This window comes from Myxine glutinosa, chromosome 5, assembly GCF_964187855.1.
Source record: "Myxine glutinosa chromosome 5, kmMyxGlut1.1, whole genome shotgun sequence".
Taxonomy (NCBI): domain Eukaryota; kingdom Metazoa; phylum Chordata; class Myxini; order Myxiniformes; family Myxinidae; genus Myxine; species Myxine glutinosa.
In genome coordinates this window covers 106,167,763-106,311,941 of record NC_136265.1, presented here as the reverse complement: position 1 = coordinate 106,311,941, position 144,179 = coordinate 106,167,763, and the positions used below count along the sequence as shown (strand labels likewise).

General features: G+C 49.0%; 3 protein-coding genes across 7 annotated transcripts; 1 reads left to right on the top strand and 2 right to left on the bottom strand.

The window, feature by feature from the left end:
- The first annotated feature begins 18,152 nt into the window (after window positions 1-18,152).
- LOC137428262 (hippocalcin-like protein 4) lies at window positions 18,153-30,831 on the top strand. 2 transcript variants are annotated; one of them, XM_068118193.2, is made up of 4 exons: window positions 18,153-18,257; window positions 28,268-28,448; window positions 29,843-30,061; window positions 30,479-30,757. In XM_068118193.2, exons 1-4 carry the CDS (start codon window positions 18,178-18,180, stop codon window positions 30,716-30,718), a joined length of 720 nt encoding a protein of 239 aa, XP_067974294.2. In that variant the 5' UTR covers window positions 18,153-18,177; the 3' UTR covers window positions 30,719-30,757. The 2 variants fall into 2 exon arrangements, with proteins under 2 accessions (XP_067974294.2, XP_078633331.1); XM_078777205.1 differs by lacking the exon at window positions 18,153-18,257 and adding an exon at window positions 25,639-25,735 and having other exon boundaries at window positions 30,479-30,831.
- A 3,306-nt stretch (window positions 30,832-34,137) lies between these two features.
- KDM1B (lysine demethylase 1B) lies at window positions 34,138-85,391 on the bottom strand. Of its 4 annotated transcripts, none has more exons than XM_068116655.2 (20): window positions 85,245-85,391; window positions 71,426-71,553; window positions 71,111-71,200; window positions 70,838-70,949; window positions 69,685-69,801; window positions 59,325-59,363; window positions 59,029-59,188; window positions 58,737-58,909; window positions 58,446-58,613; window positions 57,569-57,643; window positions 55,544-55,687; window positions 54,304-54,643; window positions 50,798-50,925; window positions 48,515-48,646; window positions 48,352-48,426; window positions 42,671-42,787; window positions 39,437-39,757; window positions 38,774-38,893; window positions 35,890-36,039; window positions 34,138-34,718 (listed from the first exon to the last, which is right to left on the bottom strand). In XM_068116655.2, exons 1-20 carry the CDS (start codon window positions 85,338-85,340, stop codon window positions 34,638-34,640), a joined length of 2,766 nt encoding a protein of 921 aa, XP_067972756.2. In that variant the 5' UTR covers window positions 85,341-85,391; the 3' UTR covers window positions 34,138-34,637. The 4 variants fall into 4 exon arrangements, with proteins under 4 accessions (XP_067972756.2, XP_067972753.2, XP_078634604.1 ...); XM_068116652.2 differs by lacking the exon at window positions 85,245-85,391 and adding an exon at window positions 84,327-84,812; XM_078778478.1 differs by lacking the exon at window positions 69,685-69,801.
- A 6,029-nt stretch (window positions 85,392-91,420) lies between these two features.
- ALDH5A1 (aldehyde dehydrogenase 5 family member A1) lies at window positions 91,421-131,844 on the bottom strand. The gene is made up of 11 exons (XM_068116656.2): window positions 131,651-131,844; window positions 122,901-123,114; window positions 112,660-112,743; window positions 112,294-112,464; window positions 108,869-108,985; window positions 106,480-106,623; window positions 105,787-105,930; window positions 105,494-105,649; window positions 101,729-101,898; window positions 94,875-94,933; window positions 91,421-94,259 (listed from the first exon to the last, which is right to left on the bottom strand). Exons 1-11 carry the CDS (start codon window positions 131,752-131,754, stop codon window positions 94,048-94,050), a joined length of 1,575 nt encoding a protein of 524 aa, XP_067972757.2. The 5' UTR covers window positions 131,755-131,844; the 3' UTR covers window positions 91,421-94,047.
- Between the last annotated feature and the right edge of the window lie 12,335 nt (window positions 131,845-144,179).

Genomic DNA, 144,179 nt, shown 5'->3' with positions numbered 1-144,179 from the left:
ATACACCTCAAAAACTATGTCAAATACAATGGTCTACTGTGTGAAACAACCCTGCGATCTCCGCACGTACCGGTATATACACCTCAAAAACGATGTCAAATACAATGGTCTACTGTGTGAAACCATCCTGCGATCTCCGCACGCACCGGTATACAATGGTCTACTGTATGAAACAACCCTGAGATCTCCGCACGCACCGGTATACAATGGTCTACTGTGTGAAACAACCATGCGATCTCCGCACGCACCGATATACAATGCTCTACTGAGTGAAACAACCCTGCGATCTCCGCACGCACCGGTATACAATGGTCTACTGTGTGAAACAACCCTGCGATCTCCGCACGTACCAGTATACAATGGTCTACTGTATGAAACAACCCTGAGATCTCCGCACGTACCGGTATATACACCTCAAAAACGATCTCAAATACAATGGTCTACTGTGTAAAACAACCCTGCGATCTCCACACGTACCGGTATATACACCTCAAAAACTATGTCAAATACAATGGTCTGCTGTGTGAAACAACCCTGAGATCTCCGCACGCACCGGTATACAATGGTCTACTGTGTGAAACAACCCTGCGATCTCCGCACGTACCGGTATATACACCTCAAAAACGATGTCAAATACTATGGTCTGCTGTGTGAAACAACCCTGAGATCTCCGCACGCACCGCTATACAATGGTCTACTGTATGAAACAACCCTGCGATCTCCGGACGTACCGGTATACAATGGTCTACTGTATGAAACAACCCTGCGATTTCCGCATGTACCGGTATATACACCTCAAAAACGATGTCAAATACAATGGGCTACTGTGTGAAACAATCCTGTGATCTCCGCAAGTACCGGTATACAATGGTCTACTGTATGAAACAACCCTGCGATCTCCGCAAGTACCGGTATATACACCTCAAAAACTATGTCAAATACAATGGTCTACTGTGTGAAACAAACCTGCGATCTCCACACGTACCGGTTTCTACACCTCAAAAACGATGTCAAATACAATGGTCTACTGTGTGAAACAACCCTGAGATCTCCGCACGCACCGGTATACAATGGTCTAATGTGTGAAACAACCCTGCGATCTCCGCACATAACGGTATACAATGGTCGACTGTGTGAAAGAACCCTGCGATCTCCGCACGTACCAGTATACAATGGTCTACTGTGTGAAACAACCCTGCGATCTCCGCACGTACTGGTATATACACCTCAAAAACGATGTCAAATACAATGGTCTATTCTGTGAAACAACCCTGCGATCTCCGCACATACCAGTATATACACGTTCCGATATATACATGTACCGATATACAATGGTCTCCTGTGTGAAACCCTGCGATCTCTGCACGTACCGGTATACAATGGTCTACTGTGTGAAACAACCCTGCGATCTCCGCACGTACCGGTATACAATGGTCTACTGTGTGAAACAACCCTGCGATCTCCGCACGTACCAGTATTTATTTTTTTTTGTACACATAATCGAGGCTCGTGAAAGAGCTAACATTTATCACACAAACAAATCAAACAGACAAACAAACAAAGTATATAAAAAAGGGAGCGGTAGACAAGATAGGGAGAGAAGGGGAAGCACATAAACACAACATTTGAGAGCAGGGACATCGGGAATGTGTGGGAGGGAGAGGGCTTGGGGGGAGGCGGCGTGGGAAGGGGGGGGTGGGGTGGGAGAAGTATGAACACAAGGACACCAAGGACTTCCAGGAGAAGAAGTTGGTATTTCAAAAAAGTGGATTTGGGGTGAAATTAGCGGGGGTAGAAAAGATCAAGGTTTTGGATGGAGGAAGATGAGAGATGGTGGTGACAGCTGTTTTAAAGACCTGGAGGGAGTGACGAGAGTGAGGGAGTTTGTTCCAGAGGCGGGAGAAAAGAGGAATGAAGGAGTGAAGGTGAGCAGAGAACCTTGATTTTGGCAGTTTAACCATAAGAGGGTTGCAGGCAGATCTTGTGCGACCTGCAGGAATATTTGGGGGACAGAGCCCAGGGAGAGCCCAGAGAGAGCTGGAGGAGCAAGGCCGGAGAGGAGTCGGTAGAAGACGGAAAGACCACCAACCTGCCTGTGGTGAGTAAGTGAAAGGCCCTTGGAGGTAGCTTCATCACGGGAGATTCCAATGATTCTGAACGCTTTGCTTCCAACAGTGTGAAGACGAGCTAGGTGTGAGGCAGGAGCACCAGCCCAGAGGGGAGGGCAGCATTCCATTGAGCTGCGGATGAAAGCCTTGTATGTGGTGAGGAGCTCAGGTGTGCCAAGGAAGGACTTCGCACGACGGAGGATGCCCAGTTGTCGACTGGCTTTGGAGGCCAGATTTGAAATGTGGTTTTCCCAGGAAAGATCATGGCAGATAGTGAGACCCAAAAGCTTGAGTGACAGAATTTCTTGGAGAGGATTATTCAGAAAGTGGATGGGAGGGTTGTCCAGTCGGTCTTTTCGGAGAGACATCGTAAGAGTGTGAGATTTGTCAGGATTGAAAGACATGTTCCACTTGTTTGCCCAGTCTGTGATTTTGTCCAGGTCTGCAGAGAATGAGGAGGCTGCAGACTGCCGATCTGAGGGATGAGGAATGGAGTGGCAGAGAGTGGAGTCATCAGCAAAGAGATAGAGAGTATTTTCAAGAGAGTCGGAGAGATCATTGATGAAGACCAGAAAAAGCACAGGGCCCAGAACACTGCCTTGGGGAACTCCAGCCTGAACAGGAAGAGGAGGTGAGAGAAACCCATTCAGGGCCACACGTTGACTACGACTAGAGAGGAAGTCCGCCAGCCATGTGTGGAGATTTCCATGGATACCAAAGGAGGAGAGTTTGGTGAGCAGAGCGGGGTGCCAGACCGTATCGAAGGCACATGATATGTTGAGGGAGTCAGCTCTAATTTCCTGTTTGGCATTGAGGACCTCCATCCATTGTTGAGACAGACAGCAGAAGCAGCATGTCCAGAGGAGAGTGACCTGGTCTGAAACCAAATTGATGATCAGAGATCAAGCCATTGGAGAAGAGGAAAGATTTCATATCTGAAGCAATGATGGATTCCATGACATCTATCTATAATTCCAGTAATCTCTGTGTGTATGTTTGTATGTTTGTATGTTTGTATGTATGTATGTATGTTTGTCTGTGACCGCTGTTTCTCGACAACCACGGGTCCGATATACTTGAAACTTGCCAGGTATATTGTTGGGGACCCGAGGATGTGCCTTTTCAAGGTTTCATATTAATCGGAGAAGTAGTTACCGAGCTATGTCCAAAAAACGATTCAACCAATCAGAGAGCAGCGAGCTATCACGTGTGCCGAACGTGGCGAACAGACTCTGCCTCTGACGGCACATTTGAGAGCGTATTCATTTATTTCACGTTGGAAAACTATGTTGCCGTTAAACTATGTTTTAAAACTAATTAAAACTAATTTGCGATTCATCGTAACTGCGATTTGCGACCTTCCGGACAGTGAAGACTGCACTTCCGGCAGCCAATCACAGAACGCGTTATTGCGTAGGCGTGGCCGATGTGAGAGCGAGCCGAGCCGACCGCGTGCGCCATTACGGTTCGTAATTCGATTTCTTCCGGAGAAAATAATAATTTCTCGATTTCTTATGCGCATTATTTCTCCCAATTCAGTCAGAGCGAATGGCGGAAGCGAAGAGCGTTGTTTTTTTTGTTTACGGGCGTACGGGCGTACGGGCGGGGTAGAGCGTACGGGTTGCGTTATTTTTTTTTTTTGGCAAGGAACGGGCACCCACGTACGGGCATGCCCTAGTTGCTGATAATTGGGAGAAGGCCGATTGGTCTGTAGTTGCTAGGATCTGTTTTTGCACCTTTTTTCTGTAAAGCGGTGATGTTGACTGATTTCCAAGCAGATGGCAGATGGCCTTGAGCAAAAGAGAGGGTGAAGAGAACAGAGAGAGGGAGTGAAAGAGCGGAAGAACAGGATTTTAGGACCCGTGGGCTGATGCCGTCAGGTCCAGTTTCAGAATCAGAGTCGAGGGTTGACAGAAACTTTTCCACCTTGTCAGGAGGAAAGGACACAGAGTCCAGGAGCAGCTGGGTACGACTGGGTATGGTGGGTACAGAGAGGGATGGGTTTGGGACAAACGTTTAGAGGCCAACACAGAGTTGAGGCATTCAGCTTTTTCAAGTGTGGAGTCAACTGTGTAGCCGTTTGAGGTAAGGGAGGGGATAGAGGGGGAACAAACACCAGAAAGATTTGACCAGACGCCACCAGCATTTGGAAGAGAGAGACAGATAAGAGAGTTCGTTCTTGAGAACGGAGAGATATTGTTTCCTGGCTCTCCTGAGGGTGGGCACACACTTGTTTAGGGCTTTGTGAAAGGAAATGAGATTTCCTTCCGTTGGATTTGATTTCCAGGAGACGAAGGCAAGTTGTTTCTGGGCAACAGCCTCACCACAAGATCCCGTGTACCATGGACGGGAGAAAGGGTATGACCACAGAAAACGAGATGGGATAAATCTGTGCATGAGAGAGAGCAATTTACTTTGGAAGAATTCCCAGGATGAGTTGATGTCAGAGGTGGTAGAGATGGGAGACCAGTCCAGATGATTGATGGCTGCTTGAAGACCGTGCCAGTTGGCCTGAGTGAAATGCCAGACTCGTCGATGCTGAGGAGGCTCTCTGAGAATGGTCAGAGAGATGTCCAGTTTAACAAGCACATGATCAGATGAGCCGATTGGAGCAGAAGAAGAGCAGCAGACATTTTCAGGGAAGTTTGTCATAACCAATTCCAGAAGGGAAGATGCTCCGTTGACTGAGATCCGGGTCGGGAAATTGACAGATTGTGTCAGTCCCCGTGAGTCGCAGAAGTCCTTTGCTGAGGAGCCATGGCTGGTGAGAGAGGTACCCACACCCAGCCAACTGGCATGGTGACAATTGAAGTCACCACATATGAGGAAGAGAGAGTTGGGATGAGTAGATAGAAGTTTGTCCATATTATCAGACAGCGAGATGTAGATGGAGTCATCACTGTTTGGTGGACGGTACAACACACATATGAACAAGAGGTGGGAGCGAAGGGGAAGCCGTAGCCAGAAGTATTCCTGGGGGTGAGGTGGAGAGAGGGCAGTGCAGGGCGAGTGAGAAAGAGAGTTTTTGATAAAGATAGCAACCCCACCTCCAGGACGAGGCTCAGGTCTGTCATACCGGAGGAGGGAGTAACCCGGGAGAGATACTAAGGAATCAGAGACATCATGAAGGAGGAAAGTTTCTGTTAAGCAGATCATGTCTGGTTTGTCAGAAGCAACCTGTATGGAGAGATCAGTTAAGTTTGAACGAAGGCCCCAGATGTTTGAGGTCCATACTGTTAATGAAGAGGAAGGGGGAGCATCGGATACAGAACAGGGGGGGAGGAGGGGTAGGATAAGATGTGGAAGAGGAGGAAGAGGTAGGGAGAGCTGTTGAAGGTGTGTCAGAGATTTCAGAATAGCTCGGAGAAAGGGAAGGATGGAGCGGACAAGAGGTTTGATGGTGATTGGGTGAGGCACAGTGAGGTGTTATTTGAGGAGGGGGAAGAGCGAGGCAGAAGGTTGGGGGAGATGGAGGTGAGAGTTGGAAGGGGTAAGAAGCAGGGAGGATGCTTTGAGGAGGAGGGGTGAGAGGGGGGAAATGGAGAAGAAATGAGGGTGGGGAGATTTGAAGGGGAGGGGCGAGGGGGGAGTTTATGAGGGGAGGGGTTAGGGGGGAGTTTAGGAGGGAAGGGACAAGGGGTGGGATTTGAAGGGGATGCGAGATGGGGGAGATTTGGAGGGGAGGGGTGAGTCTAGGAGGGGAGGAGCGAGGGGGAGTCTTGGAGGGGAGGGGTGTGGGGGGAGTTTAGGAGGGAAGGGGCAAGGGGGGAGATTTGAAAGGGATGGGTGATGGGGAGGATATGGAGGGGAGGGGCAAGGGGGAAGATTTGAAAGGGATGGGTGATGGGGAAGATTTGGAGGGGAGGGGTGATGTGGAAGATTTGGAGGGGAGGGGTGAGATTGGATTTTGGAAAGTGTAGGATTAATGGGAAATGAACATTTATTGCAAAATGAGTTTCTTGTGACCTTCGAGTCAAAAATACGTTTAAGGACGCTGGAGGGGGGATGGAGTGCAGGTGAGTTTAGGGAATGTATGAAAGAGGCACTGTGAGAGCTGGAATTTTTTTTGGGATGAATAGTTTTGGTGAGCAAGTCGAAAGCAACCTTTTGAAGAAGAAGAAGAAAAAGGTGTTATCATATACGACAGAATACAGTACTTCAGGGGAAAGTTTAAACATTTTAAAGTTTAACAGTGAAAACTATCTGGGGAAATGGGGGAGAAACACGTGGTCAAAGAACGAACGAACGAATAAGAACAACGAATAAACGAATAAGAACAACGAATAAGAAAAGAGAAGGAAATGTTTTTTTTTGTTTTTTTTGAGTTGAGATTATAAACAAGGATGTAGGCTATGGGGTGAAAAGACTGGGGAAAACAGAGAACGAAAGTTATTGGAGCACAATCGACGGACCGCTGAGAGAAAAACAAAGCCTCAAGGTCGGACACGGTACAAGGCCTCAAAAGACACGACACGAATTAACACGATTTTCTAAACAGGTATGAAAGATTTACACCGATAATCTTCCCCGGGACCCACTGTAGGTACACAGACCATAAAATAAATACAGTTTTGACGAAAATACAAATGGGAACAATTACTTAACTTTTCGATAGCGTGGAAAGCGTGGACAGCCAATGGTCTACTGTGTGAAACAACCTTGCGATCTCCGCACGTACCGGTATACAATGGTCTACGTGTGAAACAACCCTGCGATCTCCACACGTACCAGTATACAATGGTCTACTGTGTGAAACAACCCTGCGATCTCTGCACGTACCAGTATACAATGGTCTACTGTGTGAAACAACCCTGCGATCTCCGCACGTACCAGTATACAATGGTCTACTGTGTGAAACAACCTTGCGATCTCCGCACGTACCGGTATACAATGGTCTACTGTGTGAAACAACCCTGCGATCTCCACACGTACCAGTATACAATGGTCTACTGTGTGAAACAACCCTGCGATCTCCACACGTACCAGTATACAATGGTCTACTGTGTGAAACAACCCTGCGATCTCCGCACGTACCGGTATATACACGTACCGGTATATACACGTACCGGTATATACACGTACCGGTATATACACGTACCGATATATACACGTACCGGTATATACACGTACCGGTATATACACGTACCGGTATACAATGGTCTACTCTGCACTATGTATGTTATTGTACTCTATGACGTGATGTACTTGTTCTATGACGTTATTGTACTCTATGACGTGATGTACTTATTCTATGATATTCTTCTACTCTATGACGTGATGTACTTGTTCTATGACGTTATTGTACTCTTTGACGATGTACTTATTATATGATGTTATTGTACTCCATCACATCATGGAGTCTTTGAGGTTATGTACTCTGTGATGTTATTGTACTATATGATATGACGTTAAGTACTCTGACGTTATTGTACTCTATGACGTGATGTACTTATTCCATGATGTTATCCGGAGTCCATCCATATACACAAACAAAGTCCATCCGGATCGAACTTGGGTGAAAGGCCGAGGAATGGAAGGTGCGCAAAGTGCAAATAAAAGTACGAACGACGATTCTAGGCCCGAGTTCCAATCGGGCTAATTTATGAACGTATTCATCTCGAGTCCAGGCTGTCAATGTCGCCCCTCAAGAACAGGCCTTGTTGGAGACCCGAGACCAGCAGCGAGGACAAGGGACCACCTGTGGCCACGTTTTCCATTCCTTGTTAATATTTCATGTGAAGCCCTTTTTAAAGGGCAAATCCATGATTGATGAGGGATTTCAGGGCACCTGGAAGGTCAGGTAGAGATGAAGAGAAAATCCATCCATACGGTGGTGTCTCGGTATCTCCGGGGGACACCTAAACCACCCGCACACCTTGGTCGCACACAAGCACACGTCCATACAGGTCGACCGGTTCAACACACCTTGGAGGTTTCATTGAAGGTGTATTTGCTGCACGTTTAATATGCGATTCAGATTCATGCCTTTATGTTTTAAGGTTGTTCACAGGTACACCTGGCACCACTCACAAGGGATACCAGGTTACTCTGCAGAGTTTCTCGACACGGCTGGATGAGCGGTCAAAATCCTTGGATGCACTAGTTTACAGGTGTGTGTGTGTGTGTGTGTGTGTGTGTGTGTGTGTGTATGTGTGTGTATCTGTGTGTGTGCGTGTGTGCGGTTTGTGTGTGTGTGTGTGTGTGTGTGTGTGTGTGTGTGTGTGTGTGTGTGTGCGTGCGTGCGTGCGTGCAGTAGGCTAATGCACATTATACCCTATATTGGCCAAATACCTGATTTGAATCATGTTTTCATTTACCTGTACCTCCGAAGGCCACCAAAGGGAGGGAGAGGGAGCCTGCTCAGCATCTACGAGTCTGGCATTTCACTCAGGCCAACTGGCACGGTCTTCAAGCAGCCATCAATCATCTGGACTGGTCTCCCATCTCTACCACCTCTGACATCAACTCATCCTGGGAATTCTTCCAAAGTAAATTGCTCTCTCTCATGCACAGATTTATCCCATCTCGTCTTCAGTTGTCATACCCTTCCTCCCGTCCATGGTACACGGAATCTTGTGGTGAGGCTGTTGCCCAGAAACAACTTGCCTTCGTCTCCTGGAAAGCAAATCCAACGGAAGGAAATCTCATTTCCTTTCACAAAGCCCAAAACAAGTGTGTGTCCACCCTCAGGAGAGCCAGGAAACAATATCTCACCGTTCTCAAGACCGAACTCTCTTATCTGTCTCCCTCTTCCAAATCCTGGTGGCGTCTGGTCAAATCTGTTTCTGGTGTTTGTTCCCCCTCCATCCCCTCCCTTACCTCAAACGGCTACACAGCTGACTCCGCACGTGAAAAAGCTGAATGCCTCAACTCTGTGTTTGCCTCTAAATCTTGTGTCCCAAACCCATCCCTCTCTGTACCCACCGTACCCAGCTGCTCCTGGACTCCGTGTCCTTTCCTCCTGACAAGGTGGAAAAGTTTCTGTCAACCCTCGACTCTGATTCTGCAACTGGACCTGACGGCATCAGCCCACGGGTCCTAAAATCCTGTTCTTCTGCTCTTCCACTCCCTCTCTCTGTTCTCTTCACCCTCTCTTTTGCTCAAGGTCAACTGCCATCTGCTTGGAAATCAGCCAACATCACCGCTTTGCACAAAAAAGGTGCAAAACAGATCCTAGCAACTACAGACCAATCAGCCTTCTCCCAATTATCAGCAAAGTCATGGAATCCATCATTGCTTCGGATATGAAATCTTTCCTCTTCTCCAATGGCTTGATCTCTGATCATCAATTTGGTTTCAGACCAAGTCACTCTACTCTGGACATGCTGCTTCTGCTGTCTCAACAATGGATGGAGGTCCTCAATGCCAAACAGGAAAATAGAGCTGTCTCCCTCGACATATCACGTGCCTTCGATACGGTCTGGCACCCCGCTCTGCTCACCAAACTCTCCTCCTCTGGTATCCATGGAAATCTCCACGCATGGCTGGCGGACTTCCTCTCTAGTCGTACTCAATGTGTGGCCCTGAATGGGTTTCTCTCATCTCCTCTTCCTGTTCAGGCTGGAGTTCCCCAAGGCAGTGTTCTGGGCCCTGTGCTTTTTCTGGTCTTCATCAATGATCTCTCTGACTCTCTTGAAAATCCTCTCTATCTCTTTGCTGATGACTCCACTCTCTGCCGCTCCATTCCTCATCCCTCAGATCGGCAGTCTGCAGCCTCCTCACTCTCTGCAGACCTGGACAAAATCACAGACTGGGCAAACAAGTGGAACATGTCTTTCAATCCTGACAAATCTCACACTCTTACGATGTCTCTCCGAAAAGACCGACTGGACAACCTTCCCATCTACTTTCTGAATAATCCTCTCCAAGAAGTTCTGTCACTCAAGCTTTTGGGTCTCACTATCTGCCATGATCTTTCCTGGGAAAACCACATTTCCAAGCTGGCCTCCAAAGCCAGTCGCCGACTGGGCATCCTCCGTCGTGCGAAGTCCTTCCTTGGCACATCTGAGCTCCTCACCACATACAAGGCTTTCATCCGCAGCTCAATGGAGTACTGCTCTCCCCTCTGGGCTGGTGCTCCTGCCTCACACCTAGCTCGTCTTCACGCTGTTGAAACCAAAGCATTCAGAATCATTGGAATCTCCCGCGATGACGCTATCTCCGAGGGCCTTTCACTTACTCACCGCAGGCAGGTTGGTGGTCTTTCCGTCTTCTACCGACTCCTCTCCGGCCTTGCTCCCCCAGCTCTCTCTGGGCTCTGTCCACCAAATATTCCTACAGGTCGCACAAGATCTGCCTGCAACCCTCTTATGGTTAAACGGCCAAAATCAAGACTCTCTGCTCACCTTCACTCCTTCATTCCTCTTTTCTCCCAACTCTGGAACAAACTTCCTCACTCTCTTCAATCCCACTCCTCCCTCCAGGTCTTTAAAACGGCTGTTCACCACCATCTCTTATCTTCCCCAATCCAAAACCTTGATCTTTTCTACCCCCGCTAATTTCACCCCAAATCCACTTTTTGAGGTGTCGACTTCTTTCCTGGAAGTCCTTGGTGTCCTTGCGTTTTATACCTATCCTGCCCCCCCTCCCCCCAGGCCCTCTCCCTCCCACACATCTCCCGATGTCCCTGCTCTCAAATGTTGTGTTTGTGTGCTTTCTCCCATTTCTCTCCCCATCTTGTTGACTGCTCCCCTTTTTATATACTTTGTTTGCTTGTTTGTTTGATTTGTTTGTTTGATAAATGTTAGCTCTTTCACGAGCCTCGACTCTGTATTAATGAAAAAAAAAAAAAAAAAAATAGGTCATGCTTTCACCCCCGTGTCTGTGTGCAGGATATCTCAAAAAGTTGTGGACGGATTTGGACGAAACCTGGAGGACATGTTACGTGTGTGACAAGGAAGAATTGATTCGATTTTGGTGAAGATCTGAATATGGATTCGGATATCAGAATTATTTAATTTATTAAAGTGATTCTTAACCATTGGAAGATCGGGCCAAAAACAATACATAGCGGGATATCTCAAAAAGTTGTGGACGGATTTGGACGAAACTTGGTGGACATGTTACGTGTGTGACAAGGAAGAATCGATTCGATTTTGGTGAAGATCTGAATATGGATTCGAATATCAGAATTATTTAATTTATTAAAGTGATTCTTAACCATTGGAAGATCGGGCCAAAAACAATACATAGCGGGATATCTCCAAATGTTGTGGACGGATTTGGACGAAACTTGGTGGACATGTTTCGTGTGTGACAAGGAAGAATCGATTCGATTTTGGTGAAGATCTGAATATGGATTCGGATATCAGAATTATTTAATTTATTAAAGTGATTCTTAACCATTGGAAGATCGGGCCAAAAACAATACATAGCGGGATATCTCAAAAAGTTGTAGACGGATTTGGATGAAACTTGGTGGACATGTGTGCCTGACAAGGACGATTCGATTCGATTTTGGTGAAGTTTCCAATCCGGACACAATAATTGTAATTGTTTTTTTAGGGATTCACTCTTCACCTTTGAGTGATGGGACAAAAAGCGATATGTAGCATTAAAGCGCGGCGTTACGCGCGCTGCTTGTGAGCAAGGAGGAAGCGGACAAGCGGTAACATATAAACGTCTTTATTGTAAGACTACACTGTAACACTGAAAATGCTCCGGGCTGGTCGCCCGGTGTATATCATGAGGCCATGCCTACCCCTCGGGCGTGGCCACCGCCCACTTGGTGCGTGGAATGATGTCACCACGCCAGTGGGCTTTTGTGTCCGCCACACGCGCCCCCCCAGAATTCCCGCGCACCTGGAGGGCCAGTTTGCGGGGCAGACGAATGACCTGGCCGAAGCGCCCCCTGGCGATCGGCAGCGTCCGGGGTGCAGGGATGCCAGGTGGGATGCCCCTGGCTGCCCCTGGGATGGGTGCAGGACCGGGGGGCGGCGTGGCGGCGGGGCTGGGTGGTGCCGGGGGTCCGCCCGCAGGAGGGCGGCCCCGACGTGGGGGTCGGGCCACTGGCGGTGGATGGTCCACATCGAGGTGGGCCGGCTTGAGGCGGTCTACCGAAACGCGGTCAGGAGTACCGCCGATGTCCAAGGTGAAGTGCTTCGCCCCGGTCTCCAGCACGCGGAAAGGCCCATCGTACGGGGGCCGCAGTGGTGTCCGATGGGCATCGTGGCGGACGAAGACGTACTCCGCCGTGCGAAGCTCCGGGGCGACGTGCGTCGGTGGGTGCCCGTGGCATGTCGTTGGCACCGGGGTGAACCTCTGGGCGGTCTCTTGCAGAGCGGAGCGCTGCTGTGCCGCGGACCATGGTGCTGTGGAGTCGGGGAGGAACTCGCCCGGCACCCGCAGCGGTTGCCCGAAGACCAACTCCGCCGCGGATGCGCGCAGGTCCTCCTTGGGCGCCGTCCGGAGGCCCAGCAGGACCCAGGGGAGCCTGTCGACCCAGCCGCCGTCGCGGAGGGTGGCCCGGAGCGCGGCCTTCAATGAGCGGTGAAATCGCTCACACAGGCCGTTAGCCTGGGGGTGGTAGGCCGTGGTTCGGTGCAGCCGGACCCCGAGCCCCTGCGCAACCGCCCCCCAGAGCTCCGAGGTGAACTGGGGGCCGCGGTCGGATGAGATGTCTGAGGGGGCACCGAACCGGGCGACCCAGGTGGCGATGAAAGCCTGCGCGACATCGGCCGCCGTTGTCGACGCCAAGGGCACGGCCTCCGGCCACCGGGTGGTGCGGTCCACCATGGTGAGGACGTAGGTGAAACCCCGCGAGGGGGGCAGAGGTCCCACCAGGTCCACGTGGACGTGGTCAAACCGGCGTTCCGGCACCGTGAACGGGGCCAGCGGGGCCTGGGTGTGCCGGTGCACCTTGGCGCGCTGGCACGCGAGGCACGTCCTGGCCCAGCCGCGGACGGCCTTCCGGAGGCCATGCCAGACGAACTTGTCGGCGATCAGCCTTTGGGAGGCCCTCGCGCCCGGGTGGGACAGGCCGTGGATGGCGTCAAACACCTGGCGCTGCCAGCCCGCGGGCACGATGGGGCGAGGACGCCCGAGGGAGACGTCGCACAAGAGGGCCACGCCCGCGCCGTCGAACGGCACCTCGGTGACGCGGAGGCCCGTGACGGCGGTCTGCAAGGCCTGGACGTCGGGGTCAGCGGCCTGGTCCGCTGCTATCCGGGCATAGTCGATGCCGAGGTGGACTGCGTGGGCGACGGCCCGGGAAAGGCAATCCGCCACCGGGTTGTCCTTCCCCGCGACGTGCTGGATGTCCGTCGTGTACTCGGACACGGCCGAGAGGTGACGCTGCTGCCGGGCCGACCACGGCTCGGTGACCTTGCCCATCGCGAAGATCAGCGGCTTGTGGTCGACGAAGGCAGTGAACGCCCGGCCCTCGAGCAGATGGCGGAAGTGCCTGACCGCCAAGTGAAGTCCGAGCAACTCGCGGTCGAAGGTACTGTAACGGCGTTCGGGCGGGCGAAGCTGCCGGCTAAAGAACGCCAGCGGTTGCCAAGCTCCACGCACCCATTGCTCGTGCACCGCGCCCACCGCGTAGTCCGAGGCATAGGTGGTGAGGGCGATCGGTGCATCGGGCGCCGGGTGCGCGAGCATGGTGGCGTTAGCCAAGGCGAGCTTCGCGCCCGTGAACGCCGTGTCCATCTGCTCGGTCCAGGTAACGTCGCCTTTGCCTGGCTTACCTCGGAGAGCTTCGTGCAGGGGGCGCAGGAGCTGGGCGATACGGGGCAGGAACCGATGGTAAAAGTTCACCATGCCCAGGAACTCCTGCAGCCCTCTGATCGTGCGGGGGCGCGGAAACCCCTTCACCGCCTCCACCTTGGCCGGCAGGGGGACGGCTCCGTGCCTGGTGACACGGTGCCCCAGAAAATCGAATGTGGCGGCGCCGAACCGGCACTTTGCGGGGTTCACAATCAGGCCATGCTGGCCCAGGCGTTCGAAGAGCGTGCGGAGGTGGCGTAGGTGCTCTTCGCGGGACGCGCTGGCGACGAGGATATCGTCCAGGTAGACGTAGACAAAATCCAAGTCGCGCAGGACGCTGTCCATCAGCCGCTGGAACGCCTGAGCCGCATTCTTCAGACCGAAGGGCATGCGCAGGAACTCGAAGAGTCCGAATGGCGTGATGACCGCCGTCTTCGGGACGTCCTCCGGCCTGACGGGGACCTGATGGTAGCCGCGTATGAGGTCCACCTTCGAGAAGAAGGACCTGCCCGCCAAACGGGCGGAAAAGTCCTGAATGTGGGGGACGGGGTAGCGGTCGGGAGTCGTGGCGTCATTGAGACGGCGATAGTCCCCGCACGGTCGCCATCCCCCGCCGGGCTTCGGCACGATGTGCAGCGGCGACGCCCAAGCGCTCTCTGAGCGCCGAACGATGCCGAGTCGCTCCAGGGTAGCGAACCCCGCTTTTGCCACCGCCAGCTTCGTCGGCTCGAGGCGGCGTGCCCGGGCGTAGACCGGTGGCCCGCCGGTGGGGATGTGATGGGCCACCCCGTGCTTGACGGCCCCCGCCGAGAAGGTGGGCCCCGTGAGGGCCGGGAAGCCGGCGAGGAGGCGGGTGAATGCGTCCGCTGCCGGAAGCGTACAGACCAACGTGGCCGGAACCGAATCGTTCGGCAAGCCGCTTGGCAAGCCGCTCGTTGAGCTGGGCAACGCACAAGCGAGCGAGCTGAACGTCTCGGCCTGGACAAGCCGTCTGCGCTTGACGTCGACCAGGAGCCCATTAGCGCACAGGAAGTCCGCGCCAAGCAGTGCCATGGGCACGTCGGCGGTGACGAACGTCCATCGGAAAACCTGCCCTCCAAACCGCAGAGAGAGGCAGCGTTTTCCGTACGTACGGATGGGCGTCCCGTTCGCGGCAAGCAGCGCGGGGCCCCCACCCGTGGCCTGCTTGTCTGACGTGCCGGCGGGAATGACACTCACCTGCGCTCCCGTGTCGCACAGGTAACGGCGCCCGGAGAAGGTGTCCGTTATGAACAGCAGGCTGCTCGAACGGCCGGCGCTCATCGCCACTATTGAGCGCCGGCCCGGGCGTTTCCCGACCCGTTGAAGGAGCACGGCGGATGACACCGCCGAGCTTCGTGGCCGAACTTGGCGTGGAACCAGCACCAGGTGGTAGAGCTGGAGGAGTGCGGCTGGCTCCGCCAGGCCGGTGGAGTTGGCGGGTTTCCCCGCGGTGGCGGTTTTCGCCGCGGCGGTGGGCGGGGCGTGGCGGCGTTCACGAGGTGCGTATCAGCATGCTGCTGAACATCAGCGCGCTGTAGAAGCTGATGCTGTGGAACATGCTGCTGAACATCAGCGTCGAGGGCCGTGACGGCCACGCCGATGCTCGCCCGCGTGTCCGAAGCGGCGAAGTACCTGTCCGCCTTGGCGGCCAATGCTCGGGGTTCCGTTAGCTCGGTCCCGGCCAACGCGAGGCGAACCTGCGCTGGAAGTTGGCGCCGGAAAAGCGCCCGGAATAGCGAACCGGGGGCTTCGTCGCCCAACAGTGACAGCATATGGTCCATTCGGACCGACGGGCGCGTCTCACCGAGCTCGGGGAGATCCAGGAGGCGATCGGCCCGTGCGTCGTCCGTGAGGCCGAACGTGGCTAGGAGTAGCCGCTTGAGTGCCTCGTACTTGTGGCCGTCCGGTGGGTGGCGAAGGACGGACACAACTCGAGCGGCCGTGCCGGGCCCGAGGGAGGCGACGACATGGCAGTAGCGCAGGTCGTCGTTGGTGAGGCGCCGAAGCTGAAATTGGGCTTCGGCTTGAACGAACCAGACTTCGGCCTGGGCCTCCCAAAATTCGGGAAGTTTAATCGCCATTGCCTTGTCGTTGGCCATTGCAATGGCGTCGTGTTCGGAAGGATCGCTACGGCAGATCCAACGTCGAGGGTCACCAGTAAAGCGCGGTGTTACGCGCGCTGCTTGTGAGCAAGGAGGAAACGGACAAGCGGTAACATATAAACGTCTTTATTGTAAGACTACACTGTAACACTGAAAATGCTCCGGGCTGGTCGCCCGGTGTATATCATGAGGCCACGCCTACCCCTCTGGCGTGGCCACTGCCCACTTGGTGCGTGGAATGATGTCACCACGCCAGTGGGCTTTTGTGTCCGCCACAGCATGATATTTCAAAAGGTTATAGCCAACTTCTGAGCAAACTGGGTGGATGAGTTGGTTAAGTAACAAGAACAAGTCGATTAGACTTTAGTTCAGCTCCGAATCCAGATCTGACCTGTTAGTGTGATACAAAACGTAAACTGTTCACCTGGCCGTGGTATGCGCACTGCGAAATGCCGTTCTAGTCTGATAGGTTTTCTGGGCCAGACCATTTCATCCCTTCGGTTGTAGACTGAAAGATCCAATAGCATACAGCCCACTTCCCCAGTTCGTACCTGTTAAGGGTTTGTGTGGTCGAGGATGGGGCAAAGGTTAAGGTTGCAGCTGTGGGTCTGGGCAAGTGCACTTTATACCTCATGTTGGCCAAAAACGTTTTGGAATGAGATATTCTGTGACATTTTATATATTCAAGATTACACAAAATGGGATGGCAGGACAGCCCTAGAGCAGTGGTTCTTAACCTTTTTAAAGGCGCCGAACCCTAACGAAACCCACCGAACACTCGCGGAACCCCTCAAATTTGACAAAAAAATTAAGAAGAATTGCATCTTAATGGGTTTTCTGTTCTTCTTTTTGGGAGGCGATCTGGGGAATGCGTGGTTTTGTTTTGGCAAGGGCCACCCTCAAATCATTTTCGCATGCAAGCCTGCTCCTTTTCTTTGTTTTAATGTCCACCAGTTTCGAAAACGCATGCTCGCAGAGATGCGTTGTAACGAACGGCATGAGGATCTAAAGGGCGATTTTAGCGATGTGAGGATACCCTTCCATTTGGCGGCACCAAACGTTGAGAGCGTTGTTGTGCCGAAAAGATGTTGTTGAGTCTGGCTCTGCTGAAGTTCGATGAGGTCGTCGAAGTATTAGTCGTTGACATCTGCCGTTGCAAAGTCGAAAGTAAACGGCTGCCGCACCCATGCTGGGTATTGCTCTTGGTCGGGGAAGTAGCCGTCGAATGACTTTCCCAGTTCATCCAAGTGCGTGGCAATCGCTTGCTTCAGCGCCCCCGGTACAGCAGTGCCTCCAACTTCAGACTCATCTTCGATCCCGCTCACGCACTCGTCCAATAGCGAAAAGTTCGTGAAGTTGTCGTTCTCTGTTCGCCGCCTCCACAACGGTAACTTCTTTCGGAAAGCGCTCAGCTTTTTTTCTTCAGATTCGATGGCATTCACTCCACCGCCCTGCATCTGGCAATTGAGATGATTGAGTGCGTCGAAGATGTCAGCCAAGTACGCCAAGGCGAGGATGAACTCTGACTCTTGGCATTGCGTTGCATGGCAATGCTGGTGTTCTCGCAAAAACAGGGCTAATTCTACACGCAAGGCAAAAACACGGCTCACTACCTTCCCTGATGATAACCATCGAACGTTAGAGTGGTAGAGAAGGACTTCGAATTCAGAGCCGATTTCATTGTTCAGCTCTTTGAAGATGCATAGATTCAGAGCACGGCTTCTCACGTAATTCACAGTTTCAACGACGATTTTCAGCACATTGACCAGTTTTGGAGGCAGGGTTTTTGATGCCAGCGCGTGTCTGTGCAGGACGCAGTGCGTGACGATGGTGTGTGGTGCATCGGCCTTCACCAGCGCTCCAAAACCGGAGTTGCATCCCAGCATGGCTGGAGCTCCGAGCAAACTGCAGACACCATGTTCCACGAGAGGCCGTTGGTTCTGAAGAAGTTGTCCACAAGCTTCTTCATGTCAGCTGCCTTCGTCGTTGTTGTGAGAGGCTTGCAGAACAGAAAGTCTTCCTTGATCTCGTCTCCTTTGACATAACGCACAAATAAGATGAGCTGGCTCAAATTCGAAACATTGGGGGTCTCGTCGAGTTGAAGGCTGAATTTCGTCGGGCTCGCGACTAAATCTGCAACTACCTGGGCGAGGATGTCGTCGCTCATGTCGTCGATTCTGCATCTGATGGTGTCATTTGAGAGTGGAACGAGAGACAACTTGTTTTCAGCAGCTTTTCCCAGCATGATGTTGGCCATCTTCAACGCGGCCGGTTTGATGAGTGTCTCGCCAACGGTGTGCGGTTTGCCCTGCTTTGCGATCAGGTACGCAACTTCATACGCAGTGAGGATCGGGTTGTCAATTGGAACGAAGCCGAGAGTGGGCAAGGTAGCACTTGCGTCGAATCGGACTCTCTTCAATTTGAATTCATCCAGCGCTGCGTCTTTGTACTACCCGTCGCCGTGCAGTTTTTTTGAAGTGTTCCCTTTAGTTTTGCTGGTGCTAGGCTGGAGTTGCTCAACTTGACATTGCAAAGCATGCATTGAGGACGCTGACTTCCGTCCCGTTCCGTCAAACACGTGAACCCGTACCGCATGTAATCCTCCGACCACTTCCTTTTTTTGCTCGACATACTGAAAAAAAAAGGAAAAAAAGGAACAAACTGATCTTAATTGAGTTCGGGCAAATAATTATATGACAAAAATTAAACTAGAGGTTCCAGGGAACCTGAACTCAACTGGTCTATATCTATATGATTAGAGTATGCATAATAGAACCACAAACTATATAGTTTACTAGCAGAAGTACCCGGCATTGCCGGGCGGGGGGAGGGGAGGGGAACGGGGGGGAGGGGAGGAGAGGGGGGGGAGGGGAGAAGAGGGGGGGGAGGGGAGAAGAGGGGGGAGGGAGAGGGGGGAGGGTGGGAGGGGGATAGGGAGGGGGAGGGGGGAGGGAGGTGGGGGGGAGGGGGGAGGGGGGGGAGGGGGAGGGAAGGGGAGGGCCAGTCAACAATGACGTTGCAGTTCTCATGGTCGGAGAGCAGCACAACAATCGTGACATCGTCCTGCATCTTCGCAACAGCACGAAGCGGATTTTGGAGACTCACCGATTCTGTGACGCCCTCCAGTACCGGCGTTGCCGGGCGGGGGAAGGGAGACCCGTACATTCCCAACCCGTACATTCGCCCTCTCGACTCAAGCTCACTCGGACAAAAGCCTCGCACAAATTACACCGTGAAGGCCCAATGGCCATGTCTATGCCACAAATCAAGTACGTGAGCGAGTCTGGCGCAGTGAATTGAAAATATATAGAACGCTCATACTCCGTGAAAAGTGAAGCCGCCGTGTCGCCATCTTGGTTAGCACAACTCGACCAACTCGCTTCGCGGATCTCGTTTGTTTTGAACGTGTGAATTACGTGCGAACGCGTAACTGTGAGTTTATGGTGGCAAGGAGCATCACGTGATCGCTCTGAGCGAATCAGCGTGCTGCTCTGCCACCTGATCAGATTCCGTGTATAATATTCCTCGCTGAAATGCGCTGAGGTAAATATGAATAAAAAATATGGATCTCGTAAAGATGAAAGAAAAAAAAACCTATGTGGTGTGAATGGCCATGTTCCTCGCTGAAATGTGAAAAAACGCAATCGCTTTTCGCTCTAAAATACGTGCGAACGCGTAACTGAGTTAATGGCGGCAAGGAACATCATGTGATCGCTCTGAGCGAATCAGCGTGCTGCTCTGCCACCGGTCAGATTCCGTGCATAATATTCCTCGCTGAAATGCGCTGAGGTAAAAATATGGCAAAAAAATATTATGAAATAATTTTTTTTAGGTCGGCCATGTTCTTCCCAGGCTCAATGGCCATGTCTATGCCAAATATCAAGCACGTGAGCCTCTCCGTTTAGGAGTCTATCGGTAACATTACACACACACAAACTGTGTTTTATGTATATAGATATGTGCTAAAGAGGTACAGTAACGTTGAAGGTATCTCATGTTTAAACAGGAAACTAGAAAAAATTGAGTTTTAAGTGAGGCATGAAAAGTAAAACTGCAATTGCTTTTCTCAGATTTCAGTCTTGAATTTATTATATGTGTTGAGGTTTGTTACATACTGTCTACACACCAAGTTTCAGCCTTCTAGCTATATTAGGAAGTACCAGATTGACAAAAATGGATTTTTCAATATGGCCACCCAGCCGCGACAATTTTTGGGCGTGCAACGCCCAAATGCAATCACAAACTAGTTTATGTCTTAAAGATGCTGCATAACAAGTTTCATCAAATTTAATCAATATTTGTGACTTTTAGAGCATAGACGTCGAATTGTTTACAGACAACAGACAGACAGACAGACGGACGACGGACACTGGGTGTCGACAAAAACTCAGCTGGACATAGTCCAGTTGAGTTAAAAAGGAACATGCTTAAATATAATCAGTACCCCTCTGAAAACTGAGAAATTTTAACGAAGAAAACATAACTCATAGTTACGATGACGGGATTTATTATCTACTCAACTCTATGTCACCTCAAATCCCATTATAATATTACATAGAAAACTGCGAATTGTTAGTTTTGATTGGCGACCAAAGGAGTTATATCACCTCCACCTAATTTTCTGAGTAATTCAATCATATTTTATAATCACCATCTACTTTTGACTTTAATATAACTCTGAACCCGCCCTGCATATCCACAAACATTTCCAACTTACTTTTAAATTAATCAGTAACTCCAAAGTAAGGCACGACCAATGACGCACGGCACACGGCAAGCTAATCGAGGCTATTCACTGGAATTTCCGAACACCTGCAAAGTCCAAAATCCAGTAAGTAAGTAAGCAAGTAAGCACCATCAACAGAATAATTAGCAAGTTGCTCATTGATTCAACTTACTACAGTCAGTGTGAAACAACTTATCTTAAACACAGACCAGAGAAACCATGAATGGGATGGGAATACAATTACAAATAACATTTCCATTCTTTCGTAACATACAAAGCAAAATAATAATAATATTAATAATAAGCGTAATTACACATAGATTCAAAATTGATACAAAACTTTTAAAAAAATAAAAAAAATTCAATGTGTTTTGGAGGACCTCCGCCGAACCCCTGAGACTGGCTCACTGAACCCCTGGGGTTCGGTCGAACCCAGGTTAAGAACCACGGGCCAAGAGGTACACACACTCACCTCCGTGCCATCTAACCTGGGTTTCAATCCGTCGCAGCCATAAACTGGCATCCCGGTGTTTCACAGGCAGGATGATTCATCAAGGTGCGAGTCGTTCCTCGTTCCTCGGATGGACGTTAAACTTGGCGTTCGTTTCCCGGCATTAGTTAGTGGACGTTAAAGATCCCACGTCACCCTTCACCAAGACTTCTGTAGGGGAGCCATCACAGTCATCATAACCAAATTACAAATTATTGCCCGAACTACTGAGTCAAACGTTATCTTTGGCCAGCTGGTTCGTGAAAGACTTCGGACAAAAACTTCCCCCGGCAAACCCCACGAGAACGTCGGAATAATTGTGGTATTAACAAAGTAATTATTATAACACAAAATCAATAATCATACATCATTATTATCATTATTACTTCCACAAAATCCATAATCATACATCATTATTATCATAATCACTTCCACAAAATCAATAATCATACATCATTATTATCATTATCACTTCCACAAAATCCATAATCATACATCATTATCATCATTATCACTTCCACAAAATCCATAATCATACATCATGATTATCATTATCCCTTCCACAAAATCCATAATCATTCATCATTATTATCATTATCACTTCCACAAAATCAATAATCATACATCATTATTATCATTATCACTTCCACAAAATCCATAATCATACATCATTATCATCATTATCACTTCCACAAAATCCATAATCATACATCATGATTATCATTATCCCTTCCACAAAATCCATAATCATTCATCATTATTATCATCATTACCACTTCCACAAAATCCATAATCATTCATCATTATCATCATTATCACTTCCACAAAATCGATAATCATTCATCATTATCATCATTATCACTTCCACAAAATCCATAATCATACATCATTATTATCATTACCACTTCCACAAAATCCATAATCATTCATCATTATCATCATTATCACTTCCACAAAATCCATAATCATTCATCATTATCATCATGATCACTTCCACAAAATCCATAATCATACATCATTATTATCATTATCCCTTCCACAAAATCCATAATCATTCATCATTATTATCATCATTACCACTTCCACAAAATCCATAATCATTCATCATTATCATCATTATCACTTCCACAAAATCCATAATCATACATCATTATTATCATTATCACTTCCACAAAATCCATAATCATACATCATTATTATCATAACCACTTCCACTAAATCCATAATCATACATCATTATCATCATTATCACTTCCACGAAATCCATAATCATACATCATTATCATCATTATCACTATCATTATCATATCATCATTATCACTGTCTCAAGACCGAACTCTCTTATCTGTCTCCCTCTTCCAAATCCTGGTGGCGTCTGGTCAAATCTGTTTCTGGTGTTTGTTCCCCCTCCATCCCCTCCCTCACCACAAACGGCTTAACAGCTGACTCCGCACGTGAAAAAGCTGAATGCCTCAACTCTGTGTTTGCCTCAAAATCTTGTGTCCCAAACCCATCCCTCTCTGTACCCACCGTACCCAGTCGTACCCAGCTGCTCCTGGACTCTGTGTCCTTTCCTCCTGACAAGGTGGAAAAGTTTCTGTCAACCCTCGACTCTGATTCTGCAACTGGTCCTGACGGCATCAGCCCACGGGTCCTAAAATCATGTTCTTCTGCTCTTTCACTCCCTCTTTCTGTTCTCTTCACCCTCTCTTTTGCTCAAGGTCATCTGCCATCTGCTTGGAAATCAGCCAACATCACCGGTTTGCACAAAAAAGGTGCAAAAACAGATCCCAGCAACTACAGACCAATCAGCCTTCTCCCAATTATCAGCAAAGTCATGGAATCCATCATTGCTTCAGATATTAAATCTTTCCTCTTCTCCAATGGCTTGATCTCTGATCATCAATTTGGTTTCAGACCTGGTCACTCTACTCTGGACATGCTGCTTCTGCTTTCTCAACAATGGATGGAGGTCCTCAACGCCAAACAGGAAATTAGAGCGGTCTCCCTTGACATTTCACGTGCCTTCGATACGGTCTGGCACCCTGCTTTGCTCACCAAACTCTCCTCCTTTGGTATCCATGGAAATCTCCACGCATGGCTGGCGGACTTCCTCTCTGGTCGTAGTCAACGTGTGGCCCTGAATGGGTTTCTCTCATCTCCTCTTCCTGTTCAGGCTGGAGTTCCCCTAGGTAGTGTTCTGGGCCCTGTGCTTTTTCTGGTCTTCATCAATGATCTCTCTGACTCTCTTGAAAATCCTCTCTATCTCTTTGCTGACGACTCTACTCTCTGTCGCTCCATTCCTCATCCCTCAGATCGGCAGTCTGCAGCCTCCTCACTCTCTGCAGACCTGGACAAAATCACAGACTGGTCAAACAAGTGGAACATGTCTTTCAATCCTGACAAATCTCACACTCTTACAATGTCTCTCCGAAAGGACCGACTGGACAACCCTCCCATCTACTTTCTCAACAATCCTCTCCAAGAAGTTCTGTCGCTCAAGCTTTTGGGTCTCACTATCTGCCATGATCTTTCTTGGGAAAACCACATTTCCAAGCTGGCCCCCAAAGCCAGTCGCCGACTGGGCATCCTCCGTCGTGCGAAGTCCTTCCTTGGCACACCTGAGCTCCTCACCACATACAAGGCTTTCATCCGCAGCTCAATGGAATACTGTTCCCCCCTCTGGGCTGGTGCTCCTGCCTCACACCTTGCTCGGCTTCATGCTGTTGAGGCCAAAGCTTTCAGAATCATTGGAATCTCCTGCGATGTAGTCAACACCGAGGGCCTTTCACTCACTCACCGCAGGCAGGTTGGTGGTCTTTCTGTCTTCTACCGACTCCTCTCCGGCCTTGCTCCCCCAGCTCTCTGTGTGCTCTGTCCCCCCAATATTCCTTCAGGTCGCACAAGATCTGCCTGCAACCCTCTTATGGTTAAACTGCCAAAGTCTAGGCTCTCTGCTCACCTTCACTCTTTCATTCCCCTTTTCTCCCGCCTCTGGAACAAACTCCCCCACTCCCTTCAATCCCACTCCTCCCTCCAGGTCTTTAAAACAGCTGTTCACCACCATCTCTTATCTTCCCCCATCAATAACCTTGATCTTTTCTACCCCCGGTAATTCACCCCAGAGTCCTTGCAGTGTTCATATGTTTTATTCCTCTCCCACCTCCCCCCAAGTCCTCCCGATGTCCCTGCTCTCAAATGTTGTGTTTGTGTCCTTCCCCCTCTTCCCCCTCTCTTTTGTGTCCTTCCCCCTCTCTCCCCATCTTGTCTGCCGCTCCCCTTGTTTTTTGTGTTTTGTGTGTCGGTTTGTCTTTTTGTGTGATTAATGTTCGCTCTTTCACGAGCCTCGATCTTGTATACAAAAAAAAAAAAAAAAAAAAAAATCACTTCCACTAAATCCATAATCATTCATCATTATTATCATTACCACTTCCACTAAATCCATAATCATACATCATTATCATCATTATCACTTCCACAAAATCCATAATCATACATCATTATTATCATTATCCCTTCCACAAAATCCATAATCATTCATCATTATTATCATCATTACCACTTCCACAAAATCCATAATCATTCATCATTATCATCATTATCACTTCCACAAAATCCATAATCATACATCATTATTATCATTACCACTTCCACAAAATCCATAATCATACATCATTATCATCATTATCACTTCCACGAAATCCATAATCATTCATCATTATCATCATTATCACTTCCACTAAATCCATAATCATTCATCATTATTATCATTACCACTTCCACTAAATCCATAATCATACATCATTATCATCATTATCACTTCCACGAAATCCATAATCATACATCATGATTATCATAACCACTTCCACTAAATCCATAATCATACATCATTATCATCATTATCACTTCCACGAAATCCATAATCATGATTATCATTATCACTTCCACAAAATCCATAATCATACATCATGATTATCATAACCACTTCCACTAAATCCATAATCATACATCATTATCATCATTATCACTTCCACTAAATCCATAATCATACATCATTATTATCATTACCACTTCCACTAAATCCATAATCATACATCATTATCATCATTATCACTTCCACAAAACCCATAATCGTATATCATTATCATTATCACTTCCACAAAATCCATAATCATACATCATTATTATCATTATCAATTCCACAAAACCCATAATCGTATATCATGATTATCATTATCACTTCCACAAAATCCATAATCATACATCATTATTATCATTATCAATTCCACAAAACCCATAATCATACATCATTATTATCATTATCACTTCCACAAAATCTATAATCATACATCATTATTATCATTATCAATTCCACAAAACCCATAATCGTATATCATCATTATCATTATCACTTCCACAAAATCTATAATCATACATCATTATTATCACCCTGTTGGCCACGCCCCTTTCTTTTACTCACCAATCAGAGCTTTGGGGATTCCATGTGGATCGAGTGGGAAGATCAGGGATGAATTTTGTTTGAGAAAATCCAACACGCTCCTTGCTCCAGCATTGCTCTCTCAAGGTAAGCGCAATCGCGTCTCAGGTTCGTCTTCACCTTTGATTTACAACTTTGTACCTGTGCACATTTTGTGTATGACGTCATTTCTGTACAATTTAAACCACATGACAGAAATATATAAACGTGATAATCACATTTTTCTGATTAACATATGTGGTTCTAATCCGGACGTTACATCGATAAAGGGGCAGGCCATTGTGTGCCGGTGGCCAAATTACCTGCATAATCAGCACTATCTCATACAGTATGTCCGAGTTCTCCAAGGTGGATGTATGATAATAATGATGAGCGAAACGGTTACCTTGGCCAAAATCTCCTCATTTTTCCTTTAATTTGATAAGGAAAAGAGACTTCGGCGACGTCATTTCTGATTGTGACGTAGAAATAGAATTATTACCTCCACCCCCAAAGGTTATGTTTAAAGGTTAAAGGTTATGTTTAAAGGTTAAGTGTAAATGTTAAAGGTTATGTTTAAAGGTTAAAGGTTATGTTTAAAGGTTATGTTTAAAGGTTAAGTTTAAGGGTTAAAGGTTATGTTTAAAGGTTACGGTTATGTGTAAAGGTTAAAGGTTATGTTTAAAGGTTAAAGGTTATGTGTAAAGGTTAAAGGTTATGTGTAAAGGTTAAAGGTTATGTTTAAAGGTTAAAGGTTATGTGCAAAGGTTAAAGGTTATGTTTAAAGGTTAAGTGTAAAGGTTAAGGGTTATGTGTAAAGGTTAAAGGTTATGTTTAAAGGTTATGTGTAAAGGTTAAAGGTTATGTTTAAAGGTTAAAGGTTATGTTTAAAGGTTAAAGGTTATGTTTAAAGGTTATGTGTAAAGGTTAAAGGTTATGTGTAAAGGTTAAGTTTAAAGGTTATGCGTAAAGGTTAAAGGTTATGTTTAAAGGTTAAAGGTTATGTTTAAAGGTTAAAGGTTATGTGTAAAGGTTAAAGGTTATGATGGAGGTTATGTTTTCACCCTTGTCTGTCTGTCCGTTTGTGAACAAAATATCTCAAAAATTTGTGGACGGATTCGGACGAAATTTGGCAGGGATGTAGTGTATGTGACATTGTGACAAGGACGAAATGATTAGATTTTGGTAGAGATCCGGATCCGACTACTAGAATTTTTTAAGTGATTCGTCACCATTGGGAGATAGGGCCAAAAATGGTATATAGCAGGATATCTCAAAAAGTTGTGGACGGATTTGGATGAAACTTGGTGGACAGGTTGTATGTCTGAAAAGGACAAATAGATTCGATTTTGGTGAAGATTCAGATCCAGCTGGTAGAATTTTTACAGTGATTCTTCACCATAGGGAATGAATGACTGAATGAATGATCGTTTTAAGGCCATTTTTCCCGCTAGAGCAGGGGTTAGCCTTGAGGGCCCCATGACAATCCTGGTCCCCTTTTTGAAGCAATGTTTTTATGGTCGGATGCCCTTCCTGCCGCCAACCCTGTGAGTCGCCTCTTGCGACACACAGGGAATTACCAGTGAGCTGGTACTCGATTTGCCGACCTCGGAAGGATGACAGGCCGAATCAACCCCCCTGATGTTAATTCAGCGATCGACCGGGATTCAAACCCAGGATCCTAGGTAATCCCAAGCCGGCACCCTAACCGGTGAGCCAACACCAGGCTACTGGTGAGTAGACACATACCAAAGTGAAAATTCGTGACAATCGGACCATTGGTTGCCGAGAAAATGATTTTTTTTAAAGCACGCACGTACGTACGCATGCGATTGCTTAACCGCACATTTTTGCTCTGCGTCCACGGGGTAATAACTAAAGTGAAGTCGACAGCGCGCCATACAAAATCCCCACTCTTCCAACCACAAGCAAAGTTTAAATATGGCAAAAAGTTCCACCAGGAATGACCAAATATGAAATGTTGGGCTAAATGTTTTCCTCGTTTTGACCCCTGTGACCCTCACCCCCTGGGGCATGAATCGGAGGTCAAATCCAAAACCTCGTTACATACTTCATGCGTCCCCCGATGTTGATTGCATGTGCAAAGTTTTATTTTAAAACAGTTTAAAATGAGCCCGTAATTGCATTTTTGGTATTTGACCTTTTGACCCCACCCCAGGGGCCGGGGCCAAAAATGATACTGCTGTCGTACCTTCTTTCCATGTGGTGATTTGCAACTACGAGGTTTGGTGAATTTCTGCACAACCGTTTAGGAGGAGATAGCGTGACGGACGGACAGACAGACAGACAAGACAGACAGACGGAACCCGTAACAATATCCCCCGATGAAAAAATAAAGTGTGCAAAATACCTGATAGGGAACTGCAGCAAGGAAACGTAATATGGTTAGAAGACTAAATCAGTTTCAAATAAGCACCATGGGATTTTGAACCTCCCGAATAATCGTCTTCCTGAAGAAAGGACAGCCGGCTTAACGTCTTCATAAAAATGTCAGCGTAACACATCAGTTCGCTTCTGTATCGCATTACAGCTGAGTGTCTGTCTCCGACTGAATGATCCCATCCACCTGAGAAGGTGCGTATCCCCTTGATCATACCATTTGCTGTGTGTGGTGAACAGGGACATCAAGGAAGGATTACAAATGGGCCAGAGGTCGTCACAGTTACCCCCGGAACTGGCCGAACTGGCAGTGCAAACCGGCCTCTCAAGCTCAGACCTGCGACGGTGGTACAAACAGTTTCGCAAGGACTGTCCCAGTGGCAAGCTGGGCCTACCTGAGCTCACGCGCCTCTATTCACAGGTGAGAGGACAACGATAAATTGTGTTCCCTTTCTCTTTGGATTCAGAGGGTCAAACCCCTTCATTACCTTTGCTGTTTTTTGTTATTACTATTAGACTTGAAAACAAACACATTCATATTGTGACTACCTTGTGATTCCATTGTTAACCCCATCAACCTGAATTCCCCATTGTGTTCCCACAAAGTCAACCACTAATGGGTTGAGGGATAAATCCCACACTCAATTTTCCAAGGTCTTTGGGATTTTGGGTTTCGGTAATACATTGTGTGGTTTGCCATTGCGTTTTCAACAGTAGTTGGAGTAGGAATTTGGCCATGGTGCCAGCGATAACTCGCTTACTCTTTACGAAGAACATTGTGGGGTCCACAACGTACACCAACTAATGTCGGTAGATGGGACACCCATTTAATGTCCACCTGAAGGACAGCACACACACCTTGATAAATCACCCTTCCCGTGAAACACCGGGAACACCAGGATGACAGTTCATAGAGGTGGGGATGTGAGCGCAGGCTGGACAACTTTACGGTATCCCTTGGTCATGTGATGCACCTGTGACCTGGATTATCATCTAATGTATAAAGCTCTCCCTCATCACCCATATAAACGTTCAGTACTTCCTAGGTGACCTCCTGATGTAACTACGAGCCATTGGAGTTACATGGTGAACGTAGTGAAACAGCGACATATGGAACCTGACTAGACCCACCAGCAGGACCCTCAAGGTGAAGCAGCGACATATGGAACCTGACTAGACTCACGCAGCCGACCAGCAGGACCCTCCAGGTGAAGCAGCGACATATGGAACCTGACTAGACCCACCAGCAGGACCCTCAAGGTGAAGCAGCGACATATGGAACCTGACTAGACCCACCAGTAGGACCCTCAAGGTGAAGCAGCGACATATGGAACCTGACTAGACCCACCAGTAGGACCCTCAAGGTGAAGCAGCGACATATGGAACCTGATTAGACCCACCAGCAGGACCCTCCAGGTGAAGCAGCGACATATGGAACCTGACTAGACTCACGCGGCCGACCAGCAGGACCCTCCCGGTATCCACACATCCGATAATAGCCACACTCAATATCTCCATCATTTGAATCACGCTGATGTCTCCATCCATCTTGTTTTTAATCAACGCATTCACTTTTCAGTTGGACTCAGATGTTATTCACAGTAGCTCTGCTCCGAGGAATCTTTTAAAGGTTGTTCATAAGAAGTATCAACGTGTATCTGGGAATGTTAGGATAGCCTCTAGGTATGCGCACACACACGGGGGAGTGGGTCACACACACATACACACACACACTCAATGAGTTAGTAAGAGAATGTAATCACACACATAAGCTAGAATGATATGTTTAATGCATGGTGTTCCATGTCCTGCTAGCTCTTCCCTGGTGGGGAGGCGGCCGAGTTTGCAGGTAGAGCGCTGCGTGCGCTGGACGCCAATGGAGATGGCTCCGTGGACTTCGCGGAGCTGGCCGGAGCACTGGGCTCGGCAAGCCGTGCGGCTGGTTGGGAACGCCGGCTGGCCTGGGCCTTCAATGTTTACGATGGTGATGGAGATGGCTTCATCTCGCGTCATGAGATGCTCTCCATGTTGCAGGTTTTACATTTACCATGGATATTAGGATAAGATAGACCATGCATCATTTTTAGATGCAGGCTGTTGTGGTAGTTGAGCTAGTTAAGGACCATTATACAGTACAAGTTAGTTCAGGGCAAGTATATAGTATAAGTGGGTGTGGGAGTTCGGAATTGAAAGACGAAGAAAAACATGGGAGGGGGGTGGGGGGGGGGGGGCATCAATATTCCAAATTCCGTTAGGCCTGGCTCGCAGGTTCGTGAAAGACTTGGGCCAACCCGACAGTGTCATGGGAATAATTGTGGCCGTCGAAGAAGTAGTGGAGAAAAGTTGGGAGGTAAAGAGAAGACGTATGGTGGCTGTGGTGTACTTGACTGATTAACTGAACACTTATTGTATCCCCTGACCAAGTGAGTACGTGCGTCTATCTGCATGCAGTCGGTGTACCGCATGATGGGTTGGTCAGAAAAGAACCAAAAGGACAAATCCACAGCTGGAGCTACGTCGGGTGGCCAAGGTGAGGAAGCCAGGTGTTCTTGCATGACTCCCGAAGAGGTGGTCTCTCGGCTTTTTGAAGTAGCAGATGTGGATGGGGACTCGCGGATTTCGCTGGAGGAATTCACGGAAGCTGCCCGCAATGATCCATCCATATTGTCTCTGCTGCAGACCGAAGGCTAGGCCCATTGCTGAGTTCATCTCTTCACCTTAGCCCTTCCTGCTTTGTATCCTCACAACATCCCTTGTCGCTGATGCCATCCCTTTTGTTTTGAAGCAAATTAAATCTGTCAGCCATTTTGTTTCCAATCTCCATTATTTTCTGACCCAACTAACGAATTTTAAATGTTCATGTATAAGTGACCTTACCTCACTGGGTCTTGAGAAAAAGGACGTGTGACTTTATTACCATGACTACTAATCTGCATGCCCAGGTAAGGTGTCTAAGCCCCTTGGCGTTGCTCCTTATCCACTTCGCTACCTAGGGACCGGAGGAACGTGACGTTATGGCAGGAATTTTGGAATTTTTCGTTCAGGGTGCCGGCGATTGCTCGCTTACTCTTCGTGAAATACACCGTGGATCTTTAACATCCACCACGGAATGCTAGCAGATGGGACGCCCAGCTTAACGTCCATCCAAGGGACATTGATGAATCACCCAACCTGTGAAACACCTATGCTAGACAGCTTAGGGGCGAGTGTGCGTACCTCTTGGCCATCCTGCCATCCCATGGACTATATGGGAAAAAGTTTATTGGAGGAAGAAGAAGAAGCATCTCGAAATTCCCCTGCCCTGAAAATGCAAGTGGCAAATTTGATTGGTTGAGACGGCATAAAATTTTGTGCAAGTACTGAGATACTAAACTGAAGGTTGTTGGAAGTGCAAACAAGGGGATTTATGTTCCATAATGTTCAAATATTAATTCAATTCAAATAAAAAAACGTTTTTAAAGGCTACAGAAAAAAGAAAAACAAACCTTAAATCCAAAGCTTACACCACCATTGATGCACCATCTTTTACACCACCTGATTTACCAAGTCAGTTATTCACGTCAGTCGTTCGTCTCCTTTACAACATCCCCAGCAACTGCAAGGTTCATGTTAGGAATGGCTTTTTTGATCTTGTTTGACTGCCACACAGGAAGTGTAAAACAATTACCACGATCCTCTGTACGCATGCGCGATTGGGATGAGATTCCATACAATTTGTCAAATTCAGAGCCAAAGCACTGCTAAGCTGCAGGTCCGAGTTCCGATTCATGTTCTCGTGTTCAAAATATAAAATGTATTTTAAATTAAGGCATTCCGATTGGTTAATGAAACTTGCCATCCAGGTGGCACAGGCGCATGAAAGGTGCAGGGCCGAGTAACAGGGGGCTCACAATTACAGATGGAGACAAGGTGCAAAACCCCATGACGTCTAGAAAATGTCAGGATTAGCCAAAGTCGGATTATCCTGGAAAAGGTTACGGACAGACACGGGGGGGTGACCGACACAAGACGCCTTTGAGTTGCATGAGAATGGGATTAGATGGCCTAGCGCACAGGATAAGAAGAGGAAGACTATAATTGATTATTAAACAAATGATTGTGAGCAGTTTGCCTCGATTTGGAGAGAACAACGGAGTGAGCGTTATATCTTGGGGCCTACATCAAATTCAAGGCAAATTCCTTCCCGACAATGTCCAACACCTTACAGAGACCGATTTACACTAAATTTTTACCTCCACCACTTCAGCTGGACGGAGGTTATGTTTTCACCCAGGCAGCTCAGATGGCAGAGCACTGGAACGGTTCCACCAGAGGACAGAGGTTCGATTCCTGGTCTGGGCGGATAATTTTCCGACATGTCAATTAATTAGTTAAAATCCTGTTCCTTAATGTAAATATCTCAAAAAGTTAAGGACGGATTGGGACGAAACTCTGTGGACGTTTTTTTTTTTTTGTTTTTTGTATACTGAATCGAGGCTCGTGAAAGAGCTAACATTTATTTCACAAACAAATCAACCAGACAAACAAAATATACAAAAAGAGGGAGCGGAAGACAAGATGGGGAGAGAAGGGGAAGCACACAAACACAACATTTGAGAGCAGGAGAAGTGTGGGAGGGAGAGGGCTTGGGGGCAGGAGGCGTGGGAAGGGGGGGGGGGGGGGGAGGGGTGGGAGAAACGATGTGACAAAACGATGCGAAACGAAACGATTTGGTGTGCGACAATGATGAAATTAATCGATTTTGGTGGAGATCCAAATCCGGATACGAGTTTTTTTTTAAAGCAATCTTTCGCCATTGAGCGATAGATAGGGCCAAAAACGCCAAATAACATGATATTTCAAAAAGTTATGAACGACTTATGACAAAACTTGGTGGATGAGTTGGGTAAGTGAGAAGAATAAGCTCATTAGATTTTGGTTCAGGTTCAAATCCAGATCCGGCCTATCAGTGGGATACAAGACGTAAAGTGTTAAGCCTGACGGAGGTATGCTCTCTACCGAGTGCCTTTTTGGCGATGCAACCAATTTTCCCGGTGTGTACCCCGGTTGAGAATAGGTACACCGTATCCCTGCACATCGTAAGAGGCGACTAAGGGTTGGCGTCAGGAAGGGCATCCGGCCATAAAAACATTGCCTCAAACAGGGAACCATGATTGTCATGGGGCCCGCAAGGCCAACCCCCGCTCTAGTGGGGAAAAATGGCCTCAAAACGATCATTCATTCATTTTTCATGCAACCAATGATGGCAGCAGCAGAATGAATTCAGACATGTACAGAAACATCTTGTCTGCCTATAGAACCACCTTTGGAGGCCATTTCAACATGATTGGTCATACGGTCTGGCAGGCAGAATATTTCGTTTGAAGAAGAAGAAACTCTACATTATTATCTTCTCCAGCCATGTGACTTTTCAGTACATCTATTAATTACGTGCTGTTTGAACTCAGTGGCATCCTGTCTATTAATTACGTACTATCGGAATATACCTTTCAACCCTTTGGACTGCGAAGACCGCTTAGACCTTTGAAGAACCTTTAAGAGCCCCAAGACCCTGAAGACTACCATGACCCCAAAGACCCCGATTTTGTCTGCCTATGTACAAGGAAATGGATGAAAGGGGACCAAAAAACAACAACCACGGTCCCCGAAAAGGCCAACCCCCGCTTTGCGGGGAAAAATGGCCTCTAAACGGTGGTTATGTACAAGGAAATGCGTCCAAACTCGTTTGGTGACGCTTCACCATGCAGGAAGGCAACAACCCAAAACACACACAGCCAACGCAACCAAGGAGTTCATCAGGTGGAGGAGGGAGGTGGAAGTGGAAAAAGTAAAATCCACAATTACAGCAACCCTCACTACAAATCTACAATGACCTCCAACAGACATCTTCATAAGATTGTTACAAAATTGCCACCTACAATGTAGATCTGCGTGCAGACTCGCGCACACACATTACAATAGGCCCTCGCGTTGCTCAGGAAGGGCCAGGCCAATAATACAAGGGACATTATCAAAATGTACGAATCATCATTCCATTAACATCAGAGCAAATCTCCATTTTATAAAACAAATCGTACATCCGCCTCAAAATAATCAAGCTCAGTCACCTGCAAGGACGCTTTGTTTATTTTTACACGTTAAATGCAGCTCGCTCCTCGCTAGAAACGATCTAAATCAAGGCGAGGCCCGGACACATAAATCTAGATGTGAAACTTAATTGTTAAATTACTCGTGTACACAACGGCCTTACATTTGCCAATACTGTATACACAAAACAAAATGGCGTTGAGAAGTTGGGGACAGGAAACTTAAAGCTTATAATTCTCACGCTGTTATTCAATAACAAATACACGCGTTCGTCTAAAAAAAACAAAAAAACAAAAAAATAAACAATAAAAACATTCTTTTGACTCCAACGCCACCACAAACTTTCATGATTGTAGTACTTCTCCTGCCATCTTTAAATGTAAGTACACTTGGAAATTCCCTTTGACCAACTCATGCTGATGCTTCCGCAAGAGCTGAAAATTACACACAATCTATAAAATCTTCTTTCAAAAGCGAAAAACCCATCTCGTCCAATCAGGAATACCAGGTTTCTCCAAAGCTCTCAATTGGTCATCCTGACGGCCTCCCTCAGGCCGCTCACGCAGGCGGCAGTTGCCGAGGCCGGAAGCCATGGGACGGTTGCCTGGAACGCACGACAACCACGTGAAGCTATGGGGGTAGTAGGTGCGACAATGCAGGGTATGCATGGGGCGGCAACGTCATATGGAACAGTTGCGTGAACCAGGAAGTACGAGAGGAACATTCTGGATATCCAACATTAAAAGTAATCCAACTTCCGGCCATATAGACCTCAGCGAAATTTGTGTTTGGATCTAAACATCACGTGACCTCGAGCGCATGCGCTGTGCCATTCCTCAGAATGTCCTCTGGCACATGCATTCAAGAATAGTGACAAATTCCAACAAGTTTCTGCCCAGATGAAGAATTATTGATCAAATTACAACGTTTTCCGTGCAAATTAATGAATCGTGGAAACATAGCGAAGAAGAAGAGCACTCATTTGCATCTTCAGATGCAGAGGGACGGGTCGCCACTCCAACGCAGGATATTCGAATGTTGCATTCTTCCCAGTGAGCCGATACTCATTTCGCAGACTTTGGAAGGATGACAGGCTGAGTCAACCCACCTGGTGGTAATTTAATGGTATGACAGGGGCTCAAACTTGGGACACTAAAATCTCAAGGCTGCCACCTTAACCGTTAAGCCAACACCAGGCTTTAGGTTGTAGTAAAAGGGCCAATTATTCCAACCGACACAGCAAAAGTAATACTAAAGTAATATAATATGTTGTTGTTGTTGTTGTTGTTCTTCTTCTTCTTCTTCTTCTTCTTCTTCTTCAACAAACACTATTATCCCACATTGTGGGGTCACCGGGGGAAGCTTGGCCCAAGTCTTTCTCGAACCGGCCTGGCCAGGCCTGACGTTCGATTAGTTAGGGCAGGAATTTGGAATTTGGTCATGGTGCCGGCAATCCTCGCCTACTGTTTGCGAAGGACGCCATGTAATCTTTAACGTCCACCAACCCATGCTGGCAGACGGGACTCCCCGTTTAACGTCCATCCGAGGGACGGCACACACATCGATGAATCACCCTGCCTGTGAAACACCAAACTGACAGTTTGTAGATGGGTCGGGATTCGAACTCAGGCGAGACAGCTTAGAGGCGAGTGAGTGTACGTACCTCTGGGCCATCCTGTCGGCCCAAAGCAATGCAAAATATTTTTCGAAAAAAGTCAAGAGAATGAAACGAAGGATGAAATTGAATTTAAATAAACGTTCGTTTAAGCTCTCACCTCTCCTGCAAAAAAGAGACGTCCTTCAAGTGGCTGTGCCAGGGATACAGATACCTGGGGATCTGCTCCTGGACGCAGGGCACAGCCCACGGCACCACCCCAGCACTCGCCGCCCCACCGTGTCACGTAACCGCGAGTTGGTGGAGGCACCTATAATGATGGTGGAGTCAGGGGGCAGGGTCGAGAATATCCATCGTAACATCATTTTGGGATAGGGAAGTTTCTCGATCAAGAAACGCTTTTCAAGTTGCACTTCCTTATTGTTGGTTCTGAAAATCCGTTAAAGCATCGCTTCGAACGCACGTGATCCCTCCTTTTAAAACGGACGGATCATTATAACAATAAAAGTTCATAACCGCGTGTGGATATCTCAATGCACTCTGTCACGAGTTCTTGGGAAAATGAAAAAAACCCAAAATCTTGATTCCCACTCTTCTAATGTTTTCATTTAAATTTTTATTTTTAATCAGCATTTGGAATTTTAACCTCAATACAGCACCAGTACGCACACCTTGTGTGGAGGGAATTTAGAGTTTAGAAAAAGAGAGCCAGCTACCGTGTGTGACCACTCCTTTTTGCATCGTGATGATGATTATGGCTGGCAAAGCCGTTTCTTGGCTATTGGGCACAATCCTGGTCAGGGCATCACTCATAGGCAGAGTCAGGGCTATTTGAAGATCAAATAGCTGCATGGTGAAATATGTTGAAAAAGTCAAAACTTTACATGGGGTGTCCTTACTTTTTCACGTAACTGGATATATATATCCTCGAAAACCTTGAAAAACCTTCCAAATACTGATATATATCAGTATTTGGAAGGTTTTTCGAGGTTTGTATGTGGGGGGTGCTGGGGAAGATTTGTGTGTGGTGGGGTGCTGGGGAAGATTTGTGTGTGGGGGGGTGCTGGGGAAGATTTGTGTGTGGGGGGGTGCTAGGGAAGATTTGTGTGTGGGGGGGTGCTGGGGAAGATTTGTGTGTGGGAAGGTGCTGGGGAAGATTTGTGTGTGGGGGGGTGTGGGGGAAGATTTGTGTGTGTGGGGGGGTGGGGGGGGGAGGAGGGGTGCGGGGGAAGATTTGTGTGTGGGGGGTGCTGGGGAAGATTTGTGTGGGGGGGGGGGGTGCTGGGGAAGATTTGTGCGTGGGGGGGGGGTGCGGGGGAAGATTTGTGTGCGGGGGGTGGGGGGGGGGAGGTGTTGGGGAAGGTTTGTTTCTGCGGAGCGCGGGGGAAAGGTCGTGTGCGTGGGTAGTGGGGGAAGGTTTGAATGTGTGGAGTGCTGTTACGTGCTCCTCCCCGACCCCATAGTCACGGTGTACCTCCGAGCCCCGAGAGGAGTCACGATAGAAAAATGTGTTATTCTGTATGTCAAAGATCAATGGGGAAGCCACACCAATTGTTACTCACAAACAAATATTGTATTAAGATGACACAAGAATAACAGTACAACAATAATAGTAATCAAAAGTACAACCAATATATCCTATGATGGTACCATTAGTTTCGTAATATATAACTCACTGTGCTCCAAGTGAGTGAAACAAGAACATTCCCAATGTCTCTTTCCCGGCTTCAAACCCAAGTTGAACCTCGATCGTCAGAACGATGTCCAATCGACCAGAATCCCGTTCGGATTACAGTCACAGTCACGCGGCCAAAGCTGCGTAAAGGTGCCCTCAAGGTGACTGGGAAATCACACCCTCGGGTATGGGCGTTTCACGGCTCACAGTCGGCAACACGCAGATTTTCCACTCAAAAGCCAAGTCAGAGACACACACACACACACACACACACACACACACACACACACACACACACACACACACACACACACACACACACACACACACACACACACACACACACACACACACACACACACACACACACACACACACACACACACACACACACACACACACACACACACCAGATCGACGTCTGAATGCGGTGAAGATGGTCGAAGCGAGATGAAACCTTGAGCGAAGCGCAAGTCCTGCGCGAGTCAAAATGGCCGACGGCCCGCTCTAGTGGCATAACGGCACGACGATGACGACGATGATTCTCTTCAGAATCCACCGCAAAACCTGTCACGCAGGTTGATCTGTCACAGCGATAACAACTCTGTCGCAGGAATCCCTTTCCTGGGAAATCCAAAGCTCACTCGTGACTCTCGTTCGTCAACGTTCGCTCAGACCTCAAAGCAGCTCGGCCTTCTTGTCGAACTCCACTCGCTCCGCCTTCTTTTTTTCTTCTTCCTCTTCGTCGCCCGGTTCCCGATCTGGTTTCCGGTTTCTTTTAACTCTAACTTTTTTACCGTCTGGAAACAGTAACCTCTATCTCCCTTAAACGACAACAATAATAGTACATGGAATCAAAAATATTTACAGTGGATGAAAACCACCACAACGGAAGTGACGAATCCGTAACAGTGCTGTGGAAATTTTTTGAGGGCGAGGTGAGGCGGAAACATTTAGGGGATGTAGTTAAGGGGCATCATTGAGAGGGTACGGCGAGGAGGGAGGCAGAAAAGGGGGCGGGTGGGACATGAAACTTTCACAGAGTGAGGGGGAGTGGAGGCTTTTCCCGATTTCATAATCCCAACTTGGTGGAGCGGGTAAAACCTCGGTGGTGGAGCGGGTAAAACCTCGTCGTGCTGCCCTCACTGGCATGGGTTTGATGGTCAAAGCTTCGACGATGGTCAAAGTTCATCATTCCCAATGCCAAATGAGATCTAGATGTACAAAAGACAAGCTTGCCGGCCCGACCACGTTTTTAACACTACAAGACAGATGACAGGAAACGCCATTTAAATGAAAGTGATGGTAAAAGCAGGAACATGAACCAGAGTTGTGACGACATGATCAACTTAAAGTAATCCAAGTGCACCTTGCCAGGAAACGCTTCCCTGAGAGCTTGCACGCACAGCCCCACAGCTTGTCCATCCGACAAGGGGTCCAAGGCACAGCAGGCCGCACCGCTCACTTCACCGACGAGCACAGTCCCACCCTGTACACGTCACATCATCATCGGATCACTCAAACATACAACAAACTGCTATCCGCATCATGAGAATGCCCGACCTGTTTGCTTTATCAGCAGCAAGCGGCACGAAGGTGTGTACATCCTGCTTCATTTTTGACATTTTTTCGAGTTTTGGGTTTCCTTAACCCATAGGCCGAAGCAATAGAACGAGTTGGTCTGCACCGTCACAATAACACTCTGACGGTCAATTCTGTCTGGAGGCCGTTTTGAAAGGAAATTGCAAATGGTTACCAATTCAATGACTTGTTTGAAATTTAAAATATTCAATATGTAAACAACTTCAGTCAATGACTCAAAGCGTCGGCACATTCGGTTTATAATCATGTACAGCAGTCTCGTTTCAGGTAACGGTTGAAACTGCACGTACACAGCAGCTTTGTACCAATGTATTCGAAACAAGCACACTTTGAAAACTGCATCCTTGTTTTGATACGCTTTTTCCTTTTTTATACATTTAAAAGGAAAATTACTTGACGTCACCAGCCCCCACTCCCCTCCAAGCCTCACCTCAGGGTAGGGATCGAAGAAACGTGAGAACAGGCCACGTGGCTGGCCCGACGGTTGCAGCCTCCATAACCACTGACCTCCCAATTTCCTGTTCTGCTCCGACACTCGTTCACCCTTCTTTGCACCGCCACAGAACACCTCATCACCTTCTCCCACACCTTTCAAGACCTTTGGGAGCGCTCTTTCATCCCCCATATCAAGCTCTCCTTCAATATCCTGCATTTGCCCCTTATCTGATTTTCGGTCACCCTGCTCCGACACGCCAGAGTCTTTTCTGCCCACGACCTTTCTCCAAAACTTCCAAGGGAACTCCAGAACCACCTGGATAAGAATAAAACGAAAAAGAACACATAAATGAAATATATACAGTGGAGACTATTAAACATTTAACACAATACAAACGGGAAAGCATCCCAAAATGCAAAGCACGTCCACATCTGCTTTGTACACTAACTCAACTTGACAAAAACAACAGCCAACAAGAAAGAGCAATCAGAGATTGCAGACCCTCGCCAGGATGTGTTTTCAGTGGTTTTTAAGGCTTTTGTGTTAAAACAAATATGGCGGCCAAACCAGGTAACTGATGACATTATTTTTTCTCCACCAATTTATCCCAAGATTATGCTCAAGAAATTTCATCTTGATCGGATGAAGTTTTATACTTGTCGAATTATGATGTCATAATGGAGGCACCTATGACATCATTAACAGATGTTATTCCACATGGAGAGTTCTTTAAAATGAGCCATGTCTCAATTTTTATGCACGGCATTTTCGGAGATATGGAGGTGCAATTTTTTTCGGTTTTTTTTCAAGATGGTGCCCGTACCACGTGACCTATGGCGTCATAATTATCCTTAACATTTCCTACAGGAGGCAGCGCACCGATGGTGAAAATTTTCTGGCAATCAGACCAACGGTTGCCGAGAAAAATCATGTTCATTCTGTGCGGACAAACAAACAGACAAACAGACTCAAATGCAATACCCTCGCCTCTGGCGTGGGTAAAAATAAATTAAAAAGGCAAATTTATGAGTGTTTTCCACATTCTCACAACAAAGGTTTGTTGAAAATTTGATGACAAAAGCTCAAATAGTAAATACGTTGTGGCCTGGATAGACTCACTGAAGCTGAATAGTAAATAGATAAAGAAACACGGAAGTGATGAAAAAAACCCAGCCGTGTCGTGCTCCGCAGCAGCGGCCCGATTAATAAGGGCGATTTGTACTGGCCGTGTCATGCTCCGCAGCAGCGGCCCGATCAATAAGTGCCATTTGTACCGGCCGTGTCATGCTCCGCAGCAGCGGTCCAATTATTAAGGGCGATTTGTACTGGCAGTGTCATGCTCCGCAGCAGCGGCCCGATCAATAAGTGCCATTTGTACCGGCCGTGTCATGCTCCGCAGCAGTGGCCCAATTAATAAGGGCGATTTGTACTGGCCGTGTCGTGCTCTGCAGCAGTGGCCCGATCAATAAGTGCCATTTGTACCGGCCGTGTCATGCTCCGCAGCAGTGGCCCGATTAATAAGGGCGATTTGTACTGGCCGTGTCGTGCTCTGCAGCAGCGGCCCGATCAATAAGTGCCATTTGTACCGGCCGTGTCATGCTCCGCAGCAGTGGCCCAATTAATAAGGGCGATTTGTACTGGCCGTGTCATGCTCCGCAGCAGCGGCCCGATTAATAAGTGCCATTTGTACTGGCCGTGTCGTGCTCCGCAGCAGCGGCCCGATTAATAAGGGCGATTTGTACTGGCCGTGTCGTGCTCCGCAGCAGCGGCCCGATTAATAAGGGCGATTTGTACTGGCCGTGTCATGCTCCGCAGCAGCGGCCCAATTAATAAGGGCGATTTGTACTGGCCGTGTCGTGCTCCGCAGCAGCGGCCCGATTAATAAGGGCGATTTGTACTGGCCGTGACATGCTCCGCAGCAGTGGCCCGATTAATAAGGGCGATTTGTACTGGCCGTGACATGCTCCGCAGCAGCGGCCCGATTAATAAGGGTGATTTGTACTGGCCGTGACATGCTCCGCAGCAGCGGCCCGATTAATAAGGGCGATTTGTACTGGCCGTGACATGCTCCGCAGCAGCGGCCCGATTAATAAGGGCGATTTGTACTGGCCGTGTCGTGCTCCGCAGCAGCGGCCCGATTAATAAGGGCGATTTGTACTGGCCGTGACATGCTCCGCAGCAGTGGCCCGATTAATAAGGGCGATTTGTACTGGCCGTGTCGTGCTCCGCAGCAGTGGCCCGATTAATAAGGGCGATTTGTACTGGCCGTGTCGTGCTCTGCAGCAGCGGTCCAATTATTAAGGGCGATTTCTACCAGCCGTGTCATGCCATGAGCACGAATAATAAAGGGCGATTTGTACTTACCAGGACTTTGCCCTTTTGAAACAATATTGTTTGTGTTCTCCATATTCTCATAATAAATGTTTGTTGAAAAATTCATCAAAAAGCTCAAAATGATTTTTTTAAACTATGATGGATGCACGGAGAACAACCCAAAAACATAATGCCTCCGACGATATCATCATGGAGGAATAAAAAGGTTATGGCCTGGACAGACAAACAGAAGTGATTGCAAAATCCCTTCTCGCACCCTGTGGGCGGACGGCGTAAAATGTCCATACAAGGATACACAGAAACAGGACGCCGCTCTTCCCATCAAGCCAGCATCACCTCCATATTTCCAACAACACCGACACACAACACCATCCATGAGCTGTTTTTTCATTTTCTGAACGACACATTCCCACATGACACATATACACACATTCCCACATGACACATATACACACATTCCCACATATACACACACACACACACACACACACACACACACACACACACACACACACACACACACACACACACACACACACACACACACACACACACACACACACACACACACACACACGACAATTGGATGTCCACCTACGTACATCCCAACTCCATCACACCTGGCTAATCTCAATGTACGCACCGCTCGGGTCAGTATCCCTATATCCCTCTATCTCTATGGACATTACTTAAAAAGTACTTATCCAAATCCAGTTTGAACCTGAACAACTGTTCCTGCTGCTACCAGCTACTCTGTTAATCCGGAAAATATATTTAATCCGGATTCAGGTGGGAACATGAACAACCCAACCTGACGATGCAAAATGCCGAAGTGACAGAAAAAAAAGAAAATGAAAATGAACAAAAACATCAGAACGACAACAAAATACTCACTTTCTCCAAACGCCCTTCGACTATATCCTCCAAGGCTGACTGTTTAAAAGCAGGAAGAGCAGGCTTGAACTGCAGGCCTCCAGCCTTCAGCACAGATGTAGGCACAGTCACAAGCACCTGGAGAAACATCGAGTGAGAAGGATGAGAAAAAGGAAAAAAACATTTTTTTTAACCTTGCATTCTGAGGTTTTTCGAAGTTAAGTAAATTTTCACAATTGTGTTTTTGTCGAAACTGTATCTATCGTTCGGTGTGTGGTCCTATAGTGTCTTTAGTAAGATTCTCGGTGTTAATTTTTCTTACATGTATACAAAATCGTCGGTTAATTAGTGTCGCGTATTTTGAGGCCTAGTAGGCTACCGTGTCCGACCTTAACTTTGTTTTTCTCTCAGCGGTCCGTCGATTGCGCTGCAATTACTTTCGTTCTCTGTTTTTGTCCCAGTCTTTCACCCCATACTTCCTTGTTTAAAATCTCCACTCAAAAAAAGAAAAACCTAATTTTTTTTTCCCTTCTCTGTTCTTATTCGTTTATTCGTTGTTCTTATTTGTTCATTCGTTCTTCGATCACGTGTTTCACCCCCATTTCCATTTTCCATTTTCCCAGATAGTTTTCACTGCTCAATTTAAAAATGTTTAAACTTTCCCCTGAAGAACTGTATTCTGTCATATATTATAACACCTTTTTCTTCTTCTTCTATAAAAGGATGCTTTCGATTTTCTCACCAAATCTATTCATTCCAAAAAAAAATTCCATCTCTTACAGTTCCTCTTTTCTACATTCCCGAAACTCTCCTGCACTCCACCCCTCCTTCAGCGTCCTCAAACGTATTTTTGACTCGAAGGTCACAAGAAACTCATTTTGCAACAAATGTTCGTTTCCCATTAATCGTACACTTTCTAAAATCCAATCTCACCCCTCCCCTCCAAATCTTCCCCATCACCCCTTCCCTCCAAAACTTCCCCATCACCGCTCCCCTCCAAAACTTCCCCATTACCCCTCCCCTCCAAATCTTCCCCATCACCCATCTCTTTCAAATATTCCCCCTTGCCCCTCCCCTCCAAATCTTCCCGATCACCCATCCCTTTCAAATCTTCCCCCTTGCCCCTCCCCTCCAAATCTTCCCCATCACTCGTTCCCTTCAAAACTTCCCAATCACCCCTTCCCTTCAAAACTTCCCAATCACCCCTTCGCTTCAAAACTTCCCCATCACCCCTCCCCTCCAAAACTTCCCCATCACCCCTCCCCTCCAAATCTACCCCCTTGCCCCTCCCCTCCAAATCTTCCCCATCACCCATCCCTTTCAAATCTCCCCCCTTGCCCCTTCCCTCCTAAACTCCCCCCACACGCCTCCCGTCCGAGACTCTCCCTCGCTCCTCCCCTCCTAGACTCCCCTCTCACCCCTCCTCCTCAAAGCGTCCTCCCCGCTTCTTCCCCCTTCCAACTTTCACCTTCATCTCCCCCAACCTTCTGCCTCGCTCTTCCCCTCCTCAAACACCTCACTGCCTCACCCAATCACCATCAAACCTTTTGTCCGCCCCATTCTTCCCTTTCTCCAAGCTATTCTGAAATCTCTGACACACCTTCAACAGCTCTCCCTACCACTTCCTCCTCTTCCACATCTTACCCTACCCCTCCCGCCCCCCCGTTCTGTATCCGATGCCCCCCCCCCCTTCCTCTTCATTAACGGTATGGACCTCAAACACCTGGGGCCTTCGCTCAAACTTGACTGATCTCTCCATACAGGTTGCTTCTGACAAACCAGATGTGATCTGCTTAACAGAAACTTTCCTGTTTCATGATGTCTGATTCCTTGGTATGTCTCCCAGGTTACTCCCTCCTCTGGTATGATAGACCTGAGCCTCGTCCTGGAGGTGGGGTTGCTATCTTTATAAAAAAAACTTCCGCACTCGCCCTGCGCTTCCCTCTCTCCACCTCACCCCCAGGAATACCTTTGGCTACGGCTTCCCCTTCGCTCCCACCTTTTGTTCATATGTGTGTTGTACCGTCCACCAAACAGTGATGACTCCATCTACATCTCGCTGTCTGATAATATGGACCAACTTCTATCGACCCATCCCAACTCTCTCTTCCTCATATGTGGTGATTTCAATTGTCACCATGCCAGTTGGCTGGGTGTGGGTACCTCTCTCACCTGCCGTGGCTCTTCAGCAAACGACTTCTGCGACTCACTGGGACTGACAATCTGTCAATTTCCCGACCCAGATCTCAGTCAACGGATCATCTTCTCTTCTGGACTTGGTTATGACTAACTTCCCTGAAAATGTCTGCTGCTCTTCTTCTGCTCCAATCGGCTCATGTGCTTGTTAAAGTGGACATCTCTCTGACCATTCTCAGAGAGCCTCCTCAGTGTCGACGAGTCTGGCATTTCACTCAAGCCAACTGGCACGGTCTTCAAGCAGCCATCAATAATCTCTGGACTGGTCTCCCATCTCTACCGCCTCTGACATCAACTCATCCTGGGAATTCTTCCAAAGTAAATTGCTCTCTCTCTCATGCACAGATTTATCCCATCTCGTCTTCAGTTGTCATACCCTTCCTCCCGTCCATGGTACACGGAATCTTGTGGTGAGGCTGTTGCCCAGAAACAACGCTTTCGTCTCCTGGAAAGCAAATCCAATGGAAGGAAATCTCATTTCCTTTCACAAAGCCCGAAACAAGTGTGTGTCCACCCTCAGGAGAGCCAAGAAACAATATCTCTCCGTTCTCAAGACCGAACTCTCTTATCTGTCTCCCTATTCCAAATCCTGGTGGCGTCTGGTCAAATCTGTTTCTGGTGTTTGTTCCCTCTCCATTCCCTCCCTCACCTCAAACGGCTACATGGCTGACTCCGCACATGAAAAAGCTGAATGCCTCAACTCTGTGTTTGCCTCTAAATCTTGTGTCCCAATCCCATCCCTCTCTGTACCCACCGTACCCAATCGTACCCAGCTGCTCCTGGACTCTGTGTCCCTTCCTCCTGACAAGGTGGAAAAGTTTCTGTCAACCCTAGACTCTGATTCTGCAACTGGACCTGACGGCATCAGCCCACGGGTCCTAAAATCCTGTTCTTCCGCTCTTTCACTCCCTCTCTGTTCTCTTCACCCTCTCTTTTGCTCAACATCATCTGCCATCTGCTTGGAAATCAGCCAACATCACCGCTTTGCACAAAAAAGGTGCAAAAACAGATCCTAGCAACTACAGACCAATCAGCCTTCTCCCAATTATCAGCAAAGTCATGGAATCCATCATTGCTTCGGATATGAAATCTTTCCTCTTCTCCAATGGCTTGATCTCTGATCATCAATTTGGTTTCAGACCTCGTCACTCCACTCTGGACATGCTGCTTCTGCTTTCTCAACAATGGATGGAGGTCCTCAATGCCAAACAGGAAATTAGAGCTGTCTCCCTTGACATATCACGTGCCTTCGATACGGTCTGGCACCCCGCTCTGCTCACCAAACTCTCCTCCTTTGGTATCCATGGAAATCTCTACGCATGGCTGGCGGACTTCCTCTCTAGTCGTAGTCAACGTGTGGCCCTGAATGGGTTTCTCTCATCTCCTCTTCCTGTTCAGGCTGGAGTTCCCCAAGGCAGTGTTCTGGGCCCTGTGCTTTTTCTGGTCTTCATCAATGATCTCTCCGACTCTCTTGAAAATCCTCTCTATCTCTTTGCTGATGACTCTACTCTCTGTTGCCCCATTCTTCATCCCTCAGATCGGCAGTCTGCAGCCTCCTCACTCTCTGCAGACCTGGACAAAATCACAGACTGGGCAAACAAGTGGAACATGTCTTTGAATCCTGACAAATCTCACACTCTTACGATGTCTCTCCGAAAAGACCGACTGGACAACCCTCCCATCCACTTTCTGAATAATCCTCTCCAAGAAGTTCTGTCACTCAAGCTTTTGGGTCTCACTATCTGCCATGATCTTTCCTGGGAAAACCACATTTCAAATCTGGCCTCCAAAGCCAGTCGCCGACTGGGCATCCTCCGTCGTGCAAAGTCCTTCCTTGGCACACCTGAGCTCCTCACCACATACAAGGCTTTCATCCACAGCTCAATGGAATACTGCTCTCCCCTCTGGGCTGATGCGCCTGCCTCACACCTAGCTCGTCCTCACGCTGTTGAAACCAAAGCGTTCAGAATCATTGGAATCTCCCGCGATGAAGCCAACTCCAAGGGCCTTTCACTCGCTCACCGCAGGCAGGTTGGTGGTCTTTCCGTCTTCTACTGACTCCTCTCTAGCCTTGCCCCCCCAGCTCTCTCTGGGCTCTGTCCCCCAAATATTCCTACAGGTCGCACAAGATCTGCCTGCAACCCTCTTATGGTTAAACTGCGAAAATCAAGACTCTCTGCTCACCTTCACTCCTTCATTCCTCTTTTCTCCCACCTCTGGAACAAACTCCCTCACTCTCTTCAATCCCACTCCACCCTCCAGGTCTTTAAAAGAGCTGTTCACCACCATCTCTTATCTTCCCCAATCCAAAACTTTGATCTTTTCTACCCCAACTAATTTCACCCCAAATCCACGTTTTTGAAATACCAACCTCTGTCCTGGAAGTCCTTGTGTTTTATACTTCTCCCACCCCCCCCCCCCCCTTCCCACGCCTCCTTCCCCCAAGCCCTCTCCCTCCCACACATCTCCCTACTCTCAAATGTTTTGTTTGTGTGCTTCCCCTTCTCTCCCCATCTTGTTTTCCGCTCCCTCTTTTTATATATTTTGTTTGTCTGTTTCATTTGTTTGTGAAATAAATGTTAGCTCTTTCACGAGCCTCGATTCTGTATGCAAAAAAAAGAAGGAAAAAAAAAAAACAAAAAACAAAAAACGTTTGGGTTTCAGACACGAGCAGGAAGTTCCAAACTGGTATTAATTTTAGCTCGCTCTATATTTGATCCTCCAGATCACACTGTGGGTTCAGACGAGTGGAAGCAAAATGCACAACAGTATAAATAAATCACATGTCACTCGGTAGAGCGCATACCTCCACCAGGTTGAACAGTTTATGGTTTATATCCCACTGATAGGCCGGATCTGGATCCCGATAATCACCAAAATCAAATCAGTCCATCCTTATCACACAACCCACCTGTCCACCAAGTTTCGTCCTTGTCACACACCCCACCAAGTTTCATCCTTGTCACACACCCCACCTGTCCACCAAGTTTCGTCCTTGTCACAAACCCCACCTGTCTACCAAGTTTCGTCCTCGTCACAAACCCCACCTGTCCACCAAGTTTCATCCTCGTCACACACCCTACCTATCCACGAAGTCCGATTATATCCATAACTTTGAGATATCCTGCTCACGGACAAACAAAGACAAACAAGAGTGAAAACGCAACCTTCGTCCACCTTCGGTAAAAATGTCTGTGCTCTGAGTATGCAAATGAGTAAATATGACAAGCTCGTTTGATTCGCTTCCAAAATATTTACGAGGACTTGATCATCTTTTAATGATTATTAACCCAAAACCATTTGGTACTTTGATCATCACCGAATCAAAGGTGAGAAATAATGACGTCTCTTTTTAAACGGACTGGCATCAAAAGGTCTGGTAATGGATACCAGGCCTGCTTTGCGGAAATCAATAGATTCCATTGCTACTTCCAGCGCAACAACAAAAGGAAGGAATGCAATCCATTAAAATCCAAAGGAGGGGGTGGGGGAGCAGGTAATAAAACCTTGTCTGCCGTATAGGTGCATCCTTTTGCGGTCTGAACTTGGACCTTCTCTTGGGAATAATCAATCATCGTCACCTGAAACAAATTGGGAAGGCACAGGATTAAGAGGAGAAACGTGTAGAGGATGGAAGTCGGAAAAGGTTGCGATCCATGTCCGGCTTGCCTCGGTATCCTTGTGCACTTCCAGTGGACTACTCAGGGCCAGGGTCAGCGCTCCCAATCCAGGTACCAGGCAAACAGAGGGGCCACGAGGAGGCGACTGCGCCAGAATGGCATCACAGGCAAACGCGGACACCTGCACAAAAGGGGATATTATACACTGCCGGTACATGGTGTTACTAACGCACAATAAAAAGGTCATGTTCAGCATCACCATTAGCAGGTGTTCAAACGTAGTGTAAAGGGTGTCCATCAAGTCCTTGTGCAACTTTGAACTTTTACAACTTCTGATGTACGCATCATACAAACTGTAAATGGCGGATGAAAGCATAATCCATAAACCTTTAATGCACTTCAGATCAATTCTTTGCGATTCATAACATAACCGCCATGTGCCGTGATACATTTTTCAATCCGGCTTTCTAATTCCACAAAAATATTGTCCAGGTGCTGCTGAGTGACGTCATGAATTGCATTCGTGTTTCAGGCTTCAGCTTCCTCCAAAGAATCATGGAGTTTTGATGAATAAACAGGATTTTTTACATGGCCCCAAAAAAAGGAAGTCCAATAGGGCAGGGGAACGAGGAACGAGCCACGTCTACCGATCCACTTCTCTGGGAAGACAACATCCAAACATTCTTGCACACCGGAAGCAAAGTGGCAAGGAGCACCATCTTACCTGAAGGTGCTGTCTAAATGATTCCATCGACGTCGTTCAGGGATGAAGAAATTCTGTAACATCACCCGTCAATGTTCAACGTTCAGTGTTACTCCTTCAAAAAAGATGGATACGACCAATAGTGCCTCGCTCCCTGAGAGCGCACCAGGCATTAACTTTTGGGGAGTCTCATGTATGGCCGATTTCCATAGGTTTTCCCATCCCCAAATGCAACAATTGCGACGGATGACTTTTCCTGAAACGTGGAATGTTGCCTCATCAAGAAACCCAGAGGGATTGAGGACTTTTGATTTGAAGAGTTGACAAAAATCGAACCTTGAATCGTAATGTTGCGGGTATGGAAAAGACCCCGGGGAGTTACATCCAACACACAAAAGAACCCTGGAGTTTAGACATTTCCATAGTGATCGTTTAGTTAGGTTACCCATCCTCGTATCAGGGGGAAGGGAGATGTGTTGTGCACAGTTATATTACGTTTTCTCTTCCAAGAGGTCGTGGTTGCTTGGGGTACCCATGTTTTTCAGTACCAATGGGTAGGTCATACAAAACAAGTTTGGTCCCTCACCGCTCACCCTCCCTCCCTCAACTCAGAGGATGGGGAGACATGTCTTAGTTAGGGTGTGTATTAATATTTGTGTTGCTTTGTGGGTTCCATTTTCAAAAACTAGTACTTCCGTCTAAGAAAACAACCCCCCCAAAAAACCGTGGTAAGTGAATAAACCATCACACGAAAGTTCAGGTTCACACTTCTGTGTCAGGCCTGTTATAGAACATCAAATCACAAAACAACCAAGACTTGGAAGAGAAACAAGCGTTACGCCTCGGTCCCCCATCGGGGAAGTGATCCGAGTTGACAAAGTGGAAGACACAGAAAACATGCTATGATATGATATTTCGCTCACAAGGTTCAGACATACATGGAGGCGGCCATCTTGGATTTTGACGTGGCGACCCAATTTTCAATAGCCTTCTTCCTTATGCCGAGATACACCCACACACCAGATTAGAAGTTGGTACTTCGCTTATTTTTCGAGATATTTCGCTCACAAGGTTCAGACATATATATGGTGGCGGCCATCTTGGATTTTGACATGGCGACCCAATTTTCAATGGCGTTCTTCCGTGTGCCTAGATACACCCACACACCAGATTAGAAGTTGGTACTTCGCTTATTTTTCAAGATATTCATCTCAAGGTTCAGACATACATGGCGGCGGCCATCTTGGATTTTGACATGGCGACCCAATTTTCAATGGCGTTCTTCCGTGTGCCTAGATACACCCACACACCAGATTAGAAGTTGGTACTTCGCTTATTTTTCAAGATATTCATCTCAAGGTTCAGACATACATGGCGGCGGCCATCTTGGATTTTGACGTGGGTTGCACCCACACACCAAATTCGAATGCGGTCCTTCGCTTACGCACGCACGCACGGAGGGGAAAACCATAGTCCCCCTTTCGCTCCGCGGTGCGACGGGGGACAACAACGGCGTGAGCGTCGAGTGCATTCAAAAACTCATTTGATGAAGAAAACCTACATTCATATTGCCATGTACAAGGGAATACCGTGGTTCACAAAAACATCCGCAATCGGACATCACAATACCTGAGAGAGCGGTGCGCCCATCACCATCTCCAGTCGAGTGAGATGGGCAGCAAAGAGCGAGTCCCCGAGGGGAGGCAGAGGAAGTGGAGCCACGGCCTGGAGTCCACGGTGCAACTCCTGCAGCTTAGCTTAACAGAAGGGAAGCGTCAAACGAAAAATACCCGTGAAACAAACAAACTGGATTCTGAAACAAAAACTGAAATGGCCGAAGCACGTGGAACTGATGGTAAATGCGTGGTACACGCGTTAAACAAAATGCTTCAACTTTGAAATGCTCTTTTGCCTTTTTAAGGCGAATGTCCCGATTTTACAACTCTCTACACGGCAGGATGGAAAAATGCGAGAAGCGGAACAAATCAAAAGGAAGACTTCGATTTTGAGCCCTCCCCAACCCCATCATTGACCCTCAAGACGCATCGAGAGCACACACGAGCATTTACAGGGAGACACCCATTTTGAAGTCCAAAAGGAAGAAGATTCGTACAGTCAAAGTTTCTAAAAGACCTTCACACAATATCATTTTCTTGTTTCCCTATCTAAATTTTGTTTCCACACTTTGGGCAGGATTACGTAAAATCTACGTGACGTCATGGTACGACAACACGCGGTCATGCTGTTGATCAGGTGTTCTTGCGTAGGTAAATTGCTAAAATATCAATTCGGCCATACAGACTTAAATAAAATGATTTGGATTGCCGAATTACTTCCTGTAAACCACAATTCCACACACCTGCCATTTTATATTGGTGCTGGCCCCTTTTTATTTCGTGCACAGGTATCAAGACTCATGGAATAGCAGAAAGACGCTGAGCAATGGATCAATAAAACAGGGAAAAGCATAAAACAATGACATGTATGAAAACATCTGGACACACTTCCACCTTGGGCTTCTCTCTCCAAAAGCTCTGACAAGGTCGGAGACGAGGGACATTAAAATGAGCTCCTTCCGACCGATCATCTGTCCATATACGTTTGTGTACGTGATATGTCAAAAACCATTGAACATTTCGCTTTCATATTGCAGATTTCTATTCGTCATAACATTATCCCAACCCAGCCTGGTGTTGGCTTAGCGGTTTGGGTGCCGGCTTGGGATCCTAGGATCCTGGGACTTAGCGGTTAGGGTGCCGGCTTGGGATCCTAGGATCCTGGGGCTTAGCGGTTTGGGTGCCGGCTTGGGATCCTAGGATCCTGGGGCTTAGCGGTTTGGGTGCCGGCTTGGGATCCTAGGATCCTGGGGCTTAGCGGTTTGGGTGCCGGCTTGGGATCCTAGGATCCTGGGGCTTAGCGGTTAGGGTGCCGGCTTGGGATCCGAGGATCCTGGGGCTTAGCGGTTAGGGTGCCGGCTTGGGATCCTAGGATCCTGGGGCTTAGCGGTTTGGGTGCCGGCTTGGGATCCTAGGATCCTGGGTTTGAAACCCTGTCGATCACTGAATTTACACCAGGGGGGTTGACTCAGCCTGTCATCCTTCCGAGGTCGGCAAATTGAGCACCAGCTCACTGGTAATTCCCTGTGTGTCACAAGAGACGACTAACAGGGTTGGTGGCAGGAAGGGCATCCGGCCATAAAACATTGCTTCAAAAATGGGACCACGGTGCCCGAAAAAGGCCAACCCCTGCTCTGCGGGGAAAAATGGCCTCTAAAGGTGGTCATAACATTATCCCAACCCAATTAGATCACAGCTGTGATTGGCAGGATTATGTTGCCATGGCAGCTATCTCGGTAACTTGGCTTGTGTACGCGATATTTAAAAAACTGTTCAACATTTACCTTTCATATTACACAAATCATCTATTCATCATATGACCCAAAAGGTGGGGGACCTGGAGTATCAGCTCACTGTCTCCATAATTTCACTTTATCAAGTTAGCCTCCTTGTGCACAGGTAACCAGAACGACACTCGGGAGAGAGCATAGCTTCGCCAGGCTGAACAGTTTATGTTTTGTATCCACTGATAGGCTGGATCTGCATCTGGACCTGAACCAAAATCTAATCGGCTTGTTCTTGTCACCAATCCAACTCATCCACCAAGTGCTGTCATAATCTGTCCAAAACTTCTTGAAATATCGTTACTTCTTCTTGAAACTTCTTTCGCAATGTAAGTGACGGACGTTTTGGGATGGAAAGTGACGGACGTTTTGGGATGGAAAGTGAGGGACGTTTTGGGATGGAAAGTGAAGGACGTTTTGGGATGGAAAGTGACGGACGTTTTGGGATGGAAAGTGATGGACGTTTTGGATGGAAAGTGACGGACGTTTTGGGATGGAAAGTGACGGACGTTTTGGGATGGAAAGTGAAGGACGTTTTGGGATGGAAAGTGACGGACGTTTTGGGATGGAAAGTGACGGACGTTTTGGGTAATTCAAATAATTTGTTGCATTGTTGTAAAGCCAGACATTTACAGTACCTATAGAAAGTCTGCACCCCCTTTCAAATTTTTCACCTTTTGTTACTTTATACCCTGGGATCAAAGTGCATTAAATCAGACTTTTCCCACCTTTATTTACACATCGTAACCCACAACTTCCAAGTGTAAAGCAAATTCTACAAATTTAAGAAAATTAATTAAAAATACAAAACAAGAATATCTTGGTTTGATAAGTGTCCACCACCCCCCCACCCCCCTTTATAATAGCAATTGTAAATTATTTCTGGTGTAACCAATCACCTTAAAAATCACATAAGTTAATTGGCCTCCACCTGTGTTAAATTGTAGTGATTCTGATTATTTCAGAATAAAATCAGCTGTTTCTGGAGGTTTCCTCTGCTGGGTCGTGCATTTTACAGCAAAGACTCAACCATGAGCGCCAAGGAGAACAAAAGACCTCCGGGATAAAGTTGTGGAAAGGCACAGATCAGGGGATGGGGTATGAAAATATTTCAAATGCCTTGAATATCCCTTGGAGCACAGTCAAGACAATCGTTAAGAAGTGGAAGACATATGGTACCACCAATACCCTGCCTAGCTCATCACCTAAAGAACACCATCCCTACTGTGAAGCATGGTGGTGGCAGCATCATGTTATGGGGATGTTTCTCATCAGCAGGGACTGGGACACTTGCCAGGATAGAAGGGAAAATGGATTGAGCAAAATACAGGAAAAAAAATCCAAGAGGAAAACCTGCTGCCCTCTGCAAGAAAGCTGAAATTGGGACGGAAGTTCACCTTTCAGCATGACAACGACCCGAAGCACACAGCCAAAGCTACACTGGAGCGGCTAAGGAATAAAAAGGTAAATGTCCTCAAGTGGCCCAGTCAGAGCTCCGACCCAAATCCAATCGAAAATCTGTGGCACGACTTGGTACCACCTTTTGGTACCACCACTGCAATTGCATCAAAAAATAACTCAGAGACTGGCGAACAAACTGCAGTGGTCTGTAAACCAACAGTCTATTCTATTGAAATGGAAGTAAGAAACCGTTTTTAAAGTTTTACAGGGCTTTGTTTGCTTCAGATTGCTTTATACCAAGATCAAGCAGAAGCATATGACAACTATGACGTACCTTCCAAGGAAACATCTTGTGATTGATTGGATCTCTCACGCCAATCTGCCAGGGCATCCAATACCGCTTCCGTGATGAACTCCACCCTCCGAATGACTCCTCCGGAGTCTACAGTGGTCGTCGTATCTGCCGATGTTCCACAGTCTGCCTCCATCGCCCAATCGGTAGCATGATCTTCATGACTTTCATCCGCTCCCCGCCTTTCCTCGACAGTAGGATCGGTGACTCTTTCCGAAGATTCTATCTTGTTTGAACGTCTGGATTCACCAACCATCTCCTCGACTGCAAGTCCCCGAAAGACGTGCCGGTCGTTTGCCAGTGGCAGGAGAGGAATTCCAAGCTGGAAGTGCAGACCAGGAAAGCAGGGAGTGCGGTAGAGCAAAAGTCAGATCAGAAAGGGGGAAAGAAGGCAGAGAAGAGCAATAAAAAGCCCTTAATACTTGTAGTTTTGTCTGGTGACTCATCTTTCGCCATCTAAATATTAGATTTCATTTGATGTAACGTACTCTTTGCAGAGCGTTGGTGTTGCCGAAGCAGTTTCTTGGAAAGGATCATACTGGGTGGTTTGCATTGCCTTCCCAGCGCTGTTTGTCTGTGCTGTATCTCCTTAAATGCTGAGTATCAAATCAAGCAAGGAAGCAGCACGTATCATTTTAAAAGTCTGGTAGGACTCGGCCTGGGTTTGAACCACCGACCTCCCGGACTCAGAGCGGACACACCAACCATTATGGTCTGGTTATCCGAATATTATGTACTCAAAAAAGGTAGAATCTGAATCCCACACCCATCCCAACCAAAGCCAAGCTATTTCTCTCTCCCTCCTTTCCCATTTTAGCTTTCTCCCACCCAACTTCCTAACCATCACTTTCACCTGCATCTTCCTTTGCCAGTCAAGAATCACCACACTCCTCCTTTCTTCCTTATCCTCCTCCATTGGTTTTCTTTTCGCATTTTCCTTTTTACGCTCTCTCAATTTAAAGGCCAATTCCTCATTTTATATGGAATACACAAATGGAAATTACAAAATCTATTGTCAATGTCTCAAGAAAGGCTTTAAGGTTCCGTTGTCAAAAATACAAATCCCAACGACTAGCGTCAGTCTCCTCACATCTCGAGTTATAATCCAACAACAAAACAATTGAGCCAGGTCCGAGTCCCAAGGTCTTACCCCATATAAACGGCAAAATCTGGCCCTCACCCCCACCCCTCCCCCCCCCCCCCCCCCCCAACTCCAATATACCTGCCGGCAAATCAACACCAGTGGATTATTGATGGCACCATGCAGAACGTTAGCACCTTTGGCAATGCACCTGCCCGGCATCCCAGGCTCCTCCTCGTCGCACACCCTGCCACCAACTCTGCTCCTTGCCTCCAGTACCACCACCTATCCAAGCATAAAATAACCATTCCACACGGCCTTACAAACATTTGTTCTCATTTGAACACATAGATGACTTCTCTCAAGTGAAACTCTTCCACAATCCCTCAAAATGTAAACAAACAACAACAAAACTAATTAGTCACATCCACTTTGTAATCGATGTAGCCCGTGTAAGCTATCTGCAGTGCGTGGTTGTAGCTCATGTAAGCTATCTGCAGTGTGTGGTTGTAGCCCGTGTAAGCTATCTGCAGTGTGTGGTTGTAGCTCATGTAAGCTATCTGCAGTGCGTGGTTGTAGCCTGTGTAAGCTATCTGCAGTGCGTGGTTGTAGCCTGTGTAAGCTATCTGCAGTGCGTGGTTGTAGCTCGTGTAAGCGATCTGCACTGCGTGGTTGTAGCTCGTGTAAGCGATCTGCAGTGCGTGGTTGTAGCTCGTGTAAGCGATCTGCAGTGCGTGGTTGTAGCCCGTGTAAGCTATCTGCAGTGCGTGGTTGTAGCCTGTGTAAGCTATCTGCAGTGCGTGGTTGTAGCTCGTGTAAGCGACCTGCAGTGCGTGGTTGTAGCTCGTGTAAGCGATCTGCAGTGCGTAGTTGTAGCCCGTGTAAGCTATCTGCAGTGTGTGGTTGTAGCCTGTGTAAGCGATCTACAGTCTGGTTGTAGCCTGTGTAAGCTATCTGCAGTGTGTGGTTGTAGCCTGTGTAAGCTATCTGCAGTGCGTGGTTGTAGCTCGTGTAAGCTATCTGCAGTGCATGGTTGTAGCTCGTGTAAGCTATCTGCAGTGCGTGGTTGTAGCTCGTGTAAGCTATCTGCAGTGCATGGTTGTAGCCCATGTAAGCTATCTGCAGTGCGTGGTTGTAGCCTGTGTAAGCGATCTACAGTCTGGTTGTAGCCTGTGTAAGCTATCTGCAGTGTGTGGTTGTAGCCTGTGTAAGCTATCTGCAGTGCGTGGTTGTAGCTCGTGTAAGCTATCTGCAGTGCATGGTTGTAGCTCGTGTAAGCTATCTGCAGATTTAAATATATTCCAGGTGTGTAAAGTCCCGCTCTTTGCTTCCCACTTTCAAAGTAACAACTGATTAATACCACATGTCGCATTCTATATCTCACAACAATTGCTTACATTCTTCAAGGACAACCCTCTAGTCTGTATGTAAGGTCTTAGTGCTGCCCCCTAATAAGTTCTTCATAAATGTACAAAAATGATGTTTGCGAGATTTCCATCACAGTCCTCTCCATGTTCATCTATCTATAATTCCACTAATCTCTGTATGTGTGTTTGTTTGTTTGTTTGTTTGTCTGTGACCGCTGTTTCTCGACAACCACGGGTCCGATATACTTGAAACTTGCCAGGTATATTGCTGGGGACCCGAGGATGTGCCTTTTCAAGGTTTCATATTAATCGGACAATTACTTACCGAGCTATGTCCAAAAAACGATTCAACCAATCAGAGAGCAGCGAGCTATCGCGTGTGCCGAACGTGGCGAACACACTCTGCCTCGGACGGCACATTTGAGAGCGTATTCATTTATTTCACGTTGGCAAACTATGTTGCCGCTATGTTGGCGTTAAACTATGTTTTAAAACTAATTAAAACCATTTCATGTAAATAGAGGGGGGGGGGGGGGGGTGTTGTCACTGTACTCGCAAGCCGTTCGCCGTTCGCTTTGGCGTTGCGAATGGACCAAAACATTTCATGGACCAAACCATTTCATGTAAAGCGTTCGCCGTTCGCTTTGGCGTTGTGAATGGACCAAAACATTTCATGGACCCAAACCAATTTCATGTAAATAGAGGGGGGGATATAATTTTAGATATAGATATAGTACGGGCATGCCCTAGTAATAATAATAATGAGAAGACGAAGAAGAAGAAGACAAAAGCAACTCACCTTGTATCCCGCGTTATGCATATTGTGAGCCGCACAAAGGCCGGCCAGACCAGCTCCAATCACAAGCACACGGGCCTACCACAATACAGCACCAGAAATGAGTGACTGAACTCAAGTCCAAGGTAGTTCAACAAGTTACGAGATTTGAACCCGAGATCCCAACATCATGACCCTGGTGCCCAGAAGGGAACAAAACACAGGACGACACCAATTGTTGTGAACACCAAATTCATTTGTGTCCACCACTCTACCTGACATGTCATGACATTATTGTTTCGATGGTGAGTGGATCAAGGTGAACCTTTTCATTTTAAGACAATACTCCAGAAACAAAAATTTCCAGGTACCAATAAGAGGAGAACTACCTTGAAGGAATAACACAACAAAACTAGAACGACACTCGGTAGTGAGCATACCTGCGCCAGGCTGAACAGTTTACATGTTGTATCCCACTGACGGGCCATATCTGAACCCAAAACCAAATCGAATCGGCTTGTTCTCATCACGCAACCAACTCGTCCATAACTTTTTGAAATAACGTGCTTTATATCAGTTTTTGCCCGTCGCTCCGGATCGGGACCTTCACCAAAATTGAATCAATTCGTCCCCATCACACACGAAACCTGCAACAACTTTAGTCTGAATCCATCCATAACTTTTTGAGATATCCTGCTCACAGACAAACAAACAGACAGACAGACAAACAGTGGTGAAAACAGAACCTGTGCCCACATTTGGTGGTGGATGTATCAAACATGATAAACATGAGCAGTCTTTTCCTGTAGCATCGTCATATTATTTGGGAAATCTGATTACCATTCCGTAACCTCAACCACCACAACAACTAGGACCGAGGCCAAATCGCCATCTCACTCACGTTTCCGTGCAGCGGCGACAGAGGTCGAGGTGGCTTAACGGCACCAGTGTTCACGAAGCCTCGCCGCTCAAGGAACGCCAGGACCGAAGGAACTTCCGCCACGCAACGGACGCGGACCAAACCTCGGACGAAAAGTCGGGTGGCAACAAGTTCAGGGGTGAGCCATTCCTGCACGTTGGGACAAGTGGGTGGGAAAGGTTTGGCCCGGTTTGGGTGAGTTTGCAAGGAAGTTCAACATGGGTTGCTGTCTGAACTTTACACACATATTGCGGGACAAGTAATGCGACGTGCCTGTGGCTGGAGGTTCCAGAGAGCAAGAATCAGGTTACGCAGCCCCAGGTAAAGGGTCGTGTCTCGTGCAACTCCAGGAAGAGCCTCCAGCTCTGTCGCCTCTGGTGTATTAGGCGGCAGGGTTAGCGGACAGGGCAGGTCACCGGGTTTCCGGAAAGGTTGCAACCAAGGATCTGTACAAATAGAAATTATATATTTTTAAAAAGATTTAAATAAATACAAAACGTGTGTGCAACGTTGAACTTTATAAGATCTGGTTTTGAGGGCTTCATGCCGATGCTGCAAACATTACCTGGTTTGTAAATACAGTCAGCTTGGTTATTCCCGGTTGGACTGAGTCCAACGGAATCGAGAGGGTAGACCGAGACGAAGGGTGCAGCAGGGCAGGAGTGTAGAAGAGGTGGTACAGCAAGAAGTGAGGGCCAAAATAGTGCGTATACACCGTCCAATCGCTGAAGGTACACACAAACACAATTTGCATATTGGTGGTGGGACGGCCACAAAGATTTGAACAACCTCAAGAAAAGAAAAAAAAAGAAGTCAAGTTCGTGGACTTTTTGTTTCACTTGTTACGAGTCACAAACTCACCGAGTCCTCAGGGAACGAACAATGGTTACGGTCCTCTCCCTATAGACACGAACACGAGCACAAAATGTCACAAACGTAGATCGGTACATTGGTACACAGTCATCATAACGTACACTCTTTCCAAATGTGAGAAAACGTTGGAGGCAACCCGAACGAGGCAATTAAAATTAATCACAAACTTGCCAACATATTGACACCAATTGTTGCGGATCTCGCCGCCGGCCTTCTCACCTTACCGAGGAGGGATTAGTCCGCTTGTCTTTGACTGGCCGACGGGACCCGGGACCTATGACGTCCTTCCCGGACAGCGCGAAATATGGTCGTAGGACTAGAATCACTATTACCTAATTACTCGCGCTGCCCAGAAATGAGGAAATAAGCCCCGCACGAATCATGCGTGCCGAGACGCCGAGCGGTGCATACACGCGATCCGTGCCGTTTATTTGGTGAACCCGGTTCTAGCGATCTTACTCGAACCACGCTTAGCCAATGGAGGAATCACAGAAGCGGTCGAAGTGGGAAGAAAGGAAGAACAGAATTTATTCACACTATTTACAATGATTCCAGAAAAGAGGACACAGTGCAGCCTTAAAAACAGTCTTAACTTACTCCCAGGACAAACGGGCCCGTCTCACACACAGACACACTCACACGGGGGTTGCAGCTGCAGGATGATGTTCACCACGTCCAGGGTTGGTTCTCGTGCAGCTCCCTCGGGTCTCCGGCTCGTCCCGGGCAGATGGGAAGTAAAGACAGCAGGAGCTCTCCGCGTGTCGTTGGCGCACACGGGATAATACGGGGCGAACGGTAGGGTCTGGGCTCTGGCGGTTAACACTGGCGGTTATTGCCGCGTTCACTCGCGTGGCTGAGGTAACCATTATTCGCCACCGGCGCATTTGGCTGCCTTTCCTTCGGCGCATACGTAATACTGAGATATAGCGCAAAGCCACCAAAGCGAGCGCTGCTTCAGTCGAGTCCTGTTCACCACTCACTCGTGCTCTCTCTCGTGCACCTTGAAACAAGTGCTCTCTTCTCACGCCCTTTCCCAACGAGTCCTTTCATGCGAGTCCTGTTCAAGGGCTTTGTGCCAAGACTTTTATAGGCACGCCCCGCGAACCTTCTCGCACTTACCAGACGCGCCTTACCACGCCCTGTCACGCCATGCCGTTAGAGCCCTGGTTGGCTGGTGGCCCTTACCGTCATCGCCTCTGACGCGCTGCCTTGACACCACCCCACCCTGACCCCGCGCTCCTCCCTCTCAGGCCTACCTCGTGTTACTCGACTAGCGAGCGAACAAAGGGCAGCGAATGCTGCTGTCAGCCAAAGCGTAATAAATGCTGCGGGTAGCCAAAGCGTAACAAACTGAGGGATCAGCCAAATGGGGCGCGGGATCAATTATGCCCATGGAGGTGGAACTTGGAGAGTGGACGTAAAAATGAAGGGACCTAAACTCATGTCTTTACACAACGCAGATATTACGAGTGGAAATGGCCTATATTTACACATACTATGACATAACTAATACTCTAAGGTGGCCTACGTGTTGCTCGTGGACTAACTATGGGGGGCAAACCTTTAACCTTTAATGATCAATATGTGCCAATCTTAAAACCGTAGCACTGCCCCCCTCCTTCGCCAGACTCATCCCCGAGTCGAAACCACACAAGTGAGAACGACCGGTTTTGAGAAAGGTTCAGGACTACTCTTTAAATTACGTGTGACACTTAGATGTGGTTCCCCTCTACATTTAATCTAACACCCTGTATGTGACAGTTTTACAACACTAGATATGTCCCACCTACTGCGTTGTGTACTAACTAACAGACTCACACCCACAGCTAACCGAATTGCGGAAAGAATTCTCAAACTAAACATAAAGCCGGTGGGGAGCATGTTATTTACAACACTAAACTAATTATTTACATCTCTATAACCCAGGACCTGTTCTTTTGTGGGAAAGAAAATTTGGAGGAGAGAAACAGCAATGCAATGCACCAATACACCAATACTCAAAAATGCACCAAAATGCACCAAAATGCACATGTCATATTTGCTGCTTGGCTGCTGCTTGGCTGCATCTTCTTGCTTCCTGCTTCGTCTTCGGTGTGCCATAATAAAAACTTGAGGTCTTCTTTCCTGACACACCAAAGTATAAAATGCACAAACCGTGTTCGTTTTTATTTATCAGCAGGGTCAATCTTATGGTCCATCTGCGTGACATCGACGCCACTTAGAACCAGGGGTCCGCAGGTGCAAGGTAACGTCTGCAGCAAATGACCGCTCAGGAAAAATGCCAGGCCACAGAACGTGTGGTCCATAGGTTGCATTGGTGCAGCAAAAGGTAGCAGGCGTGCCGCACAGGTGTAGGAACGTGCCGCAGCACAGTTCAGGGTTCCTGCACACTCCCCTCCAAAAATGGGTCCATGGGTGGGGAGGAAGACAAAGCACAGTTAGCGGAGGAAAGGGCGCAAGGGTACACACAAACACAAGGCAATGCAACATGAGGGGTATGGGAGAGCGAGCAGAGAAAGTTCGTCCCTAACCGTTCCCCCCCCCCCCCCCCCCCCCCATGTCAGCCTACACTACCCTTGCCCTTCCCAGTATTTACACTTTACAAATTCGTCACTACGTCTTGTCTCCCATATCCCCCTCTACTCCAAATTTGTCGTCCAATCCCTCCCAAGAAGGAAGAGATGGGATTACACACAATGTCACCCTCACGTCATGATGCTTCTCACCCACTCAAATCGTTCACAAAACCTGGTGTGGAGTTCCGTCTCCCTTGGTGAGTGGATGTGGATGGTGCGAAGACATTTCTCATCCTAACTATACTCTAATAACATTAACTCAGTTACACTACCCGGGGTCTTGCCCTGCCAATTCAATTGGCCATCGATACACTATGTGGTTCTAAAAACCAATTCCCATTGACCCACCCGGTGGCGCCTTCCAAATTTGTGTCTCGCTCCCCAATTTTTCACTACTGTGCCTTCGGAACAATTTCGGGGCTGGGTCGTGTGGCTCCATTAGCAGGTCCAACTACCTGCGCACCTTCGCCAATGAAGTCGCCACCCGAGCTTACCTTGCTCCTTGCGACTACCCTAAATCGGGGAAGGCCCCTCCTGGCTCTCTCACCCCTCCGATGCCCTCTCTGGCATTGGGCTACCCGGGTCCTTTCCTAGGATCCTCGGGCCCCACTGAACACTACTCTGACTGGCTCCCAGAGCCTACCTGCGGCCTCACCTGGCCGACAGACTACCAGTGGCGGAGTGCCCCAATAACCATACGCACCAACAAAGCCCACACGCCCAGCCATTTCCACAGACTCACGCGCCCAGCCATTTCCACAGACTCACGCACCCATCCAAGCACTTCCTTGCTACTACCTGCACCACAGGTGTGAATATCCAACAATTTACCTAAACCCTCTACCTAACTTTAAACTACGCTCCCCGGGTATTCGTGAAGGGGTCCATCTCCCCCCATTCACTCCTTCGCACCACGCACTCCACACCTCTCATTCCACACCACTCATTCCACACAACAAATCCTCTTGCACACTTCTTGTGCTCTCATTCCTCTTTCCATACACTCCAACACAATTACACTTGTCCTCAATACACCCCTCATACATCACCTCTGGTCATCCCCACCAATGCCTCATTTGCACAAGTTCATCCACACACACAATTTCATTCAATTCCTCATTTGCGCCTCATCCTCAAGCTCATACTCACACACAATTTCTCCACTTACTACACACACACAGCATCATCTAACTAGCTACTTCCCTCTAATACTCGTGCTTTCCCATCTTCCCTTACACTAAACACTTCCCTCGTCATTATCATCCTTCTAATCTCTCTACGTCCCCTCTACCTGTAACAATGTCACTACTTAAATCTCATGTCTCCTATTGTCATTTCTAAATCCCTAACAATCTCCTAGCCCGCCCTCGGCTAGTTTTCACTGCCACCCCATAATCTAGCACTCATGTGCCCCCAAAATGCGAGGGATGGTAGATCTGCCATCCCTCTACACCGGATACCATTCGCCATCACTACTGCCATTCGTCCACTATACTCGAGCCTCTCGGTGCAGAAATACATTTTCGGCATCACAGCTCGGCTTCGGAAAGCCGAGCAATGCATGCGGGTGGTTGGTCTACTGTTGGTTGGGTCCATCCGGCATTTTCGATTCTGGGGAGGAGGCATGCTTGGGCCTAGGTTCCAGGTGCCATCCCTGCGCGGAGCCTTTCGGTCCCCGGCACAATGGCCCAACCTTCCCCGGTCGGAGCACCGCGCCCGCCAGGGGGCGAAGCTCCGACCTCTCCTTCCTCCCCTCGAACCGTGCCGTTTTCCTCTTTCGCCACAGCACGGCACCGACCATACAGGGCGGGGCCCGGCACGAATCGTGCACGCCGCCACGGCAACGATCCCTGCCGGTCCCCACAGCACACAAAGCGCACCACGCACCGAGGGCTCGCGTCGGCTATCCGTCGCCCTAAACGCTGCCCCGGTCTGCGTCGATGCCCGAGTCGCATTCTCACACCCACACGCGACCCGTTCCTCACTCGTAAAACACGGCGCTCGAGCGCCTATCATACACCCCATGACACACTCTCTTTCCACATACTCATGTGTGCATTCGTCCCCGCAAACCGTACTCGCACCTGTACACCTAGGCGCATTCATTCTACTCGCACACTCCGTTACACACTTGGCCATCACACACCCTCGCGCACACTCTGTTACATCCTCAGTAGCAACCATGGGTTTGCACTCTCTCGGTACACACCCACTCAGCGCACACTTACCCACGGGTGTGCAATCTCCTGTTGCACACCCAATCACGCACTCTGGTGTGCATTCTCGCACACTCTCCTCGGCCATCGCACACTCTGTATCACACTCCGTTCCACACTCTTCCCACATACTCCGTTGTGCATTCTTCTTCGCACTCTGTAACACACTCTCCTGTTACACACTCGCGCTCCAGTGTCGTTCGCACACGCACGCCATTCACTCTCGTACACCTCCTCACGGACCTTCCATGAGCGCCCGGGTTACGTCTCGATCCCAAGCGCGCGAAAAATGTTTTCGCGCCAAACATTTTCGCGCCAAACACGCTCCTCCTCACCTTCGGGATTCTCTTCTTGGCCAACCGCACCTGCAAACTTTCATTTGGGTTAGGCAGCACGGCATCACAATGCGAACACGGACTTTGTGTGCATTCCATTTTTTCCTCCAGCGATACATTTTCTAACCCCGCCGTCTCTTCAACCCCAATTTCCACGACACACATCTTTTTCTATATCTGGCTCGACGACCAATTCGGCGGCCGTCGGCTTTTCCATACCCCGAGTCGCGATTTCTACCCCAGTCATTTTAACTGCGCCTCGCTCAGGCTCGCTTTCCACGCGTTCCTCACGTCGCGCTACCCCGTCGCGTACCAATGCGACTTTCCCGCTCGACCTGCGCCTTATGTCCTCCCCCATCTTTCTTATTAACTCCCCTCGGGTGTCCATTCTGCTTTCCAGCCCTTTTTTTACCTCTTCCAATTCCCGGGTGGATTTGTCCCCCATTTCCTTCAATTGGCCCCCCATTTTGTTTAATTAGCCACTCATTTTGCTTTCCAATTCGTTTGTTACCTCTTTCAATTATAGGGTGGATTTGTCCCCCATTCCTTTCAATTGGTCACCCATTTCTTTTAATTGGCCACTCATTTTGCTTTCCAATTCGTTTTTTACCTCTTTCGATTGATCACCCATGTTGTTTTCCAATTTATTTAACCCATCTTTCATTTCCCGGGTGGATTTGTTACCCTGGGCGTCCATCTTATCATTCAGTTTCTCGATGCTTGCCGCGAGTTGAATCATAAAAAGACCCCAGTCTCCTGGCGCCATGGGCTCGGCAATCGCCGCCACATGCGAGGCGCCGCCATTTTCTTCCCCTACTGCCGGCCCTTCATCAATGTCCTCCTCCATTTCTCCCAATTCTTCCCGGTGTCCTGGGTTATTACTTCTCCCTCTACCTCATCATTTACCCCCACCGGCATCCGACCGCTTTGGCTAGCCATGGCACAAATTTAATTTGGATGTTAAAACTAAATTTTTGGTCGCTCGTAATTTTGGCCAAATTTGTCCAAAATTTTTTGGTTTGGGGTCCAAATACCACTCCCCGACACCAATTGTTGCAGCCATTATTGCAATTGGTGTCCAAAATTTTGTCTAAAAATTTTTGTCCCAGGTTCCAAATCCCACTCCTCACACCAATTGTTGCGGATCTTGCCACCGGCCTTCTCCCCTTACCAAGGGGGGATTAGTCCGCTTGTCTTTGACTGGCCGACGGGACCTGGGACCGACGACGTCCTTCCCGGACACCGCGAAATAGGGTCGTAGTACTAGAATCACTATTACCTAATTACTCGCGCTGCCCAGAAACGAGGAAATAAGCCCCGCATGAATCACGCGTGCTGAGACGCCGAGCGGTGCGTACACGCGATCCTTGCCGTTTATTTGGTGAACCCGGGTCTAGCGATCTTACTCGTACCACGCTTAGCCAATGGAGAAATCAAAGAAGCGGTCGAATTGGGAAGAAAGAACAGAATTTATTCACACTATTTACAATGATTCCAGAAAGGAGGACATAGTGAAGCCTTAAAAACAGTCTTAACTTACTCCCAGGACAAACGGGACCGTCTCACACACAGACACACTCACACGGGGTTTGCAGCTGCAGGATGATGTTCACCACGTCCAGGGTTGGTTCTCGTGCAGCTCCCTCGGGTCTCCGGCTCGTCCCGGGCAGATGGTAAGTAAAGACGGCAGGAGCTCTCCGCGTGTCGTTGGCGCACACGGGATAATACGGGGCGAACGGTAGGGTCTGGGCTCTGGCGGTTGGCGGTTAACACTGGCGGTTATTGCCGCGTTCACTCGCGTGGCTGAGGTAACCATTATTCGCCACCGGCGCGTCTGGCTGCCTTTCCTTCGGCGTGTACGTAATACTGAGATATAGCGCAATGCCCCCATAGCGAGCGCTGCTTCAGTCGAGTCCTGTTCACCACTCACTCGTGCTCTTTCTCGTGCTCCTTGTAACAAGTGCTCTCTTCTCACGCCCTTTCCCAATGAGTCCTTTCATGCGAGTCCTGTTCAAGGGCTTTGTGCCAAGACTTTTACAGGCACGCCCCGCAAACCTTCTAGCACTTACACGACGCGTCTCACCACGCCCTGTCACGCCATGCCGTTAGAGCCCTGGTTGGCTGGTGGCCCTTACCGTCATCGCCTCTGATGCGCTGCCTTGACGCCGCCCCACACCGACCCCGCGCTCCTCCCTCTCAGGCCTACCTCGTGTTACTCGACTAGCGAGCGAACAAAGGGCAGCGAATGCTGCTGGCAGCCAAAGCGTAACAAACTGAGGGATCAGCCAAATGGGGCACGGGATCAATTATTATGCCCATGGAGGTGGAACTTGGAGAGTGGACGTAAAAATGAAGGGACCTAAACTCATGTCTTTACACAACGCAGATATTACTCGTGGAAATGGCCTATACTTTCACATACTATAACGAACCACCTTTAGAAGTCATTTTTCCCTGCAGAGCAGGGGTTGGCCTATTTTGGGCACCTTGTTCCCCTTTTTGAAGCAATGTTTTATGGCAGGATGCCCTTCCTGCCGCCAACCCTGTTAGTCGCCTCTTGCAACACACAGGGAATTTCCAGTGAACTGGTACTCAATTTGCCGACCTCGGAAGGATGACAGGCTGAGTCAACCCCCTGGTGTTAATTCAGCGATCGACCGGGATTCGAACCCAGGATCCTTGCATCCCAAGCCGGCACCCTAACCGCTAAGCCAACACCAGGCTCCCTATACTTACACATACTATGACATAACTAATACTCTAAGGTGGCCTACGTGTTGCTCGTGGACTAACTATGGGGGGCAACCCTTTAACCTTTAATGATCAATATGTGCCAATCTCAAAACCGTAGCAATATTTATCTATACCACCAAAGGTGGACCGATAAAGGTTATGTTCTCGTAAATAAAGTAAACTGCTCTCTCTCATGCACAGATTTATCCCATCTCGTCTTCAGTTGTCTTACCCTTCCTCCCGTCCATGGTACACGGAATCTTGTGGTGAGGCAGTTGCCCTGAAACAACTTGCCTTCGCCTCATGGAAGGCAAATCCAACTGAGGGCAATCTCAGTTCATTTCACAAAGCTCAGAACAAGTGTGTCTACCCTCAGGAGTGCCAGGAAGCACCATCTCTCCACACTCAAGAATGAACTCTCAAACCTGTCTCCTTCCTCCAAATCGGCGTCCGGTCAAATCTGTTTCTGGTGTTTGTTCCCCCTCCATCCCCTCCCTCACCTCAAATGGCGACACAGTTCACACCGCACGTGACAAAGCTGAATGCCTAAACTCTGTGTTTGCCTCAAAATCTTGTGTCCCAAACCCATCTCTCTGTTCCCACCTTACCCAGTCCAATCCAGCTGCTCCTGGACTCTGTCATTCTCTCCTGACAAGGTGGAGAAGTTTCTGTCAAACCTCGACTCTGATTCTGCAACTGGACCAGACGGCATCAGCCTACGGGTCCAAAAATCCTCCTCTGCCGCTCTGTCTCACGCTCTGTTCTCTTCACCCTCTCTTTTGCTCAAGGTCATCTGCCATCAGTTTGGAAATCAGCCAACATCACCGCTTTACACAAAAAAGGTGCAAAAACAGACCAATCAGCCTGCTCCCAATAATCAGCAAAGTCATGGAATCCCTCATTGCTTCAGATATGAAATCTTTCCTCTTCTCCAATGGCTTGATCTCTGATCATCAATTTGGTTTCAGACCAGGTCACTCTACTCTGGACATGCTGTTTCTGCTGTCTCAACAATGGATGGAGGTCCTCAATGCCAAACAGGAAATCAGAGCTGTCTCCCTCGACATATCACGTGCCTTCGATACGGTCTGGCACCCCACCCAGCTCACCAAACTCTCCTCTGATGGTATCCATGGAAATCTCCACGCATGGCTGGCAGACTTACTCTCTGGTCGAAGTCAACGTGAGGCCCTGAATGGATTTCTCTCATCTCCTCTTCCTGTTCAGGCTGGAGTTCCCCAAGGCATTGTTCTGGGCCCTGTGCTTTTTCTGGTCTTCATCAATGATCTCTCCGACTCTCTGGAAAATTCTCTCCATCTCTCTGCTGATGACTCCACTCTCTGCCACTCCATTCCTCATCCCTCAGATCGGCAGTCTGCAGCCTCCTCAATCTCTGCAGACCTGGACAAAATCACAGACTGGTCAAACAAGTGGAACATGTCTTTCAATCCTGACAAATCTCACACTCTTACGATGTCTCTCCGAAAAGACCGACTGGACAACCCTCCCATCTACTTTTTGAACAATCCTCTCCAAGAATTTCTGTCACTCAAGCTTTTGGGTCTCACTATCTGCCATGATCTTTCCTGGGAAAACCACATTTCCAAGCTGGCCTCCAAAGCCAGTCGCCGACTGGGCATCCTCCGTCGTGTGAGGTCCTTCCTTGGCACACCTGAACTCCTCACCACATAAAAGGCTTTCATCCGCAGCTCAATGGAATACTATTCTCCCCTCTGGGCCGGTGTTCCTTCCTCACACCTAGCTCGGCTTCACGCTGTTGAAACCAATGCTTTCCGAATCATTGGAATCTCCCGTGATAAAGCTAACTCTGAGGGCCTTTCACTCACTTACCTCAGGCAGATTGGTGGTCTTTCTGTCTTCTACAGACTCCTCTCCTGCCTTGCTCCCCCAGCTCTATCTATGCTCTGTCCCCCAAATATTCCGACAGGTCGCACAAGATCTGCCAGCAACCCTCTTATGGTTAAACTGCCAAAATCAAGACTCTCTGCTCACCTTCACTCCTCTTTTCTCCCACCTCTGGAACAAACCCTCTCACTCTCCAATCCCACTCCTCCCTCCAGGTCTTTAAAACAGCTGTTCACCACCATCTCTTATCTTCCCCCATCCAAAACCTTGATCTTTTCTATCCCCGTTAATTCATCCCAGATCCACTTTTTTGAAATTCAGACTTCTTAGCTGGAAGTCCAAGCAATGTCCATGTGTTTTATACCTCACCAACCCCCACACCCTTCCCGTGCCTCCTCCCCCCCGCCCAGGCCCTCTCTCTCCCACAGATATCCTGATGTCCCTGCTCTCAAATGTTGTACTTGTGTGCTTGCCTCTCTCTCCCCATCTTGTCTCCCGCTCCCTTTATCTTATGTTTTACATTTCAGTTTGTCTTTTTGTGATTATTGTTAGCTCTTACACGAGCCTCGATCTTGTATACAAAAAAAATAATAATAATAAATTATGAACAGCCGATGTCCACCTTTGTAGGTCCTTGTGTCTGTGCCCCACAAACGTAGCTGCTAGCCAGACCGGAAGTCAGTTCCACATCACCCGCCAGCTGTCTCCATTTGCCACAGTTAAGTTTTGTGCAGCGAACCTGTTAACGACGGAGAGATGAACGAGGGTGAATGATGAAAAATCAAAAACAAAGGGAAAATAACAATGGTTATGGAATAATATAACGCTTGTATATAGGAGGGGCTGGCAGGATGGTGTAGAGTTTCAAACACATGCCTCTAAGCCGTCAAGCATGGGATCGAATCCCAACCCAGCTAGAAACTGTCATCCCGGTGTCTCACAGGCAGAATGATTCTTCATCAGTGTGTGTGCTGTCCCTCAGATGGACGTTAAACGGGCCTCCCGTCTGCCTGCATTAGTTGGAGTACATTAAAGATCCCACAGTGTCCTTCGCAAAAAGTAGGCGAGATATCTCCGGCACGATGAACAAAATACAAATTCCTGTCCTAACATTACTCGAACGTCAAACCTGGCTGACTGGCTTGTGAAAGACTTGGGTCAAGCTTCCCTTGGCCAACTTCAAGAATGTGGGAATAATTTTGGCTGTTAAGAAGAAGAAGCAGACCATGTAGTAACTCTTATAATGGGACATGGAAGGAAATACCAATTATTTTCTTTTTTTGGAAATGAGTGGAAGAAATCTCTCCGGAGCATGACTCTTGGCCCACAGACAAACAAGGCCGTGTGCAATTAGGACTGTATAAACCACCAGCAATTCATTATTCTTTACAAGATCATGCCTCATGCGGGAGCAAGTTGATGGAAGGTATGACCTGACATCCGGGCAGGAGGGAAACTGACACATAAATAAGGGAATGGCCGAACACAAAAAGAGGAGAGGGAGAGAGAGAGGAGGAAGATGAGAGTAAATACTGCAACCTACAAGTAAGAGGGTTGGTTTCGGAAGGGTTGATGGAGTAATAAAGATTGGGGGTAAATACGAGGGATGACTTGAGATGGTGGGGCACCACCCCACCTGCTTGAAGACCAGGAAGGAAGAGTTGAATATAATAATTATTGGTTACTTGCACTTAAATAAGGAGGTCGAGGCATCAGCATAAGTTTGTAGCAAGATGTGCATGTAAACGCATCATCACATGGTACATCACACTCACCCAGTATGGCAGCAGTTGGTCAGCCATGTATGTTTTGAGGCTGGGCTCGGCCATGGAATTGCGTGTCCATTGCTTCTGCCATGTGATATAAGATGCATAGCCAAGCTTGTGGCTGGAAAACATGGAAAAAGAACAAAGACTATGGAGATCAAACGGAAGCAAATAGGAGACAAAAAAGTGGAATATCATACAAAGTCGTAGTTGTTGGGTTCAAATTGTGACATCGACAAAAATTCCAACATGACTTTTCCATCATTCTATCCCTCGACATACCTGCGATAGTAAAAGTCAAAGCATTCGTTGCAGAAATGCTCCCCACAAGACAAGTGATACCAGCGAGATGTGTATCCATTGCGTGCACAGCTGGACAAGACAAGAGTTTATGAGAATTAGGCATTTCATCGCATAAAGTCTCGGTGCGATCCAATTTCTCCAATTTCTGGGATCCTCTAGTTTGTAGTTGCGACAAATCATCAATCATTTCAAACTCTACATTTTACATCACCAAACCAACTTATAACCAAATCACCAATCGTGCTTCACTGCGAAGGTGCGCTGCTTTTCCACCAATACACCCCTCGGCCCTACCTTTGGGTGGCACTTGCAAAGCAGACTGGATTTGTGGCCTGACATCCGGCTTTCTCACACCGACGCACCCTGCCTTCTCTGGCAGTGTCATCATCTTCCTGCTCAGCAGATATGACTTTCTTGCGGACCTAAGGATCACTTTGCAGTCACAAACGGTGCTCGACACAAGCAAGTTAAAGTGCAAAATGAAAGGGCATACTGTACTTATCTTTATAATTTGGACAAAAACGTAACAGCTACAAGATTTCAAACCGACCCGCTCTCTACCCTTACTGGGGCCGTTGGCGACATCGCTGTGTTGTGACGTCAATGATACGTAGGGGAAATCCCATCAGAATACAACATACAACAACATGCATTTTAAAGGCCATTTTCCCTGCTAGAGCGGGGGTTAGCCTTGCGGTCCCCATGACAATCTTCTCCATTTTGCCCTATTTTCTGCATCTCTCCTTGTTAACCCCCTTGCCCGCATTTCTTCTTCCACCATCTTTAGCCAAGTCTTTCTCGGTCTTCCCCGTCTTCTACTTCCTTCTTCATTCATTTCCATCACTCTTCTCAACCAGTCACTTTCATCCTTCCTCAACACATGACCCAACCATCTCAACCTGTTCCTCTTCACAGCATCAATCACAGGCTCTATTCCCATCATCTTTCGCAATTCATCATTTGTCTTCCTCTCTCTCAACGATACTCCGCAAATCCGTCGAACCATTCGCATTTCCACCCTTTCCAACCTTCGTTGCTGCTCTACGTTCATTACCCATGTCTCGCTCCCATAAATCATAACACTTCTCACACATGCAGCATACACCTTTCCCTTCAGCTTCAACGACACTCCCCTCATCATCAGCACGCCACTCAATTCCCGAAACTTCTTCCATGCACATCTCACTCGAGCAACCGTTGCCGAGTCTGATCCACCTTCTCCATTCAGCATGTCTCCGAGGTAGCAAAATGTTTTCACACCTTCCAGCTTCACGCCGTCTCCAAGATCCAACTCAACATTTCCTCCATCTGCAGCTCCCTCTGTGCACACCTTACATTTGAATGTAGCTGCCACACTGGTTAATGACCCTCTCAGACCACTACATTTTTGATGAACCCACTCAGCGCACATTGTACACTGAATGGAGTTCACTCCGACACCCTTCCTACACACAGCACAGGGCCACTTCCCAGTTCTTTCCACCTCACCACATGCTTTACCACTTGCCATCACCTTCGTCTTTCCGATATTCACCTTCAGACCTTTTGTCTCCATACATTCCTTCCACGTGTTCATATTTTCCTTCAGTCCATCCATACTTTCCGCAATCAACACCAGATCATCTGCATACAACAACTCCCACGGTAAACCCTCCTTTACGTTCTGAGCCAGCACCTCCATCACAGCTACAAATAGTAGTGGACTTAGTACCGACCCCTGATGCACTCCCACCTTCACCTCAAACTCACCACTGTTCCCGTCCTTACAGCTGTGCGCGCTCTTTTGTACATTGCCATCACTACTCTGATCAACCATTCCTCCACTTCTAACTTCCTCAATGCCCATGTCAATACTTCACGTGGAACCCTATCGAATGCTCTCTCCAGATCAACAAACCCAAGAAACACCTTCTTCCTCTTCTCCATGTACTTCTCCTGCAACTGCCTCACAATGAAAAGCGCGTCTGTCGTTCCTCTTCCTGGCATGAATCCAAACTGCATTTCGTCGATCTTCACTTTCTTCCTTATCCTCCTCTCCAACACCCTTTCCAATACCTTCATTCCATGCTCCAATAACTTTATCGCACGGTACGAGCCACACTCCAGGGGGTCACCTTTCCCCTTGTATAGAGGGACGAGGGTACTCAGTTCCCAATCCACTGGAATGCGGCCTTCTTTCACCACCAGATTACAGATCTCTGTCATTCTCTTCACACCCCAACTTCCTGCTGCCTTCAACATATCTCCCACAACTCCTGTCGGCCCTCCCGCTTTTCTACCCTTCATTGCTTTTATCGCTTCCTCAACTTCCTTCTCAGTTATCTTCTCTGCCGGTCCTGAAACTGGGTTACTCTCTATGTTGCCATCCCATTCATTCTCTGTATTCAACAGCATTTCCATATATCTTTTCCATCTTCCTTTAATTCCATCTGGGTCGACAACGATTTGTCCCACTTCATCCTTCAAGCAACTCACCCCCATCACATCACACCTCTCTTTCGCTATCTGCTTTGCAATCCTGAATACTGCTTTCTGACCCTCTTCCGAATCCAAGCGTTCTCCGAACATTTTCCTACATGCCTCCTGCGCCTTTGCTACCTCTTTCTTTGCAGCCTTCCTGGCTGCCTTATAACTTTCATGCTCTGCTGTTTCTGCTCCCGTACCCTTCGCCTTCTGCCACTCCTTGAACTTCTTCCTCTTCTCGTCAATCCTCTTTCCAACTTCATCATCCCACCACCATGTTTCCGAGTGCCTCGGTGGTCCTTTTGTCCATCCACATACCTCACCAACGGCTCCCAATAGACTAGCTTTCATTGACATCCAACCACTTTCAAGCTCAACCACATCATCCTCGACCCTACTCAGCCTCTCTTTTAATGCCTCCCTTACTGTCACCTCTTTCAACCTCCACACCTTCATTCTCGGTTGGTACTTCACCCGCCGAGCTCTCCTCGCACCTTTCACCCTTACGTCGCAGACAACCAAGTGGTGCTGTGAAACAGCCTCCTCCCCGGGGATCACCTTTGTGTCCCGGAGGTGCCCCCTATCTCGCCTACGCACCATCAGGTAGTCAACGGTTGTCGTCGACCCACCTGACGTGTATGTAACAAGCTTATTATCCTCTTTCTGGAACTGAGTATTACAAATCAACAAATCAGCTCCATCAGCAAACTCCAAAATCCTTTCACCTTCTCCATTTCTCACACCATATCCGTAACCCCCATGAACTCCGTCAAAACCATCCACACTCCTTCCCACATGTCCATTTAGGTCTCCTCCTACCACAACAACTTCCTCATCTTTCACGTTTTCCATCAGCTTCTCTATCGCACACCAGAACTTGTCCTTCTCTTCATCGCTTCCACCAACCTGCGGAGCATATCCCGAGATGACGTTCACCAAGAGCTTTCCAATCATCATTTTCACCATCATCAACCTATCACTCACTCTAGTCACACTCACCACACTGTCTACAAACTCCTCAGAAAACAGGACACCAACACCATTCACGCCCTCCAGGCACCCTTGCCACACAAACTTGTATTTCTGTCCCTGCCTACCCTTCACCATTCTCACACCACTTCCCTTCCATCTCGTCTCTTGCACACAACATATGTCCACTCTTCTTCTGACCAATACTTCCACCACTTCTTCTGATCTCCCTGTCATTGTCCCTACATTCCATGTCCCAAACCTCAGAAACCGATCTCCACTTCGGGCTGTACCCTGCCCACATGTAGTTGTAATTGTCATGGTTCTCTTTTTGAGGCAATGTTTTTTATGGCCGGATGCCCTTCCTCATGCCAACCCTCTTAGTCGCCTCTTACGACACGCAGGGATACGGCGTACCTATTCTTATCCAGGGTACACACTGGGAAACGTTTAAAACATGGAAATTCCCGGCGTCAGCATCACGGCTGCGGTTTAAACATATTTAAATGAATATTTAAACAAAACCATAAAAAACAATCTGGGAAAAGTCTCTAAGTGAGAACGTGGATTTGAGAAAGCAGGAGCAGAGGTGAAAGAAAAACGAGATATAGGGGGCGGGGCACAAGTCGAGACGAGGAGGCCGCACGAGACACCAGGCCGCACGAGGCGCGAACAAAGAAACGACTAATTACACACAAATTTGCAACAACTACAAAAGCAAAACCAAATAGAAACACACAATAAACACATACACAACAAAATACGCAGCGGAAATTTGACAAAGAAACGAACGGGAAAAACACTCAAACTTTGATGCCGTGGAGAGATCGAAGCAAGCCCCGTCGCTCGAGGGACCGGAAGTCCTGTCATCAGAATGACGACTGTAAACAAGAGTAGCAATGGGAGAACGACTTATCACATGATGTGTTTGTGGACGATTCGAGTTTTGATTTGGAAAACGAACAGGACGAGGCAGAAAGACATCGGAGGGCGTCCCAGTAGACCCCTCACGGCCCGATTTTTTTTTAATGCCTTGAACAAGCTTTGGTACATCACGGGTGGTGAAGGTTGTGGTGAAGTGTCATCGAAATCATGTGTGTACTTTCAGAGGAATAAGCAAATCCCTATTTTGGAGGATCAAACCTGGATCCACTTTGACCCCAGGAAGACCCCCTTAGACCCAGATTTTTTTTAATGCCGTGAACAAACTTTACTCACAGCTTAACAAATATCATTTGTGCCAAGTTTGGTCACAAACCCATCAGTGGTGTCGGAGAGGAATTTGCAAGTATTTACGGATGGACTGACGGACGGACGACGCGTCATCGCATAGGCTCCCCTGAACTTTATATTATTCCAGGTGAGCTCAAAAAAAAAAAAACTGCAAAAACTATAAACACCTATAACTACCAGAAAGTTTTAAAAAAACAAAAAAACTATTCAGTCAATCTGTCTGTATCTAAAGTTAAAAAAAACAAAAACTTAAAAAACCTATAAGTAAATCAGAAAGTAAAAAAAAGAAATCAGCCAATCTGTCAATACCTAAAGTTTTTTTTTAAACCTATAAAAACCCATAAGTATATCAGAAAGTTTAAAAAGAACTATTCAATCTGTCAAGCTGTCTATATCTAAAGGTTAAAAAAAACGATAAAAACCTATAAATATATCAGAAAGTTATACAAAAAACTATTCAGCCAATCTGGCGATATTTAACGTTAAAAAAAAAACTATAAAAACCTATAAGTATATCAGAAAGTTAAACAAAAAACTATTCAGTCAATCTGTCAATATTTAAAGTTCAAAAAACTATAAAAACCTATAAGTATATCAGAAAGTTATACAAAAAACTATTGAGTCAATCTGTCAATATTTAAAGTTTTAAAAACCTATAAATATATCGGAAAGTTAAACAAAAAACTATTCAGTCAATCTGTAAATATTTAAAGTTTAATAAAACTATAAAAACCTATAAATATATCAGAAAGTTATACAAAAAACTATTCAGTCAATCTGTCAATATTTAAAGTTTAAAAAAACTATAAAAACCTATAAGTATATCAGAAAGTTATACAAAAAACTATTGAGTCAATCTGTCAATATTTAAAGTTTTAAAAACCTATAAATATATCAGAAAGTTAAACAAAAAACTATTGAGTCAATCTGTCAATATTTAAAGTTTTAAAAACCTATAAATATATCGGAAAGTTAAACAAAAAACTATTCAGTCAATCTGTCAATATTTAAAGTTTTTTAAAAAACGATAAAAACCCATAAATATATCAGAAAGTTATACAAAAAACTATTCAGTCAATCTGTCAATATTTAAAGTTAAAAAGAAAAACGATAAAAACCTATAAGAGTATAAGTATATCAGAAAGTTATACAAAAAACTATTCAGTCAATCTGGCGATATGTAACGTTAAAAAAAAAAGTATAAAAACCTATAAGTATATCAGAAAGTTAAACAAAAAACTATTCAATCTGTCAATATTTAACGTTTAAAAAAAACGATAAATACCTATAAGTATATCAGAAAGTTAAACAAAAAACTATTCAATCTGTCAATATTTAACGTTAAAAAAAAAACTATAAAAACCTATAAGTATATCAGAAAGTTATACAAAAAACTATTCAGTCAATCTGGCGATATTTAACGTTAAAAAAAAACTATAAAAACCTATAAGTATATCAGAAAGTTATAGTGTAGGCTGTCATGTCATTTCGTGTTTTTTTTTTGTTAAAAGCAAAATTCCACTTGATTCCTTGTCTTTGGGGTGTCACATGTTCGAAAAAATAGGTTGTTAATTTCTTAAAACGGATTAAGGGTGTCAAATCCAAGATGGCCGCAAAAATATATAAATTCCATTAAAACTGGTATTCTGAACACAGTACGAGGTCCAAATTAATGATAATACCCATAATTTCAATACCAAGGAGTTCAAAAACAATTAATTTCAATATGGCAGTCAAATTCAAAATGGTGGAAAAATCCAAGATGGCCGCCACTTCTTAAATAACCACAGTACAAAAACTTAATGTTCTTGATAACACAAATTGTGAATGATGAAATAGGTCCATTTTGGTGGTAATGCCCACATAAGTAATGCTAGGCCGTTGGGGAAACATGTTACTGATTCGTTGAAATCGGTGGATGCCAGCCATAGTGAGAAAATCCAATATGGCTACCAATGTTTTACACAAAGGTCCACATTGCTATAACAATGATAGCATAATGTAATTTCCTGTTTGACCATATTTAAATATTCCTGTCTCACAATCATCCGTTTTACCTTACAAGTCCTCGTGTTCATCTCCCACAATGTTCTGAGCTGATTGTTCATTGTTGCTACAGCCGTAGTTCAAACAGCTACAGACCTCTGTGCATGGGAGTTTATTGCTGCGGCAACTACAGGAGTTTCCTTTGCATCCTGATTTGCAGCCACATTTTACCAGCTTAGTCACGGCCTCTGGTGCTGGAGGGTTCAAACACATCACCGGAAGAAATCTATTTTCCTCTGACTTCCATCCGTAGTCAGTGGGAGAAGGAAGGGACGGTTGACTTTCGCATGCCTGCATCCATATCATTGCAATATAATGTGCTCGCAGAATGTGTGGTGTCAATGATCCAGAGGTTGGAGGCAGACTCTCTCCCTCGGCCTGTCGATTTGAGTACAAGAACCATCGTAGTGCATTTACTTTGGTGTGTGTTTTGGATCTGTACAACAAGCAAACGAACCTTTCCAGTTGGTCAATTGCGTTTGGAGAGGGTGTAGCAGCAGATTTGCCAAGTGAAGCAAGTGAATCCAGTATCATATCATCGCAGGACATGAACACCTTCATACACCAGTCCTTTGTCCTGCCGGCAAACCTGCCACACATATCTGATCCTGTGAAAGAATGAAACCCGAGAATAGCTGAGGCGCGGTTAACTCCTAACTTTTCAAAGATAGGTTTGACTGCAATTTTCCTATTCAGTTTTCCTTTTCCGGTAAGGAAATATGTCTCAGCAGGTAGCTGTGGATACATGTGGATCATCAGCAAGAAGACATCGGTATCTGGAGAGTCTATTACAAGTTCTACATCGCCGTTAACTGTTAGGGCATGGAGCAAGAGTAACGTATCCGCTTCTTCATGACCGTGTTTTACCAATTCATCAGGCACACGTACATTGCCTTTTGTCTCAGTGCCGAAGGTTACCATGAACTTCTTCAATTTGTTGGCAGAGCTGTTGCTGTGATCCAGAGTCTTTGCAGCTAAATACTCTACAAGTTCTGCCTTGGTTTTGACACTTGAAAGGAAGTCCTTCAAGGAAATATTCTGGATCAGTGTACTATCTTGGATGTGATAGTAGGTCGAGTTTCCCTTTGTTCTCTTTTTTCTCATTTGCTCTTTCAGAGAACTTTCGACGTATCTGTCAAATACCAGTCTTACTTCGTCATAGTTAGCTGCAATCCTGATAAGCTTTTCAAGAAATGACATGGCAAAATCACTGCATGTTTTCATTTTGTCTGTCTTGGAGATGGAGTTAACGAGGGCCATGCCATCTATGACTACAACTTTAAATTTCTCAGACATGTCGGACATGTCAGTTGAAGCTTCTTGCTCAGGCTGCGCTTCTTGTACTTCAGGCGCCTCGGCTTGGGGTGGTACTTCAGTTTGGGAGTTTTCACTCAATACTTGGTCGCCAGAAACACTCGGTATGGCATTAGCTGGATCGCTTGTGGCTTCTGTTGGGCTAGGTTGCTCCTTGGTAACTAGCGCTTCAAGATGATGAAGGACCTTAGCCTTGTCATATGCTAGGAGAAGTGCTAGGGGATCAGTTGCTGCAATAACATTACTTAGCCTTGCCTTCAGATTTACATCATTTGTGTTTCGGCCAATTTCCATAAACTGGGATCCCATATTCTTGGTTGCAACATCATGGAGCTTGACTCTTGTGTCTTCAGCACACAGAACACATTTGATGTTGTCAGTATATTTTTCTCTTCTACCTCTCACGGACGTCGAAGGAGAATCCGCTGCAGAACAAGAAGGACGTCCTATCTTCTTCTGTCGTATGACAGCAACATCTCCCACTAATGCTGCCTTTTTGAATCGTGTCTTTGCCTTATCAACGTTACCTTTGTGTGTAACATTTGCATAGCATCTCTTGTGATAGGAAACACCCTCATTTATCAGTTGTTCTGCAGAAAAGTCCTGAACACGGGCATTCAGTTCAGCATAGTCTGTGTCTCCATATCCATATCGCAGTTGAGCAGAGTCAATGATATTCTGAATGGAATCTAATGCAGGTTTTGCTACATAGCTTTTGTAGTCAGCTTGCCGAACACCAGTCTGGCAAATAAAACACAGCTTGAAATACACGGATTTTGGCCTCTTGTCAGGGGGAAGAGCTTCCATCACGGGTATCAACCTCACCTACAGGTTCAAATTAAGGAGAGTGAGGTATACATCATGATAGTTGTAGTGACACCATTTAAAAAAGATATCACTATTTGATGTACTAGGGCATGCCCGTACTATATATAAGCTAGGACGTGCCCGTACGTGGGTGCCCGTTCCTTGCCAAAAAAAAAAAAAAAAAAAAATTTGTGTAGGGGTGTGTGTGTGTAAACATCCTAGGGCGTGCCCGTACGTGGGTGCAAAAAAACATGCGTGCAAACAACAACAACAAAAAAAAACTTTGAAACCACGTGGCAGTAACGACCACAGAACCCCCCCCCCCTCTATTTACATGAATGGTTTGGTCCATTCGCAATGACCACAGAACCCCCCCCTCTATTTACATGCAATGGTTTGGTCCATTCGCAACGCCAAAGCGAACGGCGAACGGCTAAATCGCCATAGCTCGGTAAGTACTTGTCCGATTAATTTCAAACCTTGAAAAGGCACATCCTCGGGTCCCCAGCAATATACCTGGCAAGTTTAAAGTATATCGGACCCGTGGTTGTCGAGAAACAGCGGTCACAGACAAACATACAAACACACATACACACATACACACATACACACATACACACAGAGATTAATGGAATTATAGATAGATTAACAGCTTTTGATATTTGTTTTAGTAACACTATCAATGTAGAATCAAACTCGTCATAATAAGTATCCAATGTTGCTGCATATAACTGTAACTACACTTAACAATCCACCACTAACCTGGCAATAAATCCACTACGTTGTGTTTTGTGCTTGTCGTCAGGGCTTCTACCCGTGGCTTCTTATCAACTTTGATACGAGATGCTTGTTCAAACTTCGGAGAAGGGGAGGAACAGGGTTTAGGGCGTTCTAACCTACAAGTATAACAGCAAATGTGTACATAGGACAACTAGTGTTTAATGCACTACAGATATAATACAATATGACAGGAATCAGTACATACCGTGGATGTATAAAAAGGATCATTGAAGGACCATTGCCCGCCTTTACAGGCAATGCAAATTGTTTTCTGCTATTCAGTTTCTCTTGTTTTGTTGCTTACGTTTCTGGTTCATTTTCCAATACTACTCACTAACCTGGCTACTATCAAAACGCTTGTTCAGATACGGTATATCTTGAGTGGGTAAGGACTCCTACCATGGTACAGCTAACAACTTTTTTGCTTGCTAATCTGTCCTGAACTTCAAAATCTGGGGATGGACATGGTTGACAGCATAGTAACCTAAAATAGAAACAGTGCTTTGTACATTAATGTCAAGATTATAATCAATATTGTAATACTGGTGGAGGATGTAGACGTTTTCACTCACTCAAATAATAAGATCGGCCTGTGTTTCTAATGGCAGCCATTTTAAAATTAAAAATGGCTGCCATCCACCGTTTTCAACGAATCAGTAACATATTTCCCCAACGGCTAAGCATTGCTTGTGTGGGTATTACCACCAAATGGACCTTTTCCATCATTCACAATTTGTGTTATCAAGAACATTAAGTTTTTGTACTGTGGTTATTTAAGAAGTGGCGGCCATCTTGGATTTTTCCACCATTTTGAATTTGACTGCCATATTGAAATTAATTGTTTTTGAACTCCTTGGTATTGAAATTATGGGTATTATCATTAATCTGGACCTCATACTGTGTTCAGGATAAAAGTTTAAATGGAATTTATATATTTTGGCGGCCATCTTGGATTTGACACCCTTAATCCGTTTAAAAAAATTAACAACCTATTTTTTCGAACATGTGACACCCCAAAGACAAGGAATCAAGTGGAATTTTGCTTTTAACAAAAAAAAAACACGACAGCCATTTTTAAGACATAGCAGCCTACACTATTAAACAAAAAACTATTGAGTCAATCTGTCAATATTTTAAGTTAAAAACCATAAAAACCTATAAGTATATCAGAAAGTTAAACAAAAAAAACTATTACAAAAAACTATTCAGTCAATCTGGTGATATTTAACGTTAAAAAAAAACTATAAAAACCTATAAGTATATCAGAAAGTTAAACAAAAAACTATTGAGTCAATGTGTCAATATTTAAAGTTGAAAACTATAAAAACCTATAAGTATATCAGAAAGTTAAAGAAAAAACAACTAATCAGTCAATCTGGCTATGTCTATCGATATATCGAAATATATAAAATCGAAAACACGGTTGGTGAAGCCGTCCGTCGGTCCGTGAAACCGTCCGTCGGTCCGTGAAACCGTCCGTCCGTTTATCCGTGACTATATATCTATTAATTACGTACTGTTTTAACGTCGGTTGCATCCTGCATATTAATCAAGTACGTCTATTAATCATGTACTATTGGAATGTACCTTTCAACCCTTTAGACCTTTGAAGACCCCTAAAGACCCTGAGGAGCCAGAAGAGCCAAAAAAACCCAGAGAACCCAAAAGACCCAGAGAACATAAAATACCCTAAGGACTCCAAAGACCTTTAAAGATGCCAAAGACCCAAAAGACGCCGAAGACCCAAAAGACGCCGAAGACCCTTAAAGATCCAAATGACCCTTAAAGACTCCGCAGACCCAAAATACCCCAAAGACCCTGAAATAATCATAAGACACAGAGGAACCAAGAGATCCTGAAGACTCAAAATACCCAGAGAACCTAAAAGACCTCAAAAACTCAAAAGACCCTTAATGACCCAAAATATCCCAAAGACCCAAAAGACCAATGAAGACCTTTCAGATCTAAAATACAAGGAGAACTTTCCACGGGCCCATGCCATTATGCTGTCAAACTCAAAGGACATTCCTGTCAAACTCCCCAAATATTCGACAATCTATTGCAAACGAATTCGCCGACAACAGCCCGGTGAAACCGGAGTATCTGCTAGTTTTGAGTGAATGAAACCGGAGTATCTGCTAGTTTTGAGTGAATGAAACCGGAGTATCTGCTAGTTTTGAGTGAATGAAACCGGAGTATCTGCTAGTTTTGAGTGAATGAAACCGGAGTATCTGCTAGTTTTGAGTGAATGAAACCGGAGTATCTGCTAGTTTTGAGTGAATGAAACCGGAGTATCTGCTAGTTTTGAGTGAATGAAACCAGAGTATCTGCTAGTTTTGAGTGAATGAAACCGGAGTATCTGCTAGTTTTGAGTGAATGAAACCGGAGTATCTGCTAGTTTTGAGTGAATGAAACCAGAGTATCTGCTAGTTTTGAGTGAATGAAACCGGAGTATCTGCTAGTTTTGAGTGAATGAAACCAGAGTATCTGCTAGTTTTGAGTGAATGAAACCGGAGTATCTGCTAGTTTTGAGTGAATGAAACCGGAGTATGGTACATTAAAAAAAACAATAATTAAATAATAATAATAACATTATCGCTTCCTTTTCTTTTTTTTTCTTCTTTTTTTATCTCCACAAGGGTTGACAGCATGGACGCACATTCGCCTCCAAGGTGCGTAGCCTGGGTTAGAATCCTGACGCAGCTATAAACTATCATCCCAGTGTTTCACAGGCAGGGCGATTCACCAATGCATGTGCCGCCACTCGGACGGACGTTAAGCGGGCATCCGGTCTGCCAGCATCCGTTGGTGGACGTTAATGATCCCATCGTGTCCTTCGAGAAGAGTAGGTGAATTATCACCGGCACCATGGACAAATTCCCGCCCGAAGCAGTCGAACGTCAGGCCTGGCCAGGGGGTTCGTGAAGACTCGGGCCAAGCTTCCCCCGCACGGTGGCCGTTAAAGAAGACGTTCGTCTCCGCAAACACAGCCAGAGGTGCACTGTCCATTAGGTGTACGCGACCTGCCGGCTCTGATGGAGAACCCTGCTGAGGGACACACTCAGGTATGAAACACGGACAACGTTTCAATGCATTTATTCCAAGTGGAAATTGTCGGACGAAGGCAGGACCCACAGTCATTCGGAGCGACACCTGAGGAAAGCAAATAGGTGAAGCACCCAGAATGCACTAGCACCACATGTAGACCAGACAAGGTGGGGCAAACAGATCATCTTCACTGTAGATCGTTGTTCATGAGCCAGCTGGGTTCTTTCCAGTGACCTGGCACTTCACCCTAATGGGACACCAATGGATTTTCCTAAAGAAGAGGAGGCTGCTGGCCTGCTACCTGGCTCACCCACTCATAGACCCCCCCCCCAACAAGGTGTAGTATTCAAATGGAACCTCCAGGTAAAACACCATGGCTTCTGCAGATACATTCTCGGACCCAGGTCACCTGACCTTACAAACACACAACTCCTTTATTTAATTGTTTTTTATTATTATTGTTTAATAAAATAAATAAATATTTTCACCAATCAGAATCAAAGAAGGGATTATGAACCTTCATGCACTGGCTTACCTGGTTGGTTTCTTTTTGTGCGTAGGCCTCAGACACCGTCCCCATGCGCGGAGGGTCATCCGGCGTCCCATCAAAGGGTCGCCTAGGTAATGTTAGTAAAGTTGGAATGGACCCAGACTTCATAACTTTCTTATACTTCACCTGTAGGCTCATGGAAGCCAGGTAGATGGGCTTAGCCACCAGGCAGTCGGGGCTGAAGTGGTTCGAGCACAGGACGCTGTATTCCGTGGGACCTTTCCAGTTGTCCCTGGTGAGGCGGACAAAGTCCGACCATTTCTGTCTAACCGTCGGGTCTTTGGGAAAAAGAAACAAACTCACGTTGTCCTTGTTCGTGTTTGAACAGAACGCGCTGATACACCTCTTGCCCATGCTGTAGGTGTTTGAAAACAACAACGGCCCGCGCAGGTAACCCACGAGGCCGAACGATCACTCCGAACTCACGTGCCGCGAGAAAAGCCTCCACCTGGCTACGTCATTTCCGGTGTCTTCCTCGAGCTCGCAGCCCATTGGACGCTCGATCGACTCAGGCGGCATTTTTGAAAATCCGCGCAGGATGTTAAAGGTGCGAGTTTGTCACCTTTGGCGGCCATAGTCGGTCATATTTTCGGTATACCTACACATGAGGTGCAAAATAGGTGAGATCGTACAGGTGCGTGGTCTTAAATCGGGGAGTGGGGGAGGGGAGGCCGACCGTATAATGGGGTGGAGCTTATTTATATATTTATTTAAATTTCAGGAGGCCGTGGATTTACCTGGCGGATCCCGTGGTTGCCGCACCTTCGAGAAACGGAGGTGTACGTACGGCTCGGGTTCTGAGTTCGACACGGGGCGTACACCCGCCAGGTGTTGTTAAATAAAATGGTTACCTAGTCGGTGTCGCGAGATAATAACCAGAAGCTGTGTCCCTGTGTTGTGTACCTGGCGTCCCGAGCTGCTCCGCGTCACCTCAGCAGGTGTTCCCGCGTCTCCCAGCTCGTCGACCTTGCGCTTTTTCTTCGACGTCGGGAATGACATCCCGGACTCGGTCTCTGGGAATGCCGGAAGCGCCGCACGAGGCGCACCTGGCGGGCAAATTGCGCATTCCCTGGAAACCCGCTCGATTTAAACATCGCACACCTTTCGCACCTCGAAACTGGTTATTAATTATTCGATTTTCATTAAAACGCATCGCACACCTGATCAGGCTTGAACTTTAAACGTTTTATTTTACTTTCACGACGAGGGAAGTTTGAACCTTGCGGGCAGGTGGTGCCTCGGGCGGCGCCTTCGGGTGTAATAATTGATGCTGTATACCTGTACCTGTCTTAACGTACAAAACACCATCGCCTTGTGTCGCTGATCGAACAGAAAATTAAAAACTAGTTCATAATATCGACAAGCGGAAGTGGATTGTATTTCAGGCGGAAGCTGATTGTATTTCCGGCGGAATGGCCGGCAGGTACACACTACTCGCCTCTAAGCTGTCTAAATTAGTTAGTGGACGTTAAATATCCCAAGAGGTACCATTCGTGAAGAGTGGGCGACCTACCGCCGGCACCTTGAACACATTTTGAAATTCGTGCCCGAACGACTTAAACAAGCGCCAGGCCTAGCCAGCCGGATCGTGAAAGACTTGGGATTTAAAAAAATAGAGCTTGTCCCCAATCAACAAGAACGTGGGAATAATTGTCCTTGAAAGAAGAAGAAGATCGATTACCGGTAATCACTCTACCTATATATTACTACGACCCGATCTTGGTCCAAAAGAGTCCAGAGAGTAGTTCAACAAAGATTTATTCGGTTTTGCAAACACTTTAAACGACCTTTGTGTACACAGCATAGCACAGGCACGGCATGGCTTGGCACAACACAACAAGGAACAGCATAGCATAGCACGGCACAGCACAACACAACACGGAACAGCATAGCATGGCACAGCACAACACGGCATAGCGGAGCACGGCACAACACGGCGTAGCGGAGCACGGCACAACACGGCATAGCACAGAACAGCACAGAACAGCACAGAACAGCACGGCATAGCACAGTACAACAGCATAGTGTGGCGGGCACAAGGGACAATAATTCCGCGCACCAGTGGGTGGCGCGAGCGTCCAGGCGCGGAACTGAAATGCATGCCCCGCCTTTTGGCCGATCGGCCACGCCCGGGGGCAAGGCGTGGCCTTGGGAGATATATGCGGGCTCTAAGCTCGAGCCCACAGAGTGCTAAAGTGCGAGCTCTGAATAAAGACTTGTTGTATCAATGCGTTGTGGCCGACCTCTCTGGCAATCGAGACGTGTGTGCACAGCACCACACTGGTGACCCCGATTGGTTCAGCCGTTGCTGACCCCAAAACGCGCCATGGCTACCAACGCCGTCGCAATCAAACTCCCGGAGTTTTGGGAAGCGCAAGCCGACGTTTGGTTTGTGCAAGCCGAAGCTCAGTTCCAACTCCGGGGCATCACGGCGGACGAGACCCGGTACTACCACGTGGTCGCCGCCCTCAGGCCCGGCACGGCCGCCCGCGTCGTGTCCATCCTTCGGCGCCCGCCGGGCGACCACAAGTACGAGGCGCTCAAACGTCTCCTCCTCGCCACGTTCGGGCTCACAGAGATCGAACGTGCCGACCGCCTCCTGGACCTTCCCGCCCTCGGCGACACACGACCATCCGTCTGGATGGATTTCATGCTGTCTCTGCTTGGAGACCAGCGCCCGGATTTCTTGTTCCGCGCACTTTTCCTCCGCCAGCTACCGATACAGGTGCGCCTCGCGCTGGCCGGTTCCAACATCACGGAACCCCGCGCCCTGGCCGGAGAGGCCGACAAGTTTTTCGCGGCCTGTGACATGCGGTCGGTTTACGGTGCTGCCGTAGTGGATCCCGGTGCAGAGGCTACAGCGCCCCCGGCTTCCCTCGTGGCCGCTGCTGCGCCCCGCCCACTACCGCCGCCGACACCACCACCGCCGCCGGCACGGCCGCCACCGCCGCAAACCTGGTGCTACTACCATGCCAGGTTCGGCCGCAAGACTAAAACGTGCCGCCCGCCGTGTTCTTTTGACGGGTCGGGAAACGACCGGGCCGGCGCTCACTTGCGGCCCTGAGCGTCGGCCATTCCGGCAGCCTCCTGTTCATCACGGACACCTTGTCCGGGCGCCGTTTTCTTTGCGACACGGGAGCACAGGTAAGCGTCCTCCCTGCCTCCGCGTCCGACAAGCAAGCCACGGGCCGGGGCCCCGCTTTGCTTGCCGCCAACGGTACACCCATCCGCACATTCGGGAAGCGTTGCCTCTCACTGCGGCTCGGAGGACAGCGCTTTCAATGGTCGTTCGTCACCACCAGCGTGCCAATGGCCCTGCTCAGCGCGGACTTCCTATGTGCGCATGGGCTGTTGGTCGACGTTAAGCGCAGACGTCTCGTCCAGGCCGAAACCTTCAGCTCGCTCGCTTGTTCGCTGCGGCTCGTTGAGCAGCTCGCTGAGCGGCTCACCGGGCAGCTTGCCAAGCGGCTTGCTGAAAGGGTCCGTCCCAGCGAGGTTAGTCTGCACGCTTCCGGCAGCGGACGAGTTTACCCACCTCCTCGCCAGTTTCCCGGCCGTTACGCGGCCCACCTTCTCAGCGATGGCTGTCAAACACGGGATGGAGCACCATATCCCCACGGTTGGGCCACCGGTCTACGCCCGGGCACGCCGACTCGACCCCACGAAGCTCGCCGTGGCGAAAGTGGAGTTCGCCACGCTGGAGTGGCTGGGGATCGTACGGCACTCCAACAGCGCTTGGGCTTCTCCTCTGCACATTGTGCTGAAACCCGGCGGAGGATGGCGGCCGTGCGGTGACTACCGCCGGCTCAATGATGCCACCACCCCCAACCGCTCCCCGTCCCGCATATCCAGGACTTTTCCGCCCGTTTGGCAAACATGACCGTGTTCTCCAAGGTGGACCTCATCCGGGGCTACCACCAGGTCCCCATCCAACCGGACGATGTCCCAAAGACGGCCGTCATCACCCCTTTCGGCCTCTGAGTTCCTGCGAATGCGTTTGGGTTGAAGAATGTGGCCCAAGCGTTCCAACGGCTCATGGACAGTGTCTTGCGTGACTTATCTTTCATCTATGTCTACCTGGACGACATCCTAGTCGTGAGCGCGTCCCGGGAGGAGCACCTGCTCCACCTCCGCACGCTTTTCGTACGCCTGGGCCAGCATGGCCTGATCATCAACCCCGCAAAGTGCCGTTTCGGCGTCGCCGCCATAGACTTCTTGGGGCAACGCGTCACCAGGCACGGGGCCGTGCCTTTACCGGCCAAGGTGGAGGCGGTCAGGGATTTCCCACGCCCCCGCACGATCAAGGGGCTCCAGGAGTTCCTGGGCATGGTTAATTTTTACCACCGCTTCGTGCCCCACGTCGCCCAGCTTCTCCGCCCCCTGCACGAGGCCCTCCGGGGCAAGCCGGGCAAAGGTGACATCGCCTGGTCGGAGCCGATGGCCGCAGCGTTTGCGGGCGCAAAGCTGGCCCTGGCCAACGCCACCATGCTGGCGCACCCGGCGCCCGATGCACCGATCGCCCTCACCACCGACGCGTCGGACTACGCGGTGGGCGCGGTCCACGAGCAGTGGGTGCGTGGTGCTTGGCAGCCGCTGGCGTTTTTTAGCCGGCAGCTTCGCCCACACGAACGCCGCTACAGCACCTTCGACCACGAGCTGCTCGGGCTCCACCTGGCGGTCCGACACTTCCGCCATCTGCTCGAAGGCCGCCCGTTCACGGCTTTCGTCGACCACAAGCCCCTTGTGTTCGCGATGGCCAAGGTCGCCGAGCCATGGTCGGCACGGCAGCAGCGTCACCTCTCTGCCGTGTCAGAGTACACGACGGACATCCGTCACGTCGCGGGTAAAGACAACCCGGTGGCGGATTGTCTTTCCCAGTCCGTCGCGCACGCGGTCCACCTCGGGATCGACTATGCCCGGATGGTGGAGGACCAGACCGCCGACCCCGGCGTCCAGGCCTTGCGGACCGCCGTCACGGGCCTCCGCGTCACCGAGGTGCCGTTCGACGTCGCGGGCGCGGCCCTCCTGTGTGACGTCTCCCTCGGCCGGCCTCGCCCCATCGTGCCCGCTGGCTGGCAGCGCCCGGTTTTCGATGCCATCCACGGCCTGTCCCACCCGGGCACGAAGGCCTCCCAGAAGCTCGTCGCGGCGAAGTTCGTCTGGCATGGCCTCAGGAAGGACGTCCGCGACTGGGCCAGGACGTGCCTCGCGTGCTAGCACGCAAAGGTCCACCGCCACACCCAGGCCCCGTTGGCCCCGTTTACGGTGCCCGAGCGTCGGTTCGACCACGTCCACGTCGACTTGGTGGGACCTCTGCCCCCCTTGCGGGGGTGCCTCCTCACCACGGTGGACCGCACCACACGGTGGCCGGAGGCCGTGCCATTGTCGGCGACGTCTGCGGCGGATGTGGCGCAAGCCTTCATTGCCACTTGGGTTGCCCGGTTCGGCACCCCCTCGGACATCTCGTCCGACCGCGGCCCCCAGTTCACCTCAGAGCTCTGGGGCGCGGTGGCGCAAGGGCTCGGCGTCAAACTGCACCGCACCACGGCCTACCACCCCCAGGCCAATGGCCTGTGCGAGCGCTTTCATCGCTCGATGAAGGCCGCGCTCCGGGCCAGCCTCCGCGACGGCAGCTGGGCTGACAGGCTACCCTGGGTCCTGCTGGGCCTCAGGACGGCGCCCAAGGACGACCTGCGCGCGTCCTCGGCGGAGCTGGTCTACGGGCAACCACTCCGGGTACCGGGCAAATTTATCCCCGACTCCATGGCTCCTTGGTCCGCGGCGCAACAGCGCTCCACCCTGCAGGAGACCGCCCAGAGGTTCGCCCCGGTGCCGACGGCACACCACGGTTGCCCGTCCTCCCACGTCGCCCCGGAGCTTCGCACGGCGGAGTACGTCTTCGTCCGGCATGACGCCCACCGGGCACCGCTACGGCCCCCGTACGACGGGCCTTTCCGCGTGCTGGAGACCGGGGACAAATATTTCACCGTCTACATCGGCGGTGCCCCAGATCGTATCTCCGTGGACCGCCTCAAGCCGGCCCACCTCGATCTGGACCACCCCCCCCCCCCCCCGCAAGCAGCTCTGCCTCTGCGTCGAGGCCGCCCCCCGGCGGTCAGACCCCCGGCACCCCCCAGCCCCGCTACCCCCAAGCCCTGCACGCATCGCCAGGGGGCGTTTCGGCCGGGTCATCCGGCTTCCCCGCAAGCTCACCCTTCAGGTGCGCGGGAATTCTGGGGGGGCGCGTGTGGCGGGCACAAGGGACAATAATTCCGCGCACCAATGGGTGGCGCGAGCCACCAGGGGGGGAACTGAAATGCATGCCCCGCCTTTCGGCCGATCGGCCACGCCCGGGGGTAAGGCGTGGCCTCGGGAGATATATGCGGGCTCTAAGCTCGAGCCCGCAGAGTGCTGACGTGCGAGCTCTGAATAAAGACTCTTGTTGTATCAACGCGTTGTGGCCTACCTCTCTGGCAATCGAGTCGTGTGTGCACAGCACCACAATAGCATAGCACGGCACAACACAACACGGCATAGCACAGCACAGCATAGCACGGCACAACATGGAACAGCACAGCACAGCATAGCACAGCACCCAAGTCACTCCTAAAAACCACAAACACACTCGCTGCTCGCCCAGCTTTCCTCCTCCTTCTTCTTCCTCCTCTATTTCGTCGGAGGTGGGGGCGGGGGGGGGGGGGGGGTAGGGGTGGAGGAGTAGACGGCTCTCTCTGAATCCAACCATCAACCTCTGACCTTCACCCTCTGACCTTCACCCTCTCTGACCTTCACCCTCTGACCTTCACCCTCTGACCTTCACCCTCTGACCTTCACCCTCTCCGACCTTCACTCTCTCAGACCTTCACCCTCTCCGACCTTCACCCTCTCCGACCTTCACCCTCTCCGACCTTCACCCTCTCCGACCTTCACCCTCGCTGACCAGCCCTGACTTTGTGAAGGCGAGGGTGCACCATCCTGGATGAGACCATCTCTGGGTCGTTCCTGAATCATTTGATCAGCTGTCTCCGTGCCGCGAGCTTGTTAGAGAACTGTGCAGGGCTATACAACAACAACAGACATGAGGAAAAGCCACAAATTTAATGACACTTCCTTATTGATATATTATTTTCATTATCCGTTCACATTAGAAAAAAAAACATTTCCATTTAATATTCAACCGCCCCAATATTCCAGCAAAAAGTTTCCAGTTCGAACAATCAGAAAATACAATTTTTTTTACAATGTAATTTACAGGAAGAAAAGTAATCTTGAAAAATAGAAACAACAACAACAACCACTCCTTTTGTGTCGTCAGACGCATATGCCTACCGAATCAGTTTTCCTTGGCTAAGGTACACAATCCTGGACAGGTCGCCACTCCGACACAGGACACTCGGATGGCTCGTTCCCCCCAGTAAGCTGGTACTAAATTTGCCAACCTCGGAAGGATGACAGGTTAAGTCAACCCACCTGGTGATATTTAGCGGTACGACAGGAGCTTGACCTCAGGATCACAAGACCTTAAGCCAGCCATCTCAACCGTTCAGCCAACCCCAGGCTTCAAAAAAAGAAAGGTGAAAAATAAAAAGGAAGTAATGCCGGAGTTAGAACTCACCTGTGAACACCTTCGTTATTAGCAGGTGGTCAAAGTGATATTAATGATCAGAACAAACGACAGGAATGAACCACTTCTGCAAACATCTACTATCACGTTGAAAAGGTCATTAGTAGGATGGGAATACAAAAACCCCTTAAATTCAAACAAATATGGAATGCAGGTATCCAGCTTGAACCACCACCCACCAAAGCACAGCAACAACATTTCACATTAATACTGACGAGTACAAACAGACAACAACTTTGTAAAGCTGGAGACTAATCAAGGGAGGAAAATAAACATCCTTTTGTGTTATCTTCGATAACTTGTTCCTTCATGAGAAATTGATTTAAAAAATCGTTTTAGATAAAGTCAGGTCGATTAGAAATCGTTTTAGATAAAGTCAGCAAGATTAGAAATCGTTTTAGATTAAGTCAGTAAGATTAGAAATCGTTTTAGATTAAGTCAGGTCGATTAGAAATCGTTTTAGATTAAGTCAGGAAGATTAGAAATCGTTTTAGATAAAGTCAGTAAGATTAGAAATCGTTTTAGATAAAGTCAGCAAGATTAGAAATCGTTTTAGATAAAGTCAGCAAGATTAGAAATCGTTTTAGATAAAGTCAGGAAGATTAGAAATCGTTTTAGATAAAGTCAGGTCGATTAGAAATCGTTTTAGATTAAGTCAGGAAGATTAGAAATCGTTTTAGATTAAGTCAGGAAGATTAGAAATCGTTTTAGATTAAGTCAGGAAGATTAGAAATCGTTTTAGATAAAGTCAGGAAGATTAGAAATCGTTTTAGATTAAGTCAGGAAGATTAGAAATCGTTTTAGATTAAGTCAGGAAGATTAGAAATCGTTTTAGATTAAGTCAGGAAGATTAGAAATCGTTTTAGATAAAGTCAGTAAGATTAGAAATCGTTTTAGATAAAGTCAGGAAGATTAGAAATCGTTTTAGATTAAGTCAGGAAGATTAGAAATCGTTTTAGATTAAGTCAGGAAGATTAGAAATCGTTTTAGATAAAGTCAGGTCGATTAGAAATCGTTTTAGATAAAGTCAGGAAGATTAGAAATCGTTTTAGATAAAGTCAGGAAGATTAGAAATCGTTTTAGATTAAGTCAGGAAGATTAGAAATCGTTTTAGATAAAGTCAGGTCGATTAGAAATCGTTTTAGATTAAGTCAGGAAGATTAGAAATCGTTTTAGATTAAGTCAGGAAGATTAGAAATCGTTTTAGATAAAGTCAGGTCGATTAGAAATCGTTTTAGATTAAGTCAGGAAGATTAGAAATCGTTTTAGATAAAGTCAGTAAGATTAGAAATCGTTTTAGATAAAGTCAGTAAGATTAGAAATCGTTTTAGATTAAGTCAGGTCGATTAGAAATCGTTTTAGATTAAGTCAGGAAGATTAGAAATCGTTTTAGATAAAGTCAGGAAGATTAGAAATCGTTTTAGATAAAGTCAGCAAGATTAGAAATCGTTTTAGATAAAGTCAGGTCGATTAGAAATCGTTTTAGATAAAGTCAGGTCGATTAGAAATCGTTTTAGATAAAGTCAGGAAGATTAGAAATCGTTTTAGATAAAGTCAGGTCGATTAGAAATCGTTTTAGATAAAGTCAGGTCGATTAGAAATCGTTTATGTTCAGGTGTCTATCCATGTTAAGGTGTATATACACCTTAAGCTAATCGTGGCGTTTTTCCAAAGCTGCTTCTAATAACAAAAGTAATAACACCGATGATAATAGCATAATATTGATGTTATTGCAAAACAATAATAACACTAATAATATCTCCTTGAACAAACGCCATGTTAACATTTATAACTAGCTTATTGTGGGCAAGTCTACCAGAAGTAAAATAAATAATAAACCACAAACACGAACGATTCCCTTTTTTAAAGAGTCAATACTGCTGCTTAACACGAAACGAAGAAACCTGGAGGAATCCCAACGTCCTTGAGGCATTATATGGTTATCACGTCCACCACAGACCAACGGACCAGAGCTTAGATCTACTGTAATCTATATACCCCAGAGAAGATAATAACATGACCCTTCCTGCTGCTCACGTAGTAAATTAAAGGTTCAATTCTGCTCAATCGCTCAAGGCCAGCTCAATTCTGCAGGCCTCCATAGCAAACATATTTAATGTTCATGTACTCATGCAGCCCGTGGAATGATCCCTCACGACCGAGGCCCGACTCCTTGACGCCTCCGAACGGGGCCTCCACCGTCGAAATGGCCGCCTCGTTGACGCCAACCATCCCAACGTCCAACCCCTGGACTATGCGCACAACTTGTGCGAGGTCACGCGAGTAAACATAAGCTGGGGTGGAAGGGGGGTACAGGGAAGAAGGATATTGAAAATCAGTGTTGCAGGAAATGCTCAAGATTATCAATATTAAATAAGGTACCGTGAGGAATGAGGAGGTTTCATGAAAGTGATACAGGTTCACTTGTTATAACATACCAGGTGCTTACCAAATTCATTACCTCCACCACCAAACGTTTATTATACATACGTCACAGCAACGCGTCATCAGTCCCTCATTAGCATATGTATGAGCTGTACTACCACAACAATATCCTTCTATGTGACATACAGCGCTTAGTGCCACGCACAATGCAGCACCCACTCACTTCCTGTGTGCTTTCGAACTCGATTTCCTTACCAAAACGTGATCCATTTTGTTTGTCAGTATTATTTCCAACAACGTGATAAATGTGATATGGGATTTGCTATCCACCATGTGGACCAGGAAAACAAGTATCATGCAGTGTCGGTGAGAACCGACATGATCCATGATTTCAAAGATTTATTTTATTTTTGTCCAATTGGACGTAGTTCTCAATGTCAACAAATGATAAGGCAAAATGAGTGGAAATATGCCAATTGGTTCGAGGCTGGGGCTAACTCGAGCGACAGTGTCGAGTGTCATACCTGCTAGGCCAAAGGGTGAGCTATTAGCGATGGCCAGCACCTCTTCTTCCGTATCAAACCTGGAGAGAGAAAAAAAGAAAAGACCAACAATTCCAGAAGCATACCATAAAGATGAGAAATGTGCCAAGTTACAAAATACAATTACGGGGTCGTAGGTGTCTTAAGGGTCTTTGGGTTTGAAAGGATCTAAATGATATTAAGGGTCTTTGGGTTTGAAAGGATCGAAATGATATTAAGGGTCTTTGGGTTTGAAAGGATCGAAATGATATTAAGGGTCTTTGGGTTTGAAAGATCGGGGGCGATGGTGACTTGATATTGACATGATACTTGATATTGGGAGATCTCGCGAGATCTTGGAGACGGTGGCAGGGGTTTTCGACGGTCCACACGGTCTCCACGTTTTTCAAAGTTAAGTCTGTTCACAATTGTATTTTGTCGAAACTGTATTTATCGTTCGGTGTGTGAACTTATAGTGTCCCCCTTGGAAGTTTCTCGGTGTTTATCTTTCAGAAATTAATCGTTTGTTTGCCGCGTCGCGAGCAAGGCCCTGCAGCCTCAGGCTTCCCCCGTCGAAGGTTGTTCCTTCCTTCGCTGTTTTGCTAGCTTTTTTGATTTCCCCTTCTCCACCAAGCTTCACCAAACATCTACTATTTGTCTAACGTTGTAACCCCCACACCCGCCCCCCCCCCAAAAAAAAACAAACAAAAAAAACTTTTATTTCCCTTTCTCCTCGTGTGCTTTTGCCTCTGCCCACGTGCGCTGTCTCGCCCCGCCCCCATTTTCCCCTTGCCTTCCACCTTTTGCCCTGTTCAAGTGACTCGTGGTCGTCGCTCTAGGCTTCCTCTCCCCATTGGTATTTTTGTGAATATAAGATTGTTCTTCACAGTTCTGTTTAAATATGTTTCAACTATCCCCTTCAGTGTTTTATTCAGTGGTTTATTACAACACGCTGTTTTTCTTCTTATTTAAAAGGCTCCTTTCAATTTCCTCTTCAACTCATTCCATTTCAAAAAAATATTCAATCTCTTATGATTCCAAATCACTCCATGCTCTAAATTCTCATTCATTCCATCCCTCCTCCATCGTTCTTAAACGAATCGCTAACTTGAAAATCAAAACAAACCCAATTTGTTATATATGTTCATCTTTCATTAATCATCCACTTTCTAAACTCCCCCCTTGCCCCTCCCCTTCAAATCTCCCCCCCAACCATCCCTCCCAAATTCTCCCTCCTCCCACCTCCTTCTCAAAGCTGCCTCCACCCCACTTCCTCTCCCTCCTATGTCATACCTCCACCTCCCCCAACCTTCTACTTTCCTCTGCCCCCCCCCCCCCTCAAACAAACTCTCACTGTGCCTCATTCCATCACCATCAAACCTTTCGTCCTCCTCATCCTTCCCTTTCTTGTAACTCTTCTGTAATCTCTGACACACTATCAACTGCTCTTCCTACATCCCCCTCTCACCCTTCATCTGACCCTACCCCTCCCCTCCCCTGTCCTGCACCAGATTCTCCCCCTCTCTCCTCACTAACGGTATGGACCTCAAACATCCGGGGCCTTCGCTCAAACCTGATTGATCTCTCCATTCAGGTTGCTTCTGAAAATCCAGACTTGATCTGCTTAACAGAAACTTTCCTCCTTCAAGATGTCTCTGATTCCTTAATATCTCTTCCTGGTTACTCCCTCCTCCCGTACGATAGACCTGATTCTCGTCCTGGTGGTGGGGTGGCTATCTTTATCAAAAACTCTCTTCCTCACTCTCCCTGCACTGCCCTCTCTCCACCCCACCCACAGGAGTACCTCTGGCTACGGCTTCCTCTCCGCTCCCACGTTTTGTTCATATGTGTTCTGTACCGTCCTCCAAACAGTGATGACTCCATTTACATTTCTCTGTCGGACAACATGGACCAACTTCTATCAACTCATCCAAACTCTCTCTTCCTCATATGTGGCGACTTCAACTGTCATCATGCCAGCTGGCTGGGTGTGGGTTCATCTCTCACCAGCCATGGCACCTCAGCAAAGGACTTCTGCGACTCATTGGGACTGACACAATCTGTCAATTTCCCGACCCGGATCTCAGTCAATGGAGTATCTTCTCTTCTGGACTTGGTTATGACTAACTTCCCTGCAAATGTCTGCTGCTCTTCTTCTGCTCCAATCGGTTCTTCTGATCATGTGCTTGTTAAAGTGGACATCTCACTGGCCATTCTCAGAGAGCCTCCTCAGCGCCGACGAGTCTGGCATTTCACTCAGGCCGACTGGCACGGTCTGCAAGCAGCCATCAATCAACTGGACTGGTCTCCCATCTCTAATGCCTCTGACATCAATTCTTCCTGGGAATTCTTCCAAAGCAAACTGCTCTCTCTCATGCACAGATTTATCCCATCTCGTCTTCAGTTGTCTTACCCTTCCTCCCGTCCATGGTACACTGAATCTTGTGGTGAGGCAGTTGCCCGGAAACAACTTGCCTTTGCGTCTTGGAAGGCAAATCCAACTGAAGGCAATCTCAGTTCCTTCCACCAAGCTCGGAACAAGTGTGTTTCTACCCTCAGGAGTGCCAGGAAGCACTATCTCTCCACACTCACGATTGAACTCTCAAACCTGTCTCCTTCCTCCAAATCCTGGTGGCGTCTGGTCAAATCCGTTTCTGGTGTTTGTTCCCCCTCCATCCCCTCCCTTACCTCAAATGGCTACACAGTTGACACCGCACGTGACAAAGCCGAATGCCTCAAATCTGTGTTTGCCTCAAAATCTTGTGTCCCAAACCCATCTTTCTCTGTTCCCACCTTTCCCAGTCGAACCCAACTGCTCCTGGACTCTGTGTCCTTCTCTCCTGACAAGGTGGAGAAGTTTTTATCAAACCTCGACTCTGATTCTGCACCTGGACCAGATGGCATCAGCCCTCGGGTCCTAAAATCCTGCTCTGCCGCTCTATCTCACCCTCTCTCTGTTCTTTTCACCCTCTCTTTTGCTCAAGGTCATCTGCCAGCATCTTGGAAATCAGCAAACATTACCGCTTTACACAAAAAAGGTGCAAAAACAGATCCTTGCAACTACAGACCAATCAGCCTGCTCCCAATTATCAACAAAGTCATGGAATCCATCATTGCTTCAGATATCAAATCCTTCCTCTTCTCCAATGGCTTGATCTCTGATCATCAATTTGGATTCAGACCAGGTCATTCTACTCTGGACATGTTGCTTCTGCTGTCTCAACAATGGATGGAGGTCCTCAATGCCAAACAGGAAATCAGAGCTGTCTCACTTGACATATCACATGCCTTCGATACGGTCTGGCACCCAGCTCTGCTCACCAAACTCACCTCCTATGGTATTCAGGGAAATCTCCACTCATGGCTTGCGGATTTCCTCTCTGGTCGTAGGCAACGTGTGGCCCTGAATGGATTTCTCTCATCTTCCCTTCCTGTTCTGGCTGGAGTTCCTCAAGGTAGTGTTCTGGGCCCTGTGCTATTTCTGGTCTTCATCAATGACCTCTCCGACTCTCTGGAAAATCCTCTATCTCTTTGCTGATGACTCCACTATCTGCCACTCCATTCCTCATCCCTCAGATCGGCAGTCTGCAGCCTCCTCACTCTCTGCAGACCTGGACAAAATCACAGACTGGTCAAACAAGTGGAACATGTCTTTCAATCCTGACAAATCTCACACTCTTACAATGTCTCTCCGAAAGGACCGACTGGACAACCCTCCCATCTACTTTCTCAACAATCCTCTCCAAGAGGTTCTGTCGCTCAAGCTTTTTGGGTCTCACTATCTGCCATGATCTTTCTTGGGAAAACCACATTTCCAAGCTGGCCTCCAAAGCTAGTCGCCGACTGGGCATCCTCCGTCGTGCGAAGTCCTTCCTTGGCACACCTGAGCTCCTCACCACATACAAGGCTTTCATCCGCAGCTCAATGGAATACTGTTCCCCCCTCTGGGCTGGTGCTCCTGCCTCACACCTTGCTCGGCTTCACGCTGTTGAGACCAAAGCTTTCAGAATCATTGGAATCTCCTGCGATGTAGTCAACTCCGAGGGCCTTTCACTCACTCACCGCAGGCAGGTTGGTGGTCTTTCTGTCTTCTACCGACTCCTCTCCGGCCTTGCTCCCCCAGCTCTCTCTGTGCTCTGTCCCCCAAATATTCCTTCAGGTCGCACAAGATCTGCCTGCAACCCTCTTATGGTTAAACTGCCAAAGTCTAGGCTCTCTGCTCACCTTCACTCTTTCATTCCCCTTTTCTCCCGCCTCTGGAACAAACTCCCCCACTCCCTTCAATCCCACTCCTCCCTCCAGGTCTTTAAAACAGCTGTTCACCACCATCTCTTATCTTCCCCCATCGAAAACCTTGATCTTTTCTACCCCCGGTAATTCACCCCAGAGTCCTTGCAGTGTTCATATGTTTTATTCCTCTCCCACCTCCCCCCAAGTTCGCCCGATGTCCCTGCTCTCAAATGTTGTGTTTGTGTCCTTCCCCCTCTCTCCCCATCTTGTCTGCCGCTCCCCTTGTTTTTTGTGTTTTGTGTGTCGGTTTGTCTTTTTGTGTGATTAATGTTAGCTCTTTCACGAGCCTCGATCTTGTATACAAAAAAAAAGAAAAAAAAAAAAGGATCTAAATGATATTAAGGGTCTTTGGGTTGGAAAGGATCTAAATGATATTAAGGGTCTTTGGGTTTGAAAGGATCTAAATGATATTAAGGGTCTTTGGGTTTGAAAGGATCTAAATGATATTAAGGGTCTTTGGGTTTGAAAGGATCTTAATGATATTAAGGGTCTTTGGGTTTGAAAGGATCTAAATGATATTAAGGGTCTTTGGGTTTGAAAGGATCTTAATGATATTAAGGGTCTTTGGGTTTGAAAGGATCTAAATGATATTAAGGGTCTTTGGGTTTGAAAGGATCTAAATGATATTAAGGGTCTTTGGGTTTGAAAGGATCTAAATGATATTAAGGGTCTTTGGGTTTGAAAGGATCTAAATGATATTAAGGGTCTTTGGGTTTGAAAGGATCTAAATGCTATTAAGGGTCTTTGGGTTTGAAAGGATCTAAATGATATGAAGGGTCTTTGGGTTTGAAAGGATCTAAATGATATTAAGGGTCTTTGGGTTTGAAAGGATCTAAATGATCTTAGGGGCGTTGGCGTCCGAAGGGGCGTTGGCGTCCGATTTAAAGACGCCATCGTCCGATTGGCGTCATTATTTAAAGCAAATCTGAGGTGTATCACGCGAAGGCCAGTCCAGTAAATGCAAAATGTTTAATCACGTTCAACACTCGTCCTACAAGCCAGTCACCATCACCCCCGATCTCCTGCTCGCCCCACAAGCCAGTCACCATCACCCCCAATCTCCTGCCCATCCCACAATCCAGTCACCATCACCCCCGATCTCCTGCTCGCCCCCAAGTCAGTCACCATCACCCCCGATCTCCTGCTCGCCCCACAAGCCAGTCACCATCGCCCCCGGATCTCCTGCTCGCCCCCAAGCCAGTCACCATCACCCCCGATCTGCTCGCCCCACAAGCCAGTCACCATCACCCCCGGTCTCCTGCTGGCCCCACAATCCAGTCACCATCACCCCCGATCTCCTGCTCGCCCTACAATCCAGTCACCATCGCCCCCGATCTCCTGCTTGCCCCAAGATCCAGTCACCATCACCCCCGATCTCCTGCTCACCCCACAAGCCAGTCACCATCGCCCCCGATCTCCTGCTCGCCCTACAATCCAGTCACCATCGCCCCCGATCTCCTGCTCGCCCGACAATCCAGTCACCATCGCCCCCGATCTCCTGCTCGCCCTAAAATCCAGTCACCATCGCCCCCGATCTCCTGCTCGCCCCACAAGCCAGTCACCATCGCCCCCGATCTCCTGCTCGCCCCACAAGCCAGTCACCATCGCCCCCGATCTCCTGCTCGCCCTACAATCCAGTCACCATCGCCCCCGATCTCCTGCTCACCCCACAAGCCAGTCATCATCACCCCCGATCTCCTGCTCGCCCCACAAGCCAGTCACCATCGCCCCCGATCTCCTGCTCGCCCCACAAGCCAGTCACCATTGCCCCCGATCTCCTGCTCGCCCCACAAGCCAGTCACCATCGCCCCCGATCTCCTGCTCGCCCCACAAGCCAGTCATCATCGCCCCCGATCTCCTGCTCTTCCCACAAGCCAGTCACCATCGCCCCCGATCTCCTGCTCGCCCCACAAGCCAGTCACCATCGCCCCCGATCTCCTGCTCTTCCCACAAGCCAGTCACCATCGCCCCCGATCTCCTGCTCGCCCCACAAGCCAGTCACCATCGCCCCCGATCTCCTGCTCGCCCCACAAGCCAGTCACCATTGCCCCCGATCTCCTGCTCGCCCTAAAATCCAGTCACCATCGCCCCCGATCTCCTGCTCGCCCCACAAGCCAGTCACCATTGCCCCCGATCTCCTGCTCGCCCCACAAGCCAGTCACCATCGCCCCCGATCTTCTGCTCGCCCTACAATCCAGTCACCATCGCCCCCGATCTCCTGCTCGCCCCACAAGCCAGTCATCATCACCCCCGATCTCCTGCTCGCCCCACAAGCCAGTCACCATCACCCCCGATCTCCTGCTCGCCCCACAAGCCAGTCACCATCGCCCCCGATCTCCTGCTCGCCCCACAAGCCAGTCACCATCGCCCCCGATCTCCTGCTCGCCCCACAAGCCAGTCACCATCGCCCCCGATCTCCTGCTCGCCCCGCCCCTTCCTGGAAGCCCAACCTTGCTACCGATCAGGGACGTCTGCCCGATTACCGTAAAGCACAATATGTTACAAAAGCTAATGAAAGTGAGCATCTACACTGGACAGGTGAACGTCCAGGTCAAAGACGAACTCACGTGATCACAGCAGCTAGAGGTCCAAAGATTTCCTCAGTGGCGCAGGCCATCGTCGGTGTTACGTCGGCTAGCACGGTCGGGTGATAAAAGCTTCCCCCAAGAGAGTGACGTTTGCCTCCACAGACGACATTTGCGCCGTGCTCCAAGGCGTCCTTCACGTGCCTCTCCACCTGCAAAAAATAAATCAATAACAACAAAACAGCAACGCTATCGTTTACTTATATAGTTAACTTATATCGCTAACTTCACCACCAAAGGTGGCCGGGGGTTATGTTTTCAGCCATGTTTGTCTGTCTGTGAGCAGGACATCTCAAAAAGTTGAGGACGGATACGGCGGAAAGTTGGTGGACAGGTTGGGTGTGTGACAGATGAATTAATTAGATTTTGGTGAAGATCCAACATCTAATTCATCCCTGGGCCTCCATTTTTTGGTGAAGACGCTAGAATGTCATTTATTTTGTGATTCTTCACCATTGAGAGATAAGGCCAAAAATGATACATAGCACGATATCTCAAAAAGTTATGGACAGATTCCGACGAGACCTGGTGGACAGGTTGGGTAGGTCATAAAGTCAAGACAAGTGACAAAGTTATGGATTGGCAAAACAACAGTCAAATAGATTATAATGACTGGACTATCAATGGCCTGCAAAAGGTAAACTGTTCAACCTCACGGACGTGTGCACTCTATAGAGTTGTTGTCATCTTTGAGTTGTTGTGATCACAAGTTTTTGACGATTCTGATCAATGTCAATTAAGGATTGCTAAATGACAAGCTTAGTTTCTTCCACCCAAACCAATTTGTGTTAATATAACAGTCAAAGTTGTTATAATAGTAGAAAACACTAATGTTTGTGAAAACACCAACCACTCCATCCTCCACTCCATCCTCTAGTGGAGGCTTTCGGTAAATTGTTGTACTTCCACCCTCTATCAACCGCTCCCCTCAGCCTCCACCTACCAACCGCTGCTCCCCCACCGGCCTCCACCCTCCATCAACCACTCCTTTCTCCACCCACCGCTCCTTCCCCTACCCCCTCCTCCATTCTGGCCTCCATCCTCTACCAACTGCTCCATCCTCCACCAACCACTCCCCCCCTGGGCCTCCATCCTCTCCCAACCACTCCATCCTCCACCAACCAATCCATCCTCCACCAACCACTCCATCCTCCACCAACCACTCCATCCTCCACCAACCGCTCTCTCCCCCATCCCCCAGCCTCCATCCTCTCCCAACCGCCCCATCCTCTCCCAAACGCCCCATCCTCTCCCAAATGCCCCATCCTCTCCCAAACGCCCCATCCTCTCCCAAACGCCCCATCCTCTCCCAAACGCCCCATCCTCTCCCAAATGCCCCATCCTCTCCCAAACGCCCCATCCTCTCCCAAACGCCCCATCCTCTCCCAAACGCTCCATCCTCTCCCAAACGCCCCATCCTCTCCCAAACGCCCCATCCTCTCCCAAACGCCCCATCCTCTCCCAAACGCCCCATCCTCTCCCAAACGCCCCATCCTCTCCCAAACGCCCCATCCTCTCCCAAACGCCCCATCCTCTCCCAAACGCCCCATCCTCTCCCAAACGCCCCATCCTCTCCCAAACGCCCAATCCTCTCCCAAACGCCCAATCCTCTCCCAAATGCCCAATCCTCTCCCAAACGCCCAATCCTCTCCCAAACGCCCAATCCTCTCCCAAACGCCCAATCCTCTCCCAAACGCCCAATCCTCTCCCAAACGCCCAATCCTCTCCCAAACGCCCAATCCTATCCCAAATGCCCAATCCTCTCCCAACCGCCCCATCCTCTCCCAACCGCCCCATCCTCTCCCAACCGCCCCAGCCTCTCCCAACCGCCCCATCCTCTCCCAACCGCTCCATCCTCTCCCAACCGCTCAATACTCTCCCAACCGCTCCATCCTCTCCCAACCGCTCCATCCTCTCCCAACCGCTCCATCCTCCACCATCCGCTCCATCCTCCACCATCCGCTCCATCCTCCACCATCCGCTCCATCCTCTCCATCCTCCACCAACCACTCCATCCTCCACCAACCACCCCTGCCTCTCTCACCCGCCACCAACCTGTTCTTACCCTCCACCAACCACTCTCTCCCCCACCCCCAGCCCCCATCCTCTCCCAACCGCCCCATCCTCTCCCAACCGCCCCATCCTCTCCCAAACGCCCCCATCCTCTCCCAACCGCCCCAGCCTCTCCCAACCGCCCCATCCTCTCCCAACCGCTCCATCCTCTCCCAACCGCTCAATACTCTCCCAACCGCTCCATCCTCTCCCAACCGCTCCATCCTCCACCATCCGCTCCATCCTCCACCATCCGCTCCATCCTCCACCATCCGCTCCATCCTCCACCATCCGCTCCATCCTCTCCATCCTCCACCAACCACTCCATCCTCCACCAACCACCCCTGCCTCTCTCACCTGTCACCAACCTGTTCTTACCCTCCACCAACCACTCTCTCCCCCACCCCCAGCCCCCATCCTCTCCCAACCGCCCCATCCTCTCCCAACCGCCCCATCCTCTCCCAAACGCCCCCATCCTCTCCCAAACGCCCCCATCCTCTCCCAAACGCCCCCATCCTCTCCCAAACGCCCCCATCCTCTCCCAAACGCCCCCATCCTCTCCCAAACGCCCCCACCCTCTCCCAAACGCCCCCACCCTCTCCCAAACGCCCAATCCTCTCCCAAACGCCCAATCCTCTCCCAAACGCCCAATCCTCTCCCAAACGCCCAATCCTCTCCCAACCGCCCAATCCTCTCCCAACCGCTCCATCCTCTCCCAACCGCTCCATCCTCTCCCAACTGCTCCATCTTCCCCCAACTGCTCCATCTTCTCCCAACCGCTCCATCTTCTCCCAACTGCTCCATCTTCCCCCAACCGCTCCATCTTCCCCCACCCGCTCCATCTTCTCCCAACCGCTCTATCTTCTCCCAACCGCCCCATCCTCTCCCAAACGCCCCCATCCTCTCCCAAACGCCCCCATCCTCTCCCAAACGCCCCCATCCTCTCCCAAACGCCCCCATCCTCTCCCAAACGCCCCCACCCTCTCCCAAACGCCCCCACCCTCTCCCAAACGCCCAATCCTCTCCCAAACGCCCAATCCTCTCCCAAACGCCCAATCCTCTCCCAAACGCCCAATCCTCTCCCAACCGCCCCATCCTCTCCCAACCGCCCCATCCTCTCCCAACCGCCCAATCCTCTCCCAACCGCCCAATCCTCTCCCAACCGCTCCATCCTCTCCCAACCGCTCCATCCTCTCCCAACTGCTCCATCTTCCCCCAACCGCTCCATCTTCCCCCAACCGCTCCATCTTCCCCCAACCGCTCCATCTTCCCCCAACTGCTCCATCTTCTCCCAACCGCTCCATCTTCTCCCAACTGCTCCATCTTCCCCCAACCGCTCCATCTTCCCCCACCCGCTCCATCTTCTCCCAACCGCTCTATCTTCTCTCAACTGCTCCATCTTCTCCCAACTGCTCGACTTAACCCCCACCAACCTCTCCTGCCCCATCACCCCTCCATTCCAGCCTCCACCCTCTACCAACCATTCTCATGCTCCTCCGCACTCCATCAAACTTTTCTCCCACACCCATTGCTAGGATGTTCAGCAATGACTAACATAGTGATTGAAAATACTGTAATTGTGTTGACATGTCAGATAGGAAGCACGGTACAAAGGAAGCATGATGTGAAGTTACCAGCCTGTACATCTTAGCTGCATCATTTTTCTTTGCCCTCTCTCAATGAATGGTCGTTTACCTTTTCTAGAGCATGTGAGTTTATGAGAGGTCCCATCGTAGTTTCTGGTTCTGAACCCCTCCCCACTCTGAAGTCCGCCACAGCTTTGGACAGGCTACTGAGGAAGTCCTCTTGAACTCGTCGATGTATCAAGAACCGTTGACTGCAAACACATGTCTGGAGACAAGATACACGATTTAAGAAAAAAAAAGAAAAAAAAAGCTCCTCAATCCCTTGTCCCAGAGCATTTATCTATTCCTCGATACACATTCCTACATCCTACATTCTCAAAGTTTCACAGCTTAGTTTGTCACCTGTCCCGAGAAACGAAATTTGCTGGCAATGGCCCCCTTCACAGCAGCGCCCACATCAGCGGAGTCAAAAACGATGAATGGGGCAAGACCCCCGAGCTCCATCGAAACCCTTTTCACCCCTTGGGCTGCCAGCCTAAGCAGTTCCTGTTGAGTACAAGGTCGTCGAACAGTCAGCGGAATGTTCCTTTACCTTTAAAGAAAAATAATACATACTTCGACCCCTATCATCCCTTTACTCGCCCTTGTAGTTCCCGTGAGCTTCTCATTCCATCCCATAAGAAATGTACGGAGATCATTTCACAGGATCAGGTGCACTGATGAACTGCGATTACCTTGGATGTTAAACGATCGATCAATATGAAAAACTAATCAATCGTCATACTCTATCATTATTTCTGTTATTGGTCCCCTACCAGTTTCACCGGAGGGGACGATCCATCCAACCTGTGGTATTTCAGACATTTTTCCCGTACCCTTTAACATATTAAACTGAAACTTGGTACACGGCTTTATTATGATTAGTTACACAACAAGTTCGAGTTTCAGGGCGTTTCGTCAGTTTTTCAATGGAGTTATGCCCTTTTCGGAATTAGAAAGTATCACATCGGTAGCGGACATGTATTGCAAAGCGATTCTCGTTCTTGTTACACGAGTATTTATCATCATCATCATGGATTTTGTGATTACTGTCACCTTGCCGGTTGCCGTGGAACCAGTGAAGCTGATCTTCCGAACCAACGGGTGTCGGCAGAGCAAAACACCCATGGATGGTGCATTGGATCGGGAGCACGGCAACACACTCATCACTCCAGAAGGCAAGCCGGCAGCTTCAGCCAGCTGCAGGTGTTGGAGGGTTCAGATCAGAGGTACTTATGAAAGGTACTTTGGCTGGCCGTGTGGTATGGTCGTGAATAAACTTATTCCATGTGGATACAAAAAAAAAAAACAAGTCAACAGTCCAACCTGCATATTCTCATCAACTCAAACTGCTTGCAATTCTACAATCTCCTCATCCTGCCAGTCCACCATTTTGTGTTCTCAGCAAATAAACAGGAAGCACATGACAACCTCTGGTGGGAATACCGAAGAAGCTCTGCCCGGCTCAGTGTCCATGCCACATTCTCGCGGACACGGCCCTCCTAAGGTGTGCAGGCTTGGAGTTTGCCATGCGTGGTGAAAACACCCTTGGCTTGGTGCCCGCACTGAGTTTTCTAGTTGTGAATAAGGTACAGTCGTGCCCAAAAATATTGGCACCCTTGCACTTTTTTCAAATAATTCACCATTTCTTCCAGAAAATTGTTAAAAATTAAAAAATATTTTGGTATCCACATTTGTATTTCTTTGGTTTGCAGTGGAACAAAACAAAAAAAGCTGAAAAATTACTAAATCTTAGCTTATTCCGCACAGAAATCCGAAAATGGCCCGGACAATATTATTTGCACCTTTTAGAAGTTCTTAGAAATAATTAGATTTCAAGCAGGTGATTCTCCTTTACTTTGGAATTGAACTCTCCTGTGGTGATTTGCAGGTGCCTGCAATATAAAAATCACTCATTCAACCAGTTTGAATAGAGAAAAGGAGTCATTCTGCTGTTTTGTGTCACTGTGTGTTCCGCAATGACCATGGAGAAAAGAAAGAAAACCAGAGAATTGTCTGAGGAGGTCAGACACAGATTGTAGCCAAGCATGGAGAATCTCAAGGCTACAAATCCATCTCCAGAGACCTTGATGTTCCTGTGTCCACCATAAACAATGTTATCAGGTAGTTTAAGGCACATGGCACTGTAGCCAACCTTCCCTGGATGTGGCCGCAAGAGAAAACTTGATCGAAGATTGCAGCGAAGAATTGTTCGAATGGTGGAGAAAGCACCTCGATAAACTGCCAAACAGATTCAATGTGACCTTCAGACACAAGGTACGACAGTTTCAACTTGCACCATCCACCACCAACTCAAAGAAAGGGGGTTATATGGTAGGAGATCCAGGAAGACCCCACTGCTGAGAAAGCCTGACTGGAGTTTGCCAAAACACACCTGAACAAGCCAAAATCCTTCTGGAGCTTGTCCTTTGGACAGATGAGACCAAATTAGAGCTTTTTGGTAAAGCACATCATCTCTATGTTTACAGAAAACAAAATGAAGCCTTCAAAGAAAAGATCACCTTCCCTACAGTCAAACATGGAGGAGGTTCAGTGATGTTTTGGGGTTGCTGTGCTGCCTCTGTCACTGGGTACCTTGAACGTGTGCATGGCATCATGAAATCAGGAGATTACCAAGGCATTTTGGAGCGCAATGTTCAACCCAGTATCAGAAAGCTGGGTCTCCGTCGAAGGTCATGTTTCTTGTTGCAGGACAATGACCCCAAACACATCAAAAAGCACCCAGGAATGGTTCACACAAAACGCTGGACTGTTCTGAAGGTCAGAAAATGAGTCCAGATATAAATCCCATTGAACACCTGTGGGGAGATCTCAAAACAGCAGTTGGGAGAAGATAACCTTCAAATCTGGGAGAACTGGAGCAGTTTGCACAAGAAGAGTGGAACAAACTCCCAGTATAGAGGTGTAGGAAGCACATTCATGGCTATAGGAAGCGCTTCACTGCAGTTATTTTGTCCAAAGGCCGTGCTACCAAATATTAAGTCTTGGGTGTCAATAATTTTGTCAATGCCATTTGTTTTTATTTCCTCATTTAAAGGATATATTAAGTTCTGAAACAAAACAAAGGTTTTGTAACATTAACAGTGAAATAAAGAATTGTGGAGACAAATACTTTTGCCAATTTCAACTTATTTTTAGACAAAATTGTGAGTTACTTGAAAAAGGTGCAAGGGTGTCAATATTTTTGGCCACGACTGTATAAGAGTTTTCTTTTTCATGGCCTTGCACCAATTGCTATTTCATTACGACCTCTGCACCAAGAATAAACTACAATTAATTTGAGAAAGGTGCATAATGTAGGAGATGGGCAAAGTAGTTTGCAAAGCCAACATGAGCGAGGAGCCACCATTCATTATGGTTATACGACAGGTCAAGGTACACCGTACGAGTATCTAGTCTACAGCTCAGTCCAGAATGCAAGTACCCGAGCAAGAGCGAGGGCCGTGAACGGTGTATCTTCGGCAGGTTTGATTACCACTGTGCAACCAGCGGCCAGTGCCGCTCCAGCCTTCCTGGTTATCATGGCAGCCGGGAAGTTCCACTGTTTGGGACCGGGGATGGCAATAAGGATGGCGAGAGTTCAAATCCAAATCTAACATTACGAGTCCCTCACGAAACAAAATCCAAGTGACATACCATGCTATATGTAATGATGTTCTGTCTGTTATTGTATGAATGAATGAATGAATATGAATGAATGAATTCATTCATTCATATTCATACAATGACAGAATTGTCAGACAGAATTCATACAACAACAGACAGAATAATGTCTGTTATTGTAACATAAATAAATAAATGCTGCGTTCAGTGTCTTTGCAGGGCAGCTTGTATCTGCTTGGTACAGTCACTCCATCATGTCGCTCCATCGTCAGAATTTGGGAATGACAATGAAAAAGTATGGGGTTTGTTTTTGTTTTTTTGTTTTAATAAACATAGAAACAAATGCTGCATATAATAATATAATAATAATTCATTTATTTTGTATAGCGCTTTTCCAGAAGCCCAAAGGCGCTTTGACAGAGTGCAAAACATAATGCATAACAAAACATGAAAACAACAATTACAAAAAGACAAGAATCAATAGGGAAATATTTAAAGCAAAAGGAGGGAGAAGGAGAAGTGATAGTCAGGGGTTAAATGCTGTGGGTTGAATGTTGAATGCAGTGCTGAACAGGTGGGTCTTCTTGAGTGTGGTTTGAATGTGGTGAGTGAGGAGAAGTCTCTGATGGTGTGAGGTAGTGAGTTCCAGAGGGTGGGAGCAGTGATGGAGAAGGCCCTGTCCCCCCAGGATCTGAATTTGGTCCAGATGGGGGGGGGGGGGGGGTCAGGAGGTTGGTACCAGCAGAGCGGAGGTTGCGGGTGGGAGTGTGTCTGGAGAGGAGGTCAGCCAGGTAGGATGGGGCCAGGTTATGGAGGGCTTTGTAGGTCAAGAGGAGGATTTTGTACTGGATTCTCTGGGAGATGGGGAGCCAGTGAAGCTTGTAAAGGACGGGGGTGATGTGGTCACGGGTCCGGGAATGGGTGAGTAGACGGGCAGCGGAGTTCTGAATGTATTGGAGTTTATTGGTGATTGTTGAGGGTGAACCATAGAGGAGGCTGTTGCAGTAGTCCAGACGGGAGGTGATGAAGGCGTGGATGAGGGTTTCTGCAGCCGTGGAGGAGAGGGATGAGCGGAGACGGGCGATGTTTTTCAGGTGAAAGAAGGCTGTCTTTGTAATCTGTTTAGTGTATTTGTCGAAGGAGAGGGTTTGGTCAAAGATGACGCCAAGATTCCGGATGAGAGGGGAGGTGGATACTGGGATACCGTCGATGTTGAGGGCAAAGTTATGGGTGGATTTTGTGAGCGTTTTTGGGCCAGATGATTATTTCAGATTTATCACAGTTAAGTTTGAGGAAGTTGATTTGAAGCCAGGATTTTATTTCAGAGATGCAGTTTGTCAGGATAGAGTGGGTGTCAGTGGAGACGGACTTGGTGGAGATGAAAAGCTGGATGTCATCGGCGAAGCAGTGGAATTGGAGACCATGACGGCGGATTAAGTGACTGAGGGGGGACAGGTAAAGGATGAAGAGGAGGGGGCCAAGAACTGAACCTTGGGGGACACCTTGGGGGAGGGGAGCAGTGGGGGATTTGCAGTTATTGATGGAGATGAACTGGCGTCTGTCAGAGAGGTATGATTTAATCCAAGAGAGGGCAGTGCCGGTAACGTTAAAGGTGGATTCAAGTCGGGTGAGGAGGATGGTGTGATCGATGGTGTCAAAGGCAGCGCTGAGGTCGAGGAGGACGAGAATGTTGAGGTTGCCAGCGTCAGAGGAGAGGAGAAGGTCGTTGGTGATTTTGAGGAGAGCAGTTTCAGTACTGTGGTTGGAGCGGAATCCGGATTGGAATGTTTCATACAGGTTATTGGCAGAGAGGTGATGTTTGAGTTGAGCGGCTACAGCACGTTCCAAAACTTTTGACAGAAAGGGTAGGTTGGAGATGGGTCTGAAGTTGTTTAGGGTGTCAGGGTTTAGACCAGGTTTTTTTAGAATGGGGGTAACAGCAGCAATTTTGAGGGATGGTGGGACGATGCCTGTAGACAGGGAGGAGTTTATTGTTGCAATGCTAAGTGGAGAGAGAGCAGGGAGGGAGGCCTTGACAAAGCTGGAGGGGATGGGGTCAAGAGTGCAGGTGGCAGTTTTCAATCCTATGAGGAGTTCAGAGAGGTCAGTAGGGGAGACCGGGGAGAATTGAGACAGGGGAAGGCAGGATAAGGGGGGGCAGGTGGTTGGAGGGGGAGCGGGTGCGGCGGTGGTCAAGCTGTTGTAGATGTTGTCAATTTTGCGTTGGAAGAAAGAAAGGAAGGAGATGCAGTTGTCCACTGTGAATGACTGGGTGGTGGTGTCCAGGGGGCGGAGGAGTTTGTTTATTGTCGAGAAGAGTGCTTTTGGGTTTCCGGAGCCAGAGTGGATAATTTGAGAGTAGTAGGCGGAGCGGGCGTGGGAGAGGGCATCTTTGTAGTGTTGTAGGTGGTCCTTGTAGGCTTGGGAGTGAACTGTGAGACCTGTTTTATTGCGGAGTCTTTCAAGTTGGCGAGCACGAGTTTTCATCAGGCGGAGTTCAGGGGTAAACCAGGGAGCAGAACGGGTGAAAGAAACTGTTTTGGTTTTTACAGGCGCAAGCTGGTCAAAGCAGGAGGAGAGAGTGTGGTTGTAGTAGTCAGTGAGGTCGGAAGGGGTGTGGAGGTCAATGAAGGGAGAAGTGGACATTTTTTCAGAGAGGGTGGATGAGAATGAGGTCGGTGAAAGAGCGTTTAGCTTACGGAAGTTGATAGTGCGATAATGTCTTGGTGTTGGGGTGGGGATGTTGATGGTCATAGTGATGGCTAAGTGGTCAGAGAGGGTGAGGTCGGAGCCAGAGAGATGGTGCAAAAATTAATCCAGTGGAGCAGACAAGGTCCAAAATGTGACCATGGATATGCGTAGGAAAGTTGACATGGAGTGAGGTTAAAGCAGGTGAGTAAATCAGTGAAGTCAGTGGTTATTGTGGAGTCAGTGGAGTCCATGTGGATATTGAAATCACCAAGGAGGAGGATTGAGGGGGAGAGGGAACATAGCTGGGTCAGAAAGTAGGAGAAGTCAGACAGGAATAATGGGTGTGGTTTGGGAGGGCGGTAGACGACAGCCATGACTGACTGCGTGCGACCAGAGAGTTTAAAAGCCAGGTGTTCCACAAATATGGTAATACAACCACAATACAATAACTTCCTTCATAACTAAATATCTTCATGTTATTGAAAAATATAATCCAACTTATTTAGTTTCCAGTCATACGTTGTACAGAGTATGAAATATACAGTATAATAATACCGGCGTGATGAGGGCTGCCACGCCCAGTGGCTGGGGCACAGCAAACATAAGGCAGTCACTACGTGATGCTGGGATCACATGACCATAGGCCCGACGGCCCTCTTCGGCAAACCACTGCAGGAATCCGGCGGCGTAAGCTACCTCCGCACGGGACTCAAACAGAGGCTTTCCCTGATGGACGTGCAGAAAGGTGGATCATGTTTTTATGTAGAAATACAAGAGACGCATCAACAAACACAAAAAAATGATTACCTTAGTCATAACATAGCCCAATATGTCCTCATCCCCCTTACCTCCCCCTGATATTCACCCCATTTTGAAGTTGAAGCAAAGTTTAAAACAGCCATTAAACAAAGCAGGCCCTACACTCTCAGCTGTGATGAGTTCTGCCAACACGTCTTCATTCTCCATCATCAGGCTGTACCACCTCTGCAACACTCGCCCCCGCTCCTGTGATGCAGCCACATAGATCTTCTGTTAGTGCACAAAAACTGTTCAAGGTATCCCATTCCTGGTCTCGAGCCAATGCTCCGAGGATACATTCACCGCTACATCATAACTGAGCTGCCAGGATGATGAGCCAATTAATGGGACCATTTTAAGGAGTTGTGATGTGTGCGAATAAAGAAAGCACAGGTTATGTACAAGTATTGATATTGTTACGGTTGCGGATCTTCAACAGCCGATGCGTGCAGCGGGTCGGGAAGGGATGAGAGGTCTCCACGGCCGCCCGTTAATTTGGTCACGAATAAGAGTCCCAGATTCACCACCGCCGCGAATCAGCCTGTTAAAAGTGGCGGAGCAATCCGTTAGATTCACTTTGCGCAGCGAATCAGCCTGTTAAAAGTGGCGGAGCAATCCGTTAGACGATTCACTTTGCGCAGCGAATCAGCCTGTTAAAAGTGGCGGAGCAATCCGTTAGACGATTCACTTTGCGCAGCGAATCAGCCTGTTAAAAGTGGCGGAGCAATCCGTTAGACGATTCACTTTGCGCAGCGAATCAGCCTGTTAAAAGTGGCGGAGCAATCCGTTAGACGATTCACTTTGTCTTGCGCCTTAATTGTGCGGATCCCAAACAAACGAACTTTTTTTTTTCTTTCTTTTTTTAACGTTAAAGGCTCCAGTCACAGACCGTATCGTACTCAAAGCCAGGCCTTAAATGGAAAAAAAAGAACTGAAGAAATAGAGAAGGGAAGAGAAGGATAAGAAATAATCCAATAATATTTTGAGGAACTGGAAAACTTGTGTTTTTAAAAGGGTAAGGTCGTAAGTGTTTGGAAAAAAATGGGAAGGTAAAGAGTTCCAGAGTTTGGCAGTGGAGGGGAAGAAACAAACATCTTAACGGAGCACCCTCGAGTTACCAATGGCCACACAATAATCATGAGATGTAGCGGCTTGTCGAGTATCCCGTGGTCTCGCTAATGGCGGAGGGACACAAGCAGCAAGTTCTTGGGAGCAGAAAAAGAGTAATAGTTGTATAAAACAGAAAGAGCCAACGTTGCAGCATAATTCGAGCGGGTCGAGTTTTGAGGTCAGATTGGGAGAGTTGATAAGTCGGATTACTTTGGATTCAATTCTGTCCAGGAAGTATGTGGAGCTAGAACCGCCCCAGATGTGAGAGCAGTAACTCTATACAAGGATGAATCAATCCTTTATATAGTTGAAGCAACTGTTGAGAGAAGAAGAATCTTCGACATCTGAACAGGACTCTTAGTTTATTCGAGGCAGACCTTGCTATTTGTGTAATGTGTGGATTCCAGGATAAATTTGATGTTAGGGTAATACCTAGTAGGTTAACTGTATTGAGTGGTAAAATTGTAGAGCCTTCAAACGATATGGGAAAGTTTTGGACAGAGAAACAGGAAGAAATTGAGTTTTTGGAGCGTTGACCTCAACTCGATTACATTTTCTCCACTGAGAAACCATGTCCAATTCCAAACTTATAAGGTAGTCGTGATAAAAGTAGATATAGATCGAGTGAGGGAACATGGGGCAAATGGGAAAAACATGGAGGAATGTAATGTCGAGTCATCAGCATACGAGTGCATTTGGTTATTTGTAGAAGAAAGAAGGTCACTGATAAAAAGAAGGTAGAGTGTTGGTGACAGGACAGAAACCTGAGGGACACCGCTGTTGATATGGAAGGAGGGAGATGTTGAGCCATGGACAATTACAGAGATAGAGCTGTCACAGAGAAAGCTCGATATGAGAGAGCAGAGTGAAGGAGGAAAGCCCAAAGAGGGAACCTTGGATATCAGACCCTGATGCCAAACTCTTTTTTTTTTTTTGTTGTTGTTGTTTGTTTGGATACTGCATCGAGGCTCGTGAAAGAGCTAACATTTATTTCACAAACAAATCAACAAGACAAACAAAATATACAAAAAGAGGGAGTGGAAGACAAGATGGGGAGAGAAGGAGAAGCACACAATCACAACATTTGAGAGCAGGGAGAAGTGTGGGAGGGAGAGGGCTTGGGGGCAGGAGGCGTGGGAAGGGGGGGAGGGGAGAGGTATAAAACACAAGGGGACCGAAATTAGCGGGGGTAGAAAAGATCAAGGTTTTGGATGGGGGAGGATAAGAGATGGTGGTGAACAGCTGTTTTAAAGACCTGGAGGGTGGAGTGGGATTGAAGAGAGTGAGGGAGTTTGTTCCAGAGGCGGGAGAAAAGAGGAATGAAGGAGTGAAGGTGAGCAGAGAGTCTTGATTTTGGCAGTTTTACCATAAGAGGGTTGCAGGCAGATCTTGTGCGACCTGTAGGAATATTTGGAGGACAGAGCCCAGAGAGAGCTGGGGGGGGGGGGGGGGCAAGGCCAGAGAGGAGTCGGTAGAAGACGGAAAGACCACCAACCTGCCTGCGGTGAGTGAGTGAGTGAAAGGCCCTTGGAGTTAGCTTCATCGCGGGAGATTCCAATGATTCTGAACGCTTTGGTTTCAACAGCGTGAAGACGAGCTCGGTGTGAGGCAGGAGCACCAGACCAGAGGGGAGAGCAGTATTCCATAGAGCTGCGGATGAAAGCCTTGTATGTGGTGAGGAGCTCAGGTGTGCCAAGGAAGGGCTTCGCACGCCGGAGGATGCCCAGTCGGCGACTGGCTTTGGAGGCCAGATTTGAAATGTGGTTTTCCCAGGAAAGATCATGGCAAATAGTGAGACCCAAAAGCTTGAGTGACAGAACTTCTTGGAGAGGATTTTTCAGAAAGTGGATGGGAGGGTTTTCCAGTCGGTCTTTTCGGAGAGACATCTCGTAAGAGTGTGAGATTTATCAGGATTGAAAGACATGTTCCATTTGTTTGCCCAGTCTGTGATTTTGTCCAGGTCTGCATATCTCTGTCAAAGGCTTTTGAGATATCAAGGCCTACAACAAAGGATTCCCCAAAGTCTCTCAGAGAAGAGGCCCAGACGTTCGTAATGTAAGAAAGGATATCACCGGCAGATCTTGCCTAGGAAAGCCATATTGATGGTGAGATAGAAGACTGAGAGATTCAAGATGCTTGAGGAATTGACAAGATGTTCAAAGACTTTGTTAATAGTAGAAGTCAGAGCAATAGGACGGTAGTTGGAATGGTTTGAACGATCACCCTTCTTTAAAATAGGCTGTAGTACGGTATGTTTCCAGGAAAGAGGAAAAGTTTGGTGTTTTTAATCAAAAACAAAACAAATGAGCAACCACGGGAGCAAGTTCTGAGGCACACTTCTTCAATTCACGAGGAGGAATGCCATCTTGTCCGTATTTCTTGCTTGTGTCCAGAGAGAGGAGTACTTTTTAACTGCATGAAAAGAGATTCTAGGGAAGGGCATAGGATTGGTAAGGGGTCATTCAGGGGGTGTTGGAATGTTGGAGTCATCCAGTGTGGAATTAGAGGAGAAAAGAGAACTGGAAAGAATTGCTTTATCAGTCGGAGAGACAGTTACGGCATCATTGGAACGGAAAAATGAAAGAAAGTTAGAGAAATGGAAGTCGTTGAAGATACTTCTGGCTAAAGACCAGAAAGATGCATTAGTGGAAGAACATGAGAGGTTGTTACACTTCCTTTGGACAAAGGAATGCTTTGCCTCATGAATAACATGTTTGCAATGATTTTGGGCCGAGATGAAGGCTGAATGCGAGTCGGAGGAAGAAAACTTTTTCCAGGTCCGATATGCCATGTCCCTTGCACAATGACGAGAGAGCAAAGATGGTTGCACCACGCACCAGGAAGTGGAAGAGAAAGTCTTAAAGAAGAAGGGGGATATAAGCCTCCATTTCTGTAACAATAACTTCAGCCACACACTCTCCAGAGACAGAGGCATCACTTAAGGAACCCCGACGACCATGAATCCCACGTTCCCGTCGGGTTGGCCGGAGGTAAGTCCCTGGCCCAAGTTTCGTCCAAACCGGCCAGGGCAAGTCCCTCACAAACACACACCAATAATACATGAGCACTTGAGTGCCCTCTTTATTTTAAAGTTCAAATATGGTAACCGAACTTTCGAGGGCTGCTGGGGTAAGTCTTTCACGAGTGCACATTGCTGGTGAATCGAAGCCATTGTCTGCAGACGGGAGACATGTCTGGATGGATGAAAAGGTCTGGATCGGGGAACACCAAATGGTGGAATAGGGGAGGGATGGGGTTAAAGGTTGAACTCTGATGGGATGAAGCCTCAGAGAGGAAGGATCTCAACAGGTCAGCGCTGTTCTCGCACGTGTCGCCGTTTTGGGCTCGGAGGTGCAAGGTGCAGTCGGTGGGGGATTCGGATTTGCTGTTGCGGGGAGCAGGAACGAGTGACGTCGAGGCCACGCCCTCAAACCGCCACAATATAATTTTGAATTTAATTTAACTACATCATCATTGGCCGTGATCATTAAAAAAAAAACGAAGCAGCCTTTGTTCAACAAGAGGTCCAATTTGGTCTCCGTGTCAAGTTTGGTGTCAATTGGCCCAGTAGTTTGGGTGTGATAGGTGTTTCAATTGGGTGTGATAGGTGTTTCAATTGGGTGTGATTGGTGTTTCAATTGGGTGTGATTGGTGTTTCAATTGGGTGTGATTGGTGTTTCAATTGGGTGTGATTGGTGTTTCAATTGGGTGTGATTGGTGTTTCAATTGGGTGTGATTGGTGTTTCAATTGGGTGTGATTGGTGTTTCAATTGGGTGTGATTGGTGTTTCAATTGGGTGTGATAGGTGTTTCAATTGGGTGTGATAGGTGTTTCAATTGGGTGTGATTGGTGTTTCAATTGGGTCTGATTGGTGTTTCAATTGGGTGTGATTGGTGTTTCAATTGGGTGTGATTGGTGTTTCAATTGGGTGTGATTGGTGTTTCAATTGGATGTGATTGGTGTTTCAATTGGGTGTGATTGGTGTTTCAATTGGGTGTGATTGGTGTTTCAATTGGGTGTGATTGGTGTTTCAATTGGGTGTGATTGGTGTTTCAATTGGGTCTGATTGGTGTTTCAATTGGGTCTGATTGGTGTTTCAATTGGGTGTGATTGGTGTTTCAATTGGGTGTGATTGGTGTTTCAATTGGGGGTGATTGGTGTTTCAATTGGGTGTGATTGGTGTTTCAATTGGGTCTGATTGGTGTTTCAATTGGGTCTGATTGGTGTTTCAATTGGGTCTGATTGGTGTTTCAATTGGGTGTGATTGGTGTTTCAATTGGGTGTGATTGGTGTTTCAATTGGGTGTGATTGGTGTTTCAATTGGGTGTGATTGGTGTTTCAATTGGGTGTGATTGGTGTTTCAATTGGGTCTGATTGGTGTTTCAATTGGGTGTGATTGGTGTTTCAATTGGGTCTGATTGGTGTTTCAATTGGGTGTGATTGGTGTTTCAGTTGGCTCTGATTGGTGTTTCAAATTATCAATGGGCTCAATCACCCAACCTACCAAACTAAATCTCATCCAAATCCGTCCACAACTTTTTGAGATATCCTGTTAACAGACAGACAGACAAACAAACGAGGGATGCTCCACGCATGGCTTGCGGACTTCCTCTCCGGTCGCAGTCAACGTGTGGCCCTGAATAGAAGTCTCTCATCTTCACTTCCTGTCCACGTTGGGTGTTCTCTGTCCAGGCTGGGTGCCCTCAAATATGGTCATGGTCAAATATGGTCAAATATGGCCTCAAATCATAGGATCATGCGTAGGACAACATAGGATCATACATAGGACAACATAGGATCCTGCCATCACAGAACATAGGATCATACATCGGCCAACATAGGATCATGCCATCACACAACATAGGATCATGCCATCACAGAACATAGGATCATGCCATCACAGAACATAGGATCATACATAGGACAACATAGGATCCTGCCATCACACAACATAGGATCATGCCATCACAGAACATAGGATCATACATAAGCCAACATAAGATCATGCCATCACAGAACATAGGATCATACATAGGCACCATGGCCAAATTCCAGCACGTATACTGATGAATCGCCCGACATGCGAAACACTGGAATGGCGGTTTATAGCTGGATCAGCATTTTAACCCAGGTTCGACAGCACAGTGGTAAGTATGCACACCTCTAGGCTATCCTGCCATCACGCAACATAGGATCATACATAGGATCATACATAGACCAACAGAGGATCATGCCATCACAGAACATAGGATCATACATAGGACAACATAGGATCATGCCATCACAGAACATAGGATCATGCCATCACAGAACATAGGATCATACATAGGACAACATAGGATCCTGCCATCACACAACATAGGATCATGCCATCACAGAACATAGGATCATACATAGGACAACATAGGATCATGCCATCACAGAACATAGGATCATACATAGGACAACATAGGATCATGCCATCACAGAACATAGGATCATGCCATCACAGAACATAGGATCATACATAGGACAACATAGGATCCTGCCATCACACAACATAGGATCATACATAAGCCAACATAAGATCATGCCATCACAGAACATAGGATCATACATAGGCACCATGGCCAAATTCCAGCACGTATACTGATGAATCGCCCGACATGCGAAACACTGGAATGGCGGTTTATAGCTGGATCAGCATTCTAACCCAGGTTCGACAGCACAGTGGTAAGTATGCACACCTCTAGGCTATCCTGCCATCACGCAACATAGGATCATACATAGGATCATACATAGACCAACAGAGGATCATGCCATCACAGAACATAGGATCATACATAGGACAACATAGGATCATGCATAGGACAACATAGGATCATACATAGGACAACATAGGATCCTGCCATCACAGAACATAGGATCATACATAGGCCAACATAGGATCATGCCATCACAGAACATAGGATCATGCCATCACAGAACATAGGATCATACATAGGACAACATAGGATCCTGCCATCACACAACATAGGATCATGCCATCACAGAACATAGGATCATACATAGGCCAACATAAGATCATGCCATCACAGAACATAGGATCATACATAGGCCAACAAAGGATCCAGCCATCATGCAACATAGGATCATACATAGAACAACATAAGATCATACATAGGCCAACATAGGATCCTGCCATCACGCAACATAGGATCATACATAGAACAACATAGGATCCTGCCATCACGCAACATAGGATCATACATAGGCCAACATAGGATCCTGCCATCATGCAACATAGGATCATACATAGGATCATACATAGAACACAGGATCATGCAATCACAGAAAAAAGGGTCATACATAGGATCATACATAGGACAACATAGGATCATACATAGAACAACATAGGATCATGCAATCACAGGAAAAGGGTCATACATAGGATCATACATAGGACAACATAGGATCATACATAGGATCATACATAGGACAACATAGGATCATACATAGGATCATACATAGAACAACATAGGATCCTGCCATCACACAACTAGGATAAACAGGGTGGCGACAACTAACTATTGTTGTTTCACAATTGAATGTGACAATGTGAACTTCTAAGTGGGCTGGCAGGATGGCCTATAGGTACGCACACTCGCCTCTGAGGTGTCCAGCCTGGGTTAGAATCCTACAGGTACGCACACTCGCCTCTGAGGTGTCTAGCCTGGGTTAGAATCCTACAGGTACGCACACTCGCCTCTGAGGTGTCTAGCCTGGGTTAGAATCCTCAGGTATGCACACTCGCCTCTGAGCTGTCTAGCCTGGGTTAGAATCCTACAGGTACGCACACTCGCCTCTGAGGTGTCTAGCCTGGGTTAGAATCCTACAGGTACGCACACTCGCCTCTGAGGTGTCTAGCCTGGGTTAGAATCCTACAGGTACGCACACTCGCCTCTGAGCTGTCTAGCCTGGGTTAGAATCCTACAGGTACGCACACTCGCCTCTGAGCTGTCTAGCCTGGGTTAGAATCCTACAGGTACGCACACTCGCCTCTGAGGTGTCTAGCCTGGGTTAGAATCCTACAGGTACGCACACTCGCCTCTGAGGTGTCTAGCCTGGGTTAGAATCCTACAGGTACGCACACTCGCCTCTGAGCTGTCTAGCCTGGGTTAGAATCCTACAGGTACGCACACTCGCCTCTGAGGTGTCTAGCCTGGGTTAGAATCCTACAGGTACGCACACTCGCCTCTGAGCTGTCTAGCCTGGGTTAGAATCCTACAGGTACGCACACTCGCCTCTGAGGTGTCTAGCCTGGGTTAGAATCCTACAGGTACGCACACTCGCCTCTGAGCTGTCTAGCCTAGGTTAGAATCCCGACCCAGCTATAAACTGTCAGTTTGTTGTTTCACAAGCAGGGCGATTCATCAATGTGCATGCCATCCCTCGGATGGACGTTAAACTGGGAACCCCGTCTGACAGCATGGGTTGGTGGACGTTAAAGATCCCATGGTGTCCTTCGCAAAGAGTGGGCGAGTATCGCCGGCACCATGACCAAATTCCAAATTCTTGCCCTAACTAGGCAAATGTCAGGCCTGGCCAGGCCGGTTCGAGAAAGACTTGGGCCAAGCTTCCCCCAGCCGACCCCACAAGGTGGGATAATAGAGGTCGTTAAAGAACAACAAAAAAGTGAACAATTAAGCAGATGCTTGTTTTATGCATAATATAGATAAATTATTTTATATATGTTTAGCCATGCATTGTTGGTGCCCCAAACCTTTTTCATAATATATTGTTGAGGTTTTGAGATTGTACATATAACATCATTAAAGGTTAAAGGTTTGCCCCCCATAGTTAGTCCACAAGCAACACGTAGGCCCATTAGAATTAGTTATGTCATAGTATGTGTAAGAGTAGGCCATTTCCCTAGTGACATCTACGTTGTGTAAAGAATTGAGCTTAGGCCTTTTCATTTTGCGGCCACCCTTCATTTTAATCAATGGGCAAACTCGATCCCGCGCCCCATTTTGGCTGATCCCTCCGTGTGTGGTGCTTTGGCTGCCAGCAGCATTAGCTGCCCTTTGCTCGCTCAAACCAGTCGGGTAACCACGAGATAGGCCTGAAAAGAGGGAGGAGCGCGAGGGTCGGGGTGTGGCCACGACAAGCAACACGTCAGAGGCGGTGACGGTAAGAGCAACAGCCAACCAGGGCTCGGAGGGCATGGCATGATAGAGCGTGGCAAGAAACGTCTGGTGAGTTCCAGAGGGTTCACTGGGCAAGGCTATATAAGCCAGCACACAAAGCCCTTGAACAGGACTGCCCTTATAAGGACTGGCCAGAAGGACTTATGAGAAGGACTCGCATGCATACGCAGTTACGAGAAGGGAGAGGCAGGCGCTCGAATTGCAGGAGAACTGTATTGAGAGGACTGAAGCCAAGCCCTTGTTGGAGCACTCAGAGGACCGGTGTGCACACGACAGTTGAGGCCATTGATTGAGAAGCGCATTGTTCGCGTTTATTGAACTGTCCGCTTATTACGTACGCGGCTGAGCCGCAAGTGTAACCGCCAAAGCCAGCCCCACCGTTCGCCCTGTAATAATCCCGTGCGAGCCAAACGACACATGGAGAGCTCCTGCCGTCTGTTCATCTACTTCGCGGTGCGAGTTGGGGACCGGAGAGCGAGCTGCCTGGACGTCATTCCTGGACGTGCTGACCTGGTCAACTGCAAACCCCGTGTGAGTGTGTCTGAGAGTGAACGGGCCCGTTTGTCTTGGGATAAGTTAAGACTGTTTAAGACTGCACTGTGTATTCTTCTTCTTCTTATTGTACAAAGTGTAAATAAATCTGTTATTCCTTTTCTTTCCAAACTCGACCGTTTCAGTGATTTCCTCCATTGGGTAAGCGTGGCACAATTACGGACCGCTTGGATCGGGTTTAGTCCTTGATAACGGCTTGGGTCATGGGTTCGCTACCGCTCGGCGTATCCACCAACACCCGTGATTCTGGCGGAGCTTATTTCCTCATTTCTGGGCGGCACGAGTACTTAGATATTAGTGATTAGTCCTACGACCCTACTTCGCGCTGTCCAGGAGTGACGTCATAGGTCCCGGGTCCCGTCGGCTAGTCAAAGACAAGGGGACTAATCCCCCCTTGGTAAAGGGGAAAGGCCGGCGCTGAGATCCGCAACAATATAATGAAAAGAAACTTTTGTTCAACAGTGCAAAGAAAATGAAATAATCATTGGATGTTTTAATGTAAAACTTGCGTACCTTCGCAGTTGTCTTGCTCCAAGTCTGGAAGGCCTCATGTGCCCCCAAAACGGCTGCTTCCGCCTCAGGTGAACCACAATTGGCCACCGACCCCAGGGTACGGCCCCAGCCAGGATCCAAGACCTCAAAACGGTCCCCACCTTTAGCCTCGCACCAACATCCAGCCACATGGGCCTCAGGGCCCACCAGGGTGGCCCATGAAAATGATGAACATCTGGAAAGCCAGCGTGGGGAAGCTCGTCAGTGGAATAATGTTAGGAGTGAGGAGTTTTGGGAAATAAGCCTCGTCAAGGAGAAAAATAAGAGATTTTATGGAAGCAGAAGAATGAATGAATGAATGAATGGGTTGTTCCTGATGGAATAATAAACAGACCAAGGCATTTTAAGATACATTTTGGAAGCGTTAGACCATTGAGACCTTTAGACCCATAAGAACTCAAACTACTATGGAATGTACCATTTAGACCAGAGGACCACCTAGACTAGTGGATGCACATCACACAAACATCTTGCAAAACACAGACTACTTTTTTCAGCAAATAATGTGCAATGTTGACCCACCCAGTGGGCAGCTACTCTGCTAGTTATGTATGAAATGAAAATAAACTCTGTTTTGCATAGATTAGGCCAAGTAAATTAAATTATTAGTTTCTTGTCCCCATACTCTCCCTTTTTGATGGTCACCTGCTTTTATTAACATCTACTATTTTCTGTGTAGAACATTAAAAAAATTAATTATTTTATTTTTGTCGCAGGAGGCTGGAACCCAGATGGGTAATTATTTTGTGGTTCCTAGAGGCCAAGAAATTGGACTCGGCCAAGAAATTGGACTCGTCCAAGTATGCTACTCTTCCAAGTACGGTGCATGTATCTGATACTGGTTCAGTACGTACAAGCATACAGTAGAGCAGACAGTGCCACCACTGCAGTATACATTGACCTATTGGGTATATGACCAACGTCCTTTTTAATGGTATCATGTGATGTTGTTGTTGTTGTTGTTGTGTAGCCCCAGAACGTTCTCTCGAACAAGCAAGGAAACAGCTGAACGATCTCCGAGGAGCGACCCAGAGATCCACCACATTCAGGATGGTGTACCCCCACCTTCACAAAATCAGGGCCACAACAGAGTTAGAGAGGGAAAGACAGAAGAGACAGGAGGGAAAGGGCCGGTCCATGGGGATCGATCGGCACTCTGACCGTGACGGCCTGGCGAATCCGGGCAGCAGAGCAGAATAGGAGAAGATTTCGACCCCCGACTTTCGTTGGGGGTACAACCATCGCGAAGGGGCATTAACGATAGTTGGTGTGATGTGTGTTGGTGGTAGTGCTGGTCTTTGGTATGGCAGACTTCAACATGTGGCGGCCATCTTGGAAAAAATAAAATAAATAAAAAACCTGTAAAATATCGAATATTAATGGTGTCCCTCATTTTTTTTGAAAAGCCTGAATGTGAAACTAATAATTTATTTATTTTATTTGGCCTTATGTATCCAAGTGATAAGAAGTATATTTATTTTGAACGATGTAAAGAAAAAATAAAATAATAAAAAACCTGTAAAATATCAAATATTAATGGTGTCCCTCATTTTTTTTGAAAAGCCTGAATGTGAAACCAATAATTTATTTATTTTACTTGGCCTTATGTATCCAAGTGATAAGAAGTATATTTATTTTGAACGATGTAAAGAAAAAATAAAAAAATAAAAAGCCTGTAAAATATCAAATATTAATTGAGTCCCTCATTTTTTTTGAAAAGCCTGAATGTGAAACTAATAATTTATTTATTTTACTTGGCCTTATGTATCCAAGTGATAAGAAGTATATTTATTTTGAACGATGTAAAAAAAAAAAAAAAAAAAAAAAGCCTGTAAAATATCAAAAACTAATGGTGTCCCTCATTTTTTTTGAATAGCCTGAATGTGAAACCAATAATTTATTTATTTTATTTGGCCTTATGTATCCAAGTGATAAGAAGCATATTTATTTTGAACGATGTAAAGAAAAAATAAAATAATAAAAAAACCTGTAAAATATCAAATATTAATGGAGTCCCTCATTTTTTTTTGAAAAGCCTGAATGTGAAACCAATAATTTATTTATTTTATTTGGCCTTATGTATCCAAGTGATAAGAAGCATATTTATTTTGAACGATGTAAAGAAAAAATAAAATAATAAAAAAACCTGGAAAATATCAAATATTAATGGAGTCCCTCATTTTTTTTTGAAAAGCCTGAATGTGAAACCAATAATTTATTTATTTTATTTGGCCTTATGTATCCAAGTGATAAGAAGCATATTTATTTTGAACGATGTAAAGAAAAAATAAAATAATAAAAAAACCTGGAAAATATCAAATATTAATGGAGTCCCTCATTTTTTTTGAAAAGCCTGAATGTGAAACTAATAATTTATTTATTTTACTCGGCCTTATGTATCCAAGTGATAAGAAGTATATTTATTTTGATTAAAAAAAAAAAAAAAGCCTGTAAAATATCAAATACTAATGGTGTCCCTCATTTTTTTTGAAAAGCCTGAATGTGAAACTAATAATTTATTTATTTTACTCGGCCTTATGTATCCAAGTGATAAGAAGTATATTTATTTTGATGTAAAAAAAAAAAAAAAAAAAGCCTGTAAAATATCAAATACTAATGGTGTCCCTCATTTTTTTTTGAAAAGCCTGAATGTGAAACCAATAATTTCTTTATTTTACTTGGCCTTATGTATCCAAGTGATAAGAAGCATATTTATTTTGAACGATGTAAAGAAAAAATAAAATAATAAAAAAACCTGTAAAATATCAATTAATGGAGTCCCTCATTTTTTTTGAAAAGCCTGAATGTGAAACCAATAATTTATTTATTTTATTTGGCCTTATGTATCCAAGTGATAAGAAGTATATTTATTTTGAACGATGTAAAGAAAAAATAAAATAATTTAAAAACCTGTAAAATATCAAATATTAATGGAGTCCCTCATTTTTTTTTGAAAAGCCTGAATGTGAAACCAATAATTTATTTATTTTACTTGGCCTTATGTATCCAAGTGATAAGAAGCATATTTATTTTGAACGATGTAAAGAAAAAATAAAATAATAAAAAAACCTGTAAAATATCAAATATTAATGGTGTCCCTCATTTTTTTTGAAAAGCCTGAATGTGAAACCAATAATTTTTTTATTTTATTTGGCCTTATGTATCCAAGTGATAAGAACTATATTTATTTTGAACGATGTAAAAAAAAAAAAAAATTTAAAAACCTGTAAAATATCAAATATTAATGGAGTCCCTCATTTTTTTTTAAAAGCCTGAATGTGAAACCAATAATTTATTTATTTTATTTGGCCTTGTGTATCCATGTGATAAGAAGTATATTTATTTTGAACAATGCAAAGAAAAAAATAAAATAATAAAAAACCCTGTAAAATATCAAATATTAATGGAGTCCCTCATTTTTTTTGAAAAGCCTGAATGTGAAACCAATAATTTATTTATTTTATTTGGCCTTATGTATCCAAGTGATAAGAAGTATATTTATTTTGAACGATGCAAAGAAAAAAATAAAATAATTAAAAAACCTGTAAAATATCAAATACTAATGGTGTCCCTCATTTTTTTTGAAAAGCCTGAATGTGAAACCAATAATTTATTTATTTTATTTGGCCTTATGTATCCAAGTGATAAGAAGTATATTTATTTTGAACGATGTAAAAAAAAAAAAAAAAATTTAAAAACCTGTAAAATATCAAATATTAATGGAGTCCCTCATTTTTTTTGAAAAGCCTGAATGTGAAACCAATAATTTATTTATTTTATTTGGCCTTATGTATCCAAGTGATAAGAAGTATTGTGGCGGACACAAAAGCCCACTGGCGTGGTGACATCATTCCGCGCACCAAGTGGGCGGTGGCCACGCCCGAGGGGTAGGCGTGGCCTCATGATATACACCAGGCGCGCAGCCCGGAGCGCGCCAGTGTTACAGTGAGCTCCTGAAATAAAGACGCTTATAAGTTACCGCTTGTCCGCTTCCTCCTTGCTCGCAAGCAGCACGCGTAACGCCGCGCTTTACTGGTGACCCCCTCGACGTTGGATCTGCCGGAGCGATCCTTCCACATGCGACGCCATTGCCATGGCCAACCTCATCAAACTTCCCGAATTTTGGGAGGCTCAGGCCGAAGTCTGGTTCGTCCAGGCCGAAGCCCAATTTCAGCTTCGGCGCCTCACCGGCGACGACACGCGCTATTGCCACGTCGTCGCCTCCCTCGGGCCCGGCACGGCCGCTCGAGTTGTGTCCGTCCTTCGCCACCCACCGGACGGCCACAAGTACGAGGCACTCAAGCGGCTACTCCTAGCCACGTTCGGCCTCACGGACGACGCACGGGCCGACCGCCTCCTGGATCTCCCCGAGCTCGGTGACACGCGCCCGTCGGTCCGAATGGACCATATGCTGTCACTGTTGGGCGACGAAGCCCCCGGTTCTCTATTCCGGGCGCTTTTCCGTCGCCAACTTCCAGCGCAGGTTCGCCTCGCGTTGGCCGGGACCTGGCTAACGGAACCCCGAGCATTGGCAGCCGAGGCGGACAGGTACTTCGCCGCTTCGGACACGCGGGCGAGAGGCGGCGTGGCCGTCACGGCCCTCGAGGCTGATGCTGCTGATGCTGCTGTTCCACAGCATCAGCTTATACAGCATACGCAGCATGCTGATACGCACCTCGTGACCGCCGCCACGCCCCGCCCACCACCGCGGCGAAAACCGCCACCGCGGGGAAACCCGCCAACTCCACCGGCCTGGCGGAGCCAGCCGCGCTCCTCCAGCTCCACCACCTGGTGCTGGTTCCACGCCAAGTTCGGCCACGAAGCTCGGCAGTGTCATCCGCCATGCTCCTTCAACAGGTCGGAAAACGCCCGGGCCGGCGCTCAATAGTGGCGATGAGCGCCGGCCGTTCGAGCAGCCTGCTGTTCATAACGGACACCTTCTCGGGGCGCCGTTACCTGTGCGACACGGGAGCGCAGGTGAGTGTCGTTCCCGCCGGCACGTCAGACAAGCACGCCGCGGGTGGGGCCCCCGCGCTGCTTGCCGCAAACGGGACGCCCATCCGTACGTACGGAAAACGCTGCCTCTCTCTGCGGTTCGGAGGGCAGGTTTTCCGATGGACGTTCGTCACCGCCGACGTGCCCATGGCACTGCTTGGCGCGGACTTCCTGTGCGCTAATGGGCTCCTGGTCGACGTCAAGCGCAGACGTCTTGTCCAGGCCGAGACGTTCAGCTCGCTCGCTTGTGCGTTGCCCAGCTCAACGAGCGGCTTGCCAAGTGGCTTGCCGAACGGTTCGGTTCCGGCCACGTTGGTCTGTACGCTTCCGGCAGCGGACGCATTCACCCACCTCCTCGCCAGCTTCCCGGCCCTCACGCGGCCCACCTTCTCGGCAGGGGCCGTCAAGCACGGGGTGGCCCATCACAACATCACCGTCGGGCCACCGGTCTACGCCCGGGCACGCCGCCTCGAGCCGACGAAGCTGGCGGTGGCAAAAGCGGTGTTCGCTACCCTGGAGCGACTCAGCATCGTTCGGCGCTCAGAGAGCGCTTGGGCGTCGCCGCTGCACATCGTGCCGAAGCCCGGCGGGGGATGGTGACCGTGCGGGGACTATCGCCGTCTCAATGACGCCACGACTCCCGACCGCTACCCCGTCCCCCACATTCAGGACTTTTCCGCCCGTTTGGCGGGCAGGTCCTTCTTCTCGAAGGTGGACCTCATACGCGGCTACCATCAGGTCCCCGTCAGGCCGGAGGACGTCCCGAAGACGGCGGTCATCACGCCATTCGGACTCTTCGAGTTCCTGCGCATGCCCTTCGGTCTGAAGAATGCGGCTCAGGCATTCCAGCGACTGATGGACAGCGTCCTGCGCGACTTGGATTTTGTCTACGTCTACCTGGACGATATCCTCGTCGCCAGCGCATCCCGCGAAGAGCACCTACGCCACCTCCGCACGCTCTTCAAACGCCTGGGCCAGCATGGCCTGATTGTGAACCCTGCAAAGTGCCGGTTCGGCGCCGCCATAATCGATTTTCTGGGGCACCGTGTCACCAGGCACGGAGCCGTCCCCCTGCCGGCCAAGGTGGAGGCGGTGAAGGGGTTTCTGCGCCCCCGCACGATCAGAGGGCTGCAGGAGTTCCTGGGCATGGTGAACTTTTACCATCGGTTCCTGCCCCGTATCGCCCAGCTCCTGCGCCCCCTGCACGAAGCTCTCCGAGGTAAGCCGGGCAAAGGCGACGTTACCTGGACCGAGCAGATGGACACGGCGTTCACGGGCGCGAAGCTCGCCTTGGCTAACGCCACCATGCTCGCGCACCCGGCGCCCGATGCACCGATCGCCCTCACCACCGATGCCTCGGACTACGCGGTGGGCACGGTGCACGAGCAATGGGTGCGTGGAGCTTGGCAACCGCTGGCGTTCTTTAGCCGGCAGCTTCGCCCGCCCGAACGCCGTTACAGTACCTTCGACCGCGAGTTGCTCGGGCTTCACTTGGCGGTCAGGCACTTCCGCCATCTGCTCGAGGGCCGTGCGTTCACTGCCTTCGTCGACCACAAGCCGCTGATCTTCGCGATGGGCAAGGTCACCGAGCCGTGGTCGGCCCGGCAGCAGCGTCACCTCTCGGCCGTGTCCGAGTACACGACGGACATCCAGCACATCGCGGGGAAGGACAACCCGGTGGCGGATTGCCTTTCCCGGGCCGTCGCCCACGCAGTCCACCTCGGCATCGACTATGCCCGGATGGCAGCGGACCAGGCCGCTGACCCCGACGTCCAGGCCTTGCAGACTGCCGTCACGGGCCTCCGCGTCACCGAGGTGCCGTTCGACGGCGCGGGCGCGGCCCTCTTGTGCAACGTCTCCCTCGGGCGTCCTCGCCCCATCGTGCCCGCGGGCTGGCAGCGCCAGGTGTTTGACGCCATCCACGGCCTGTCCCACCCGGGCGCGAGGGCCTCCCAAAGGCTGATCGCCGACAAGTTCGTCTGGCATGGCCTCCGGAAGGCCGTCCGCGGCTGGGCCAGGACGTGCCTCGCGTGCCAGCGCGCCAAGGTGCACCGGCACACCCAGGCCCCGTTGGCCCCGTTCACGGTGCCGGAACGCCGGTTTGACCACGTCCACATGGACCTGGTGGGACCTATGCCCCCCTCGCGGGGTTTCACCTACGTCCTCACCATGGTGGACCGCACCACCCGGTGGCCGGAGGCCGTGCCCTTGGCGTCGACAACGGCGGCCGATGTCGCGCAGGCTTTCATCGCCACCTGGGTCGCCCGGTTCGGCGCCCCCTCAGACATCTCGTCCGACCACGGCCCCCAGTTCACCTCGGAGCTCTGGGGGGCGGTCGCACAGGGGCTCGGGGTCCGGCTGCACCGAACCACGGCCTACCACCCCCAGGCTAACGGCCTGTGTGAGCAATTTCACCGCTCATTGAAGGCCGCGCTCCGGGCCACCCTCCGCGACGTCGTCTGGGTCGACAGGCTCCCCTGGGTCCTGCTGGGCCTCCGGACGGCGCCCAAGGAGGACCTGCGCGCATCCGCGGCGGAGTTGGTCTTCGGGCAACCGCTGCGGGTGCCGGGCGAGTTCCTCCCCGACTCCACGGCACCATGGTCCGCGGCACAGCAGCGCTCCGCTCTGCAAGAGACCGCCCAGAGGTTCGCCCCTGTGCCAACGGCATGCCACGGGCACCCACCGACGCACGTCGCCCCGGAGCTTCGCACGGCGGAGTACATCTTCGTCCGCCACGATGCCCACCGGACACCACTGCGGCCCCCGTACGACGGGCCTTTCCGCGTGCTGGAGACCGGGGCGAAGCACTTCACCCTGGACATCGGCGGTACTCCTGACCGCGTTTCGGTAGACCGCCTCAAGCCGGCCCACATCGACGTGGACTATCCACCGCCAGTGGCCCGACCCCCACGTCGGGGCCGCCCCCCTGCGGGCGGACCCCCGGCACCGCCCAGCCCCGCCGCCCCCCGGTCCTGCACCCATCCCAGGGGCAGCCAGGGGCATCCCACCTGGCATCCCTGCACCCCTGACGCCACCGATCGCCAGGGGGCGCTTCGGCCGGGTCATTCGTCTGCCCCGCAAACTGGCCCTCCAGGTGCGCGGGAATTCTGGGGGGGCGCGTGTGGCGGACACAAAAGCCCACTGGAGTGGTGACATCATTCCGCGCACCAAGTGGGCGGTGGCCACGCCCGAGGGGTAGGCGTGGCCTCATGATATACACCGGGCGCGCAGCCCGGAGCGCGCCAGTGTTACAGTGAGCTCCTGAAATAAAGACGCTTATAAGTTACCGCTTGTCCGCTTCCTCCTTGCTCGCAAGCAGCGCGCGTAACGCCGCGCTTTAGTATATTTATTTTGAACGATGTAAAGAAAAAATAAAATAATTAAAAACCTGTAAAATATCAAATATTAATGGAGTCCCTCATTTTTTTTTGAAAAGCCCGAATGTGAAACTAATAATTTATATATGTTACTTGGCCTCTGACCTCTTTGACCCCAATTTACTTTGAGCTCTGTGACCTTTGCAATGACCTTCAAATTGAAAACCGCCGATGGCATGCACCCATATCATTTTCTTCACACAATAACAATTAATTTAGCATCGATGCTATGAACAAAAAATGCCATCGTTAGTCCAAAAATCAGGTGTTAGCTGGTCTACTAAATACGGACAAAAACTGAATAAACATCATCATCGAGAACATCCACCGTCTTCGTACCGCGATGGCACTGACGTCATCGGTCCCAGGTACGACTCTTGAGCCAAGAGTCCGATCTGAGGGACCAGGAGCCGCCGAACCTGCGAGAGAAGAAGACGAGACATCACCCTGGGATAAAATAAAGAAGCGACAGGATCGCACACGGTTTTTTGTTTTATCGTGTTGTTGTTGTTGTTGTTGTTGTTGTTTTTAATTGTCTTGCGTCACATCCGTCCGACATTACGTCATTGAATCACATCCAGAATACTGTATAATATAGAGACACCAATATTGGCAGTTTTTCCAAAACAAAAATAAGAGATTTTGTAATTATTTTACTTTTTTTGACAGAAATCGCTTAGAAGGAATTACAAATCTCCAAACCATTGGACATGTATAGATTAATAGACGCTTATACTTATAGTGGTGATGAAGACGTGGGAAGTTAATAATATTAATACAGGTTCCAGCCGTGTATGTATCAACTATCATCTATCTATAATGCCAGTAATCTCTGTGTGTCTGTCTGTGTGTTTGTCTGTGACCGCTGTTTCTCGACAACCACGGGTCCGATATACTTGAAACTTGCCAGGTATATTGCTGGGGACCCGAGGATGTGCCTTTTCAAGGTTTGTAATTAATCGGACAAGTACCTACCGAGCTATGTCCAAAAAACGCTTCAACCAATCAGAGAGCAGCGAGCTATCACGTGTGCCGAACCGTTAATGCAATGCAAGCGTTAATGCGTTAATGCAAGGCTTTTCTTTTTTCCCCTCTTCTCTTTCTACTTTTCCTTGCGATTAAATTGCAAACAGCCAAAATACGTTGGCGCTAATTGAATAATTGGCCATTAACACTAAAATAATCGTAACTGCGATATGCCAACTTCCGGAGCGTTAATGCGTTAATGCAAGGCTTTTCTTTTTTCCCCTCTTCTCTTTCTACTTTTCCTTGCGATTAAATTGCAAACAGCCAAAATACGTTGGCGCTAATTGAATAATTGGCCATTAACACTAAAATAATCGTAACTGCGATATGCCAACTTCCGGACAGTGCAGCCTTCCATGTTGTTGTTGTTTGCAGCAGCTGTTTGCAGCAAGGCAAGGCTTTTCTTTTTTTCCCTCTTCTCTTTCTACTTTTCCTTGCGATTAAATTGCAAAAAGCCAAAATACGTTGGCGATAATTGAATAATTGGGCATTATGTTTTACAACTAATAAAAACGAATTTGCGATTCATTCGCTTTCCTGCGCGTTTGTGTACGCGATGGCGATTTCTTTACCAAACTCCGGAAGCCGTTCGCTTTGGACCGAACCATTGCATGTAAATAGAGGGGGGGGATTGTCACCACTCGCAAGCCGTTCGCTTTGGACCAAACCATTTCATGTAAATAGGGGGGGGGATATAATTTTAGATATATATATCGTACGGGCATGCCCTAGTTTAACACAATGTAAGGAACTTCCGTAACGTAGCTGCTACTGCTACTACCAATCCGCATGCCCAGGTAGGGGGCGGAGCAATCCCCTCGGGGGCGGAGTTTCACCCGATGGGACAAGGGAAACGTAAATTGTTCAGGGTGCCGGCGATAGCTCGCCTACTCTTCGTGAAGTTGACCATGGGATCGTGAACAAACTTTGGTACAGCACGGGTGATGAAGGTTGTGGTCAGGTTTCATAGAAATAGTGTATGTAGTTTCTGAGGAAAAAGCAAATTCATATTTTGGGGGGGGGGGAGGAGTCAGACCTGGATCCACTTTGACCCCGGTAAACCCCCTTAGACCCCGATTATCTAATGCCGTGAACAAACTTTAGTCACAATATAACAAATATTATTTGTACCAAGTTTGATTTAAATCCATTCAGCTGATGTCAAGTATCACATTTTTACCTGACATCACCTCTTGTGGCGGACACAATGTCAGTGGGCAATAATTCCGCGCACCAGTGGGTGGCGAGAGTGTCCGGGCGTGGAAGCCCAGCTCGGGCCACGCCCGGAGCAAAGGCGTCACGAGGCGCAGGGTGGAACTGAGATACATGCCCCGCCTTTCGGCCGACCGGCCACGCCCGGGGGCAAGGCGTGGCCTTGGGACATATATGCGGGCTCGAAAGTCGAGCCCGCCCAGTGCTTGCGTGCGAGCTGTTAATAAAGTGTTTCAGTTTGTACAACGCGTTGTGGCCTACCTTCTTGGCAAACGAATTGTGTGTGCACAGCAACACACTGGTGACCCCGACTGGTTCAGCCCTAGCTGACCCCTGAACGCGCCATGGCTACCAACGCTGTCGCCGTCAAACTCCCGGAGTTCTGGGAAGCGCAAGCCGACGTTTGGTTTGTGCAGGCCGAAGCTCAATTCCAGCTCCGGGACATCACGACGGACGACACCATGTACTACCACGTGGTCGCCGCCCTCGGGCCCGGCACTGCCGCCCGCGTCGTGTCCATCCTTCGGCGCCCACCGGGCGCCCACAAGTACGCGGCGCTCAAACGTCTTCTCCTCGCCACGTTCGGGCTCACGGAGGCCGAACGCGCCGACCGCCTCCTGGACCTTCCCACCTTCGGCGACACACGACCGTCCGTTCGGATGGATTTTATGTTGTCCCTTCTTGGAGACCAGCGCCCGGATTTCCTGTTCCAAGCGCTTTTCCTCCGCCAGCTACCTGTGCAGGTGCGGTTCGCGCTGGCCGGTTCGAACTTAACGGAACATCGTGCCCTGGCCGGGGAGGAGGACAAATTTTTCGCGGCTTGCGACACGCGGTCGGTGTACGGTGCTGCCGTAGCGGATCCCGGTGTGGAGGGCTACAGCGCCCCCTGCTTCCCTCGTGGCCGCTGCTACGCCCTGCCTACTAACGCCACCACCACCACCACCGCCGCCACCGGCACGGCCGACGCGGCAGCCACCACCACAAACCTGGTGCTACTATCATGCCAGGTTCGGCCGCAAGGCTAGAGCGTGCCGCCCGCCGTGTTCTTTCGACGGGTCGGGAAACGACCGGGCCGGCGCTCACTTGCGGCCATGAGCGTCGGCCATTCCGGCAGCCTCCTGTTCATCACAGACACCTCGTCTGGTCGTCGTTTTCTGTGTGACACGGGAGCGCAGGTAAGCGTCCTCCCTGCCTCCGCGTCCGACAAGCAAGCCGCGGGCCGGGGCCCCGCCTTGCTCGCTGCCAACGGAACACACATCCGCACATTTGGGAAGCGCTGCCTCTTGCTGCGGTTCGGAGGGCAGCGCTTCCAATGGTCTTTCGTCACCGCCAGCGTGCCAATGGCCCTGCTCGGTGCGGACTTCCTTTGTGCGAATGGGTTGTTGGTGGACGTTAAACATCGACGCCTCTTCCAGGCCGAAACCTTCAGCTCGCTCGCTTGTTCGCTGAGCGGCTCGTTGAGCAGCTCGCTGAGCGGCTCACTGAGCGGCTTACCAAGCGGCTTGCTGAGTGGTTCCGTCCCGGCGAAGTTAGTCTGTACGCTTCCGGCAGCGGACCAGTTTACCCGCCTCCTCGCCAGTTTCCCGGCACTCACGCGGCCCACCTTTTCAGCGGTGGCCGTCAAAGACGGGGTGGAGCACCATGTCCCCACCGTCGGACCACCGGTCTACGCCCGGGCGCGCCGCCTCGACCCCACAAAGCTCGCCGTGGCGAAAGCGGCTTTCGCCACGCTGGAGCGGCTGGGCATCGTACGGCGCTCCAACAGCACATGGGCCTCTCCTATGCACATTGTGCCCAAGCCCGGCGGCGGATGGAGGCCGTGCGGTGACTACCGCCGGCTCAACGATGCCACCACCCCCGACCGCTACCCGGTCCCGCATATTCAGGACTTTTCCGCCCAGTTAGCGAAAACGACCATTTTCTCCAAAGTGGACCTCATCCGGGGCTACCACCAGGTCCCCGTACAACCGGACGATGTACCAAAGACGGCCGTCATCACACCTTTCGGCCTCTTTGAGTTCTTGCGGATGCCCTTTGGGTTGAAAAATGCGGCCCAGGCGTTCCAGCGGCTCATGGACAGCGTCTTGCGTGACTTGTCCTTCACCTATGTCTACCTGGACGACATCCTAGTCGCGAGCGCGTCCCGGGAGGAGCACCTGCTCCACCTCCACACGCTCTTTGAACGCCTGGGCCAGCATGGCCTGATAATCAACCCCGCAAAGTGCCGTTTCGGCGTCACCGCCATCGACTTCTTGGGGGCACCGCATCACCAGGCACGGGGCCATCCCTTTACCGGCCAAGGTAGACGCGGTCAGGAGTTTCCCGCGCCCCCGCACGATCAAGGGGCTCCAGGAATTCCTGGGCATGGTGAATTCTTATCACCGCTTCGTGCCCCGCATCGCCCAGCTCCTGCGCCCCCTGCACGAGGCCCTCCGGGGGAAGCCGGGCAAAGGTGACATCGCCTGGACGGAGCAAATGGCCACGGCGTTTGCGGGCGCAAAGCTGGCCTTGGCCAACGCCACCATGCTGGCGCACCCGGCGTCCGATGCACCAATCGCCCTCACCACCGACGCGTCGGACTACGCGGTGGGCGCGGTGCACGAGCAGTGGGTGAGTGGTGCTTGGCAGCCGCTGGCGTTTTTTAGCCTGCAGCTCCGCCCGCACGAACGCCGGTACAGCACCTTCGACCGCGAGCTGCTAGGGCTCCACCTGGCGGTCCGGCACTTCCGCCATCTTCTCGAGGGCCGCCCGTTCACGGCCTTCGTCGATCACAAGCCCCTTGTTTTCGCGATGGCCAAGGTCGCCGAGCCATGACCGGCCCGGCAGCAACGTCTCCTCTCTGCCGTGTCCGAGTACACGACGGACATCCGTCACGTCGCGGGTAAGGACAACCCGGTGGCGGATTGCCTTTCCCGGTCCGTCGCACATGCGGTCCACCTCGGAATCGACTATGCCCGGATGGTGGCGGACCAGACCGCCGACCGCGACGTCCAGGCCTTGCGGACCGCCGTCACGGGCCTCCGCCTCACCGAGGTGCCGTTCGATGTCGCGGGCACTGCCCTCTTGTGCGACGTCTCCCTCGGCCGGCCTTGCCCCATCGTGCCCGCTGGCTGGCAGCGCCCGGTTTTTGACGCCATCCACGGCCTGTCCCACCTGGGCACGAAGGCCTCCCAGAAGCCCGTCGCGGCGAAGTTCGTCTGGCATGGCCTCAGGAAGAACGTCCGCGACTGGGCCAGGACATGCCTCTCGTGCCAGCGTGCGAAAGTCCACTGCCACACCCAAGCCCCGTTGGCCCCGTTTACGGTGCCTGAGCGTCGGTTCGACCACGTCCACGTCGACTTGGTGGGACCTCTGCCCCCCTCGCGGGGTTTCACCCACGTCCTCACCATGGTGGACTGTACCACCCGGTGGCCAGAGGCCGTGCCATTGGCGGCGACGGCTGCGGCTGACGTCGCGCAAGCCTTCATCGCCACATGGGTTGCTCGGTTCGGCGCCCCCTTGGACATCTCGTCCGACCACAGCCCCCAGTTCACCTCGGAGCTCTGGGGAGCAGTGGCGCAAGGGCTCGGCATCAAGCTGCACCGCACCACGGCTTACCACCCCCAGGCCAACGGCCTGTGCGAGTGCTTCCATCGCTCAATGAAGGCTGCGCTCCGGGCCAGCCTCCGCGACGGCAGCTGGGCCGACAGGCGCCCCCTGGGTCCTGCTGGGCCTCAGGACGGCGCCCAAGGACGACCTGCGCGTGTCCTCAGCGGAGCTGGTCTTCGGGCAACCACTGCGGGTACCGGACGAATTTATCCCTGACTCCACGGTCCCTTGGTCCGTGGCGCAACAGCGCTCCACCCTTCAGGAGGCCGCCAGGAGGTTCGCCCCGGTGCCGATGGCACACCACGGTTGCCCGTCTTCCCACATCGCCCCGGAGCTTCGCACGGTGGAGTACGTTTTTGTCAGGCACGACGCTCACCGGGCGCCGCTGCGGCCCCCGTACGATGGGCCCTTCCGCGTGCTGGAGACCGGGGACAAGCATTTCACCGTGGACATCGGCGGTACTCCAGATCGTATCTCCATGGACCGCCTCAAGCCGGCCCACCTCGATCTGGACCACCCCCCGCAAGCAGCTCTGTCTCCGCGTCGAGGCCGCCCCCCAGCGGGGAAGACCCCCGGGACCCCCCAGCCCCGCGGTCCCGCTACCCCCCAGCCCTGCACGCATCGCCAGAGGGCGTTTCGGCCAGGTCATCCGGCTTCCCCGCAAGCTCACCCTTCAGGTGCGTGGGAATTCTGGGGGGGCGCGTGTGGCGGCCACAATGTCAGTGGGCAATAATTCCGCACACCAGTAGGTGGCGCGAGTGTCCGGGCGTGGAAGCACAGCTTGGGCCACGCCCGGAGCAAAGGCGTCACGAGGCGGAGGGTGGAACTGAGATACATGCCCCGCCTTTTGGCCGACCGGCCACGCCCGGGGGCAAGGCGTGGCCTCGGGACATATATGCGGGCTCGAAAGTCGAGCCCGCCCAGTGCTTGCGTGCGAGCTGTTAATAAAGTGTTTCAGTTTGTACAACGCGTTGTGGCCTACCTTCTTGGCAAACGAATTGTGTGTGCACAGCACCACACTCTAACCTTTGACCTCTTGATGCCATAATCCAATCATATCATCTTTGCATCATATATACTTGTACCCGACTGCAAAGCTGCAATGAGCCAGCGAAGCCAAAGCCCCTTGCCACTATTTTACCCATCACTATGGCATCAGTAGGTTAGGTAGTTGGTAGTAGGTAGGTGTAGTAGGTACCGTACGTAGTTCAAAATGACACCATTTGCATTCTGGATAGATTAAAATTTATAAAATTTCCTTCTTGATTAATCCGGTGAATTCCGTCTCAACTTCGGATATTTCCGGCCGTGAAAAACTATCGCCTTCCGGCCGCGAGATTTCAAAAAAATAATTCTTCTTCAATTTTAGAATATTTGATGCCGTTTTCAGCATCCGAAACGGTAATAATGTGGCGGACACGATGGCTCAGGGGCGCAGTGACATCATTCCACGCACCAATGGGGTGTCGGCCACGCCCGAGGGGTAGGCGTGGCCTCGGGATATACACGGGGCTCGCAGCCCCGAGCGAGTCAGTGCTACAGTTTGAGCTTTACAATAAAGACTCTTTTGGTTTTGATCCTACGCGTTGTGGCTTACCTTTTTGGCAAACAAGTTGTGCGCGTAGCACCGCACTACACTGGTGACCTCGATTGGTTCAGCCGTCGCTGACCACAGAACGTGCCATGGCCAGCAACGCGGTCGCGGTAAAGCTCCCTGAGTTTTGGGAAGCACAGGCCGAGGTATGGTTCGTGCAGGCCGAAGCACAGTTCCAGCTTCGAGGAATAACGGCGGACGAGACGCGTTACTACCACGTGATCGCCGCCCTCGGGCCCGGCACAGCCGCCCGAGTCATGTCCATCCTGCGGCACCCACCGGCAGAGCACAAGTACAAGGCGCTCAAATGTCTCCTCATCGCCATGTTCGACCTCATGGAGTTCGAACGGGCGGACCGCCTCCTGGACCTTCCCGAACTCGGCGACACACGACCATCGGTGCGGATGGATTACATGCTGTCGTTGCTGGGTGACAAAGCCCCGGATTTTTTATTCCGGGAGCTTTTTCTACGCCAGCTACCGGCACAGGTACGCCTCGCGTTGGACGGTTCCAAAATAGGGGAACCCCGCGCTCTGGCCGTCGAGGCCGACAAGTTTTTCGCGGCTTGTGACACGCGGGCGAGCTTCGGTGCAGCCGTCGTGGATCCCGAGGCTGATGCGGATGCACACCTCGTGGATCCCGAGGCTGATGCACACCTCGTGGCCGCCGCCATGCCCCGCCCTCCACCACCGCAGCTGTGAAAGCCGCGGCCTCCGCCGATCCCGCCGCAAGCCTGGTGCTATTTCCATGCCAGGTTCGGCCACAAGGCTAAGAAGTGTTGCCCGCCGTGCTCGTTTGGCAAGTCGGGAAATGACCGAGCCAGCGCTCGGTAGCGGCACTGAACGTCGGCAATTCCGGCAGCCTCTTATTCATCACGGACACCTTGTCCGGGCGCCGTTTCCTCTGCGATACAGGAGCGCAGGTAAGCGTCATCCCAGCCCACACGTCCGACAAGCGAACCGCGGGCCGGGGCCCCGCGTTGCTTGCAGCCAACGGTACACCCATACGCACATTCGGGAAGCGCTGCCTCTCCCTGCGGTTTGGGCAGCAGCGCTTTCAATGGTCGTTCGTAACCGCCAGCATGCCCATGGCATTGCTCGGTGCGGACTTCCTATGTGCAAATGGGTTGTTGGTGGACGTGAAGCACAAACGGCTCGTCCAGGCCGAAACCTTTAGCTCGCTCGCTTGTTTGCTGAGCAGCTCGTTGAGCGGCTCACTGAGCGGCTCACCGAGCGGCTCACCAAGCGGCTTGCTAAACGGTTCCGTCCCGGCGAGTTTGGTTTGTACGCTTCCGGCAGCGGATGACTTTACCCGCCTCCTCGCCAGTTTCCCGGCCCTCACGCAGCCCACCTTCTCGGCGGTGGCCGTCAAGCACCGGGTGGAGCATCACATCCCCACCGTCGGGCCACCGGTCTATGCCTGGGCATGCCGCCTCGAGCCGACGAAGCTCGCGGTGGCGAAAGCGGCGTTCGCTACGCTGGAGCGGCTGGGCATCGTACGGCGCTCCAAGAGCGCTTGGGCATCGCCGCTGCACATCGTGCCGAAGCCCGGCGGGGGATGGCGGCCGTGCAGAGACTACCACCGCCTCAACGATGCCACCACCCCCGACCACTACCCGGTCCCTCACATCCAAGACTTTGCCGCCCGGTTGGCGAAAATGTCCCTCTTCTCCAAAGTGGACCTCAGCCGCGGATACCACCAGGTCCCCGTCAGGCCGGAGGACATACCGAAGATGGCCGCCATCACACCATTCGGCCTCTTCGAGTTTCTGCGGATGCCCTTCGGGTTGAAGAATACGGCTCAGGCGTTCCAACGGCTGATGGACAGCGTCTTGCGCGACTTGGACTTCGTTTACGTCTACCTGGACGACATCCTCGTCGCAAGCACGTCCTGTGAGGAGCACCTCCGCCATCTCCGCACGCTCTTCGAACACCTGGGCCGGCATGGCCTGATCATCAACCCCGCCAAGTGCCGGTTCGGCGTCGCCGAAATCGACTTTTTGGGGCACCGCGTCACCAGGCACGGGGCCATCCCCTTACCGGCCAAGGTGGAGGTGGTCAGGGGGTTTCCGCGCCCCCGCACGATCAAGGGGCTCCAGGAGTTCCTGGGCATGGTGAACTTTTACCACCGTTTCCTGCCCCGCATCGCCCACTCCTGCGCCCCCTGCATGGGGCCCTCCGGGGGAAGCCGGGCAAAGGTGACGTTGCTTGGAACGAGCCGATGGACGTGGCGTTCGCGGGCGCGTAGCTCGCCTTGGCTAACGCCACCATGCTCGCGCACCCGGCGCCCGATGCACCGATCGCCCTCACCACTGACGCGTTGGACAACGCGGTGGGTGCGGTGCACGAGCAATGGGTGAATGGAGCTTGGCAGCCGCTGGCGTTTTTTAGCCGGCAGCTCCGCCCGCACGAACGGCGGTACAGTACCTTCGACCGCGAGCTGCTCGGGTTCCACCTGGCGGTCCGGCATTTCCGCCATCTGCTCGAGGGTCGTTCGTTCACGGCCTTCGTTGACCACAAGCCCCTGGTCTTCGCGATGGCCAAGGTCGCCAAGCCGTGGTCGGCCCGGCAGCAGCGTCACCTCTCGGCCATGTCCGAGTACATGGCAGACATCCGGCACGTCGCGGGGAAGGACAACCCGGTGGCGGATTGCCTTTCCCGGTCCATCGCCCACGTGGTCCACCTCGGGATCGACTATGCCCAGATGGTGGCGGCCGACGTCCAGGCCTTGCGGACCGCCATCATGGGCCTCCGCGTCACCGAGGTGCCGTTCGACGGCGCGGGCACGGCCCTCTTGTGCGACGTCTCCCTCGGCCGGCCTAGCCCCATCGTGCCCGCGGGCTGGCAGCGCCGGGTTTTTCACGCCATCCACGGCCTGTCCCACCCGGGCACGAAGGCCTCCCAGAGGCTGGTCGCCGACAAGTTCGTCTGGCATGGCCTCCGGAAGGCCGTCCGCGATTGGGCCACGACGTGCCTCGCGTGCCAGCGCGCGAAGGTGCACCGCCACACCCAGGCCCCGTTGGCCCCGTTTACTGTGCCCGAACGTCGGTTCGACCACGTTCACGTGGACTTGGTGGGACCTCTGCCCCCCTCGCGGGGTTTCACCCACGTCCTCACCATGGTGGACTGCACCACCCGGTGGCCGGAGGCCGTGCCGTTGGCGGCGACGACGGCGGCGGACGTCGCGCAGGCGTTCATCGCCACCTGGGTTGCCCGGTTCGGCGCCCCCTCGGACATCTCATCCGACCGCGGCCCCCAGTTCACCTCGGAGCTCTGGGGGGCGGGAGCGCGGGGGCTCGGCGTCCAGCTGCACCGCACCACGGCCTACCACCCCCAGGCCAACGGCCTGTGCGAGTGCTTCCATCGCTCCTTGAAGGCCGCGCTCCGGCCCACCCTCTGCGACGGCGGCTGGGTCGACAGGCTCCCCTGGGTCCTGCTGGGCCTCAGGACGGCGCCCAAGGACGACCTGCGCGCATCCGCGGCGGAGTTGGTCTTCGGACAACTGCTGCGGGTGCCGGGCGAGTTCCTCCCCGACCCCACGGCACCATGGTCCGCGGCGCAGCAGCGCTCCGCACTGCAGGAGTCCGCCCAGAGGTCCGCCCCAGTGCCGTCGGCGCACCACGGGTGCCCGCCGACGCACGTCGCCCCTGAGCTTCGTACGGCGGAGTACGTTTTCGTCCGCCACGATGCCCACCGGACACCGCTGCGACCCCCGTACGACGGGCCCTTCCGTGTGCTGGAGACCGGGGCGAAGCACTTCACCCTGGACATCGGCGGTACTCCTGACCGCGTTTCCGTGGACCGCCTCAAGCCGGCCCACCTCGACGTGGACCACCCCCCGCAAGCGGCTCGGCCCCCGCGTCGGGGCCGCCCCCCCGGCGGGCGGACCCCCGGCACCGCCCAGCCCCGCCGGCACGCCGCCCCTCTGTCCTGCACCCATCCCAGATGCCGCCAGAGGCATCCCAGATGGCATCCCGCCATCCCAAACGCCGCCAGCCGCCAGAGGGCGCTTCGGCCGGGTCATCCATTTGCCCCGCAAACTGACCCTTCAGGTGCGCGGGAATTCTGGGGGGGGCGAGTGTGGCGGACACGATGGCTCGTGGGCGCGGTGACATCAATCCGCGCACCAATGGAGTGTCGGCCACGCCCGAGGGGTAGGCGTGGCCTCGGGATATACACGGGGCTCGCAGCCCCGAGCGAGTCAGTGCTGCAGTTTGAGCTTTACAATAAAGACCCTTTTGGTTTTGATCCTACGCGTTGTGGCTTACCTTTTTGGCAAACAAGTTGTGCGCGTAGCACCGCACTACAATAAGCTTTTTTGAAATATTTTTTCAAATGCTCGAATCTCATTGGTTCCGGTAATTGGTGACGATTTTCGTTGAAGATAACCAGGCCCGTGTGGGCCCTGGGAACGAGGATGGTCTTAAAGTATTTTAATTACAAATTCGAGGTGCATAAGAATGTGAATCAAAAAAAGACGGGTGAAACAAACTCCTATTGAACTTTTTTCAATTTGTTATGCATACTTCCGCATTCGCAAGATGGCGGCCTCCATCGAGCGATTTGGTGCGTCAAAGCTTCGAAATTCTCAAGGGATCCAGAAAAATCTGGCTTTTCAACATAATACGTACGCGTTCATTCACAACACCGGCTTCGCCGGCTATCATATACCTATACCAAATTTGTTCAAAATCTCATCACTGGTTCACGAGTTGGCGCAGCAGCATTTCCACTTAACCTGACCTCTGACCTTTGGCCTTTGACCCCGTGACTCCAAAATATAATCAGGTCATCTTTACCTCATTATATGTACCTGCACCAAGTTTTCTTTCAATCCCTTCAGCCGTTCTTAAGTTATTGTGGTAACAAAATAATTGTAACTTAACATGACCTCTGATCTTTAACCTCTTGACCCCAAAATCGAATCAGTTTATCTTTTCATCATAATACATAATTATACCATGTTTGGTGAAAATCCCATGACTGGTTCACAAGTTAACTCGGTAACAGAAGTTTTACATCTCCAATACATTCAGAACTCCGCTGCCCGTCTACTCACTCATTCCCGGACCCGTGACCACATCACCCCCGTCCTTTACAAGCTTCACTGGCTCCCCATCCCCCAGAGAATCCAGTACAAAATCCTCCTCTTGACATACAAAGCCCTCCATAACCTGGCCCCATCCTACCTGGCTGACCTCCTCTCCAGACACACTCCCACCCGCAACCTCCGCTCTGCTGGTACCAACCTCCTGACCCCCTCCATCCGGACCAAATTCAGATCCTGGGGGGACAGGGCCTTCTCCATCGCTGCTCCCACCCTCTGGAACTCACTACCTCACACCATCAGAGACTCCTCCTCACTCACCACATTCAAAACATCACTAAAGACCCACCTGTTCAACGCTGCATTCAACATTCAACCCACAGCATTTAACCCCTGACTATC

What these genes read in the sequence shown, in the direction of transcription:
- ALDH5A1 (XM_068116656.2), bottom strand. Translation starts at nt 131,754, where the DNA reads ATGTCTCGTCTTCTTCTCTCGCAGGTTCGGCGGCTCCTGGTCCCTCAG. An exon ending in TGGCAGCCCTCATCACGCCG is followed by an intron (nt 108,986 to 112,293) that starts GTATTATTATAC and finishes GGTCCCAAACAG; the next exon opens with TGGAACTTCCCGGCTGCCAT. An exon ending in CTCACCCTTTGGCCTAGCAG is followed by an intron (nt 94,260 to 94,874) that starts GTATGACACTCG and finishes CTTCCACCCCAG; the next exon opens with CTTATGTTTACTCGCGTGAC.
- LOC137428262 (XM_068118193.2), top strand. Translation starts at nt 18,178, where the DNA reads ATGATGTTGGCCATCTTCAACGCGGCCGGTTTGATGAGTGTCTCGCCA. An exon ending in TTGCCCTGCTTTGCGATCAG is followed by an intron (nt 18,258 to 28,267) that starts GTACGCAACTTC and finishes TGTGGTGAACAG; the next exon opens with GGACATCAAGGAAGGATTAC. An exon ending in AGATGCTCTCCATGTTGCAG is followed by an intron (nt 30,062 to 30,478) that starts GTTTTACATTTA and finishes ATCTGCATGCAG; the next exon opens with TCGGTGTACCGCATGATGGG.
- KDM1B (XM_068116652.2), bottom strand. Translation starts at nt 84,695, where the DNA reads ATGGGCAAGAGGTGTATCAGCGCGTTCTGTTCAAACACGAACAAGGAC. An exon ending in GTTCGTTCCCTGAGGACTCG is followed by an intron (nt 59,189 to 59,324) that starts GTGAGTTTGTGA and finishes GTGTACCTTCAG; the next exon opens with CGATTGGACGGTGTATACGC. An exon ending in TGCATAACGCGGGATACAAG is followed by an intron (nt 55,688 to 57,568) that starts GTGAGTTGCTTT and finishes ATGCTTGGATAG; the next exon opens with GTGGTGGTACTGGAGGCAAG.